At 47.1% G+C, this 126894-nt stretch overlaps 1 protein-coding gene and 2 pseudogenes across 1 annotated transcript; 1 reads left to right on the top strand and 2 right to left on the bottom strand.

Moving 5' to 3' along the window:
- The first annotated feature begins 19173 nt into the window (after positions 1 to 19173).
- On the top strand, positions 19174 to 91577 carry LOC144155386 (uncharacterized). Its single transcript, XM_077686777.1, has 10 exons — positions 19174 to 19404; positions 19469 to 19558; positions 22523 to 22587; positions 30683 to 30846; positions 31189 to 31367; positions 64393 to 66913; positions 71309 to 71362; positions 81669 to 81717; positions 83238 to 83414; positions 91269 to 91577. Exons 1-10 carry the CDS (start codon positions 19359 to 19361, stop codon positions 91395 to 91397), a joined length of 3474 nt encoding a protein of 1157 aa, XP_077542903.1. The 5' UTR covers positions 19174 to 19358; the 3' UTR covers positions 91398 to 91577.
- Positions 33954 to 37955, bottom strand: LOC144155388 (uncharacterized; annotated as a pseudogene).
- Positions 39271 to 43821, bottom strand: LOC144155387 (uncharacterized; annotated as a pseudogene).
- Positions 91578 to 126894: the final 35317 nt, after the last annotated feature.

The following is a 126894-nucleotide window of genomic DNA, read 5'->3' as shown; positions in this document are numbered from 1 at the left end:
GATATATTTTTCCTGGCTGAGGGGCGCTGCGTGAGAAAAAAATGGTACATGCTGCAACTACCCGCCGGAACCAATCTCAAGTCACAATTCTTACCGATTCCCAACAGGTCTGCCGACTGTATAAGTGCGGCTGCAGGGTACCGGAAAGGGCACTTCATCTCCTCCGCACATTGCCCCAGGATCTTCAAATCGCCATCATCCTGACCCCAGGCCACTCGGACCTTGCTGGACAGCTGCCGGGAACGAGGCAGCTCCCTCTGCCTCCCGCGATCTGCACTTGCGTCTGGGCTCCACAAACCACACTCGATCCAACACCTCCCGACCCTACATACAATGCCATCCTACCCCACTAGCTGCACTCTGAATGATCTATCCCCCGCCTCATGCACCCTACTCTTAGTAACCAACCGGTCCATATCTGGCGCCGGCTACAGACCTGTACATACTTCAATCACACGGTTCTCTCCCGCATTTCTCCATCTCTTTTCCAACACGACTGCCGCCATCCCTCTCACTACCTACCACTTCGTGCATGCACGCATGCCCTGACAACACTAAACGCCTCCTCAACCCACCACCTGAGCAGTGGGAGTCTGCGCTGATCCGCAGCTCGACTCCGGAGCAAGCTCTGGTCGAGCACGCTCTAGAATCGGCGCGGCCTCCTGGACTTACGAGGACTCTTACTCCTCTCTCTTTTAAGATCAGCGAACGTTTATTACTATTCAGGCTTTACACTCCTAGCCAAGTTATCCCAAGCGAAAGCACAGAGTGTATGCACACAGTGTTTCGTGAAAGTTTCCTTTGCTTGAAATTTCGCGGGCTGCTGTCTTGCTGTATTTAGTGGATGATTGGATTCGTCGTTTCGCTTGCGCTGAAGGGCACGCGCGGACAGCCCAGCCTGCGCGCCATCGATGGAGAGACAGAGGAACCAAGCGCTGGCAAAGCAGCCATTGAACATTCGCTTATAGTAGCGGACGCGGAGCGCTCCCATCTCGGAGGGGCCTTGCCAAGCCGCCATCGGCCGGAGCCACCATGACCACGGTGCAGCTCACTTTGTCCTCTATCAGGTCTCCGTGCCGGGTCGCACCGCCGTGAGGCATTGCGAACCACGCTGGCTTTGTGGCAACTCTACGCCCGGGGCATGTTTAAAGAGCTATAGAGAGCTGTGAGTGTGGTCTTTGAGGATTTTATACTCAGGATACCGCAGTACAATTGCGTTATTCTTTAAAATCATGACAAAACCACCCACTCGAGGTTTTCTATTGATAAAAAAATGAAAAAATTGAGACTTTCGCTTCCGGCAGCGTGCTATCACCTCTTTTTCACTTCTTAGCTGCCTTTAATCCTGTCGTCAATATCAGTGGCGTACGCAGGATTTCGTTTCGTAGGAGGCCAGAGCCCGACTCGGGTCCCTAGCACGTAGCGATTCTAGTTCACTGTAACCTAGCCCGTAGGTGTGTCAGGGTCGTTGAGCAGCGTTAGATGATCTTGCTCGATGGATTCTACTATAGCTTTCCCCTTTTTAGAGTTGTGAGTGTGCCCCCATAATTGCTGTGGGGCGTTAAAATCTCCCATGATTATGAGGGGCTTTCTGGATAACTTCTGTATAATATAGGGCTTCCTGGATAACTTCTCGTATTCCAGGTTGTGTGCGCGATGGCCGGCAATACATGTTAAGTATAAACAGATTGGATTTCTTCTTTGTTGACGGATATCGAATTTCGACGAGCGTGTGCGCGCAGTCTTTCTGTGGCGTGAGGTGTTGAGTCGCCGCAACACAACCTTTGACGAGTTGCCGTAGTCTTTCCTGTAGGATCGGCATACGTGATGTATCCTGTCAGATGAGGGTTACGAGGGTCAAGGGAGGAGACGTATTGTTGAAGTTCGCCCTTGTTATTTATACCACGGCAGTTCCATTGGAGAATAGCTGTGGCGTTTGTTCTGTTTGATGTGGCCGTCATGTTGAATGATTGGGTCCAGAGATACAAGTCCCGACCTTACTTTGCTAGCGGGACCTAGATAATACCTGGACTAATATGCAGGAAGACCTTGGTTCTGACCATGAGATAATCCATCTGTTAATCAAGGCCAAAATTACAAGGCCCGTATTGGATCAGCCTGCATCACGAATTGGGATGGTTTCCGCCAGGTCAGGCTCTCACAGAACCTCGATTCTGAACTATTCTATGAAGAACTCACTCAGGCGGCTCTTAGATGCCCAAGCACACACTCAGACTGTAGGTACCTCTTACAGAATACCTTATGTGGACCCAAAACTCCTCCGCATATGGGAAGCGCGACACAACCCCACAAGAAGGTGGAAACGGCAAAGACAACAAAAAGCTCCGGAAGCGTATATCCCTTATAAACAAGCAGGCTGCAGAAAATGCGGCAGCGCTATGCAAAGAGAATTGGTTACAAGTCTTCGGTGGCCTACAAGGCACATTGACCACAAAGAAAACATGGCAACTAATTAAGCACTTAATCGACCCCCTGAAAAGTAATGGAGCGTCTAACAGGAACCTGGTGCCCACACTCAATGCCTGTTCGGGAACCAGCGCCGAACTTCTGAAGGAGCTGGAAAAGAAGTTTCCCAGACACAGGGAGACTTTTCTCCCCATCCGTACAAAGGAAATCCTAACCACGATCTAGACAAGGAGATCCAACTGTACGAGCTACGAGAGGCAATAGAAGAAAGCAAGCGGGACAGTGCCCCGGGTCCTGACCAAATTACAAACAAGCTTATTGCCAATCTAAATGACCCCGCCATGTAAATCCTACTTAGACATTTTAACTCCTTCTGGATGGAAGGAAAACTCCCAGATCAATGGAAGATGGCTGAAGTTCGCTTCATCCCGAGGCCCGGCAAATCGCCACACATTAGAACCTGTGACCGATATCGCTAACATCCTGTATTGGCAAAATCATGGAGAGAATCATACTGAAAAGGCTGCAAAACCACCTTGACGCCACACAACAAATGCCGGACACAATGTTTGGCTTCAGGAAACATCTCGGGACACAAGATGTGCTCAGTCAACTGAAGGAGGTGGTCCTCGTCCCTGCCACGCGTCATTCCTCGAGGGCTATCCTCGCTCTAGATTTGAAAGGAGCCTTCGATAACGTGGCACACGAGGCGATCCTTCGAAACTTGGCAACACAGGATGCGGGGAGAGGACCTACAACTACATTGTTGATTTTCTTTCCAACCGCAGAGACATACTCAAGAACTGGGGCGTCACCTCTAATCCCATCACTCTCGGGAGTAGAGGGACTCCCCAAGGCTCAGTCCTCTCCCCGTTACTCTTCAACATCGCGCTCCTGGATCTCCCAGATCAGCTGAGAAGGATACCAAACTTAAGTCATGCCCTGTACGCGGACGACGTGACCCTGTTGACGGACCCCGATTCCCTAGGATGGTGGCAGGACACACTCCAGCTCGCCGCCGACACATGTGAATGAGTACGCAAATAGATGTGGGCTTTCGTGCTCACCACAGTAGTCTGAGCTTGTCGTTGTGAGGAGACGCCGAACAAATAAGGATGTCGACAACATCCAAATCACCCTCGATGGGCACGACATCAAGCCAAGCAAATCCATTAGTATTCTGGGTCTGCTCGTCCAGGTGAACGGCAAGAACAACGCATTGGTACAGCAACTCACTAAGACCATCGAGCAGGTCACGCATATGGCACGCAGGGTCACGAACAGACACAGAGGCATGAAAGAGGGTGACATAATTAGGCTTATCCAAGCGTTCGTCCTCTCACGCATAACCTACGTGACTCCATACGTCATTCTGAGTAGAACGGAACAGGACAAGATGGACGTGCTTACGCAGGTCTCTAAAGCAAGCCCTTGGATTACCCATGAGTGCATCCACATACAAGTTGCTACGTATGGAGCAGCACAAAACAGTATCGGAACTTACTGAGGGCCACTTGTCAAATCAAAGGGCACGGCTCGCTCGTATACACGAACGGGCTGCAGTGTACTGACCAAACTTCAATGGGTTCCGCGAGACCAGCTCCAGCCGCAGGGAACCCCGGGATTGTGGCGTAAATCTATAATCGTCCAGCCGATACCAAGAAATATGCACCCGAACTACAATCAGGGTCGCAAGAAGCACGCGCAAGAACGCTGAATCCGATTTACTCCCGAGTCCCGACGACGACCTACACCGACGCAGCCCAATACAACGGTAAAAGAGCCATGGTGGCCGTGGTGACGGACGGGTGTAAGAACTTGACCAGTGCCTCCATTCCAAGAGCCACGGCCAAAAAAAAAAAAAAAACGGCAGAACTTGCCATCACTCTCGCCCTCACACAAGCCAATACCACGACCGTTGTCACAGACCTGCACCGTAGCTTCATGTCGGGATGGGTGGCACCCGTGAGGCTACGCATCCTAGAAAGCAAGACTCCGGACAGGAAGGTCGCTATTGTGTAAACACCGGCCCACTCCTTCATGAGAGGCAACGAACACGCCCATCCCATGGCCCGAGATCACACCCACCAGGCCGCGGCACTCACCCCCCACGCCACTCACAACCTTCCACGAAATTACACAACAATACAGGCTCAGTAGAGCAACATTCCCGGCACAACACCCAGAGCTCTCAAAAAACCAAGAAACCACACTCAGACCAATACAGACAAATACGTTTCCCTATCCAGTCAGGATGCATCAGTTATTTCCTACACAATTCTACGCACAATGTAGCACTCTACGGCACATAATATGGGAGTGCGTCAAAAGCCCAGACCTTCCAGCTACTTTTAATTGCCCTACATCTGAGCAGTGGGAGATACTGCTATCCAGCTCCCTCCATCAAAATCAACTTCTGCTGGTCGAGAGGGCCAGTCGAGCCGGGATGGCACATGGTTACCTGAAATTAGGAACCACCCCACCTAAACTTAGCTCAATAAAAAGTTTTGTCTCTCTCTCTCTCTCTCTCTAACCTAGCCCGGGCCCGGGCCGGTCATTCACCTCTAAGCCTAGAGAGGTGCCGCGTGTGCATGACCAGGGCTGAGCTTAGACGCTGAAGGAAATTTATTTATTATATTTGGTTGAGTGCCGGAGCGTCTGTAGTGTGTACAGCTGGCGTCCTGACGCCAGGACGCCAGCTGACGTCCTGCTGGAAGGTCGCTTCGGCAAAGGTGCACTGGTGTCATTGCCGTGGCGGATATGACGTCAGTGAAATCTTGTGTAACCCGACATAAAACACTTTCGTGTTAAAATACAATAACAAAAAAAAACGACCCTAAGTATAATGTACTGATGATGATGATGATTGATGATTGCTATTTGTTTCCCTTTTGTAGCGGGGTGTTGACGTGTCTTCTTATCAAAAATAGTGCCCTTCCACTCTGTGAAGAAGGATGATCTACGAAGCTGGACGAAGTACACGAAATAGACGAAACAAAACACATTTGTTTGTGATTTGCGATCGAGGAATTAGCATTTCGTACTGGACAAACATGGAGCCGTCTGTTTTCCTCCCGCGTCGTAGGCACTTTTTTAGGCAATAATGTACACCGAGCCCCTCATTTCCCATTTTTCTGATTCGCTACATGCATAGCGAGGGCCTCTGTTCTGGCAGTCTTGGTGTCAAAGGTAGCTTAAGAGGGTTCAACGCTGGTTGACCACTCTCGACATGTCGTAGACACTCGAGTCACTGCCCGGGGGTTAAAAAGAAGTTCCCCTTCACCCCGAGTAGTCCGAGTGGCGCTGGCTACCACCCCCAAGTGCGGGAAACAAAAAATACCTTTACATAAATACCCCAGAATGTGGTGGGGAAACAGCCCCGCCGGTAGCGTAGTGGTCATCGCACCAGACCGGTATTCAGGAGGTCGTGGGTTCGGATCCCACCCGGCGGGCATTTTTTCACCACTTTCTTTCTGACTCAAAAAATTCTTCATCTGTTTTTATGACCTACCGCATTTCCCCCTTTGCTTTCCGAGGTTTTCTTGACTTCCAACCCTAATTCTGTCCTAATTCACCGAGCCCCTCATTTCCCATTTTTCTGATTCGCTATATATATATATATAAGCGGCGGCATTTTTTGGCATATATATATATATATATATATATATATATATATATATATATACAGCAACAAAGTTTTCCTGGACGCCGGTAGAATATACAATCTGACGAAGGCCGGTCCCTCGGCCGAAACGTTATTAAATCTGTTCTCTTTTTTTACCGTGGTCGAAACCATTTTTGTGTGTATATATATATATATATATATATATATATATATATATATATATATATATATATATATATATATATATATATATATATATATATATATATATATATATATATATATATATATATATATATATATATATATAGCAGAACAGAAAGATACGGGACGAGGGACTCTGTAAGGACATATATCAAGGTTGCAGTCGTCATTGCCAGTGCTATTCGGCTGTTTCCGAAATATTTAATAGTGCCGAATAACGCGTGTTTGTCATGTTTCTTTGATACAGTAATAAATAGGCGAAAATATAAGTCGAGAAAAAATCCGCCGTTTTTCCGGGAGCGGGAGTCGAACCCACATCTCCGCATAACGCGTGCGGTGCGTTACTGTATCAAAGAAACATGACAAACACACGTTATTCGGCACTATTAAATATTTCGGAAACAGCCGAATAGCACTGGCAATGACGACAGCAACCTTGATATATATATATATATATATATATATATATATATATATATATAAGCGATATAAGCGGCGGCATTTTCCTTTGAGGACGCGGCCCCCTCGCTAATCCTCCCGCCTGCATTCTTGAAATTCAACGTCGCCTTCTGCCATTTTGCGTTCCCCAGTGTCTGGATGACTAATTGTCGATTCTACGCTTCCGCCTTATGTGGCAGGTTGTTTCCGCTCCTTTGGAGTGAAATGCCCAGTACCCCTTCATTATTTGTTTACTTTTCTTAATATTGCTGTGCGTGGGTGGGCGGTGGCTGAAGGAAACACGCTTCCTAAGTGCCTCGCTTTTGCTTTTCGCCGCGTTGTATATTGAGATGGATTACCTGCGCGCCCAGTCGTGCAGTACGTTTCTTTCCACTTGTTTCTTGCTGTACTTCCTTCTTGTACACTTTTGAAATAATGTGTCCACGTGCTCACAGCGCTCCCTGCGAGCCTACATATACCCTGTATTCGACCCTTGTACTTCACTTGCTTGAAAAAGGCTGGTTCCCAGCCGAAATGTCGTATTAAATATTATGTTTTTCGTGGTGACTCTAATTAAATATATATATATATATATATATATATATATATATATATATATATGGTCTTTTTAATTTTAAAAGTTCGAATCGACGTTTCACAAGCTAGCTAAACTTGGGCCTTGAGGCGCGCCGCGTATGGAAACGAGCAATCATTGCAGACGAATAATTTTTTTTCGCGTTTGAACATTTCTTGCGAGGTGGAAAGGATGGTGTGAGGGGATGTCTTGTACTTCGTGGTGCAATTATACATGCATGCATTTATAATCAACCAACAGCTGAACGCCTTGTCCATACCCTTTCAACACTCTACCAAGAACAAAGGGTGTACAAGTTGGTTAATACCCTTCTTTTACCCAAAAATGGTGTAGAGATTGAAGAAAACGGGTGTAATGGCCTCCCAACACCCTTTTTATACTACACACTTAATTTTTGGCTAAAAATGGTGTAAAAATGTTTAGTGTGTATACATTCTACACGGCGCTACGCATAAAATAATTTGCCAAACTAGTGTGCTTATTTTCCCTTCTTACCCGAAAGTAATCAGCATCTAAGAACTTGTGCACCACTCTCACTCAGAAAAAAAATCATGCCATATCCACGGAATGAATGATGATAAGTGGGGCGAAGCTCGAGAGGGGGAGATCATCGGTAACCGTAACTCTCCCGTGAAAGCTCGCCCATTACATCATTAAGAAAGACGTAAGACTGTGTGCGTACATTGTACGCGGCCGCCTACCAAACCCGTCCGGGTTGGTTCGCGGCCGCGGTCGTGACGGCGACCTCGGGAACAATTGCCACAGCGGCTAGCTTTCGTGCCGACACGCCGGCGCAAGCCGAGGAGATGGCGATCGCCCTGGCAGCCACGGATCCGCACTGCACTGCGATCCTTAGTGATTCTAAGACGGCCATTCGCAACTTTGGAGCCAATACAATCACGTCGCCGACAGCGAGACTTCTCACCAACACCGCCACCCCCTCCAGCAGTCCTGTGCACCTCATCTGGTTCCCAGCCCACTTGGACAACGCCCTGACTAGGGACAGAGCCCACAACCGCAACGTCGATGCGGACCGGGCCGCCCGCGATCTAACCAGTCAGGCATCCCCTCGGGCGAGGTCCCCCAGGCCACTAATAGGTCCTGGCTCGGAACTGCTGGACCCTTCGGAGACACGGCTACAATCACCAACCCCGCTCGAAGACTACGGTTCTATACTGCGCTGGTACAGGGACTGCAGGCGTCGCCTCCCAGCCCCCCACCCAAGACTCACCCGCAGTGAAGGAGTGTTATTGCGCCAGATACAAACGGACTCAGTGCTCACCCCTGTGTTGGGCCAACATGTGGCTCCGGAAGTGTATCCCAGTGCAGTGTGTGCCGTGTGTTGTGCCGCGCGTGGAACGTTAGCCCATATCCTTCAGTGCTTTCCCCAAGACCCCGCACCCTCTAGCCTCCGGCAGCTACCAGCCTTCGTTTGTAGAGCAATCACCTCGTCCGACTACAACACCCAGAAGTTAGTCGTCCAGTGCGTCCGGGAGGCCCTGGAGCGGCAGCGGGCAGGCGCGGCGGGTCCCTCGGGGCCGCGCGCCGTCCGCCCGAACTGTGGCTCTTACGGCCTGGGCGTCGCCATTAGGCGCCACCGGACCGTTTTCTGTTTACAATAAAGTTTCTCTCTCTCTCTCTCTCTCTCTCTCTCTCTCTCTCTCTCTCTCTCTCTCTCTCTCTCTCTCTCTCTCTCTCTCTCTCTCTTGCGTGATCTCCCCCTCGCAGTGCACGTGCGCTCGCGCCTCCGTTGGCGAACACAGACAAGCTCGCGCTCCCGGTGCCGAGTTTGCGCTGCCGGTTGCAGCCGGTTCTTGCGCGTGCAACGCGGCCCACTTTGCGACATCTCCGAAAGCATGCGGCGGTCACGTACCACGAGACACAAGGGATGGACAGACCCATGACTTAAGGAGCTTCGCCCCTAATACTGAGCTCATTTTGAAGGTCCGGGCAGAGTCCGTCAATACTTTGCAAGCACTGAAGGACTCTGGTATTGTTTACCACCGTTCCGAAACGCCTGCTGTGAGAAATAAATACCGGCTTCATGTGGCATATGCTAGGAACTTATTTTTATTTATCGATTACGTCACTGAGGTCTTACATAATGAAGGTTCGGCCCCACCTGAACACTAACTCATTCCCTGAATATATCCGTGCATCAGCAGCGACGCAGGTGTTAACGTGAACAATGAAAGGGGATTAAGAATGAGCGCCCACTGATATGACGAAGGCATGCGTTCCCTTCTTGCAATACCTCTGCAGAGTCTCGCTTTCAAGAAAGCTCGTAACCGGAGGCCCCATGCACGGAGTGGCCCCGTCCATGCATGTTCAAATCTGTTTCTCCACCGCCTCGCAGTCATCGGCAAATCATTCACTCAATACCTGCTCCTCGTTAGGCCCAGTTAGGCCCCTCGTTATACACTCAACAAAGAGTACAACGATAAAACTGAAGGCCGCGGATAACGCCACGATGCTAAACCCAACTTTTGTAGAAACGTTGGCTAAACCCGACTTTCCAGCGGAACCATAATGTGTTGCAGCACACGCTCAATGTTTTAAGAAATTACACGTTCGTCTAACTGCCGGTTCAGTTCGGCGAAGTGCGTGTTAGAGGTCGAGCCGGTCGAGCTATGGCATGATCCAAGCCCTATAGTTCATATCACAAGCTAGCTGCAGCACTGTGGAGGCTACATTGTTGTCCCCCTCAGGGCGCCTAACTCACCGCGAAGGAAGCGACAAAAGGCGCCGGGGCCGTGCCGTGCCACTTGCCGAGAGGGGAGAAGGGAGTGTCCTTTCAGGACCCCCTTCACGGCGGATTAGGCGCCCTCAGTGGGCGCACTATTGATAACAATGTAGCCTCCACAGTGCTGCAGCTAGCTTGTGATATGAACTATAAGTTTTCACAAAGCGTGCCAAGTTTACACCCATGCATGACGCTGGGCCAATCGCGCATGTTCCGCAGTTGACCGAACCATGCCCGCACATGATGAGAGCAAGTATTCGCCCTCTCCTATGCCTGCGTTTATTCGCGTACCCCGCACGAGATGTTCTGACGACGAGATGCGTTACAAACAATTTTGTTTTCTACTTCTACCATTTGGAGCACAATTAAACTAACAATAACATGCACCAATAAAGAATACGCTCATATTTATCAATTTAATGCAACACACTTAAGTCATAAGTATGTAGAAATCACCAAATTTAAGCCTACCACTGATGCTTAATGACCGCCTGGTATGAGTGACGACCAAAATTGGTCTCAAATTGCGTTTATTCACTCAGACGTTCTATCAGCCCATCCGTTGAATTTTGGCGTAATTTTGTTTATATTGGGGAAATTACGCCAGATAAGAAATCCAAAATCAGAAAGTGTGCGTCGGGGGTGTGGGTTACGCCAGTGCCCCCTACGCATGCCCCTACGTTTGTCGTCCCAGACGAGAGGTCATTACTCTCCGCTGGACGCCACCGGCAGTACTGGCGGGCCATCGGAGCGCGTCTCGACAACGCGTTCATGTACTTTCGTAGTGCTACCGCAGCCAAACTCTTGACTCCAAGAGGTCCAAATTCTGGGCTTCCGGGCTTGTTTTGGCGCATTTCATAATTCATAAAAACAGTGCATTTTGCGTCACTTTGCAAAGCGACTGGCGGCGGTGTGCGAAGTTTTTCATTGTTTTTATTTAATATGTTTATTTGTTCATGAGCATTATTGTGAAAATTTTGACCCGCTACTTGCTTGCGTTTTTTGTGCTCAAGTTTTTCGCAAAAAATTTATCCCGCGTAATGAACCCTTAAATTGGCATCATTTTTTTGTAAGTGCGATCATTCCGCGAGTAAATACGGTACTATATCTAATATTGCCCTTGGGAAAAATGCCTGCTCAGCAGTGAATTTGGGTTTAGACGTGAACCCGACTTTAAAGGGACACTGAAGTGAATTTGTCAAGCACCCGTTTTTGCTTGCACTGCGTTGACTGGCTCAAATTAACACACTTTTCATCGTTAATCCGGTTTACAAGGCGGTATTTATTTTATAACGCTCGAAAGAAGGAAAAATACCTTGCGCGGTCTGCGGCGGCCGCACCAACTAAACGCTGTGACGAAGGGAGGAGGTGGACGATGCCCACGATTAGCAAAACAAGTTTCGGTTTCGGTTCTGTAAAACAACATGCTTGATATCCGACGTTATCTGATGGGCATTCTCGATATCTCAGTAATCGTCATACCGCTCTTCTGCCATATTTTCGGCTGTAAAATGCTAAAGATAAGCCTCACAGGACGGCTTGGAATCGTAGCAGGCACTAGCTGAGGCCTGCACAGTGTATGAACGCCCTCGAGTCATTGCAGACGCTCCAATGCCATGCGCTTTTCCTCCATATTTGGAGCTTGCCTCACTCATGCCTGTATCGTAAAAAGCGTGTTCGCACCCGGCCAAGGGTCTGCTGATTCTGGCCTGTGCCCACTGCCCGCAAGCAGTCGGTGCTTATGGCAACAGCACGCCAACGGGAACTCGCTAGCGCGTCAGTGTCAGCCTGCGCGCGTTCTGCGAACTCGCTCTTGGAGCAATGAACGTTACGGCCCAAAAATGGTGAACTCAGTGTAGAAAACATCGGCCGAAAACGAAAACATCAACTTACAAAAAAAAAACCTCCGGGATTCGAACTTGCGACTTGATGAATAACATATCTAGCGCACCAGACCACTCGGCCACGGGCCAGCGTTGGAAATATAAGGTATGTAATGTATAACCAGTTTACACTTTTATTTAGATTTAGCATTTCAAGCAGCTTAGGTGACTATTTGTTGTATAGCGCTCGTGCAGTAAGCGTCCCCCAAATATCCACAATATCTCACGTCTAGCAAGTGCATTTCTTAGACGGAATAGCGTTCGCAGATGCGTAGTCGTGCTGCTGACCGCTGTGCTTGTTCACTCAGCGCAAAAAAAAAAAAAAAAATGCTTCCTGCTCCCTAGTTTTACGCTGTACGGTAAAAGTTTCAGTTGATTTTATTTCATTTCTACCTATATTGGCTACGTTGGCTTCTCCCGCCTTCAAGTGGCCTGAGATTTTCCTACTAGCGTACCAGTCAGCGAAGCGTCGCATGTGCGCTTGTGCAGCGCTTGTGCGGAGTGACCTGGACTTGGAGCTTGATACCATTGATACAGTGTACAAGCTAACAAACTAAAGAAACGCACATTCTTCCATTCACAAACGTGTCGTGGCTTAGTTTCAACTGAGCGAACGAATTGCGACGACCAGTCGGCGGCCGGCAGACTAAACGACTAAACGCTGTACGCTGTACCATAAACGCTGGGCCGACTGACTCTGTCGGAAAGGTCGGCGAGCCGCTCAGTAGCGCGGTCAAGCCCTCCTGACGTCACACGAAAACGCCACAGAAAAAGGGCGAGGATGCAGAGAGGCAAACAGCATTTTCGAATTTATTTTTCTATTAAATAAATTCGCATAAACGCACTCAGAGAGGTCTAAACATGGCCTGTGGAGTCCGTACTACAATTTGCGCTAGTAATAACGCAATGTTTACAAATCACTTCGTGTCCCTTTCAGACCCTGGTGCCTTGGTTACTGGTCGGAGACTTTGGCTAGTTTCGGTTTCGAAAATTGGGCGATCATAGCGGCGGGAGGCTGCGGCGTCGCCCTACCTTCACCTTTCCCTCAACTTTTCCTTCTTTCCACACCGGCCATTCTGCGCCTCCTGACGCAGGCGCAAAAGCTCACCGGCGCCGATTTTTTTAAAAGCAAAGCTTTTTGAAAGGATAAATTTATTATAAAAAAATCCTGGTATCAATGATACAACGTAACAACCAGAAACAATTAAACAAGTGCAGCGCCTGTCGCTACCAAACTAATAGAGCGCGAAAGCTGCCAGTTACAGACACTTGATTGATTGATTGATTGTGGGGTTTAACGCGCCGACGCAACGCAGGCGATGAGGCGCGCCGTAGTGGAGGGCTCCGGATTAATTTTGACCACCTGGGGATCTTTATCGTGCGCCGAAATCTCGTACACACGGGCGTTTTTGCTTTTCGCCTCCATCAGAAAAGCGGCCGCCGCGGCCGGGAATCGAACCCGCGACCTCGTGCTCAGCAGCGCAACGCCTTAGCCACTGAGCCACCGCGGCGGGTTACAGACACTTACAGAAACACATAAACAGTGTCAAGTTGATTGTAGACAAAATATTAACATACAAACAATTTAGAGTTGCTTACAACCAAAAGATTAACATGCGAGGAAAACAGTAATACAAAAACAATCGCTTCAAGAATGCAGCAATATACAAAACAGGGTTGGTTTTATGTCACAACGGGTACTGTACCGCACTAACACTCAATTCTAACACCAAAATCAATTGTTACAACGAAAATCCCTAAGGACACAGATCTGGAAAACTGGCATGAATAATAACCCTTTTGTTCGAAACCTCAACAAACCGGGTAGACCAATGTCGCAAAAACTCTTCCTCACCCAAAAGGGCCAACTCGCCTTCCAAAAAGGTCACGAGGTGTTGTCTGAAGAAGGAAAGCAAGGGCCACTGCATACGTAGCCTTGCGATTCTGTGCTACGGCCCTGCAGCGATTACGCCATAGTATATAATCGCCAATCACTGCGAATAGTTTGCCAAGGGGAGTGCCAGGGCACTGTTCTCTCAGTTGATACCGTGCAAGCCCCAAACTTGGAGCGGCACGGTGTATGATGCGCCAAAAGCAACGCGCAACAGTGCAGCTTGAGAACGTGTGAGCCGTGGATTCTGGTTGACCGCAGTTGGGACAGGAAGGGTTCTGTGTTACTCCCCAGCGAAATAATCTATCTTTTGTGGGAAGAATTCGCCATGCTTTTTGCCACTGGATGTTTTTGGCGTCCTCTGGCAGCCTACCTGAAGTCAGCCGTAACCAGGGGAAATCTGGTGGATCCACACGTCTGCCCGACCTCGCAGTAACTATTTTTTCACACAGCCTGGCAGGTTGTTCATTCACAAAATCGAGATCAGCATGCAGTGCACGAATTTGCTTAGCTAAATAATGACGGCCTTGAACAGTCTTGACGGGAAAGCTGCACTGGGGTGCAGGTTTCTGGCCATAGTTGGACAAAGAACCCGTCTAGAAGGACCGAGAAAGTATAGGATCAAAGGTCTGCCCTGAGCTTCTACGTCACTGAAAAGTGAAGAGACGACTCTAAGGGCCAATTATATCTCATGAGGTCGATGCAAGGGAGACCATAACCCCCAGAGCGGCGTGGGAGGCGCAGGGCATCTCTCGCTAAACGCCCCGTGCTTCCATCCCAAAAGAAAGAAAAAATGTCGCGGGACACTTTGTGCGTAACAGGATTGAGAGGTAGCATAATACTGGAGACAAAAAAGAATTTAGCAAGAAAAACGCATTTAATCAGATACGATTTCTCCGAAAAAGAGAAGTTGAAAGACCTAGCCCGGGCAACATTCTTTTGAATATCCTCAACTAACTCGCGCCACATGTCTGGAGAAACACCTTCTTCGGTAAATTTGACGCCGAGAATCATCAGGTCTCGAACTATTTTTAAGTTATGAATGGGGGCGAGTGTAGCGTTTCCCAGAGGGAGGATAGCACTTTTTGTGACATTTAACTCGGCACCTGAAAGTCGAGCATAAGACTCGAAGTCCCCTAAAACAGCGGTGAGGCTATCAGTGTTCCGGATAAAAATAGTGACGTCATCTGCGTACGCAGACACTTTAACCGAGCCTTGTCCGGGCAAGGGGAGACCCCTAATTTTGGGGTTATCAACGAGTTTTCTGATGAAGGGGTCTAGACATAAGACAAACACAAGCGGCGACAAGGGGCATCCTTGTCTGACACCTCTATGAATTGCAATTTCACCCTGTACCACACCATTAATGACCAGGTCACTGGATAAATTATCATACAATTCTCGGAGAAGCTGAACAAATTCAGAGGGAAACCCATATGCCTGAAATATGGCAAGCAAGTATGCATGATTGACCCTATCAAATGCCTGTTTTTGGTCTAAAGAGACACACAGGCCTGCAATACCAGTTTGGTGCGTATAGGCTAGTATGTCTCGGGTTAGGCTAAGTGCCGAAAAAATATTTCTGTATGGGACCGAGCCAACCTGTTGGAGTGAGAGGAGGTCCGGCCAAAGAGCTTTAATTCTGGATACCAAAAGGGAAGTTAAAATCTTGTAGTCCGAATTCAAAACGGTTTCTACCTCTACCCCCCAAGGGTTCTTTCGCGACCGTTGGTGTCACCAGAAAACTCCAGTGAACAAATAAAAGAAATTACTGGCACCGCCGGGAATCGAACGTGGAACTAATGGACTAACAAAGCGAGAGCCCGTTGTCTTACCGATTTAGCTACGATCCCACGCGAAGACGGGGAAGACAGGTGTGTACTCACCAAGCACATCTACGGGTTTACCCCCTGCGTTCTCACTGAATGCCACGTGAAAGCGTCACGCGACCACTCACGCCCGTCTAGCGGCCCTGTGCGCACCTTGCTCATGTGCTAAGAGTTACAAAAATCAAAGGACGCTCACACCAATGCATGACATCTCACTTCTAGTACGCCAACGTGCTAAAGCCTGTGGCCTCCAGTGTTCACGTAAAAAATCACAGCTCCTTGTCGTCCGCCCTCACGCCAAATCAAGGAATACATTCAAATACTCCTAGATGGCCAGGCCATCACTCCAAGCCCCAGCACCAAGATCCTGGGCCTACATCTCGAGGCTAACACCAAGAGTACGTCTCCTTGCAGCGCCTCAAAAACAGGCGAGTTGCCACCAAGAAGCGAGGCCTAAAGCAATCCGGTACTTTTCGATTAATTGAAGCTTTTGTCCTCTCGAGAGTCTCTTACGTCAACCCCCTGTCTTCTTCTCGACAAGGAAGACATAGAGATGCTTTATATAATGATATAGAAAGGCGGTCAGCAGGCCATTGGTCTTCTCATGAGTGTGTCCACATAGAGGCTGCTTAGCACGGGGTTCCACAACACGGTGGAAGAGCTGATAGAAGGCCATCTTTCTAACGAGATGGTCCGACTCACAACTTCGGTGCACGCTTCACCAGATTGGCTGGGCAGCCCAGAATGTCACTCTGCTTGACGTACTCCCATACTCTTGGCGACTAAAACTAAAGATGCTCCCTTTGCTTAGAAATATGAACCCCTCACATGACGAGGGTCACCGAAAAGCACGTGCGGGCTCAAGCGCTAAACACCACCCTCGGTGGGGATCATGCAGTTATCTACACAGACGCCTCCAAACATCAAGGGCAGCAATACGCCATCATCGTGGCTACCTCCAGAACCAACCTCCTTGCGTGTACCTCGCTTAGGACCCAAGAAATGACGGCAGCAGAAGAGGCAGCCATCACCTTGGCTCTCACTCAACCGGGGTTCGCAGGGTAGTCGCCGATTCCTAGCAAGCCTAGTGGAATTACCAGTCGGGTTGGGTGTCCTGACCTACACGGCGCGTGCTAAAAAACCACTCCCCAAACGGTTCCATTCAGCTCATCTGGACACCCCCTCACGCTTAAATGGAGGGCAACAAATACGCCCACCCAACAAGCCTCCGCTTTTACCTCCCGTGCTATGGATCTGCGCGACGACAGTCACCCGCTTGTCACGTTCAGGGAGATAACCCAACATTATCGCCTTCTGAGACAGACCGTACCTTCGCCTTACCCTGACCTTTCCAGAGAACAACAAACTACCCTACGGCTCATACAATCCGGGCTCCTTCCCACAGCCTACGCGTCTTCACTTAAAAAAATGTATCCGAATCGCTACGGCACTGAATGTAAATTTTGCTCAGAAGTAGGAACACTTCGCCCCGTAATCAGGGTGTGCGACTTTAGCCCTGAACACCCTCCTCTCTTTCCGTCAATACCCAACTAGAGCAATGGGAGATGCTGCTGTCCAGGCCTTCTCTACCCACCCATCTTCAGAGGGTGGACAGAAAACAGGCCGCGCGGACTGCATATGTGCCCCACAGAAGAAGGAATCACTCCCCAGGGCTGCAATCTGGGCCATTCAGAAATCTAAACAGAAGTATTTCCTCCTCCTGCTCCTCCTTCTCTGCCGCAATTCTGAGCTCCGTCCGCGGCGCAGAGACGGAGAATTCAGATCGTCTAACACCGGTTTGGAGCTTACTTAAATTTTATAAAAAAAATTTTCACTCTTGTGCTACACCAATACAACTCAACCAAACACCGTTCATGCATCATGCATTGTTAACCTTTCCAAGAATATCTCTTTGAAGTAATAAATGGTGTGGTTATGTGCATTTCACTTCTCTCTGGTTTTACTATTTGTAGAGCGATGTGAGTGAATTTAAGTGACGTCGCATGGGTAATCGTTTACAGCTTTGCTTTCCAACCACATTCACCGGGTGGATTGGCGCGATTTTTTTCGGCTTTCGCCGCGTCGTCGGGCGCGCGTCGTCGGCCACCGCAAAGGAAGCTCGCGGGGCTCGCGGGGCATTGTGTGAGGAGGAATACGCGCATGCTCCGCAAGCCACACATATCGCTCGGAGCTTCACGATTGTCCCCCCTTTTTTTATTTTATTCCTTGCGTCAGGCTGTCTGCTAGTTTACAGCCTTGACACGGGCCGTTGGCGCAGCATTATGCGTGCGGTAACCACCTGAGGTTTGTCACGGAAAAGTAGTCTGTCAGGGCCTCTTATATGGTATTGATCCGGGACGCGACTAGTGTAGCATCGTTTGGAGAGGCGCTTTGGTGGTGGCGTTACAGTGTAAAGTGGCGTAGCAAGCACGACTCGCGACCGTGTAAGCCGAGCATGCGACTACCCATGGCGCGTATACTTGAATCGCGTATCTTTCTTTCGTCTCGACCGCAGTGCCATTGTGCCATTGTCCTGTTTTTTACAATGTAGTTGCCTCTGCTCTGTACTTCTGATTAGTGCGAGCCTATATATGCCTGCCTCAGTTGTAGTTTCCTGTTAGCATACTTCCGTGGACGCTTGATGAGCCCGCGGCTGATAGCGGGCAGCTAGCAGGCATGGAAAAACCGAGAAATGAGCCTGATAACGCTATCACGTTAATAACTGTCGGACGGCTGCGCGGATAAGGGCACATACATGTACAAGCACTGCTTTTAGAAACGCATTGGGTCGTTTTTGGGCTTGATAAGACGGCGGAGTAGTTATAAGAACTACGCTGAACACGCTCATTCGCTTAGAAGCTTCCGCACATGGAAGTTTAACGCAATGTCCAGACGTGGATCCAACCAATGTGGAAGTTAAACGCAATGTCCAGACGTCGATTCTTAGCCAACCAATGAGCAGCGCATGCGGGTCAGTGCATACAGACGACCTAATGCATATCCACTAAAGCAGTGCACAAATGTTATGCGGGAACGTCGACTGGAAGGATGATAGATGTTTAAATTTGCCAATAGCACTACCAAGCCGTGGCGGCCGTGGCCTCTGCGATTTGCTGCCGGCCGCGCGCCGCCGGTAGCCGATCGCGGAGGCCACGACCACGGCCGCGCCTTTCATCCAGCGGCCGTACCACGACCAAGCCACCGCCACGGCTGCTGGATGAAAGGCGCACTCACGTTGCTCACGTCACTGACGTGCCACCGCCACCATAGAGAAAGAAATACTGCCGCCACCGCGAGCACCTGCACGGCCGCACGGCGCCGCCACCATAGCAGACGCTGCGCCGTACGGGGCGTGCGAATAGGGACACCCCTACGCCGAACATGGAGGAAAGAAAAAAGAGGAATAACTCTTTACTTTATATAGTACAGCTTTAAACCATGTTAAATGAATAAAATTTACAAAAATTTAGAAGAATGTTTTTGCAAAAAAACATTAAAAACATTAACAGATGTGACGTCACCAAACACTCGTTTTCATTGGCCCGCCTAATTTTGAACATCGCTTGAGGCGACTCAGCCCGTTGCCGTCGTTGCTGACAAACCGTTGCTGCCGTTGCTGTTACCCGTCGAGAAGGGTTTGAACGGTCCGGACGCCCAGCAGCTTGAAAGGTTTCCCTGGTTCAGCGAGGACGCTGCGCTGCCTCAGCAGCGAGGTCAACAGCCATGTCCTTTCCGCGGGCCCGTTTGACGCGCTTCAACGAGAGAACGGGCAAGTATATTACGGATTACTGACTTTGTAATGCGTGCTGAAGTGGTGCTCTGTTTGGGTGCAGGGGACGTTCCACCCGTGGGGGCCTACAACCCACGGGTCACGAACCACACTCCTACGCCGATGTTTTTCGCTCCCAGGGACCCGTCGTCGTGTAAGTATCATGAGTGAAGTGCAAGCGTTCGTTGTGGTCTCACTGGCAGGGTTGCCACTGGTGGCTAGCGAATTTGAAAAGCCCGTGGTGAGGTAAAATCATGAATGGCGACATGGCGAATTTCTGGCGATTTTCGGCTGAGGACTCTCCCCCTTATCCGCTTCACCTTTCTCCATCTGTCTCGGCGGCAGTGCAAAGCTTTGCCGTCGGGTCGGACCGAGAAAGCGGCGTTCGAAGGGCTGTTTGTCTCATTTCGCCCGAGGCGTGCGCATGTCTAGGCGGGGGCACGGGGGTAGGCATCGGGGGGCGGAAAGCGGGACGTACGCAGCTGTCATGGCTCCACTGAAAATTTTTCGCCGCCGCGGCTGGGGCACCGCGCAGGTAGCTAACTTTCAGCGTGCTTTTGGGTACTTATCCCTCTAAGCGCAGCCACCACTTTTTTTTTTTTTCTGTTTGCAAGATAACGATCACATGCTACGTCGGTGGAAAAGTCTCTTCGTCGGCTAAGCCATAGCCTACTGTATAACGCTATGGCTGAAGGTAAAGGTGGTGCCTCGGCGTGGTTATTTTAATGTTTATTATTTGTTTATTATTATTATTATTATTAATTATTAAGCTTTTCCTGCAACTGTTGCTACGTTCCCCCACACCCCGCAGTACTAGCGTTCTCAGTCACAAAGAAAAAAAAGTTAGAGGCTTTGGTTAAAGCAATGAAGGAACTTTAGATATTGATGATAACTGATGATGATGATTAGTGGCTCTTCCTTTGAATCGAGGCGTCGGTTGTCAGCGACCGACTTGCCTGTTTTATTACGCTTACCTGCCCTACTCCCAGCTAACCTAATAAATTTGCTTCCTCCCTCGCATCTCCCCTCTTCCCTGTTTTAAACTCATCGCTCCCACCCCCCTTTTACTCCGCCTGTGTACCCACCCCTTTCCTACTTTTCCTCCACCACCACTCCAGTCACCTCTTCGTCACATATATGGCGTTGAAGTTGAGGTTCCCCCTCGCCCCAAATTCCAAAGCCTCCGCCAGCGTAGTCAGTGTTGGCCAGCGTTGTTTCCCCCTCACCCCGCGGTGGTCGTATCTCTGTGCAGCCCCTGACAATATGGTCTATAGTTTCCTGATCACTGCCGCAGCATGCACATGTTTCATCCTGCTGCCTGTAGCTACCCGTGTATGCGCGGGTTCTCAGGCGCCCCGCCCGTGCCTCGAAGAGCAATGCACTTCCTCTCGTATTGCCATAAAATCCCTCCTTCTTAATTTCCCGTTTCTCTGCCTTATAAGTCTCCAGGGTTTATTTTTGCTTCCATTCTCTGTTCCCATTTAGCCGTCTCTGGTGCCTTTACCTGCTTTTTAACTTTTGTGTAAACCTCACTTTCCCCTGCCAACTTTCCGTACCGTTTGGTCAGCTGTCTGGTCCTCCGTCTCTACCGCGTGTCCTCATATACTGGTACTTAAACACCCTCGCGGCCCATTTTTCGTCCTCCATGTCACGAAGTCGCTCCTCAAACTTTATCTTCCTCTGTGCTTCCCTCGCCTCGAAAGACGGCCAGTCCATATCCCCCTGTACCGCTTCATTTGTAGTTTTGCTGTGGACCCCTAGGGCCAATCTGCCTACCGCCCTCTGATTTACCTCCAGGCCCGCTTGGGGTCTCTGGTTTCATGCACCGAACCGAATTTGCGAAAGTTAATCCTGGTACCATGACCCCTTTCCAGACTCCCCTTACCATTTCGTATTTGCTGTATTCCCAGAGGGCTGTACGCTTCATTATAGCTGCGTTCCGGTTTCCTTTCGTCTTAATGTGAGCCTCATGCACGTGCGTGTAATCTTCGCTGTCATTCAGCCATACTCCTAAGTACTTGTTGCACTGATACTGTATTGTGCTCTGCACCGTCGCTAAAGACGATGATTAGAGTGTACTAGAAGTTTACCATGATAACTGGGCCAGCCTTTCGGCACCATCTAACTAGTCGAAGAACTAGGAAATTTGAAGCGCACGATGCGACTGGCGTTGAAAAACGTCAATATAATGTAAGTGTTTGGAACAGTGCTTATTTTTAAGGGATAATACAAAATTAGAAGCTTTTATTTTTAGGTGCTACCGCAGATATCAAGTGTGGCGACATGTTTGGCGAAATCTTAAGAAAAAATGGCTAGTTTGGCGACTTCTTGCTCGCCGTCTGGTGACATTCACTCCAAACTCAGTGGCAACCCTGCTCACTGGAGGCACACCCCACGATTCGATTTCGCCGCGCGTACACTACAGTGCCGTCTGTGTTATGTCTTTCTTGCGCTGCAGGTTGCTTTATTTTGCTCTACTTTATTGCGTCTGCGCCCTACGGGCGAGCATAATGACGTGTTCAGAGTTGCGGGGTTTGTGACGGGAATTCGTGGGTCAAACCAACTCTGTGCATGATCACTGACAGAGTCCCCGTGAAAGCTTGCTAGGGACGCTTGGAAGATCATGCGATGTAGTGTCTAGCTGCTGTCGTAAAAACATGGAATGGGAAGTCCCTGAAAGACCTGCCAATCCAGGTGATAAAAACACCTTTGGCCACCAATTATATTGGTGTAAAACATTGCAAAAGTGTCTAGGTGTGTTGTTTACATATGCGCAAAAACGTCTAGGGTTCTTTGCCATAGGGCAAAGAACCTTAGACGCCCACTGATTCTCTCTTTGACGTCGACGATTCTCAAGCCCATGAAATACTTTAGAGTGTTTGCAAACATCTTTGTCGAGTTAAGCACTGTTGGCATAGTGGATATCTTTGTAGTCCATGCACATTAGTGTGTTAATGCGGACCAACCTGTTCTTCCTCTTGGTGCAAGAGTGAGCATGCAAGGGTACCTTGTACAACTGTATTCTTCCTTTCTGATCTCCGAAAAAGCAGTGTTCATACTTATGTACTTCTTTCCTGCTATGCAAAACTGCTGCAAGCTGCATTCTTCTTTTCCCCAGGTTCATCATCCAGTCGATGCAGCACGCCAAGTGACTCATCCAGGGTGCCAAGGCTCTATGCCAATGTGAGTTGTGGTGACCCTCTGTGGTATGATTGAAGATGTCTTACTCATGTAGACGGGACTGATACCCCTTTGGTGTTTCTCGTCCTGATTTGTGGTATTTGGTTTTTGTTCTGCTCTTCTTAATTTATGCGCCCTTAGCCGATACCCATTGGAGTTCTTTTTTATATTTTTTGGCAAGGTAGTTTTTTTAACCAACAAAGTGCAGATTCAATGTGTTCAGTTGCGGTCCGACTTTTATTCTTGTTGCAGGATCCAAGTGACAGTTTGATTGTTTTTGGTTACAAGTTTGACCAAGCCAAAAGATTATGAAAACTCCGCATACAAAAGATACATAACACTCCTCTTTTTCAGCACCACTGGTGGCACTTTCGAAGAACAGGCAAACACAATGGCACAAAACTTTGAACACGTACCTGGCTTCTCCCATGACCCAAACAAATAGTGCAGTACAAAATGTCTGCCGAATGAAGGTTTGCTCAAGGAAACAAAAGTTCCAATGATGGGTTTGTCTCTTCACAGACGTTCTTGATACTATCTTCTTTTTGAGCAGTAATGTAAAGTCTGCTGGATGCTCTCCACAAGCATGGAAGGAAGCAATTTTCATGCCAATACTAAAACAGGGAAATGATGCTTCCTCTCCTACTTGTTATTGTTCACTTGTCTTGACCAAATTGTTCGAAAAGATTTTCAATAGACAACTATGGTGTACTTTTTAAAATATCGAGGTATGCTGTATAGCTGCCAGGCTGGCTTTTGGTTGTTGTAATGTTTTTGTGTGAGAGCAGTTCTTTCTCAACATGACGGCAGCAGAAAGGCCCTCACTGCATTTGCTTCACGGACGCTAGGACTAGCAGAGCAGTATTGCGCCCAGCTTGACCGAAAGGGACTTGCAATAGTTATTGCTTTACAAAAACTCCATAAGTGCACTGTTTAAGGGTGAAACAGCTGCGCCATTTGTGCCATCGAGTGCCAAACTTGTTTACCTGCACCATCCTGCGCCAAACTGTGCCTGTTGCACCAAACTCGTTTATCAGAGCCCGAATTGAGCTGTGAGATACGACCACCATGATGCCCCGTGCCAGAAAACTTGGCTGGAACATCGTGTTTTCGGTTTCATTGCGGTTATGGTTTTGGTTTCATCAAGGCTATGAGCAGATATGAATGTTGGCTCTTGCTTAGCTGTTAGCCTGCAGGCACCATGCACCTTCTCCGCCTTCGCTTTGGATTTTTGTTAAGACGCTCTCATTGCATAGTCTACAGTGTACGTTTGTCGACTCTCGAAATCCCGTGACAGGAGAAGACACAGCTATGTTCTGCTGCACATGCACTGAAATCGCTGTTCGATAGAAAAAATGTAAGCAAACGCTTTGTTTTACGGAATGCCATGGTCAGTTCACTTAACACTACCATCTACCAGACACGAAGAGAGGCCTGTTATCTGATCCCCTTTGACTCTGTGCGTGTGGTTTACCCTTTGAATGGTGATAATGCGGCGCACTCGCTGCGGCCGAAGGTATAGAACTCTGCATATTGTAAATGTCTATGTATAGTACAAGATAGCCTGTTTAGTATGTATAGCCTGTTTTTGTGGAACAGGCTTGTCGATATGTAGCTTCACTTCAGAGCCTCGAAGCTTCTCTAGTCCTTCAAACAACCTGGGGTAGTTGTCTTGGATGTTCTGAAGCGATGCAATTTTGTACCCAATGTATACAAGTTCGAGGGCTTCAGCTGACTGGAAGCATAGCAGGGACTCACTCAGTGTGCTTGTGACCAAGATGGTGTCTTGTAACTTGCTGCCCTTGTATGGCATTTGAGCGGTGAATTTGCCCAGTAAGGGGAGCTCAGTTTTTGATCCATAAGCAAACACTTTTGGCACTGGGCTGCTCAAGGTTGGTTTGTTGGGCATAGCATCATACGTCTTCTCAGCTGATAATGTTCCCTGTTGCCCCTTTGTAGGGCATTGAAAAGCTTCTCATCGTGTCGAGACTTGCTCATTAGTTGCAGGGCTGTAGCAAAGCTACGGGCAGTTTTTCTTGCAGGCGTAACGCATGGTGCGTGTACCTCTTGCCGAGGTGGCTCAGTGGCTAAGGCGTTATGCTGCTGAGCACGAGGACGCGCGTTGGATTCCTGGTCGTGGCGGCCGCTTTTCTGGTGGAGGCAAGAAGCAAAAACGCCCATGTGTATGAGGTTTCGGTGCACGTTAAAGGAGCCATGAAGAGAAAACACAAGTTTGGTTCATTCAAAAGATTGTCTCGTTAGAATCATACTGACACCACTTTTAACGTAAACTTCGCTCAAATAAGCTACATAATTAGGAAAAACGGGAATGGTCATGCGACCCACCAGCTCATTTCCCGCAACAGAACCTGTGATGTCACATGGGCTAAGCTCTGCGATTGGCGGAGGCTGGCAGAAGCAGACGCAAATTAGGTAGAGCTTACAAACTAGACGAACGAGCGATTTGCGCTTAAATTTAGGGCACATTCTTTACAAAGCAATAGGAATGATGGGACAAACAGTGGAAGTTACGAAAGCACATGTAAACATAGAAGTACTGATGCGTTCTGCTGTTCGTACTGCGCACAGCATGCTTTGGTTTAGCTGCACAGCACTACGGGGCTTGGGGTTGTCGCAGACGACTCTGGCCGATTGACGCAAGCAACGGTGTCTTACGTGACCCCATTTGTCGAGCGAGCACTGTTTCAGGGAACGAATATTTTCTCCCAGAACAAAAACAAGCCAGGTTTAAATGCGGGCAAAAACAAACCAAACGCTTGCCACGGTATGGTGGCGCCATCTAGGTTACGGAACGCAAAGAAACGCGGGAACAAACCAACACCGCTGTACAGGGTGGAGACAACCTTTGAACGGTCCCGTGCCGCCGCAATTGGGCCAACGGGCTCAACGCGTTATTCTTTTCGTTTCCCACGAGACCTAGCAACGCGAAACAGACAATATGATTCAAACTTCTTCAGTAAACCGCGTTGCGGCGATAATTTTAGCGCGGTTTTGACACAATGACTTGCTTCGGCGGCGAGCGAGCAACCGAACATGGCGGCGCCAGCGTTACGTGTCTCTACCCTGTACGGCGGATGCGTGAATGAAGGTACTCTAGGCTGCAGAGCGGTCGGTTCCCGTGATGTCACTTGGGGCCACGAAAACGCACGATTGAGCGGGAAAATCAAAATTTTAACCTAAATTGTTTAATTCCTCAGTGAATAAAGCACCGTTTGTATCCGGACAAGCGCTGGGGGCACTATAAAACACGAAATCTTTCGAATAAAACCAACTTGCATTTTCTCTTCATGGCTCCTTTAAAGATCCCCAGGTGGTCAAAATTAATCCGGAGCCCTCCAGTACGGTGCGCCTCATCGCCCGTGAAGCGTCGGCGTATTAAACCCCACAATTAATCTGTTCGTGTACGGCATCGCCAACTGTTGTGTTTGGCACTACGAAGCGAGGGAGGTCGTGGATACTGCCATGTTTTCAAAACAGCACTGGCTTTTTTTGTCTTTCTGTCTTCACCTGGCCGGTTGCTGGCTTCCGGATTGTCTTGGGTTCACCAACTACACTATAATCATATACAGTAGACTCACGATAATTCAAACTTGAAGGGACCCCATGATTCTGTTTGAATTATCAGAAGTTATCATAAGTATGACTCGAGGCAGCATACCAACTTAGGTTGTAATTAACATTCACATATATTTAGTAATACAACATTCACACACAATAGTAAAGTGCTATTCACATTGAATTCGATGTTAACGTGTGCTGCATATTTGGACAAGAGACAGGGACAGTGAAAAAGACAAAACCGTCCCTGTCCCTCGTCCAAATATGCAGCGCACGTTAATATCGAATTCAAGACTATACCAACTAGCCCCTAAACAGGCCTTTGTTAACTGCTATTCACACTTGGAAAAAAGAATCCCAAATGGATGACTGCTTTGTCTTTGCATGGGAGTCCAAAACAGTTTTTTCTTTCTTCCTCAATCCACGCGCGGTTGTTGGTGCGTTCAGTTTCGCTTTATTTATAATAATCTTTATAATAGGCAATAGGTTTTATTTATGGCTATTAGTGATATAAGGCTGCAAATGTGCAGCTAGAAGTGGCAAATGCAACTGATGTTTTCGACCAAGTACAAGCAAAAAGTACGAATTAACTGAATTTGCAATGGAACAGTTTTAATTGAATGACTTTAAGGTACATTGTAAACATAGCGGGGCAACCAAAATTTTGAAATTTGTTTGAATTAACTGAAAGTTTAAATTATCCGAGTCGGAATTATTGCGAGCATACTGTAGCTGATTTTAGTGAAGTTTGCGTTAAAAGTGATGTCAGTGTTAGTCTAACGAGACAATCTGTCAAATGAACCAAACTTGCATTTTGTTTTCATGGCTCCTTTAAAAGCAGCACTCATTTTCTAGCAAAGAAAGAACTTCTCAGGCTGTGACCTTAGACTTTGGTCCTATCTTTACATTACAATCAATGAATTAATCAGGGGTGCTATTCCGGAAGGTCAAGGTTTGATTGAGCGAAACTCGGGCAAGGCGGCGCTGTGGTGATAAAAATAAGGTCATGATAATATTTTGAGGCGGGGTTTAAACGCTTCAAAAATTGATTGATTGATTGGGGGGTTTAACGCGCCGACGCAACGCAGGCGATGAGGGCTCCGGATTAATTTTGACCACCTGGGGATCTTTAACGTGCGCCGAAATCTCGTACACACGGGCGTTTTTGCTTTTCGCCTCCATCAGAAAAGCGGCCGCCGCGGCCGGGAATCGAACCCGCGACCTCGTGCTCAGCAGCGCAACGCCTTAGCCACTGAACCACCGCAGCGGGTCGCTTCAAAAATGCGATTCATGCTATTTGCTGATTATTGTGGTGACGTAACGAACCCAGGGCAGCGCGCTACAAGGATGCGCGACTAGGGCGTGGCGCATCTTTCGGCATGTTCGCTCGCTCCACTGTTGCACCAGTGCTACTGGGGGCAGGCGAATCCAACTACTTTATTTTATTTCATTTTTACTTTATTAATCTGTATTTCACTACAAAGTTTATTTATTTTTTATTCCAGGCGTTCATATGAGCTTTTTGTTGGAAATTTTTCGTCCTGAGAAGCAGGTTCTGCCGTTGATGGCAGACAATGCAATCGCGTGATTATGGCTGACTGGAAAAAAAGAAAGCGAGTGATGGAAGTGCGCCACATTCAAAACAGTTGCTGCTCGTATTATGTTGTCGAAACTCCCCGCTTTTCGCTACAAAATTTTCTCAGGGCACTCAAGCATGCTTATGTGCTTTTAAGGCGATATGTATTAGCAACTTCTTTTCTGGTACATTGTACTTGCGCCTTTTTCCTCGGTTTTGTTTTTTTGTCTTTTGGCACAGATTTCTTCCACCGGCTTCTTTTCTGCTATAACGTGATTGCGTCAGTTTCTTCCATTCCATTTGTTCGTCTTAGTGTGTGAATTACATCAGCAAGGAGACTGGAACACGCCGCAGCCTCCCTAGAATCGGGGATCTACATGGGTAGTGTGCACCTGTCCTACTCCCGTGACACCATGTTCAGGCATCACGCGGCACGCACTATTCTACAGCTTTTACTTTCCAAATTCACAGTGTTATAAATTTTGCGAACCGATCACATTAGATCCTCAAAGCTCCCAATTGTGGGCCAATCCCAGAAGTGGCCATGTGCTATGAAGGAAGGAATAGCAACGACAACTTTCCAGATTTGTTTGCTTTATTTCCTTTTGTTCCCCCCCCCCTCCCCTCCCCATATCATAGAGAGTTCAATCCCCTCACTCCTCACTCCTCTTTCTTCCTTTGCACCCTTCCCTCTCCCGCCTACCGTGCCTGTGGCATTACGTGGTTACTTTAATTCTCAATTCTACTTTTTACTCACTTTCCATGCTCTGCTTCCTGCCATACAAATGCCCGCCGTGCATAGTCAACCAAGAAGTAAACAAAAGCCATATTTTGACGGTAGGGAGCAGGGCGTGTTCCGTTTGCTACAGTAAACCCATTTGCTTACCGTAATTACCCGATTCTAACGCGCACCCGATTTTCCTGGCAAAAAAACCGAAAAAACTTGCACCTCCGATTGTAACGTGCACGGAACTTTGTGAGCAAGAAAAACGAATGCGAGAGAAACCGGTGATTTCTTTCTCAAAGTAATCTTACTCATCTCACTCCTCGTCGCTCTCCGCTGACCACATCTCGTCCTTGGTGCCGTCAAGCGCGTTCGCGATGCCACATTTCTGAACGAACGTTCAACCATCGTTGATGGAATCGTGGCCCACGCCTCGCACGCCCATCTCACGGGCTTCTCCAGAGGAGCACGTTTCAGCCGACCGCTCGTTTTGAACGCGTGAGAGCTGCTGCTGCCATTGCTGTTATCAAGCACACAAGTGGAACGATTTGTGTGAACGCCGATAGAAAAGCCTAGGCGCCTATGCTTCCTGCGCCCGAAAAATCGTTGCTAAAAGCTTTGGCGCCATCTTGAGATGGCGATGGGTGGGACGAAATTTCCGCTGTTTCGGCAGTTTCGGTTTCGTATCCGGTTCTAACGTGCATGCGATTTTTCGACCTATTTTTCCTGAAAAAAAGTGCGCGTTAGAATCGGGTAAGTACGGTACTTGGTTTGTTCTTGCGCAGAGCTGCACTAGATCTACGCTCAAGCCACAAGGCAAACATAATTCAGTGGAAAAACAGAACACCGAGAAAAACTCACCGCCCTGCGCCGGGCGTGGCTAACAGCCAGGCTGGGGATTTCAAAGTAGCAGTGGGGTTATCTAATTTATGCTAGGGAGTGAGTATTGCAGCTCGATTTCAGGTGGGGCTGCATGCAGATGATAGCACAAGCCGTACTTTCCCAACGTAAGTGGCTCCAATGCGGCGTGCTGAGTATGCCTGGCATGTTGCGCGCGATTTCACCGGCTCCACTACCACTACTTTCATAACCCAAGCAGCTGAAAACTCTGGAGTAGGCGGAACTCGGGCCTTCTGGAATAGCGCCCCAGTTTGGGAAGTGAATTCCTGCAGTATGTAGATTAGGCACTCAAGCATGGGACATCGAGTAATATACATGCAACATTGATTGATTGTAGGGGTTAACGCGCCGACGCAACGCAGGCGATGAGGCGCGCCGTAGTGGAGGGCTCCGGATTAATTTTGACCACCTGGGGATCTTTAACGTGCGCCGAAATCTCGTATACACGGGCGTTTTTGCTTTTCGCCTCCATCAGAAAAGCGGCCGCCGCGGCCGGGAATCGAACCCGCGACCTCGTGCTCAGCAGCGCAACGCCTTAGCCACTGAGCCACCGCAGCGGTGTGTAAAATGTATATCATCTGAATGAAGTAGTTGGGAGTTAGCATCTGCCCTGTGACTTAGGTGGCTGTATTTTTGCATTATGGTTCAAGTTGAGTGTAGACCATGTAATGTGGCAACGTGTCATAACTGGAGTCATTACTTTTCTTATTGTTTGAGCAACATTTTCCATAGTATTTTCTGGTAACCTCCCTGGATTGCATCACTTATGCTTTTACCTCTAAGTTGAATATTAAACACTGGGTAGTATCTGCTCCAAATGGGCTTTTTTTTTTTTTTTTTTTTTTTTTACTCAGATGTGCTTGCAAATGTGAAGTGCCATCAGCCCTGATTTCAATGATCGAAATCAATGGGAGCACTTAGTTTACTGTGTTTCAGAAGACTCGCAATCTAGCGTATGCTATCTGCAGTCTTTACTTGTCCAGTTGTCTCATACTTATCCTGCACAATTGCTGGTGGCCCACTTGGGCCAATATGGCTCCAACAATTATCAGCACTTGACCAGGCATCTTGCTCGTAAAATCTTAAAAGGGGGCTGCTGCCTTCCGGGGACCCGCATTGGCCAAGGCCCCAGTTTTAGCTCCCAGCCGTAGAGACCTAAGCCAAAGGAGGCACAAGCTCTAAGCAAACACGTCTCGGTGCACCCCAAAGGATTGCCCCCATTACAACTTGCGCAGAGTGCCAATGTGGATTTGTTGCATGTTCATTGCGAGCCATTTGTGGCAACCATACATTGTGGAACCTCTTCTTTCATGATACAGCGTTCCATGGATCATGTCCGAGCACAGTTTGACCAGATGATGCGTGGCCTGGAAGAGAGGGACACACTGATCACTCAGTTGCAGTTGACCAAGAACCGACTGGGCGCAAGGGTTTCCCAACTAGAAGTTCAGCTGCGCGACCTCCTCCGAAAGGCCAGAAAAAGGTATCGTCTGCCTTGTTTTGCTGTGTAAGCAAATGCAATGCCGAGGTGAGCATATGCATTGCAGTGCCTTGTGCAGGAGTTGTGTGCGCCAGAGGGAACTCCCAATTTCTTTGTCCACTCCAGTTGGCTGTCATCAAGCCAAAGCTTGGCGAGGGCATGTGGTGTTTGTGCATGCCTCTGAAAGGTTGCATCTGATTTGCAGTGGCTTACCAGTACCACCTTTTATGGCTGGTTTATAAATGGAGCTCTTCCAATGGGCAGTGGTTGTCCTTGTTTACTAGTTTTTTCGGAGCTGGTGCTGGCTTTGCCCCACTAAAGAGTGCTTGCAACATCCCTCAACAGCCATTCAGTCGCCATCCAGCCGCGCACTCCCAGCATCGAGCGATCGGACGTGGACTCTAGTTGTGAGCCCGGCCCATCTGCCCTTCAAGATGGCCGTGAGCCTGCTGTCCGGCTCTCGCGTGAAACGGCCGACCTGAAGGGCGAGCTACAGAAGTTCATGGAGGACATGGCTGGCCAAGGTGCGTCCACACTTTTGTAATCCAGGGAGAATGGAACAAAAGGTGCCTAGCAACTGATATGTGGGTGGACAAAAGAAGCCATGTGCTCCCAATCGCAAGGCCCATGCAGAGGCTGTAATGGCAGCACCTGCAGCTACAAGCAACTATTAATGTGCAGAAGCAAGGCAGCTCAGGCTCCACTGCGGCCAGTAGATGCCGTAATGTATGGGGTCAGGAACAGTGTGGAATGACATGGAGAGACCTTCCCTGCAATTCAAAAAGGTCCCGCCTGCTGCAGCTGTTTGAGAAGCCGTGCTGTAAAAGAGTAAAAGAGGTTTTCGGTGCATGGCACTTAAAGGGACAGACAACCGATTTTTTGAGGAGTGCATGTCCTCAAGCTCGTATGAAAGCCAGCATTTTATATACTGGGGTAACCAGAGTGAATTTCTGAATAAACATGCGGAAATAATTATAGTTTTGCACTAGAATGTCTGAAGTCTGACAGATGGCACCGTGTAGTGTCCAAACGTGGCACTATCTTGCGTGTCCACGGAATTGTCAATTTCAATGTGTTATTCAAAAACCACATGAAAGAACAAGAGAGGTTGCACGTTATTGTTGTTTTAACCGGCAACAAATTTTAAAATATCTTTTAGTCTCGCGTGCAGTTAAAAGTATGTTGCCGCACGGCTCACTATCATGGTCACCAGCATTCCTTTTAACGAGACACGTATAGCTGGTAGATCTTAAAATTCCAATTTCAAAACTCTAGGGCACAATCAGCAAAACTGTTTCAGGATAAGGTGTTTTAAGTGATGCCCTTTCATTCAGGATAAAGAAAATATACTTGACAAAAATTGGTTGTCTGTCCCTTTAGAGTGCCCTTCAGGGTGATTCCACGGGAGAACGATCCTTTTTTCTTTCTTTTTTTTCCCCCCTGTTCTTATGAGTTATGCACAAGACAGAGACTAGCTTAAAACTGCAATCCGTTTTCCTTTAGCGTGCGTACTTTGTGAGAAAAAAATTTGCAAGTGACGCGCGATTTTCGGTGCTAGCAGTTTTTTTTCCAAATTTGGGGCTTTGCACATGACAAGGTTTGATCGTTATGGCTAAAATTCTTTTGAAAACACAAACTACACCAATATGATAGACAGGCAGGGGTGAGACAGCTGCGCATATGCACAGATTTGATACAAATTTGTTTTCCGGCGCCAGGCTGCTCCAAAAGCTTGAAAATTGGTAAAATTGCGCCAAACTGCTCCAAAACCGCCAACGATTTAAACACTCCCATCAGTTTCATGGGGAAAAATGCTTACTGACCGCGTAATTTCCATTACCGCCCAAGTTGATGTTGTTTGTAAAAATTGATTGATCATTCAATAAAAAACCCGCATAAAAATTGGTTCCCGAAATAGTTTTTTCGGAAGCCACAATGTCGGGTTGCACATGTTATATCTGTACCAGGGGTGAGACAGCTGCGCATATTGCGCACTTTTGATACAAATCTGCTTTCCTGCGCCAGGCTGCTCCAAAAGCTTGAGAATTGCAAAAATTGCGCCAAACTGCTCCAAAACAGTCTGAGAGCCAAGGATTTTAACGCTCCCGCCAGTTTCAGTGGGGAAAAATGCTTACTGACGGCATAATTTTCCAGCACCCCCAAGGTGATCCTGTTTGTAAAGGTTTAATTGATTGCTCATACAATAAAAAACCCGCATAAAATTGTCCACAAGATAGTTTTTTATTGTCCCCAAGATAGTTTTTTCGAAGGTCACCATGTCGGGTTGCACATTGAGTTTTTTTTTAAGTTTTCCCATGGAAAACAATTCCAAAGTCCTGTAGAAAAAATACGCATGTGTACTCAGGCGACAACTACTGGTGAAAATTGATGAAAAGACGGCAATTTTCGGAGCGCCGTATCTCCAGAACGACATTACTGGGCGCCGCCATCTTGGTGTGGTGAATATTGGAAACCATGGCCGCCGGGCGAAACAGTTGCTCGTGGTTCAGGCAGAGTGCTCTTCGCCGATTTCTACTGTTGTTTTGGTTATGGGGGTGGCTGGGTTTTCATTTAGTCGTTTGATCTGTTGAGGCAAGTTGCGTGACTCGAAGAACGGGAGTTCATCAAAAACAACGTGAGGCCCATGAATTCGCCGTGTTTCGGCCTCGAGTGAGAGGCGCGTTGCGTGCTTGTAGTGAAATTTCGGACTCATTGCGGTGTTATAATAAAACCATAGAGAAAGAAATACTGGTAAGAGTGGACACTCCCATAGAGCCCTGCGGCCGAATGACTGTACTGTAGTGTAGCGCCCCGAGCGGACGGAGAGCCAAACTACCAACCATACTTTCGTTCACTTTCGGTTTCGGTTTCGCGGACACCGATTTTGGCGGGTAGTTTGAAGGACTGGAAAGCGCTGCTCACGGCGACGGGCATCGGTACGGTATTCGGACGCTTTCATGCAATAATTAGTGTTTATTTGAATACATCATTCTCAGGCTTAGTGCCCGCATGCTTTTGAAAAAAAAAAAAAAACTGTTTTTTGAAATGTGAAATTGCAATTTACGTTACCATTCACAGTTGTTTAAGAATTCTGTCGTGTGTTCACATCTTGTCAAGCTACATAAGAGACACGTCATAATAGAAGAAATATTTATTGTATGGCACTAAACGGAACAACAAGTTCAAATTGTCATCATTCTTTGCAATACACATAATAATAAACAGTGGGTAACACACCACAACAGAGACAATTCACAGTAGTGAGAAAAATGCGTTTCCAGGAATGAAAAAAAAGCACAAGTAAAACAACCACACAGAGGATTTATCCTCCATGGTAACCGAAAACGCAGAGAACCCGAATTAGCCATCCACAGTTTTACTTGTATCCACGACAACCTCGAACTGTGTGCGCTGTTGCAGCGATACAAAAATAGCAACCATAACAAAATATAGACACTGGGATACTTGCAACTGTTTACAACCACAATCTCTGCAGGTAATTCCCTTTTACTGTGGCAATTTCTCCAGCCTGGATGTAAAAGAAGAGAAAAACGTGTGCCCCGTTTACCAAAAACGCTTGATGGCCTTGCTTATTTGATGAACTCCAATGAGGCTTATTGCCTATCAGCAACTTCTAATCAGTAGCAGTAATTGAGCAGAAATCGCATTTGTGTGGACATGTACACGCAAAAACGTTAAGAGGGAAAAAAAACAAGTTCCTATTGGTTCCTGGACTTCACAGTAAAGGCAATGGGCCAGGCAAGGATATTTTATGTACTAGGTGAACCGAAAGGCTCCAGGTGCCACGCACACATCTTCAGCAGACAATGTGAACACACATATAAGAAACAAATGAGCAATTTATGCTCCTAGTGAACAAGGCAATGGTGAACTCATTACATAGTTTCATACGTCAACAGTGAAATCAATTGCAGTATTCTTGCGCACCAAGGTTACCATGCAAATCCCATCTGCAGTGGAGCTACTCAAATGTGTAAGAGACAGAGGAAGAACTACTGCAGATACAAAGAGACGTCCAACACACCAGTGGCCATGGGCCACCCCTACCAGTGGAGCTTGGACACCTTGTTAAATATACCCGCACCATCGGAAACAATGTTGCTGAAAATCAGAGAATGGAGTATGCTCTAAACACTCCCGAATGCATCATTAATAAGACAAGAACGATTGCAGCTGCACAAGCCAAGGTTTTACAGAAACCTTGGCTTCTGTAAATATATATGTACGTGGCCAAATGAAAGGGCCAGGACTACAAGAGATGACGAGTACAGAGAAGTTGTCAAATGGAAACACCTCACGCTCTCAACCCTGCAGGCCAAGGTTACGGCACACACCACAGCGTAGAAGTTGTAGTTGTTAGATATTCGCAGAACTGCAGGACGACTTCGTCGAAAGACATAAGTATAAGTTGATTTGTGAACCTCCTCAATGTGTATATCCTTTCACCACTAGCCTAAAAAAAGAGGCTCTTGAGTCGTCACGCCTAAATGGTCCGAGAGACTCATTGGTGAAGGCCTGATCCAAGCCATTGCCTTGACATACATGTTGATATCAATGTTGATATCACGAAGAAGTACGAGTATAACCAGGAAATGCTTAACAGCAGCGTCGGGCATTGTGCTATCAATGGTAAATGCCACTGGCTGATCCCTCCAGCAATCACCAGCCATCACAAGTATGGTTCGCTGACAATAGTGCTGTGGCGCCACTCAATACCACAAGCTGTGAAAATCTGTGCGAAGGCACATAGGTCGAAGCGTAGACAAGTGCTTTTTAAATCGATCACTTCACCTTGGTTATTCTCATTGAAAGTGCGCAAACCACACCATAATTATATATATCACATAATTGTAGAGATGCCATTACAGACTAGAATATGGAGGGGACCACTTTATGGAAATGTACGGATGTAATTACCACTACACGACACGAATACAGTGGCACATCATTCGGGCAAGACTTCAGACCGGACCCCATACCTATTAAAAGAAAACTGCAACTGCTACCTGGATGTTGTAAACCATCGACCTTCCATGACCGGATCCATGGAATCTGAGCCTCGAGAAACTTGACTAGATCCGCATCACCTTTACGAAGTGCATAGCGACACTTCTGCGGAGTTTTTTTAGGGCAAGACTTCAGACCGGACCCCATACTTATTAAAGAAAACTGCAACTGCTACCTGGATGTTATAAACCATTGAACTTCCATGACCGGATCCATGGAATCTGATCCTCGAGAAACTTGACTCGTTCGGCATCACCTTTACGAAGTGCAAAGCGACACTTCTGCGGAGTTTTTTTAGGGCAAGACTTCAGACCGGACCCCATACCTATTAAAGAAAACTGCAACTGCTACCTGGATGTTATAAACCATCGAACTTCCATGACCGGATCCATGGAATCTGATCCTCGAGAAACTTGACTAGTTCGGCATCACCTTTTCGAAGTGCATAGCGACACTTCTGCGGAGTTTTTTAGGGCAAGACTTCAGACCAGACCCTACACCTATTAAAAGAAAACTGCAACTGCTACCTGGATGTTGTAAACCACACTTCCCTGCCTAGTACAATAAAATGTCTTGAAAACCCACCACCATTTCCCGGCAAGTCTACACGCCAACGACCATCTCATGCCGGCCAACCATGCAGCACAAGCAGTGCACAACAATAAGACGACAGCTTTCTGCACCTGACAAACCACGCATCAGGGAGCAAGACAACGTAGGGTAGGATGCGTATTAACTTTTTTTCTTTCTCAGAGAAAACAAATGTTCTTCCTACAGGAACACAAGTAACTGACGATGTAAACTATTAACCTTTAAACTTATCCATCTGAATGCCTGACGCAGACTGAAACCGGACTTTCTCTAAGTTTCGGTTGACTAAACGCACATGCCAGCATACGCGGACCCGGCAAAACATCTGCACGAACCTCTGGCGACACTGAGTAGAACAGAAAGTGAAAGAATCTTAAACAACTGACGGAACAAGACTTCACATACGTGTGGAAGATGTGCAGTAGCTTCAACCATTGCAAGGAAGTGTATCTCAAGGTCTTGAACAAAAGCAAAAAGCCCTTCTGATGGCATAATTGCCAAAAAGCTTGCTGGGAACATGATATGCTTTCACCATGGTGAAATACTGATGGGGGCCACTCTGAACAGCTGCAGTCTTTTACGGCCCTAGACAAAAACAGCTTTACCAAATATCCTGCAACACAATAGGCAGCCGAATCATCAATAGTGTGGGAGTGGATGTCTTGTGCGAGCACTGAAATGTCATCGAAAGACGGGAAGTCATCAGGCTCTCCCCTTACCACGCTGTCAGCCAGGGAAGCACTGCTCAATGAGAACGGTGATACTTCATGAAGAAGTTCGGACCTGTCATCTTCTACGTTACCTTTATCTTCAGACAGCTTAAACAGTTTGCGAATGCAGATGTGTTTCAGTCCCGATATGAACTGAGCGACATTAGGGTTTGTGTTGCAGCCATGCTTTTGCCTTAGGTGTCCAAACATGTTCTCAAGTGGATCCTGCTGCAGCCGACGAGTTAGTAGGCACAAGAAGTAATTCTTAGAGAGATCGTCCCAAAGCTCCAGAATGGGCCGAATGGTTATCTGCCACCCAACAACGGTTTGCGGCTGCCGCTTGGCATCAAACTTCCATGACCGGATCCATGGAATCTGATCCTCGAGAAACTTGACTAGTTCGGCATCACCTTTACGAAGTGCATAGCGACACTCCTGCCGAGTTTTTTTAGGGCAAGACTTCAGACCGGACCCCATACCTATTAAAAGAAAACTGCAACTGCTACCTGGATGTTGTAAACCACACTTCACTGCCTAGTACAATAAAATGTCTTGAAAACCCACCACCATTTCCCGTTACACGCCAATGACCATCTCATGCCGGCCAACCATGCAGCACAAGCAGTGCACAACAATAAGACGACAGCTTTCTGCACCTGACAAACCACGCATCAGGGAGCAAGACAACGTAGGGTAGGATGCGTATTAACTTTTTTTCTTTCTCGGAGAAAACAAATGTTCTTCCGACAGGAACACAAGTAACTGCCGATGTACACTATTAACCTTTAAACTTATCCATCTGAATGCCTGACGCAGACTGAAACCGGACTTTCTCCAAGTTTCGGTTGACAAAACGTACATGCCAGCATAGGCGGACCCGGCAAAACATCTGGACGAACCTCTGGTGACACGGAGTAGAACAGAAAGTGAAAGAACTAATCTTAAACAACTGACGGAACAAGACTTCACATACGTGTGGAAGATGCGCAGTAACTTCAACCATTGCAAGGAAGTGCATCTCAAGGTCTTGAACAAAAGCAAAAAGCCCTTCTGATGGCACAGTTAAATTGCCAAAAAGCTTGCTGGGAACATGATATGCTTTCAGCATGGTGAAATACTGATGGGGGCCACTTAGGTCTTCCCCTGCACCTTTGAGCAGCTCTGAACAGCTGCAGCCTTTCACGGACCTAGACAAAAACAGCTTTACCAAATATCCTGCAACATAATAGGCAGCCGAATCATCAATAGTGTGGGAGTGGATGTCTTGTGCGAGCACTGAAATGTCATCGAAAGACGGGAAGTCATCAGGCTCTCCCCTTACCACGCTGTCAGCCAGGGAAGCACTGCTCAATGAGAACGGTGATACTTCATGAAGAAGTTCGGACCTGTCATCCTCTACGTTACCTTTATCTTCAGACAGCTTAAACAGTTTGCGAATGCAGATGTGTTTCAGCCCCGATATGAACTGAGCGACATTAGGGTTTGTGTTGCAGCCATGCTTTTGCCTTAGGTGTCCAAACATGTTCTCAAGTGGATCCTGCTGCAGCCGACGAGTTAGTAGGTACAAGAAGTTGTGATTCTTAGAGAGATCGTCCCAAAGCTCTAGAATGGCCCGAATGGTTATCTGCCACCCAACAATGGTTTGCGGCTGCCGCTTGGCATCGAACTTCCATGACCGGATCCATGGAATCTGATCCTCGAGAAACTTGACTAGTTCAGCATCACCTTTTCGAAGTGCATAGCGACACTTCTGCGGAGTTTTTTTAGGGCTGGAGCTGTTGAGAGCGTCAAAAAGCTTATCCATCCTATCACAGAAAGATGCTGTTGCCATCGCATCTGCAGAAAGCTCATTTGCATAGACGAGCGCCATAAGTGCTACGCAAACTGAGGCGCTAAGGACTTGAGTCGCTCTGCTCACCTTCATGTTCGAGAATGGTTTTTTTTGGATGTGCCGCTCTGTGAGTTTTGGAGCCAACCTTAAGCGCATCTCATGAGTCGATTTATAGAGCTTTTCAATGTATTCCCAGTCAACTACACTGCCTCCAATGTGCAACTTGTGAGCTTGCACATTGTTACGCGTTGTTTTAATGAGGTGAGGCACATCAAAGATGAAGTATACCCGTTCGCCATTAACCTCAAAAAAAGGCTGTTCTACCGTCACGCCTAACTGGGTAGCAAGACTCACATTGGTAGAGGCCTGATCACAAACCACGGCCTTGACAGACATGTTGATGTCACGAAGAAGATTTACAAGTGCAACCAGCAAATGGTTTACGACACAAGCAGGCGTAGATGTGTGTCCTATTGTAAATGCCACTGGCTGAACCCATTTTCTCGAAATACCAGCAAGCAAAACAACCATGGCTCGGTCGGCAATCGTTGATGACCGTTCAGTTCCGTCATCTGTGAACCCGTACACAACATCGCGAGCGGAATCGTAAGCCAAGTTTTTTTTCAAGGCTATCTCGTCGAAGATAAGGGTACACACGCGATCGCGCTCATTCCAATCCTGCGTGCTTGTCGCAATCGACTGAATTACCCCAGGTATCACACCTGGTGTCATCTCAACATTTGCCAACCACCGCCTCAGTGACCGTTGCGTAGGCAAACTGAAAAGTGGTGCTAATGAACGGTATGCTCTCGGACCACGGAAGTTTAAGTGGAGAGCAAATTTTTTCAGCCATACTGGGTATCGCCTCCCCTTTCCTCTCGGTCTCAAACGGATATGCGCTGACAGAAGGTTGAATACTTCTTCCGAGACATGTGGGCGGATAGCACCCAGGGCCTGTGAAATGCACGGTGGCAGCTTCGTCTTTTCCTTCCGGAGCCGTGCGATGGTCTTCCGGTATTTGGACACCTGGGCCTGCAGTCTCGCAATCGTCGCTCTCAACTTCTTTGGCTGCTGACATCTCTGGGCCGGAACACCGCACTGAACTGAAATAGATGAAGTAGACGCAAAGTCATAAATTTGTAAAGATAAAATTACATGGTGCAATCTTCTTTCAACAACTTTCTGCTAGTATTCCACTGGTATAAAAAGTTGCATTCGGAAATAACCTTCAACATCACGACGCGTAAACTGACACATTTGATGCCTTGAAATTGCAATAAGCATGTGGCGTATACCGAGTTAAGCTTCCGACTCAGTCATAGGGGCACAGTGAAATCTGTTGCAGTATTCTCAACTACACGGCGAGTGAGCGAATCGGGCACTCACCAGAGAAGTCTCCGCCGTCGGAGCTCACAAAAGGCGAGTCCACGTCAGCACAGCTCGTGCTTGCCAGACCACCTGCACATCATGAACAAGCAGGCGCGTCAAAATAGTCGAAACGGCCACCACTCGTAGGCAAATGAGTCAACGTTAACGCTCGGCTGGTTTTCTGCCCAACGCCACATAGCCGTGCCCTAGTGAAATCACTTGCAGTATTCTTGAACACAGAGGTTACAATACAATGCAAATCGGGCACTCACCAGAGAAGTCTCCTCCGTCGGAGCTCACAAGAGGCGAGTCCACGTCAGCACAGCTCGTGCTTGCCAGACCACCTGCACATCATGAACAAGCAGGCGCGTCAAAATAGTCGAAACGGCCACCACTCGTAGGCAAATGAGTCAACGTTATCGCTCGGCTGGTTTTCTGCCCAACGCCACATAGCCGTGCCCTAGTGAAATCACTTGCAGTATTCTTGAACACAGAGGTTACAATACAATGCAAATCGGGCACTCACCAGAGAAGTCTCCACCGTCGGAGCTCAGAAGAGGCGAGTCCACGTCAGCACAGCTCGTGCTTGGCAGACCACCTGCACATCATGAACAAGCAGGCGCGTCAAAATAGTCGAAACGGCCACCATTCGTAGGCAAATGAGTCAACGTTAACACTCGGCTGGTTTTCTGCCCAACGCCACATAGCCGTGCCCTAGTGAAATCACTTGCAGTATTCTTGAACACAGAGGTTACAATACAATGCAAATCGGGCACTCACCAGAGAAGTCTCCACCGTCGGAGCTCAGAAGAGGCGAGTCCACGTCAGCACAGCTCGTGCTTGGCAGACCACCTGCACATCATGAACAAGCAGGCGCGTCAAAATAGTCGAAACGGCCACCATTCGTAGGCAAATGAGTCAACGTTAACGCTCGGCTGGTTTTCTGCCCAACGCCACATAGCCGTGCCCTAGTGAAATCACTTGCAGTATTCTTGAACACAGAGGTTACAATACAATGCAAATCGGGCACTCACCAGAGAAGTCTCCTCCGTCGGAGCTCACAAGAGGCGAGTCCACGTCAGCACAGCTCGTGCTTGCCAGACCACCTGCACATCATGAACAAGCAGGCGCGTCAAAATAGTCGAAACGGCCACCATTCGTAGGCAAATGAGTCAACGTTAACGCTCGGCTGGTTTTCTGCCCAACGCCACATAGCCGTGCCCTAGTGAAATCACTTGCAGTATTCTTGAACGCAGAGGTTACAATACAATGCAAATCGGGCACTCACCAGAGAAGTCTCCTCCGTCGGAGCTCAGAAGAGGCGAGTCCACATCAGCACAGCTCGTGCTTGGCAGACCACCTGCACATCATGAACAAGCAGGCGCGTCAAAATAGTCGAAACGGCCACCACTCGTAGGTAAACGAGTCAACGTTAACACTCGGCTGGTTTTCTGCCCAGAGTCGCACAGAAAACTGATGCCGTGCAATCTCAGGTAGAAACAGCAGAGTTTGAGCAAGGGAGACCATATTGGAACACCTACAAGATTCACCTCGGCTTCTGTCAATGACCATGTAAACCACGCGGTGTTAGCAAGCTCAAGAAAAACGAACTATCTCCCGAGTCATGACTGCACTTGTTTTACACACATTCCTGTTAAAAGGTGAAAGTGATGGAACACATTAGCAATGCATATTAGTACTACTTACGTTTGCTTGAAAACACAAACGGCTGTCTCAAATTAACAGACAATGCTAAGCATTTCAATGCGAACTGTAATCCCGCAAAAGAAACTATGAAATGTGTTGCAGTCCCCCCTACGTGATGTCCTGTACTTCTACATTAGGGGAATCGCATTCTATGCTCTCTACAAAAACATTTCCTATCTTGTTTTTCCTGAAAATAGAATTACTTTATGTCACTAAAGTAGACCACAACAGCAAAAGTATGTTACGAGTACTGCTTTACTGTCAATGTGGCACCTTTTCTTCAAAGGCAGTACTTACCATACACAAAAGGACGTCCAGTCCCAAAATTGGAGGTGGGAGTGTCCAGCAGGCAAGGATCTTGCCCGCTCGCGGGAGAGCTGGAGGAGGAAGGTGCTCCCTGGAGGCTTCCTGTGTATGTGCCAGCGTATGACAGACCCCACATCAGTATTGGCCCACACCTTAAACCAGAAAATCAAGATCTTCCACTGCATTACCTTGCGCCATTCGGAGAACAGTCGGCACAGCCATCTTGGTCAGCCGCGTGCGGGCAGGATCCATAAAGTCCTGTGCTGTAAAATGCTTACAGCATAATCTGTAAGACGAATGCAGTTGGCTGGCTGGCTTTGCCTTAAGGTCATCCCGCCCGGTGTAGGCCACCCACGCTGTTAACCTGCATGGGTATTAAGGGAACAGTAAACAAGTTGTTTGCAATGACAAATTCCCTGCTACCAGTCTAAACAGCAATTTGGCACATTGGTTTTAGCACTTGAAAAAAGTAAGTTAACTAGAACAAGTACCCAAGCACTGCATCCACATGTCACTTATGTGCAACATAAAACCTTGTCTTATTCTCCCCAGCTGTCGTGTCATTCCGCTTTTAGCAACACTGAAAATATGCATGCCTAGTTATCTGCGCAAGAGCGGTTAGGAGCATTTTTTTATGCGACCTAGGGATTTTTTGGCATAACAAAACGAGAATGCAGCCGGTACAGCCTGAATGACGGTCTTTACCCAATCAGGACAAACAGCTAGAACTGAAGGTAATACAAAGCCCAAACGTACCTGTTGTCCCGTGGGATGCGAAAGAAATGCACCCCTGGACCGGGCACTTGGCGCGGGTATGCCTTGCCACTGTGTGGGCACCACGGCACACAGCAATAAGGGCCGCGCCGATGACCAGCAGAGGCCATGGGCTGCAAAACATTGAAATGACATGCATAAGGTGTTCAGAGAATGGGTGCTGTATGCGCAATACGTTCTTTATAAACAAACTAGCCTAGAAATAACCAGAGGAAAACGTTCGCATGAACGGCCCTGCAGAGCGCCACGGCATATTAGATAACAGCAGCAAATAACTAGCCGTGCCTAGGTAGTAGCATAATCGAACGCAGTGTGCGGCTCACGTATATTAAGTGCAGCCACAGCGCACGACACTTGCTTCACCGTACAGACCGCCGGCCGGCCGACACCTTTTGCACGTTACGTTACTCACCGCCGTCGTACGCTGCATGCGCACGCCACGTGCGACGACGAGGGCGTACCGCTGACACTTCAGCACTTGCGCAAACACCACAACCTCCCTAAAATATTTTACTTTTAAACTAACAGTCACATTCCCAAAGCATTGCCTAAACTACTGTCCTGAAGTCACATGACCCGCCATGCATTATTTCCTGCGCAATACTCGCCGCTTTCAAGTACAAAGGAACGTAAATACGATATCCCGCGTCAGAACTTTCAGGAAATGCCTCACCTTTCGTTCAGGATGGAAAACCGATGCAGTGAAGAAAGCGCCAGGGATTCTTTGTCCAAGAGAAGTTGACACGGAGTTTAAAACCGCACGTGCAAACCGCGAAAAACGCTGTCAAAAGAGACAAATCAAGACAAAGGGCGACGGCTTCCTGCGGCTTGACTTTATACCGTGCACGCCGAAGCCACAAAAATTTAGATTCACAGCCATTCAACTTGTTACATAAATAAAAGTGTGTAGTCTAATGTGTAACAAAATTTTAAAAGTATATTATTGTGTGTTAGCTTAATTTTAAATATATAGTTTTTTACTACTTGCGCCAACTGGCGGTAGGCGCACAAGTCAGATCACTCGGCCGCGATAAGCCCGTGTGTCCTCTCTTCTAATTTTTTTATTTCTCTATGATAAAACGCTGAGTTATTCCTGCCTTTGACAGCGAGCTTGCGCGTGGCGGAAATGAGACGATCGACACTGCAGAAGTGGCGGCGCAGGCTACATCGCCGCAAAATGTTCAAGGAGGGGCCGATAACGGGACGGGCTATTGTTGCACGCTAGTACTAATGGTTTATTTATCTGAAGTGAAATTTAATGCCAAGAGGGAGGTGGCTAAACATACCAACGTTATTCAAATTGCGATCGTAGTGAATGCGCACCTTGGGGATTGAAATGGGAGGGATGGTGGGGCGCGAAGATCGTCACCTCGCTTTCCGCAACTTTTGTCATGCCTCTACAATTGTGTGTAAAGCTGAGTCTGGGATTACAAAAACAATAATTTCAGCATTCACATGATAATGAAAATGCCTTACGATTGCTTAGTTTTTCGATTCGATGTTTTCATCGGCACTCCATGCTATCTATGCATAGAGCCTAAGGATTTATAAATGGCTTGTAAAAAGGTAGTGCAGTTCCTGCCTTGTGATGCTCTAGTAAAAAAAACTTAATTGAAAGGCTGTTTCAGTGTTATGTACGTTCAAAACCCATTAAAAAGTGCACTCCCCCCCCCCCCCCCCCCACCTCGAGTTGCCAAAAATATAATTTTTAGGCTCCTAAGGTGACGTAATAAATGTCATCATTCTGCTCCAAATCAAGGTTCTTCTGCTCCAAAATCGAGATTTCGTTGCTCCAAAAACTGCTCCAAAATCTGATTCAGCTGTCTCACCCCTGCTGTACGTTTTTAAAGCTTTCCTATTGAAAATCATTGCACAGTCCTGTATAAAAATACTAATGTTTACTGAGGCGACAAAACTTGTTCAAGTTAATGACAAAACGGCAATTTTCTGAGCGCCATATCTCCGGAACGACATTACGTACGTATGCGGGGCGCCGCCATCTTAGTATGGTGAAGATCGGAAAACATGGCCAGCGGGCGAAGCAGTTGCTCGTAGTTCAGGCTAGTTCAGGCAGACCGCTCTTCGCAGATTTCTACCGTGCTTTTGGTTATGGGGGTGGCTAGGTTTACATTTAGTTGGTTGATCTGTTACGGGAAGTTGCGCCACTCGAAAGGTGGAGCTCATAAAAAACAACACGGTGCCCGCGAATTCGCCGCGTTTCGTGTGAGGCGCGGTGCCCGCTTGAAGTTAAATTTCGGACTCATTGCGTTGTTATAAAACACGGAGTTATTGCTGCCTTTGACAGCGAGCTTACGAGCGGCGGGAATGGGACGGGCGACACTTCAAAAGGGGCGGCGCAGGCTACATCGCCGCAAAATGTTCAAGCAGTATCCGATAGCGGGACGGGCTATTATTGCACGCTAGTAATAATGGTTCATCTATCTGAAGTGAAATTTAATGCCAAAAGTGAGATGGCTAAACATCTCAACGTTACACAAATTACGATCGATTGTAGTGAACGTGCACCTTAGTGTTTGAAATGGGAAAGCTGGTGGGGTGCGACGACTGTCATCTGGCTTTGCGTAACGTTTGCCGTGGCTCTACACTTGTGCCTAAAGTCAAGTCTGGGATTAAAAAATAATAATTTCGGCATTCCCATGATAATAAAAATGCCTTACGATTGCTTAGTTTTTTAATTTGATATTTTCAACGGAACTCCATGCTATCTATACATAGAGCCTAAGAATTTAAAAATGGTTTGTAAAAAGGTAGTGCATTTGATACCTTGTGATACTCTGGTAGAAAAACTTTATTAAAAGGCTGTTTCAGTGTTACAAAACCGATTAAAAAGTGCTCTTTTCCCCAGGTTGCCAAAAATTTGATTTTTTGGGCACCAAAGGTGACACAATAAATGTCGTTAACTGCTCCAAACCAAGGTTCTTCTGCTCCGAAATCGAGATTTTGATGCTCCAAAAACTGCTCCCAAACTTGATTCAGCTGGCTCACCCCTGGACAGGTCAAAACAAATTTTGCGTTCTACCGTGAACAAAAAAATTGGAAAAAAAATGTGAAGTCGCATCAAACGCTAGATTGCCGCTAACTTTGACTCCCCCTATCTCCGTATCTGTAATTGTGACCATCTGTAAGTGGTAAATAGTGTTGACCAGATATTAGTAAACATATCCGTAAAATATCACTTATCTAGAAAAATAATGAATATATGCAAGAAAAGATTGACTGCTTTGCTTTTTCTAAAAATGTGAAATTAAAATATCAAAATAAAAAAAAACCATGCTCTCGAGAGTATTGTGAAAGTTGGGGAAAATAGACTCCTCAAGGGGATCATCAACACTGCTGAAAAACATGTTGCATCATTTCCTTTGTATTGAAGTTATAGGCGGCTGAAATCACGCATTCGAGACGAGTCTCCATGCCGTGTGCTTCACTACTGCCACTGCTTTTCTGCCTTCGCGCTTAAATAAAGAAGTGTTGCGACTACACCAGATACTTTTCTACCTTTGATGTCCTTGTATAGCGAAATGTATGCTTTTAATTTTTTTATTTGCGATTTTTCCCTGAATAAGCGCTAGCACAGCTATGCCTATTGCGAAGATGTGCCAAACAGCACATTTTTGCGGGCTTAAAGGGACACTGAAGTGATATGTAAACATTGTGGGATTACTAGCGCAAATTGTAGTCCGGAGTCCCCAGGCCATGTTTCGACCACTCTAGGCGCGTTTACGCGATTTTATTTCGTAGAAAAACTAATTCGAAAATGCTGTCCTCCTCTCTTTACGCTCGCCCATTTTCTGTGGCGTTTTCGTGTGACATCAGGAGGGGATGAGCTGGCAATTGGCTGCGCTACTGCACGGCTCCCCGGCCTTTAGACAGAGTCAGTCGGCCCAGCGTTTCGTCCGCCGGCCGCCGGCGAGGCCGTCGCAATCAAGGAGGTTAAAAAAAAATTGCTTGGTCGCAATTCGTTCGCTTAGTTGAAACGAAGCCAGGACACGTTTGTGAATGGAAGAATGTGCCTTTCTTTACTTCGTTTGTTTGTACACTGTATCTAGCTCCAAGTCAAGGTCGCTTCACACAAGCGCTGCACAAGCGCACATGCGACGCTTCGCTGACTGGTACGCCAGTAGGAAAATATAAGGCCTCTTGAAGGCGGGAGAAGAGTCAGCGAAGTCAATATAGGTACTAAGGAAATAAAATCAACTGATATTTTTACCGTACAGCGTAAAACTAGGGTGCGGGAAGCACTTTTTTGCGCAACAATCACAGCGGTCAGCAGCACGACCACGCATCTGCGAACGCTTTTCCGTCTACGAAATGCAATTGCTAGACGTGAGCTACTGTGGAAACTCGGGCGACGCTTACTGCATGAGCGCAGTACAACAAATAGTCACCTAAGCTGCTTGAAATGCGAAAACTAAATAAAAGTGTAAACCGGTTGTACAATATATACCCTATATTAGCACGGCCTTCGCAACCCGCTCCGTGGCTCAGTTGTCTGGGGCGCTAGGTATGTCACCTCAAGTGTTTTGCAAGTCACGAGTTCGAATCCCCGCGGGTACGTCCTTTTTTTTTTTTTTTTGTAAGTTAACTTTTTTGTTTTCCACCGATGTTTTCTATATTGAGTTCACCTTTTTTTGGGCCGCAACGTTCATGGCTACATGAACTAGTTCACAAAACGCGCGCAGGCTGCCACTGGCGCGCTAGTGAGTTCTCGTTGGCGTGCTGTTGCCATAAGCACCGACTGCTTGCAGGCAGTGGGCACAGGCCAGAATGAACAGACCCTTGGCCTGGTGCGAACACGCTTTTTACGATACAGGCATGAGGGAGGCAAGCTCCAAATATGGGGGAAAAGCGCATGACATTTGGGCGTCTGCGGGTACGCGGAGGGCGTTCATGCACTGCGTAGGTCTCGGCTAGTGAATGCTACGACTACAAGCCGTCCTGTGAGGCTTATCTTGTGCATTTTACAGCCGACAACATGGCAGAAGCGCGGTACGATGATTACTGAGATATTGAGAATGCCTATCCAACAACGCCATTGGTTATGTTTTACAGAACCGAAACCGAAACTTGTTTGATTGCTAACCTTGGGCATCGTCCAATCACGGCGCCCCTCCTCCCAACGTCACAGCCTTAGTTGGTGCGGCCGCCGCAAACCGCGCATGGTAGTTTTTCTTCTTTCGCGCTTTGTAAAATAATTACCGATTTGTCAACCGGATAAATGATGAAAAGTGTGCTAATTTAGCCAGTCTACGCAGTGCAAGCAAAAAAGGGAGCTTGACAAATTCACTTCAGTGTCCCTTTAAGGTTTCTTTTAGCAAAATCAAAAGGCAAGGTAATAAAAATAGTTTTCATGGTGTGTCGACTGCTGTAACTGACCCCGTGCCGGCCGCGTGTTAAAAAGTGGGCACTTTTATAGCCAGTATTCAATGGCGTGGAATGCATGCAGACAACCTTGCGAGCGCGCCGCCATATCTGTGGCCAAGCGTCTGTTGCCAAGGCGACGATCAGGCGCCCCTCTTCCCCTCCATGCCTTCATGGCGGCCAGGCAGGCCGCGGGCCGCGACGTGACCTTGTGTTTCCGTGCAAGGCATGTGCGAGTGATTCGATAGTCAGCTGTACCGCGATAGCGTTGGTTACGCAAAAAGTCATGATTCCGCTCATGAGTGTGACAACCTTATCTGCAATTCAACCCCAGCCTCCGCGCACACCTACGAGCGAGTGCGAGTCTGTCGTGGCACAAAGGTTTGAACGTGAGCGCAGTGGTCCGTTTGACAGCAGGAACTGCATCATTTCCAAACTGTTGCCCACTGAACGCAAAGTAAAGGCACATTCCCACTGGCGATGCGCCTCGTCGCGCGACTAAAAGCGACGTCGCAAAGCGACGAGCCGGCCGTCGCTTTTCGGCGTTTTGCGACGGCGGAGCCGATCGCTCTCGGTCCGAATTCCCTCTTCGCGCGACGGCCCCGCAAAACCGGTAAGCCAATCATGGCCGCGGAGTAGGCTGACGTAGCCGGAAACGAAACGTTTCTTTACATCCGGTATGCAAACGCTGCGGGCGGGCGAGGACGAGCCGCCACCGCCACCGCCGCTGGCTCGCTCGGCTGGCTCGGCCAGGCGGCCAGGCGCTTGGCCTGCTTGGCCCGCTATCGCTGTACCCGCCGGGTCGGGCCGGCAAGCAACTTCCCGTGTGCATCGGTTCTTTGGTCAGTGGCTTCAGCGTGCGCGTGCACTAATCAACGAATAGCGTGGAACTCATCAGTGTGGAGAAGCGTGTATGGATTGTAAATAGAGCTAGGTGGACAGCGAGACGGTAGGTTGACTTGCAGCCTCTTCGTCTATCGGCGACTGGTAAACACGGTTAGAGTTCGGAGGCGTCAGAACGTTGTGCATGTGAAAAGAAGCGACATTTGTGGGCCGTGATGCGGGTGTCGTGGCGTGAAAGCAAGCGTGTGCATTTCTTCGTGCAATAATATGTTGAAAAGAGCCTTCGTGAGTTTGTTATTTTCTGCTCCTCCCGCAACCCGCAAATGCTTTCGGCATTGCTCCAGGTTAGTAGCATGTGTTTTAGTTTGATTTCTACCTGCTTTTGTCGCGTATTCTTTGACTTCGAATGGTTGACGCACCAACGAGGTCGTATGTACAAGTCGGGAAGCAGCTGCGCTGAACGCAGTCGCATCATCGCTCATCGCAAGTGCGAACACCACCTCAACGCCTCATCGCGCGACGCGCGCCGTCGTGCGACGAGACAAATCGCCAGTGGGAATGTGCCTTAATACCTCGACGCCAAGTGTTGTTGAGTGCAGCACAGTACGATCTACCTATCGCCACACGCGTATGAAGTAGCCGCCGCAGATGAACTGATTGCCAGCCGCCGTTGTCTAACGTCAGACATGAGTTGTTTTGCTGGGTGTGAAACATTTAGCGCACGAGAAAGCCAGCGCTAAATCGGCGTACGCGTGAACCATCTCTCCAAAGAAATTATTCGGTTTTTGTACTCAACCGCATATTAGAGGGCACATACCAGACATAAAGTTGTGGATGCGGTGCGGGTGCACCTGCGCCGACATCTGCGGCGGCAGCCAACTGCAGTGTCGGACTTGTCGGTTTCATTCTCTATGGATTCGAAGTGCTCGAGGGTAGGTAGAGCGCTACCACTTAATGTGAGTGCGATTAATATTACAGTCGAACACGGATATATCGAACACGGGTATATCGAATTATTGTCTATATCGAACTCATAAATTATCCCCTTGAAAATTCTGTGTAAAAGTATAGGAATTCGTACTTCTATATCGAACCGCATTTTTCCCGACATTGGTTATATCGAACGCCGCGCGAGCTGGAAGGTGCTCTTCGGCGGTCGCTGCACCCCCGATTGAGGTTGAGGAGGGTATTGAGGAATGCGCGGGCATGGCAAAGGCTGGTTCACAAAACTAATCCCCCTACCGGAACGAATTTGCGCTTGCCCAGTCGGGCCCCGCTACCGGCCACCGTAGCGTTAGCGGACGGAGCCCGGTATGCTAAATCTCTCTAGGCACACAAGCCCGAACGCTCGGAAAATGTGACAGTGCGAGGTAGGGATGCCCCGAATGCGCACGTCCTTTTTTTCGGCTGCGTGCGTTCTCCGGCTTGCCGAAAAAGAGTTTTGTTTTCTCTCTCTCTGGGTCTGTCTTCCCCCGATGTCACCTCGGGAAAGGGAAGAGGGAACGAAGGCGCTGGCGGCCTCCTCCTTTTTTTGCATTTTGCTGCTGTTGCTGCTTTTTGGCGAGTTGTCCCGCACCTTTCGGAGATCACTGTTTCTCTCGGAGATCACCATCACGAGCGCTTGGAATTGTTACCTTCAAAGTTCTTGTGGTACGTGCGCGCTGTTCTTCTTTCGCGTGCGTGTTGTGCGTGGTGTGCGAAGGCGCAGCGTGCTGCTGGAATTTTCTGGTTGTGCAGCCTCGAGAAGATCGAGACCAGTGTCTTTAATTTCATTTCCAGGACGAAGAAGCAGGCGATTTTTTTTTTCCACGGAAATAAAGCGTCCTGTTGCGTCCTGAGTGCGGAATTAGTTGTCATTCTTGAATGCGACGATCGGCAAGTGATCGTCCGCCGTAGGTGAAGTCTCACAGCCCATATTTTTTATATCGAATTTTACATATATCGAACTATATCGCGATCCCCTTGGAGTTCGATATATCCGTGTTCGACTGTATATCTGTTGACGCCACTACCGATAATCGGGCTGAAACGCAGCAGACGATGTACGCTGGTGGTTTTTTTTTTTTTTTTTTTTTTTTTTTTTTCAGCGGGCGCAAAGCGCATGTGCTGGCACGGTGGCCACCGACATGGTGGTTTTCAGTGTCGCCAGGCGGAGGAATCACCTGCTAAACTTTTCATTGAAAACCGCCTATAGAAATGGAGCACTGGTTGTTGAAAAATTATAAATTGAATGATTTCGATGTCGGAAAAAGGCCAACATTTGCCAGAACATGCCTGTAGCGTGCAAAAGCCCGCTCTGCAATTTAATTATAACAGAGTTCCGGTCACAGCACGAGTAAGCTGACAGAACGAGTCGTAGGCGTGAGTGTTATGGCACGATGAAAGTGAAATAATGTGAATGCGTGGTAATTTGCTGGATGACGGGACTGAGATTCAAAACCATTTCTTTTCTATTTAAGCCTTTCAGGAGACATAATCAAAATGCTTATGAAATTTTTGTTAAGACTTCAACGTTCGCACATTCCAACACAGCACACCAAATTTCTTGTAAGAGGCATATGGAAGGTCCCCCTTGCTGCTATGCTATGTAACCGAAAAAGAGAGAGGGCACCGTCATACACAAATTTTAGAGAGCTGAAAATGTTAGGTCCTTTGTTACAACCGACTCTTTACGTGGCCTCGCTATAAGTACACGCGCTGGCGGCATCTCCCAGGATGGGCGTGTCGCAGAAGCTCGCAACCTTATTGGTTGCTTCAATGTCGGTATATCTGCACCCTCGGTGAAGACATGTCCTCTCTTTGTTGGAGGGTGCCCAACTTGCGTCGCCTGCGGAAATGCGCCCGTCAAGGAGAGGCAGTGAGTTTTTTTCACTCTAGTTACCATTGGGAGATCAATGCGCCCACTCTGTTGCACTCGCCCGGCACTGGATCGGTTATGGCAGTCGTCACACCAAGAAAACTTTGTTTTGTTGTTTTGTTGTTGCGCCCGCGAAGGCGCGCTTTTTGGCACATCTTCGCCACAGACGTAGCTGTTCTAGCGCTTATTCAGTGAAACATCACAAATGAAAAAGATTAAAAGCTTGGATTTCGCTTTATAAGGACGTCAAAGGTTGAAAAGTATCTGGTGCGGCCGCAGAATGCGAACGGACAATTTTTATCCAAGCGGGAAGCCAGAAAAGCAGCGGCAGTAGCGGAGCACACGGTATGCAGACACGTCTCGAACGCGTGATTTCAGCCGTCTATAACTTCAATACAAACTTTGAAGATGCTTGAGAGCGTTTTTTTTTTTTTAATTTTGATTTTTAATGTTACGCATTTTTAGAAAGAGCACAGCAGTCAATCTTTTTTTTGCATATATTTATATTTTTCTGGACAAGCGATATTTTACCTATGACTAAAAGTTGGTCACAATTACAAATACGGAGATAGGGGTCATCAAACTTGGCGACAAGGTAGCGTCTGACGCGATTTCACACTTTTTTCTGTTTTTTGTTCAAGGCAGAACTCAAAATTTGTTTGGACCTGTATGTCATATTGGTTTAGTTTGTTTTCAAACAAAATTTAGAGAACAATCAAACCTTGCTGTGCGCATATACCCCTGAAGTTAGAAAAAACTGCAGTCGTCTGAAAGCGCGCACCACCCCAGCCACCTTTGCGAATAATTTTTCTCGCGAAGTGCACATGCTAGAGGAAAGCGGATTGCAGTTTTAAGCTAGCCTTTAGCTTGCACATAACTAAAAAATATGAAGAAAAAAAATGCGTGTCCACGCATGTTTGTTCTCTCGTGCAGTCACCCTTCAGTGCAACTTGTAGTAGGCTAGGTGGTCACGTTATTATCTAAACTGGAATGTTTATTTTGTCATCTTGCCTAGTGTCACTAGATAAGGTTTAAGAGTATAGCCGCTTTTTTCTCTTTTTGTTCCGTGCCACCACCATCATCATTGGTCAGTTCACATCACTTGGCATTTGTTTACACTGCGACGGTTCCTGGGCGCCGCCATTTTGTTGTTTATGCGTTTTTGGTCGGTCAAGTGTGGTAGTTTTAGCTTGCTGTCCTGGTTCTGTGACCGCGCGTGACTGACGTCGTTCCGAACCCGAATTAAAGATGCAGAGGTGTATCCAAAGATGCCGTTTTGCTGCGTCTTCGGCAGCGTTGTTTACAAACAACCCGGTCAAAGTTAGTGGCGAGGCCACGGAGCAAGAAATATTGAGGAGGTGCAACAGGGCTTGCTCCGGTGGCGCGATAAAGTCACGGCGCCGGGCACGGCACTGACGCGCCCTCTGTCACGAGGCGCCAAAGGGAAAAGGCGCGCCTTTTCAAGGTCAGCCAGTGCATATCCGGCTGTCGTCGTGGGCAGGCCACAGACGACACCGACGAATCCCTTGCGCGACTGAACTTTCAAGTCAGTTTGCGGTGGAAGAAATCTTCGCGCCTCAAACATCGTTGTCGTAAGACTAAGGGGCTTTGATTTTTCTACAACATGAAACCTACAAAAAGAAACATGAGGTTGAGAATCTAGGTATGATTAGTTCCAGTGAATGATGGTTCTTATTCTCTATGACATTAGTTCATATTCAGACTGTCCTAACTTCGCCGCCCTGCCTGTGCAACATCAAAAGCACGTGCAAATCTGAGAACCCGCCCGCGAGAGCGGCGAGAGTGGACCACTCGTGGCGGGAAGGCGGTGTCTGCAGACGTCCTCTACTCCGGGATTCCTTCTAGTGCTTCGTTTCAAGCGCGGTACGGCTTGTAACTAGGGCAGTATTTATTAATAGTTGCTGCTAAAATGCCCAGCACTTCTATTTATTAATTTTACAGAAATAAATCTGGCAATTTTGACAATATATTCGATCATATTACGATTTTTGTGCTTCGTGTCCGTAGAGGAACATGCAAACTATAGCGACGCGCTTGACGCTCCATCTGTTGTTCTGCTCCGCAAGCTGCATTTCCTCCTCGCCAGACAGTGACATTAATGCGCCGGCCGCCCGCGCTGTCCCAGCCCGGCAGATTCCTCTCCTGAAATACAGGGTGTTGCGACGATAACTGGAACACTTTAAAAAATTTTCCTGAGCGATCCGCCGCTCTGTTCGCGCTCAAACTTCACACAAAGGTCGCATTTTGTGGTCTATTTTGTTTGACACCGGGAACAACAACGGTACTTACCTGTTTATTCTGAAAATAAATAAAAACGATTTTCGCCTATGGGAAAATGGCCGCTGAATTGGACGTGCGAGCCAGCGCAAGTTGATGTTGGAACGACGGAACCACCTGCAGAGTGAAACGCATGTTTGGGATTCACGTACGGAGCCAAATGGTGCAGCAGACGGTCAGAAAATGCACCTAGAAATGAGCTAACAGACGATCAGAAAACCCGGTTTTCGGGCTCGCACGTCCAAATCGCCGCCATTTTCCCATAGGCGAAAATCGTTTTTATTTATTTTCAGAATAAACAGGTAACTACCGTTGTTGTTCCCGGTGTCAAACAAAATAGACCACAAAATGCGACCTTTGTGTGAAGTTTGAGCGCGAACAGAGCGGCCAATCGCTCAGGAAAAATTTTTAAAGTGTTCCAGTTACCGTCGCAACACACTGTACTTCTGTCTCCGTGGGCGAGGCCTTAGATGCGACAATCTGGCAGCACTGGTAAACACCAAAATGGCTGCCATTGCTAACTTGCGTGCTTCAGGGGCGGTACTCCGAAAGTTTATTTAGTGACTAATCTTGCCTCCCCCCCCCCCCCCCCCCCCCCCCCGAGATCGAACACACTGAGCCCCTGGCGGCAGAGTGAGGAACCACTCCTAGTGTAGATGCTGCTCTCGCGACGGCCGCTCATCCACATTGCATGCAATGGAAGACTCGCGCTGCCACGATAAAATAAAAAGTATATGTCTATTTGTCTGGCCTGGTTACCTCTATTTGTGGATTTTAATCTAGGAACGTAATAATCATTGGCCATGGCGGGATAACGCGCTCCTTAAGTACTGTAAAACATCGTCGCCGTTGGCATTGCTTTCCGCTTGAAACGTGTGAATAACTTTGTTTCGCCACTTTTCAGTCGTCTGCCCTCTTGAGAACAGACCAGGGTTTTTTGTTGAAGATGGCAGGGTTGTTATTAAAGGCCAAAGGAAACATAAAGACGGGCAGGAGAGACGAGGAGACCCGTGCATACGCGTACAGTTGCCACACCATTGTAAAAATTTGCGTCTGCCTCTTGCAAATATGAAACAAACAAAACACGCCGTGAAGGTGGTTGGAAAGCAAAGCTGTAAATGACACCTTCAACAATTGCCAATGCGATGTGACTTGAATTCTTACACTTGGCTCTACAAAGAGTGAAACCAGAGAATCTGCCAGCCGTTACCTGGGATTCGCGGGGGCGGTGTCCTGAACGCAGCAGTGTCTGCTACGGCCAGGCTAGCTGTAGCCCGGCCGTGCATCGGCGGAGAGAAAATGGAGAGGAGCGTCTTTCGAAGGGTGAGACAACGAAACCTAGCCATCCTGATGTGTTAGCTTGGGGCTACACCACCATGTGACATAAGCGTCGACACCGAAACAATGAGCATACCTGCCAGGTTTCCGGAATTTTCCGGGAGACTCCAGAATTTTCATGGTTTTGTACAGTTGTACGACCGAAACAAAAAATCTCCCGATGACGCACCCGTCTTCGGCTTAATCCTTTTCCCAGTATGGCCACAATGCGCCGGAGGTATACCTGACAATCCAACCCGACACCAGTTCGCATCATTATCAGTGAAGTGCTTAAAAAGCGAAGTTGCCCATGCGCAGACGGTGAACTTGTTTGTCCCATTGTTAGTTTACTGTTTATAAAAACGCAGCGCTGCCGCCGCTTTCATTTACGCACGAGCACGGCCGTTCTGAAGATTTAGCAAGTCTCCAGTGGTGTAGCTTGTTGTTAGTTTAGACGAAACAACAAAACAGTTCAGTTCCTGCTGTTTTGTATTGCGCTTGCAGTACTATTTCCAGGACTTCATGAAAAGGGCGGCGTTAGCAACGTCGAACATTTAAGTGGTGTAGCTTGTTGGTAGTTTGTACAAAGAAACAGTTCATTTCCTGCTATCTTGTAAGTAAATAAAAAAATGTGTGGAAAGTTACCCATTCTGTTGTTGCTAATACCCCCTCCACGCCTTCCCCCGCCCCCGGTAAGATCTCCCTAATGCCATCCCAGCAAACCTGGCAGGTATGAATAAGGCCTGTCAGCTTAGTGATTCCTATTTATACCGATTTAAACTAGTTAGTTTAGCAAGTTTGAGAGTTGCAAGAAAGCTGAGGGAACTTTTATAATTGTTATTTATCAGAAAAAGTTGCTCCTTTCACTTTTTGCAGTACCTCTTAAAACACAACGGAATTGGTATTTGCCAATTTAGAAAACGGGAGTCCCATTTGTGGCAAGCAGTGCGCAAAAGGTAGTGTTTCTCTAGAAGCCAGATGTTTGTATGTGGTCTCTACATGTTGTTTTCCCGCCCTGCAAACCAATCCTTAACGTATCTTGCCGTACGACCACTTAATTCCGTCGGGTCGGGGTTACCCGGTAGGTTCTGTCGAACAAGTTAATCAAGCTGTGCAAAGGAAGCGCGCAGTGGACGCGAAGCTGTGCCAAAACAGGCCCAAAACAACCATCGCTAAAGCAGGCGACAAAGCCGTACCGCCGCTGCCGGCGAACAGGCACTTCCATGCAGGGAATGTTGGGCAAATTCGCCGCGCCATCTACAGTGTGCTCCGCGAGTGAAACCCTCTGCCCCCCCTCCCCCCACCGCCGCCTCTGCCGCGTTGGGAGTTTGTCGTCCCGCACGCCACGAAAGAACCATTGGCTGGTGGAGGAAGAAAGCTTTGCTTTAAAACAGTTATTCTGAATGGGAGCTGTGCGCCACCTATATGTATATTTTACACATGCCAAAAAAGTCTCCATGTCCCCCCCTCCCGAAAATACTGTTTTAGACAATTTCCCATCAATGTCATACTGTGCGACATGCCTGTTGTTAGACATATTTTTAGTATATTTTCTGCGCGCGTGTGCCAGACTGTTTCAGCTGGATATTTCACTATAATTAAGCAGTTGTGAATATGTACCTGTCTTGTTGCCTTTCTTGTCTCGTTTTCATGCAGGTAGGTAGCTGGGTATTTATTGATAAAGGGTTAACAAGGAAAGGCCACCAGCAGGTGTTATTTGTCGCACCTTGGGGAGGACGCCGAAATGCCTGCTGCTTGATGACGGGGAGGGGGGGGGCATCAATGGATACAGAGGAAATAGAAGGCATGGTTACAGCATTTCATGTAGCCCACTTTTAAATCCCGACAATCAGCTTGCCCAAGAACGTGTTTTGCTCTGCACGGCTCTATGCCAGGTCTCAGCCCCTTAAAGCATACCTGAAGATTAAAAAATAAAGATTGTGTCTCTGAACATTACTCGTCCAGCCTGCAAAACGCGAATATTTTCTGCAACATGCACGTCGTGTATTTTTATTTCTCCCACACTGTCGGCTCTAAATTATACAAGAAAAAGGGGAGCCATAACTCCTGGACAATTTTGTACCAAAATGGGGCTGATTAGTTCTTGTCGGAATACCCTTGTCGAAATACTGTAGTTTATCTACCTTTTTTTTTCCGAACTACTCTGTTCACCCTCGCGCCACTTGATGCCGAGGGTGCTTCCACTGGCACGCAGCAGTGATCGCCAAAGTCTGCCTCTTTGTGCTGCGTGCGCTATCTTGCGCTGTAGCTGGAATGTCGGCCAGAAATTTGGGGGAAAAAAAGGCACATATAACTTTCATCTGTGCCATTTCTAGCCAACCTCAAGAATCGAATGTCAGTATACAAACACAATTGAGGTTCAGCTGACAACATGATGCAGTCATGCAGGACCCCGTTGCATTATTTGTAAAAGAATATCTGTAAGTGGGCTAGTTCATTTCCGATCTTCATGGTTCCTTAACTAAATGTTGTTTAGCAGGCTTTGTAAGCAACATTTTGTAGGGTTTCAAGCAAATCTCGCTGTTCCAGGCACCCATAATATTTGTAAGGGAACACAAATAATAAAGAGTGCAGCTGTAACAGAAAATTTCTGCTCATTGTAAGGTAAGCATCCGAGAAGATTCGTTTAATTGCAACACTGCAACCGCACGTCACACTAATCTGATTGGACGTGAGGTGTTGGCTGCAATTGGCGCATAAATGCTTTCATTCGCAACTTTCAGTATACGATGAAAGCCTTAAATAAATAATACGACAGTGTTTTTCATCAAACCTGCCTTCAATGTCACTAAAATCTTACTTAACTGTGGCTGCACGTAAAATGCGTTCATTTTTGGAAAAGTGCTTGCTCTGAACTACCACAGTATACAGGTCATTAGTCGTTATTTCGGCCATTGAGTGATTCCCGGCGGGTCCCCGCTGTTCCTGTGGGACAATCTACTACACCCGCGCGTGTAGTGTAGTGAAAAGAATAAAGCTCTCCCGCCCCGCGCCTCGCGCCATGCCCTTGACGTCATGCGCGTGGTGCCGGGCAGGCATTCCTTCCAACATGGTGTCAGAAGTGGGATGTGCTGACCGCTGCTCTCCGCCTGAACGACACGTCAGCACACCCAACCAACCTTCGTTCTGAAGCCGCTTCTGCCTCGTCTACGGGCCTTCCCTCGACTACAGACCTGCGTGCGACCTTCGCGAGCGACTCACCCTCGATGGCCAACAAGAACGGCAGCGCGGCCTCGTTCCAGATCACGGCACCTGACCCGTTCACCTTCTCACCGTCAGACTGGCCCCAATGGAAGAGACGTTTCCTCCGCTACCGGGCTGCTTCAGGGCTCAGCGATCGACCCAAAGAATGCCAGGTGGATGCACTGGTCTACCTCATGGGACCCCAGGCAGAGGACATCTTCAATACCTTCAAGCTGACTACTGACGAACAGAAGAACTTCGACGCAGTGCTTAAGGGCTTCGAGGACTACTTCATACCTCGGCGAAACATCATCTACGAGCGGGCGAAATTCAACACCCGAGTTCAGCTGGATGGTGAGTCAGTCGAAGATTTCGCAACAGCCCTACACGCACTAGCAGATTCTTGTAACTACGGGGAGCTCCGCGAAGAGTTAATTCGAGACAGACTAGTCGTGGGCCTCAAGAACCATAAACTGTCGCAAACTCTGCAGCTTGACCCCAGCCTAGACCTAATGAAGGCGTTAACCATCGCTCGTCAGAGTGAAGCAGTCCAACAGCAGCAGGCAGAACTCTTATCGGGCACGCCAAAGGAAGCAGTCAACCTCGACGCTCTGAAAGTACGGCGGAGTAGACCCGCTAAAGACCAAGTTGCAACGCAACCCCCAACCACACACCACCCGAGGGGCTTCAAGAAATGCGGCTGGTGTGGCGAAGAGCGTCACGCGAGGGCCATCTGTCCTGCCAAAGACTGCGTCTGCCAGAAGTGCGGGAAAAAGGGCCATTTCCAAACCGTCTGCCGCTCAGCAAATGCTCTTCGAAACATCGAGCAGGAGCCAGGTTTCCTGGGCCTCATGGCGACGACGGCTTCATCCAAGTGGGAAGTCTCTCCCCTCGTCGAGTCACAGAACCTGGTCTTCCAAATCGACACGGGTGCGGACGAGACTGTTATCCCGGAACGACAATTCCGACGGCTCTTCAAGCACGTCGTTCTGACTTCCCCCGACCGGAGGCTTCAGGGTCCAGATGGAAAGACTCTGCGCATCTCGGGACTGGCAAGGCTTCATTTCAAGCTCAACGGCCGAGAAAGCATGGAAAAAGTCTACATCTTACCTGGTCTACGCACAGCCCTACTTGGAAAACCAGCCATCACCAACCTTGGTTGGTTTGTTCCCGTCAGTGAACAATGTGTCGGTACCACTTCCACCGTACGAGCAGACCAGGGCAGAGCTTCAGCGAATGTGCTTGGAAACCTTCTCAGAGCTGATTCGAGAGCGCTATCTTAGTCCCGAAGAAATGAGCTACATCTACGGTTACAACCAACCGTCGAAGCAGGACACCGAGCACCGCCCTCCCGAGTACATCGCGGACCCGATTCTGTTCCGGCTATCGACACCGCCCTGGGCTCCCCGTGGTGGCCCCCTCCTACCCTCGCGGCAAGCAACGCCCGAGCGCTGGAAATTTCCGCAACCTCCCCCGGCAGCTTCCGTGCCACAACCGGCGCAGCGCCCGCACCATCCGCGTGGCAGCCCTGCTGACAGGCGCTGCGGCACCCTCGCGGGGAGACGAGCGAGCCGTGGTACAATTTCGCCAACAGGGATGAATCGCTGCTCGAACCTTCGGTCTCCTGGCTGCTTGACGGTGAGTTCTTTCGAACCACCAGCGCGCTAGAGCGGCCACCCCCGGCGGATACGGAGACGATGCTTGAAAACAGTGAAGAGGCCCGTGCCGCCGTGCGAGGAGCATCCACAGCGCAGCAGCACAGACCATCAGAGCAGCAGCACAGACCATCGCGTATGAGGCAGTTTTCAGACTACACCCCGAGCAACGAGTCGCTGTCCGCATCGACCGAGGTTCTCCTGCCGGACCCCACAGCGACGGTCAAGAAGCAGAAGCGAGGGGACGCTCGCAGAAAAAGCAACGACGACGCGAGCGGAGGCGACAGCTTTCACCAGGGGACGAAAAGCGGATCGACCCCAAGTCCATACCATCGCTGCGGTAGATCCGACCGAGCTGGAACCGTACAGCGGCGAGCCGGTCCAGAGAGGCGGCTCCATCGGACTACAAGCTGTAACCTTCCTTGAAAGGGGAGGATGTGGGACAATCTACTACACCCGCGCGTGTAGTGTAGTGAAAAGAATAAAGCTCTCCCGCCCCGCGCCTCGCGCCATGCCCTTGACGTCATGCGCGTGGTGCCGGGCAGGCATTCCTTCCAACAGTTCCAGCCTATGAATGCAAGCTTACTGCAGCTTCTGGGCAATACATGGAACGTTGAGGAACCAAACTAAAGCATATGTCTTGGCTGTGCACTTCATGTGCACACAATGCACGAAATGGACATGACGCACAACCACAACGTGCATTTGTACGCTACCTCTGGTCAGAGCATCCAAACTAGCAGCGCGACGCTGCCGCCACCTATACGTCGATCTTGCGGCTAATAGAAGCTTTGCCATTTTGTGCTACTCTTCGCCATTCTGTTAATATGTATTTAGTTTATAATAGACCCGCCACGGTGGCTCAGTGGCTAAGGCGTTGCGCTGCTAAGCACGAGGATGCGGGTTCGATTCCCGGCTGCGGCGGCTGCTTTTCTTATAGAGGTGAAAAGCAAAAACACCCGTGTGCACGAGATTTCGGCGCACGTTAAAGATCCCCATGGGGTCAAAATTAATCCGTAGCCCTCCACCACGGCGCGCCTTGTCGCCTGCGTTGCGTTGGCGCGTTAAACGCTACAATCAATCAATAGTTTATAACAGAAACCTAAAAGGATGCTCCCCAAATTCATCTGTCTAGCCGCGTCAAAAAATCGGAGCAAAAAGGGCTTTGCGCGGTTCGCACCTGCAGTTGGCTCAGCGTCATTTGACGAATGCAAGTGCCTAGAGTCATCAAGTTAACCCGCACCCTCGGCGGCAGAACACCTTAATAGCCCCATCTATGATGCCATTATAGCTTTAACTACATATTCAGAAAATAAAAAAAAAAAACCGTCTAAACAACTGTCAAGTCATGTTGAGCTACAAGGTGTGGCTGGCATTCTGCTTAAAAAATGAATTTCCAAACCAGGACTGTACAGTTATGCCAAGTGGGGATGGCTTTCGTTAAAACTGCGTTGTGATAAACAAAGCATATCTTCATCGACCGGGAATCCTGTTCTTCATCAAGATGCTTTAGAACATTCTTGCCTCCTGTCTGAGCAAGGCATGTGAAGCTTGTGTGAAGTTCTCACAGAATACAGCAGTTACAACAGTTTCCTCAAGAGAGGCTCTGGTAGGTTCGAAAAGCTTACTGCACACCTAAGGGCATTCTGTAGCGAACTATAGAGGCAAATTCATCAGGCAGGGGTAGTCAAAAGGCAGAATGTTCTAGCGATCAGCACTAGGGGTGTGCGAATACTCGAATATTCGAATATGAACCGAATAGTACCTCCGCAAAAAATTTGATTTGCGAATCGAATATCTACTATTTGATTTTTCAAAAGTCGAGTGGAGTTTCCGAATCTTTCCTGGTTTTGCAAATGCGAGAGATGTCGCCGCACGCTAGCTCACTGCTGCTACACCGTCTGCTCGGCAAGTTTCATCCAAATCGTGCTTTCGACGAGCCTGCCTTGCAGAGGCTGTAAATGTTATCCCACTGTGCACGGAGTAATCTGTGATTGCATCGATAAGGTCTATTTTTCGAGCCGTCACCGTCGACTCTGGCGACCATTTTGAATTCTGCTACCGGATGTTTACATGTTAAAGCAGCTTCTGTAAATTTCAAATCAAAAGTGGTCCTGGCTGTTTTTAATGCAGTTGGTGTATGGTTACTGCATGTTCACTTGTTTTTTAGACCACAGTGGATAGCGCAGGCTAATGCATGGCGACTGCAGTGCGAGCTTTCCTTCCGCTGCAAATTATTCGAGCTTCATGCTGCATATGTGCTTCCGAAGAAGTGCCTCACCGTGGTGCATGATTGTGACTGTGCCGTGTTTTTGCGTCCTACTGTTCACACCTGCAAAGTGCTCGCTTCTGTGTTACGAGGCGCTGTATAGTCGTTGCCTGTAATTGCAGTGCAGCAACTCTTGTGCAAATCTTTTTATTTCCAAATGCGTATCGTGCTTGCTCTAGATTCCTGGAGTATATCGATGCGAGTTGAAAAGAGTGTTCTCCGGGTTGAAAAAGAACGTCATGTTTCCCCAACATGCGAAGCAGCTTCTGCTTTTGCCCAAAAACCTATGAAAAATCGAGGCCTGTACAAAAAAAAATTGATATTCGATTCGATGCGTGGTAAGCAACTTTTTTTTTTTTTTTTTTTCCTCGTAAGGCAGGATTGTAGTACAGTTGAACCCCTTTATAAGAGACACGTACCGGGGAGCAGTTTCTGTCTCTTATACGAGATGTCTCTTATAAGCAGGGTACCAAGTTTTCACCTACTATTCAGACCCTAGTTAAATGTGGGCACCGTATGACTAAAATAAGCTCAAAAGAACTCTACAGCATGTTGCAAAAGATTCATTCTAATTAATGTTTGGCCCCAGAATTTATGAAACGTTGTTTGCTTCATGACTGTATTTACACTGTTTTTTACAACCAATTCTACAAGCTTTTTTTCCTTTCCTTGTTTGTGGAAGATGAATCGTAGATGTTGAGTTCACAAGCCTGATGAATAGCCAGAGTGCACAGCTTCTTCTGCTGTGTGCTCAGGCTATTCATTACGCTTGCAGGACTCAACATCTGCGATGCTTCTTGATTGGGAGCTACGCGAGTGGGAGAGCCCGCATGTGCGATCGCGCTCCATCCAATGGATGGCAGTAAGCTTCAACCACTTCTGTCAGTTGCATTTCCATTGGCAGGGCTTCTCATTGTCATTTCATAGCTGACTGAACCACTTTGTGTTTGCTGAAGTTATAATAAATAGCGACTGCAGGTGTCTGTCGTCCACCTGTGTTTCCACAATGGAAGCAACTGCAATTAGTGACTGGTGGCACCGCATCTGAAGTTAAAATGTCTGTTACAAGCGAGATTGTTGATTGAAGTTCAAGGATGACTTGTCTCTTATAACCAATCTTCTACATCCAATGTCTGTTATAAAAGAGGTTGATTTAATGGGAAAGATAGGGCAGCCAACCATGTGGGTGAATAGTGTCTCTTATACGGGCCCATTTGTCTCTTACATCAGTGTCTCTTATAACGAGGTTCAACTGTAATTCCACACCCACCGTCATTGTTAGGCAATGTGCCCTGCATGTGTGTTGTGCGTCTTCTTCACTTGCTGTGAAGGAGGGTAGTGTTATTGCTTTGCAAAGGTTAAAGGGCACGTGTTATACTCAGGCTCTAGATGAGACTTTGACTTCTTTGCAGGCTCGATGACTGAAGAAGAAGCCCTGCAAGGTGAACTAGTGGAAGTTCTTGAAGAACAAGAAAACAGGAATGGCACTTTACAAAAAGAAAATGAGCGCCTAATGGAAGATAGTGAAGTTCTGAGAGAAAAGCTCATGGCTCTTGAAGCCAAGTGGAATGAAAGGGAAGGAGAACTGAGGAAAGTCCTGGAAGAGCAAGAAAGGAAGATTGCCACCCTCCAACAACAAAAAGAGCGGCTTGAAAAAGAAGTTGAACTTGAAAAAGAAAAGTCCATGGCACTTTGGACAAAGTGTGACAAGAAGGAAAAGGAGGTGACGGAAGTTTTGAAAGAGCAAGGAAGTAAGATTACTGCCCTGCAAAGAGAAAAGGAGCAACTTGAAAAAAAAATTGAACTGGAACAGGACAAGTTCATGACACAACAAGCGAAGTTGGACGAGAAAGAAAAAGAGCTAACTGAAAATCTGGCAAAGGAACAATGTAAGAACACCACCCTGCAGGAGCAAAGAGAGCAACTTGAAAAAGAAATTGAACGTGAAAAAGAAAAGTTCATGGCCCTTCAGGCGAAGTATGACGAGAAGGAAAAGGAACTGGTGGAAGTTGTGGAAGAGCAAGGAAGTAGGAACACTGCCCTGCAAAGTGAAAAGGAGCAACTTGAAAAAGAAATCAAACTGGAAAAGGAGAAGTTCATGACGCATCAAGCGGAATGTGAAGAGAAGGAGAAACGACTGATCGAAGTTCTGGAAGAACACGAGAGTAAGATCACTGCCCTGCAAGAACAAAAAATGCAGCTTGAAAAAGAAACTGAACTTGAAAAAGAAAATTCCATGGCTCTTCAGGCAAAGAGTGACGAAAAGGAAAAAGAGATGATGGAAGTTCTGAAAGAGCAAGAAAGTAAGAACACTGTCTTGCAAAGAGAAAAGGAGCGACTTGAAAAAGAAATGGAACAAGAAAAGGAAAAGTTCATGACACATCAAGCTAAGTGTGACGAGAAGGAAAAACAACTGATGGAAGTTCTGGAAGAACATGAAAGTAAGAATACTGCCCTGCAAGAACAAAAGGAGCAGCTTGAAAAAGAAATTGAACTGGAGAAGCAAAAGTTCATGACCCATCAAGCTAAGTGTGACGAGAAGGAAAAGCAACTGATGGAAGTTCTGGAAGAACATGAAAGTAAGAATGCTGCCCTGCAAGAACAAAAGGAGCAGCTTGAAAAAGAAATTGAACTGGAGAAGCAAAAGTTCATGACCTATCAAGCTAAGTGTGACGAGAAGGAAAAACAACTGATGGAAGTTCTGGAAGAACATGAAAGTAAGAATGCTGCCCTGCAAGAACAAAAGGAGCAGCTTGAAAAAGAAATTGAACTGGAGAAGCAAAAGTTCATGACCCATCAAGCGAAGTGGGATGAGAAGGAAAAACGACTGATGGAGGTTCTGGAAGAACAAGGAAGACAGAACAGCGCCCTGCAGAAAGACATTGAACTTGAAAAAGAAAAGTTCACGGCACATCGAGCGAAGTGTGACCAGAAGGAAAAAGAACTGATTGAAGCTCTGGAAGAAGAAAAAAGACAGAACACTGCCTTGCAAAAACAAAAGGAGCAACTTGAAAAAGAGTTTGAACTTGAAAAAGAAAAGTTGATTGAACATAGAGCGATGTGTGAAGAGAAAGAAAAAGAACTGATGCAGGTTGTGGAAGAGCACGAAAGTAAAAACACCGCCCTGCAAAAAGACATTGAGCTTGAGAAAGAAAAGTTCATGGCACATCGAGCTATGTGTGAAGAGAAGCAAAAAGAGATGACTGAAGCTCTGGAAGAGCAAGAAAGTAAGAACACCGCCATCCAGAAACAAATGGAGCAACTTGAAAAGGAAATTGAACTTGAAAAAAAAAAATCTATGGCACTTCAGACGAAATGTGAGAAGAAGGAAAAGGAACTGGCGGAAGTTCTGCAAGATCAAAAAAGTAGGAATACAGTCCTGGAGCAGCAAAAAGACCAACTTTGCACAGCTCAGAAATCAGTAGAAACTCTTTTGACAGAAAAAGTAGACTTGCTTTCGATGGTTGACCGCCTCAAATCTCTTGTTTCTTCCAAAGACGAGGAAGTCCTGCTGCTGGCTGACTCCAAGCTGTCCCTTCAGGTGCTACTTTCCGGTGCTCAAAATCGTGTGGTAAAGCTGCAGGATGCACTTGCCAAGGAAAAAGAAGTGAGCAAAAGCTGCCTGCGTCAAAAAGAAGTTGAACTGAATTCACTGAAGACTGAGGTAGCCGAACTTGGTGATCAACTGCGCCTTGCAAGCGAAGCAAAGATTGAGTTAGACTTGCTTTGCGCATCAAATGAGGAGTCTATGAAGCTTTTGCAAGCTGAAAATGTCAGGCTGCAGCTTCTGCACCGCGCCACAGAAGAAGACCTCGTCGCTGCAAAGAGGCGTGGTGATAAGTATAAAGAAGTGTGTCGTGAGATCGAGACTCGAAAGGGTGAGCTGGAGGAAAGGCTACGGGAACTGTCCAAGCTGGCCAAACAAGATGCCGTGTGAGTATTGCAACCTTTGTTTTCTTTGTTGCACGTTTTGTACCTGTACTAACAAGTGAGCTGATAGACCGACGAGAAACATTTTGGACAAAGAAAAGACTTGCTCAGAAGCTAACATGGCTATTTACGGTAGAATGAAACAGCATCAAAAGTGAGCATTTTATTATGTCCGGCATTCCCTATTTAAATAGGACTGAAAATTACAGCATCAAAAAACTACATGCCCCCTCGGCCGCAACAGTTGCTTGAGCGTGTGCAATTAAAGCACCACATCAGAACTGGTGCTGTATTATAAATGTTTTTATTTTTACAGGATCAAAATTGCTAAATTATTCTGGCCCAATGAACGAGCTCAGATAATAAATGTAGCCTTACACTGTATGTTGAAAAATGCAGTTGCAAGGCGTTTTTTCATGAGATGGCCACTGTTTGCTCATTTGGAAATCTCTATGCCAGGAACCTGTTGTATCAGTTGCATTTGGTTGCTTTCCACTTTGACGCTCAGGCAATTATGCAGGAACAACATGTGCAGTGACCAAGGTAGAAAATTTTTTTCTTGTCATGAAGGTTTTCATTATGTAGTTTATAGTTATATGCCACTGCCCAAGGGCACGCACCTGCGAGGCGTTGTGTGAAACCGCACGCTGCGCACGCTTTCACCAACACCGCTGCGACAAATTCCCGGTGGCACCCTTCTGGTGCAGAGAACAAGCAGTGCTTCAGTGGAAGACGATATGTCGACTGTGCTCTCCGTTGTGCAGTCCCAACTCGGAAAGCCTGGAGTGTAGATGTATTTTCGTATGCCACTTCAATAAACCGCTGGCCACCAAGTACGGCTGTGTGAACATTACAAATTACACACTGAAATGACTCATCTGGTAAACTCTGTGTTTGTAGCTGGGTAGTCGTCACGGCATTTGTACAGCTTCATTTAGCAGCAATTATATCTTTGGGGAGGAAGTTATAAACCAGTTCCAAGGCATGCAATACCAGTATGGCATTGACATTGTGAAGGAAAAAAAAAAAAAGTTGGAAAGGACTGATGTGCATATTCAGTTCAATGCATAGAAGCTACAGTACCCCGACCCATAATGACTTAGTTTGTGTACACCCACCTTTTTGGAATTGTGCATTGGTGAGATGTCTGCCATTTAAAAAAAAGTAACATGCAGCATCTGGATAAACATTCTTTTACCCATTGTGATAGTACTTATTTTATCATTGAAATGCCACGTAGCAAAAGAAATCTCATTGGGTATTGAGTGTGTCATAAAACTTATGTCAGTCGTTGGCAAGCGGCCGTGTAGTGCGAGAACCGCGGGCCATATAGCGGTCGGGTATTAAAGGGGTCATGAAGGCAAAATACAACTTTGTTCAATTAAAACGAGTAGCCTTTACTCCAGGGGTTCTCAGGCATGTTGGTCCCAGGGAACCCTGCTAAGCCCTCGCCATTTTTCATTCCATTCACGCTACATTCGCGTGCAATAAATTCACAAGGAAGCAAGCTTGCTTGCTTTCGAATTTATTGCATGGGAATGTCTACTTTACGCGAGCGCGTACGCTAGTGGCACCTATCTCCAAACAGGAGAAATGCGCATGGGCGAAATACATGGGCGCTCCCAAACACTGAGTGTTTGGGAGCACAAACATGGAGTCTGGCTGGCTACAAGCTGCTGGCGGGATTTATTGCGCAGCTCGCGCCTTTGTGTTATGCACTGAGATGTGCTTACTGACAGTCGGGCATGAGCAATGGAGGTTCCCTAGATCGATCAAACCTTAGGTTCGCCATCTAAGTTACTTGGCGAGTGCAGAACGAGGGAAAATTTATCAGTGGCTCGCGGGACCCCCTAGGTTCCGCCGCTTCCACGGAACCCCTTTGAGAAACCATGCTTTACTCACTCAGCTCCATTCCAACCTTACAGGACGTTTTCTCTTTTTTTTTTACCATACAAAAATGCAAGAAATATTGAAAAACATTCATGGTTTTTGCTACAGTGAATATGGGCAGGAGTGACTTAATATGGCCCAGTACAAACAAGGTTGTGCGACGTCATAAAAAAGTCGCCAGAAAGCGGCTGTGGAGGTGCTGTTGCTTCATTTTTTTCCTTAATATCTCCAGTATCTGTTTGAAGTTCGCGATAAAATTAGTATCATTGTTATTGGGACAAAGCAGTCCTTTTACTGAACCAAACTTGCATTTTGTCTTCAGGGCCACTTAAAGGGGCCATCAAGACAGAATGGTTTATTCGAGAGATTGCGTCATTAAAATAACACTGACACCACTTTTTAGTGCAAAATTCACTCAAATAAGCTAGTATACAATTAGGAAAAAAGGGAATTGCCGTGCGACCCACTAGCCCATTTCCCGCACTAAAACCTATGACGTGTTCTGGGCAGCTGTGCAATTTGCTGAAGCTGGCAAAAGCAAACACAAATTAGGCAGGGCTTATAAGCTTGCAGAATGAGCTATTTGCACTTAAATTTAATGCATATTCTTTTTCTAGCAGCAAGAATGGTGGAGTAAACAATGAAATTTACGAACAAACATGTAAACATCGAACAAATTAGTGGTCGCTGTGCCGGCTGACACTGCCTAACCCAGCCGTCGGATGTGTTTGGCTTGTCTAGCACAACACTGGCCAACTGACATAAACGGCCACTTAAGTGACCATGTCTGTCGAGTCATGGTTTATGTTTTAGGAAACAATTACTATCAACCGTAATAAATATACGGCAGGTATAGAAGTGCAGTCAAAAGCAAAGTGCGAACACTGGTACTTCAGCGGTACTGCAGCGCCATTTATGAAAGCGGGAGATAAACAAGATAACCAAGTGGCCTTCTGCGAGATAATAGCAGGCCTGGTGAGGCCCTGCCCTGGGTACGTCATTGCCGATGTTACGAAACATGCGATTTAGCTGGAGAATTGAAATGTTGGCCTAGTGTTGTATTTCTCAGTGAATATAAGGCATCATTTGCTGCTGGACAAGCGCTCAGAGCACTATGAAGCACCAAATCTTTTGAATGAAACAAACTTGTATTTTGTCGTCATAGCCCCTTTAATATAATGGAACTGCCGCGGTGGCTTATTGGCTAGGGCATTGTTGTGCTGCCGAGCCCAAGAACACGGGTTCGATCCGGGCCACAATGGCTGTTTTTCTGATGGAGGCACACAAATAAAAAATGCCCGTGTCAAGATGTGTCAAAGATACCCTGGTAGTCTATATTGATTTATAGCCCTCTATGACAGTGCGCCTCAGAGTCCAGGTGCAGCTTTGGCACGTAGAGCCTCCAAAATTTTTTTGTTGCTCATATCTCCAAATTCTTCATAGATTTTGACTGGCCCAGGTGTCTCCAGCCGAGTTTGAACGTGGACTAGCCACCAGTGGAAGCAGTTATTTTGGTTTAGCTTTTAGCGTGAGGTTTATCACCACCACTACGAGAAGTTGTGGTGCGCACTAACCTGGCGCAGAAGTAAGCCAAACAAACTTGCACTGTTAGCTCGCCCAGTTGTTTGAATGTGAGTGCGTCCAAGTGTTGTAATTTTATTGTCATAATTTCACTCTCACGGGAGACTAAAATTTAAATGATGGTGTAATTCGTCATTGCACTGATGCCTAGAAGGACCAACAACTGAAATTTATTGCATATGTTAACTTGTGCACAGCTTATATAGCATAGTAAAAGATGGGCAAGAAATTCCTAGTTAAGCTAGAAAGGTAAACCTGGTACCAAATACTGCGAAAATTAGACGAGGCTGGTGTTCAGTATCTGAACTTGTTCCATTACAACTGTAGCTGTACCATGTCGTATGAATTGAAAACTTCGTAGTGAGCTCATATTAGGACGCACAGCAGCATAACAAATATTTCTCTGTATTGTTATTAATTCATTCTGCTTTAACGTCTTCCAATCAAACGTTTTAAGTGCTACTCTCTCAGCATCAAAACAAGGGGTCTTTCAACGTTTTCGCAGAGTGCTCTTTCGAACCCAAATTTTGCACAAAGGTTGTCTGCTGAAGCCTATTTATTTTACATAAATATCAGTGACACCATAGACCTGGGTATTTTCATACACACTCTAGTTTTCATCTTGCTGGCCCCCTTCATAATCTGGTGCTAAGTTGACATGCATTACGCAGGCAGGCTTTGTAGTGGAATGTATGATTGTTTTATGATTAATGTGTGTTACACCGGCTTCAACTTGGTAAAAAAAAAAAACCTATAAGGTGAATTCAGCTCCTGGATATGTCGACTATTTTTCACAAAACAACCATACATTCCACATTTTGTTGCATGAATTCCAGCTGACTTAATTATTTCGTAGTCCTTATGGTGCAGGTACCTGAATAAGGCTCATGCGATTTTTGTGAATTTAAAAATTGTTTTGTTTTACAGGCAAGTGGAATACCTGACGACGCAGCTGAGTGAGATGAAGGAACAAATGGACAGGTTGGATGTCACTCTTGTTTTTGTGTGATGTGTTGGCAGAACATGGAAGTAGAGACTTCACAAAGGGGATAAAAATGCGTATTTTACCTGGGTCCAGATTTCAAGGGTTCACAACATCATCTGGAGGATTTTCCCTCTTTTATCATTTTCTGCATACTGGAGGACTGCTTTCAAATTTTCAGCCTGTTCTGTAAAGACCTTGTTTTAACTGGTTTAAAGTGACATTAAGCCAAACAAACAATGCCATTCGTGTTAAAAAATTGCGGTTACAGCGTGAAATCCTAACGTCTTCGTGATTGTACACTCGAGGTGCATTTCGATGGTGTATTGCATTTCGAATGGAGGGGCTGTCTTCATGCGCAATGGAACTCGCCATGGGGGAGTGGGCAGCAAATAGACCATTCAGCATGCCCTCTTTGTGTGACTACTGCCAGGACTTCTTTCGTCTGCACTTAAGCAGGAGGTGTGAGCTCAGCTCTGCAAACTTTTGCCTTTCAATGGGTCGCATAATTAAAAAAGAAAAAAAAAAAGGGCATGGCTACAGAGCCTTTCATTTCGCATTGCAACCCCAAATTGCCCAGCTTTTATATGGACAAAAGCCAATCACTTTCATTTTATTCTTTGCTGAAAACAGCTAGCACGCCTTCGGGCAAGATTATTACTATTGCATGAGGTAATAGGATGCCACTGAGAATCTTCACTGTTATTTTTAACAATAACAGCCTTCCACGGCCTAAAAATTTCTTTTAGCAAGCTAAGTCGCCGCCAATGTAGTCCATTAAGAGCTACAATTTAACATACAGTGCTGTTGGTTGAGAAATTTAACTTAACTGAGAAATTAACTTGTACATGAATATGTCATCGCAAGAACTTAAGGTATAGCCCCATAGACAAAGAAAAGGTACTTTCTGGAAAACTTTATTTTTTGTGTTGTAATTTTTGTACGCAGTGTCTAGAGTTACGTCCGACGGAACCCAAAGTTGAAAACTAGAGTTACGTCCGACGGAACTTTAAGCCAGTTTCTAGAGTTACGTCCGACGGAACCCAGAATTGAAAACTAGGGTTACGTCCGACGTAACTTTAAGCCCGTTTCTAGAGTTACGTCCGACGTAACCCAAAATTGAAAACTAAAGTTACGTCCGACGGCACTATAAGCCAGTTTCTACAGTTACGTCCAACGGAACCCAAAATTGAAAACTAGAGCTATGTCCGACGTAACTTTAAGCCAATTTCTAGATTTACGTCCGACGGAACTTTAGGCCAATGTTTTGAGTTACGTCCGGCGAACGTAAAGCATTAAAAAAAATTACAGCTAACGGCACCAAATACCATGACGCTCCATGGGTGTAATCTGTCACTTGTACGATACACAACGTACGATGTACGATGCAGCGCTGTGGGTTCGAATCCCAGCTGGGTTGATGGATTTTTCAATTAAATAATTCAAAAATTTTCTGTACTAGTCCTTGTAGACTTCTCTCCATATCCAACATTTATAAAGTTTACTGCGTGGTTTCCCATCTACTGCATGCCCACCTATGTAATCTCCATAAAATGTACATGCAAAAATTAAGCTTGGGTGTTTTTAATGCCTGCACGAATATGTGCGAACCATTTCCTTCAAGTGAAAATTTCAGCTTTTCACTTCAATTCATTTTGCTGGCATCTGAATATAAAGTGACTGTTTGCTCCATATCACAAATGGGCATAAAAACCACCCACTCTGCCCATAATAGTAGCGACTTTGATAAAATACGTTTTTCATTAATCAGCCAGATCAGTTAACTAAAATTTATCGACATTTTTTATTCTGTGAAGAAATAAAGGAGTACCAGGGCATTCGCTTTATTATCACTAATCAATTATTTATTATTAGTGGTAGGTAATTGATCGATTAACCTTCCGAATAATCGATTAATGCTTTAGTCACGATTAATTGTTTTAACCAGTTCAAGCTTCTGAGCAACAGAAAGAAAAATGTCATGTTGAAATTATACGCAAGCATGTCGAGTATCACATTCGTGTTCAAATAACCCGCCTTACGTCAAGACAGATAACGATGCCAGTATGCGAAAAGATGGCAGTGATTAAAACCGAAAACAGACAGGAAAATAGCTACTCAATAATATTTCATCGACAACTCTTATCTCAACTCGTGTATCTTCATGCCACAGGGCAAAATTTCAAATAAAAACTACAAATATACACGGTACAAAAAACGACCAGTGGGCAATTATACATACCGTTTTGCCGTTATATAAACTATTTCTGTAGTAAGAAAAACGCGATTAATTGGCGCATGGCGGGCACTGATGTTCCTGTTTCTAGAAAAAATGTGAGTGACGATCGAGCTGATAAGCGTCGCGTCCGCATCATGCGCCGTGATGATGACGTACTTACCTCATCCGGAATGTGTCTGAACAAGTGTATGAGCATATTGATCTTATATGTACTACTACATAATTATCTACATAATTATTTTTGGTCATTTTTTTTTCTAAAAAAAACCACAACCGAATAATCCATGCATAATCGAATTAATCGATGCCAATTAATCGGGTTGAAATATTAACTGACACCCAAACCTATTAATTACTCTGGAACCATGTAAATTGGTTCAAGAATCTTCAAGAGCTGTAAATTTTTTGTGCTTTACGTTATGCCGGACGTAACTCAAAACATTGGCCTAAAGTTCCGTCGGACGTAACTTTAGTTTTCAATTTGGGGTTCCGTCAGACTTAACTCTAGAAACCAGCTTAAAGTTCCGTCGGACGTAACTCTAGTTTTCAATTTTGGGTTACGTCAGACGTAACTCTAGAAACTGGCTTAGTTACGTCGGACGTAACCCTAGTTTTCAATTCTGAGTTCCGTTGGGCGTAACTTTAGAAACTGGCTTAAAGTTCCGTCGGACGTAACTCTAGTTTTCGATTTTGGGTTCCGTCGGACGTAACTCTAGACACTGCGATTTTTGTATACAGGACATTGTAAAAAAATAGTCGTGAAGATGGGTGCAACACAAGGTTCTCATACTAAAAAGGTTTATTGCGAAGGAGAACAGTTGCCCCAGCGCAATTAACAGAACAAAATTTTGGTCACCGGGCTTTGCTCATTTAAGAAACTTAAGAAGCAGAGAGTGAATTTTTCTGGAGAAAGAAAACTGCTTGAAATATTGTTGACTGAAAAGCCTCGATGAAACATGGACCCTTTAACCCAGTGGTGGAACTGCTGCGCCAAGCTGTGCCAAGAGGGCCATCCTGCTCCATTCCGCTCCAGAAGCGTATTAATTTGAACAATTGCTCCATGTCTGCTCCAAAACAGTCGCAGGACAATGGCGCTTTCTACCGGGAATGAAAACATAAGTGAACATCTTACTGCCATTTTCCGTGAGATGGCACCTGAGCATTTCCGTTTCTCTATTTCCTGTTTGGCCGTGACGTGCGCACATGTTATGCATTCAAGCACGGATTTGACTGACCGACTGTAGACGGCCGTGTACAACTGCTGACGCCTTTGGTCATGCCTGTGGAGGGCAGATTGGGACATCAGATGCGCATATTGCCGCCCCCGCTTGTCTTTGTGGCCGCAGCGTTGTCATTTTGGGGAGCGTGGTTCCTTAAGACTTTTCGAAAGGACACTCCCAATTATGGCAACAAAGTGCTGCTGTTCTGGAGTTGTGTGCCTTGGGCCCAGCGCGTAACGCTTGCAGTGCGTAAGACCGGGCGGTGACTTTACAGGCCGATCAGCTTACTGTCGGTGGTCTACAAGGCACTTTCTGCTACAAGGTAATTTCTGCCACCTTAGATTTCAGTCAACCTAAAGAACAAGCAGGGTTCCATATAGGCTATTCAACAATGGACCATATTCACACGATCAATCAGGTGATAGTGAAGTGCGCTGAGTATACTGAACCCCTATATATAGCCTTCATAGGTTATGAGAAAGCATTTGACTCGATCAAAACCTCAGCGGTCATTCAGGCATTACGCAACCAGGGTATAGACGGGCATTACCCAAGAATACTAGAGGATATCTACAATGGGTCCACAGCTACCATTGTCCTCCATAAGGAGAGCAGTAAGATACCTATAAGGAGGGGCATCAGACGTGAAGACACAATCTCCCCAATGTTATTCACAGCATGTTTACAAGAGGTATTCAGAACATTGTATTGGATCAGGTGGGCGTAAGGGTTAATGGAGAATACGTTAGTAACCTCAGATTTGCTGATGACGTTGCCTTGCTAAGTAACGTAGGGGACGAATTGCAAAGCATGCTTTCCGCACTAGACGAACGGAGTAGAACTGTGGGCCTGAAAATTAATATGCAGAAAAGTAAAGTAATGATCAATAACCTCAGCAGAGCACAGCGATTTGAGATAGATGGCAAGGCAGTGGAAGTAGTAAGCGAATATATCTACTTCGGCCAAGTAGCGACCCTGGATCCCAATCATGAGGCAGAGGTAGCTAGAAGGATAACAATGGGGTGGAGTGCATGGGGCAGGCATTCTCGGATAATGAATGGCAGCCTACCATTGTCCCTGAAGAAGAAAGTGTATGACAGCTGCACGGTACTCACCTACGGGGCAGAAACTTGGAGGCTCACTAAGAGGGTTCAACTTAAATTGAGGACGACTCAGCGAGCAATGGAATGGAATATGATAGGTGTAACATTAAGGAACAAAAAGAGAGCGGAGTGGGTCAGGGAACAAGCGCGTGTTAAGGACATATTAGCAGAAATTAAGAAGAAGAAATGGGTGTGGGCAGGACATGTAATGCGAAGGCAAGATAACCGTTGGCCATTAAGGGTAACAGAGTGGATACCTAGAGAAGGCAAGCGTGGCAGGGGTCGGCAGAGGTGATGGGGAAATGAGATCAAGAAGTTTGCGGGCATAAGATGGTCGCAGTTAGCACAGGACCGGGATAATTCGAGATCTTTGGGAGAGTCCTTTGCCCTGCAGTGGGCATAGATAGACTGATGAAAATGATTGTGATGTTTTTTTTTTTTTTTAAACCAACTAAACGCTTCTGTTGGTGCTTTTATGGTCTATGTGGTTCTCTTTTCCTGCAGTCTTATTGCGTGTTGAGGAATTGCATGGCTCTAAGTAGTAGTCATTAGAAGACAATTTAAGTGGTCCAAAACAACCTGCTCCAAAAGCTGGAAAGTGTGCTTCAGATCTTCATTTTGGCTGCTCCAGGCACTGCTACAAGTAGCCAATTCTCTGTTCCACCACTGCTTTAACCACAAATTACCTCAAGTGCCTGCCGTTGTCTTGCCCACCAACAATCTGCACAAATTCATCATAGAGATGGGGAAGGCAGGTGCAGGGGTGAGACAGCTGCGCATATTGCGCAGATTTGATACAAACTTGTTTTCCTGCGCCAGGCTGCTCCGAAAGCTTGAAAATTGCAAAAATTGCGCCAAACTGCTCCAAAACAGTCTGGTAGTCTGGGATTCAAGGATTTGAACGCTCCCGTCAGTTCCAGTGGGGAAAAATGCTTACTGACGGCATAATTTTCCAGCCCCCCCAAAGTGATGCTGTTTTAAAGGTTTAATTGATTGATCGGATTCAATAAAAAAAACCTGCATAAATTGTCCCTGAGATAGTCTTTTCGAAAGTCACAATGTTGGGTTGCACATGTTATATTCTGTGAGTTTTTGAAGTTTTCCCATCAAAAACTATTGAAAAGTCCTGTAGAAGAAATAAGTGTACTGAGGCGTCAAACTACTTGCGCAAGTTGAGGAAAGAACGGTAATTTTTGGAGCGCTGTATCTCCGGAACGACATTACTGGGCGCCGCCGTCTTGTTCTGGTGCAGATTGGAAAACATGGCCACCGGGCGAAGCAGTTGCTTGCGGTTCAGGCAGAGTGCTCTTCGCCGCTGGGTTTACATTTAGTCGTTTGATCTGTGGCGACAAGTTGCGCGACTCGAAAGACAGGAGTTCATCAAAAATAACCACGAATTCGCCGTGTTTCGGCTTGAGTGTGGGGCGCGGTGCGCAGTTGAATTGGAATTTCGGATTTATTGCGGTGTCATAAAACGCTGAGTTATTGCTGCCTTTCACAGCGAGCTTGCGAACGGCGGGAATGGGCGATTGACACCGCAGAAATGGCGGGGCAGGCTACATCGCCGCAAAATGTTGAAGCAGTGTCCGATAGCGAGACGGGCTATTATTGCACGCTAGTAATAATGGTTCACTTATTTGAGGTGAAATTTAAGGCCAAAAAGGAGGTGGCACGTTCACGATCGGAGTGAACGTGCACCGTGGGGAGTGAAATGGGCAGGCTGGTGGGGTGACTTTCACCTCGCTTGGCGCAACTTTTGCCGTGGCTCTACACTCGTGCATAAAGCAGAGTCTGGGATTACAAAAATAATAATTTCGGCATTCAGATAATAAAACTGCCTTACGACTGCTTTCAATTCGATATTCTCACTTAGAACTCTACGCTATCTAGAGCCTAAGAATTAAAAAAAATGGTTTGTAAAAAGGTAGTGCAGTTCGTACCTTGTGATAGTGTGGTAGAAAAACTTTATTGAAGGGCTGTTTCATTGTTATGTACGTTCAAAACCGATTAAAAAGTGCACTTTTCCCTCGTGAGTTAGCCAAAATTCTGATTTTTTTTTTAGGCTCCTTAGATGGCATTATAAATGTCGTTATTCTGCTCCAAATCAAGGTTCTTCTGCTCCAAAATCGAGATTTAGCTGCTCCAAAAACTGCTCCCAAATCTGATTTATCTGTCTCACCCCTGCAAGTGGGCAACTTCAGGCTGGCTAGCAGTTTCCATGGCTCTTAGTAACGTTACCATGCATGTGCCAGTTGGCATTACTTCAAGCTTGTACAGTGTGTCTGGCATTATAAACACTGTCTTCGTGTAGTCTCTTCCATCCAATTTGCCAGTACCCTGTCTTCAGGTGGCCTGAAAAGTTCCTCTTAGAAAAAGATGGTCTGAGGCACTGACAATTTATTCTAGAAGGTAGACGTATGCTTTTGTGACTCTCTTCAGTCGTTGGTACACAGTTGACACAGAATCCTTATGTGTCATCCTCCTTTGAATCGTCTCGGCTTGTTGCAACTTTTTTACGTGTACGTCAGACGCAGTTGTCTTTGGGCTGCAGGTATGTTGCGGCACCAGCTGGCTGTGCTTTGACGGTTTATTGCTTTAGGGTATTGTCGCATGGATGCCTGGCTTGGTTGGTCAGGTGGCTCAGCAGACCATATGGATGGGAGCAACGGTAGAAGTGTGCTAGTTCTCAGCTCCCAAAGAGATTCGACCCCTTGTTCAGGCACTGTGCCGGCAAGGGGCATTGGGAATCAACGGCGTAACCTCGCAGACCGAGGTGTTTGTAGGGGAATCAACTGTACATGTGGCTGGCTTCTAGCAGTAGAACAGCGGGTGACAATCGGGAGTTTACCACACATCAGTCTTCCTGGTCTTGAGGCGGGTGGCAGTGGTTGGCTGTAGAATGGGGCCTCCTGGTGATGAACTGTGGAAGGGCCAAGGCAACGAATGGCAGCTGTGTGGGCCAGGGCTCTAGGCCCATGGGGGCACTGAGCATCAAGTCACGGGTTTGATTCTTGTCCATGGAGGCAGTTTTCCTTGTGGAGGCAAAAAGCAAACTCCCTTCCCTTGTCAAGATTTCGGCACATGTTAGAGACCCCCAAGTGGTCTAAATGAATCCATAGTCGTCTGCTATGTTGTGCGTCATAGCCCAGGTTAGCATCAGCATGTAAAACCTCGAGAACATGAGGTTAGAATTTGAGGCGCATGGGCAGATTCTGGCGAAATGCAAGTCCCGGTAGCTTGTTGGACTTTGTGGGTCTAATCGGTTATCAAGTGGGCGTTTAGTTGTGCCGTCATGAAGAGTCGCTTGCTCAGTATCTCTCAGGCAACCGCAGGGACGGTTTCACATAACGTGTCCAACGTGATGCCTATGGCTTGATGTGGTTTGTCATTAATGTACTAATGTTACGGTCATGCTGCCGTGAGTGCATGTCGTGGGTTTCTTTGTTCTTCTTCACCCACCCCCTTCCATGGTTGAAGCCTCAGACAGGAATTCAGCAACCATCTTTCAGGGGCTGCAGACAAAGCCAGCGAGGAGCTCTTGCTTTACACATCACAACAAAAGCCTCCTTTGGTCATCTTGGGTTTTCCGTGGAGAACACAAACCACAACCGCTTCTTGGGGGTGTTGTATACAGCATCAGCTCAGCCCACTTCCTTCGCACACCCGTAGAGACCATCCTGGGCAACTCTGTCTTGAATAGGCAAGGGGTTAAGGTAGCATTTACGGTTGCTCAACCAAATGCAAGCTGAGTGCTTGAGGTTAAAAACATTTCCCTCGTACTGTTTCCTCATACTAGCGGTGAAAGGCCTGGACTCCTTTGGCTAGCTCCACTCATTCTTTGAGTCTTCAGCAGGGGACCCGTTACTTGATGGGCGTTCCCAAGGCTGCTGTAGGACCATGGGACAAGTGGCGTTGGTCGGATCCTTTTCTGGTGGGAGATGAAACTCTGGCTGGAGGCCTTTGTGCCATCTGTTTGTTCAGTTTGGCTGGCTTGGTGGCTTCCTGAGGGGTCTAGGGGTCTTCAAGGGTGCGTACGAAGTGTGCTTACGAGATATCATGGAGTTGGGGATGATGCAAGGCTCTCGTACTTGGGCGACCTTGTGCTTCCCATCCAGGGTTCGCACAGGTCCTTGAAAACCTTGAAAACCCTTGAATTTAGTAGTGTCAATTTCAAGGCCTGGAAAGTCCTGGAATTTTTAAATGGTCCTTGAAAACCCTTTATTTTTCTGGAGAGAATCAATGGCCCTGTCTTTTCACAAGGATTAAAAGTGTTTGTCGTGGATTTTAGGTGCTAACAAATGTAAAGAAACATCGTAACAATCAAGTTTCAGTGTATTGCGTGAAATTACAAGTTTGGTGGGAGCAGACACTTAATCCAATCCATGTCACGATACAATCCAGTGAAAGCCAGCTTCTGTTCTCTATCTTCCATATAGTCTGTGGACGCATGCTCCTTGCATGTTTCCTGTGCCTCATACGCTCCATCTGCGTTTGCTTTTTCGTGCAAATGGTGGACATGTACATTGTTCATCCTGCCTTGCAGCAACACTTGCGGATTTAATTTTAGCTGATACTCTTGCTGACAAAGGAGGAGATGCAGGCACATTAACTAAGTTTTAAAATCAAACAGCCTCAGCAAACACAAAGGAAAAAGAAAAACCTCTAAATACCAGCCATGAAATAAAAAATAAAGCTGGGGAAGCATTTACGAACCCGTTAGAAACTATCTAAATGTGCACTAATGTGCTTAGGTATTGTGCAATAAAAAAACTTTTGCATTGTGTTGGAAAAGTTATAAATAATCCCATATAAAACGTTAGATGGGGACCTTGAAAATGTGTTTTCTGGTCCTTGAAAGTCCTTGAAAACCCTTGAATTTTTGCTTTTCAAGCCTGTACGAACATGCACAGATGAGAGTTGGCGGAAGTTGATGAGGGAATGCTGCAGTGTTTGGTGCTTTCCACAGGTTGGTACTCTATATTTTGCAGCCAACCATTTAGACCATGTGCATCTCACACCCACTTGTCAGCTCTTTTCTGCCTGACTGGCAATGCATGTGTTTGGCCTTGTATACAAGACTCACTAACAAACGGCATTACATCTAATATTTTATATTTTTACACTTGCTGTTCATCAGTGTAGAAGTAAGATTCTTAGGTTGTGTTCATGTCTGAGTCCAGGTTATGTGAGTTAGCAATGTTTGCAGCAGCAGCTTCTTTAAGAACTTAGTGAATTCACTAATAACTATGTAACTATGTATCAAAGTCACAGAATAAATTCGAAGTAGTGGCTGCATCCTTTTGAGCACACATTTTCAGATTTTGGGTAAAATAAGCCATAATATGCTACAAAAGTCGAGTTGTCTTTGCATGGTTATGTCACTGATGTGCAGCGAGACAGATTCATTCACCAGCTAGTATAGATAAAATATTCGAGTTGCTTGAATAGGACAAAAAAATTATGTCTGGAATCTTTTGCGGAAGCAGGGGAGCCTGCCTAGTTACCTATTGTATTTCCCGCACAGGCATGCTGAGACGAGGTAATTTTTCACTTTGTTGCAATCTGCAATCACCTGAATACCATTGGCACTGGGCCACGTATACTGTAGCAACGTATTCCCTAGCAACATTGTCTTCAGATGTGATACATGTTTGTAGTTCTTTCTTTACTGCAGGTCAAATAAACGTTTTTCCAATCCAATCCAATCTGTATGGAGTAGAAAAAGCAACCATATTTCATGCAGGTGGAGGAGCAAGTGTGAGGCCATAGAGTCAGCCTGGGCGCAATTTCAGGTAGGTGCCCTTGCGTTGTATACAGACCGCAGTGTTCTATATTGCGGTGTTGCCCCCTCTCCCCAAAAAGAAAAGGTTCCGAATTTTTCTTCACAGAACAAGGCATTTATGTGTGTAGAACTTCATTTAGTACCATGCTAGGACGGCTTCCGTTGCCCTCTTTCCTAACTTAGATCTCTAAAACTGTAAAAAGAAAATCTGCTAGAGAGGCTGTCACAGAATGGCAACCGTCTGTAGAAAGGGATGCACTGCACGCTATAATGGATGTTTGCTGCTGCTTTTTCATCAAGGCAAAGTGTGGAAATGTGTGCGCTTGCTATATTTGGCATACTGTCTAAAGAGGGGGCTTGCTATCCGCTAGAGTTTCTTTAAATTTTATGAGCACCAGAAGCACTCACCAAGCCCTCAGAGGTCCTAACACCCGTGCATGGGACCTTTGGGCCTGGCAGGTAGCATGAGCCCCCCTCAGCACCCATCACCACCCACCAAAATGGTGCAAATGCCTCCTGAGTGCATCTTTGTTTTTTTCTGTGTGTGGGTGTGTGTTGCTGCAGTTTGTAATATTTCACATGTGGTAGGTGCCTTCTTTTTGCTTGAAAAGATAAAACTTAATTGTGTTTCTCTTTTTGTTACTTTGTCATTGCCACTGTCTTCACAATCTTGGAAGTTTTCAGCAATGCTAAGAAGAGGGCCAGTTGGTACTGATCCATGTTTGACTATGCTAAGAATGCTTGCACTCACCGTGTGTATGTTTCTTGTCGTTCGTCTTGGCCTCTTGTAAACTTTCAGGGCAGTCAAACATGAATTTGAAGCTTTGGCTATGTCGATAATGACAAGAAACCACTAGCGCTATTTTTGGCTGTTGCTCGATCCTAACATGTGTATGATATTGGGGTGTAATTTCTGTGAAAAAAGGTGCACGTTATAATCGTGTAAATACAGTGATTTGTTTACAAGAGCTTCACTCAGAAATTTGGTGTCATTCATGGCTACAACTACGATGCTGAACTTATGTAACAAGTCCAGTGTTTCCACATTAGATGCTTTCCCTTATGATCTGGACCAATACTATTCGAACGCGTCAAGATATGGCCTAGCACGGCAGTGACTCTGCCTATTTACTTCAAACATTGGCATCTAGCCTCTTACTAAACACCGCTCAAAATCGTTTAAGTATTCTTAGCAGCTAAACCTAGTTTCTTACTGGAAGCTTGTTCAGTAAGCCCTGTTGGACCCCACATGGTTAGGTGGTTAACGGTGTTACCTATGACAGGTGGCCAATTTTATCTTTGCCTGTACCACAGGCTCTGCACTTTGAACCCTGCCAGCCGCTAAGCATTGTTTCATATCTGCTCCAAGGTCGACTGCCATAGTAGTTTTGCAGTTTGCGTCCAGGTACTGCTCTAGGATTCTAGAAATACTGTTTTTCCTGTTGGATTTGTGTGAAATGTGTGGCCGATTCACCCTCTGGCTAACTCGGCCCAGTGAACTAATGGATTCCTATCCCGTGCACCACACAGGACGTTGTCGAGACGTACGAGCTCGAGGTTCGAGTGCTCGAGCAGCAGAAGCAGGCCACCCAAAGCGAGGTAGAAAAGCTGACGGAGGCGGTCACAAAGTCCCTGGGCCACCAAAACCACCGCCAGAAAATCAGCTACCTGCGCAGGATCTTGGAGGAGAGGAGCCACTACAAGCAGGTGAGTGCAGAGGGCAAGTGTTTAAGGCTAGTTAGGATTTTGCAGCTCGTGCACTCATTAGGACTGAAGAGGCGCACTTTACTCTGAGGACATCGCTGAGTGCATGAAACGCGAGCATAGCATTCGAACAAGCCGGCATTCCTAACATCTAGGTTCAAATCCGATTACCATACTTACCCGATTCTAACGCGCACTTTTTTTCCGGAAAAATAGGTCGAAAAATCGCATGCGCGTTAGAATTGGATACGAAACCGAAACTGCCGAATCAGTGGAAATTTCGTCCCACCCATCGCCATCACCATCGGCATCGCCATCTCAAGATGGCGTCAAAGCTTTTAGCAACGATTTTTCAGGCGCGGGAAGCATAGGCGCCTAGGCTTTTCTATCGGCGTTCACATAAATCGTCAAATCGTTCCACTTGCGCTCTTGATAACAGCAATGGCAGCAGCGGCTCTCACGCGTTCAAAATGAGCGGTCGGCTGAAGCGTGCGCCTCCAGAGAAGCTCGTGAGATGGGCGTGCGAGGCGTGGGCCACACCTCGCACACCCATCGACCATGGTTGAACGTTCATTCAGAAGTGTGGCATCGCGAACGCACTTGATGGCACCGAGGACGAGATGTTGTGGTCAGCGGAGAGCGACGAGGAGTGAGATGAGTGAGATTACTTCGGGAAATAAATCGCCCGTTTCTCTCACATTCGTTTTTCTTGCTCACAAAGTTCCGTGCGCGTTACAATCAGAGGTGCAAGTTTTTTCAGTTTTTTTTGCCAGGAAAATCGGGTGCGCATTAGAATCAGGTAATTACGGTATAGTGAACTGTAATATGCACCGCAATTAGATCGATACAGTTCAACCTCGTAACGAAATTAAGGCACAGCGTGATTTGCTCGTTATAACCAATATTGCGTTATAGCCGTAGCGGGAATTTGCTGCAAATATTGTGCACTGTACTTGCCCAAAACAAATAGCAGGCAAAATTGGATCTTGCCGCATGGCTGTACACGACAAAATAACAGCATTCCGGAGATAAAAAGGAAAATTCACGCACCTACTTTATTGCAGTTCACAATATGTAACATATTTCAAACAGACATTGCTGAAAAAAAGTCCGTGATTGGATGGTGTTGCATCTTTCTGATGTGAACGATGTCTCGGACAGCTTCGTGCAAGATGTGATGGCTTTTATCATAGTCGCCTTCTGAACTTGCGTTCTTTCGCTTTTGCTTCCCGCCTGGAGCATTCAGGTGGCTCCAATCACGCGGTGCATAGCACGATAAAAGATAAGACCGAAGTGCTTAAAAAAAAATGTACACAATGTGGCTCCCGTAGCGCATGCCGGCGAATCACAACGAACTTGCAGGTGAGCATGCTGCGACCATGTGTGCCACGTCCAGCTTTGCGCGCATTGCAGGAAGATGCAAGGTTGGAATTTTGAACTGCTAAATACATCTGTCGCGTTGCGCACCGTCGTGAAATTGGCTCAATTTTATTTCCTAATGAAATCTGTTCATTATAGCCTGTAATGGGCAAATTTTGCCTCCTTAAAGGAGCCATGAAGAGAAAACACAAGTTTGGTTCATTCAAAAGATTGTCTCGTTAGAATCATACTGACACCACTTTTAACGTAAACTTCGCTCAAATAAGCTACATAATTAGGAAAAACGGGAATGGTCATGCGACCCACCAGCTCATTTCCCGCAACAGAACCTGTGATGTCACATGGGCTAAGCTCTGCGATTGGCGGAGGCTGGCAGAAGCAGACGCAAATTAGGTAGAGCTTACAAACTAGACGAACGAGCGATTTGCGCTTAAATTTAGGGCACATTCTTTACAAAGCAATAGGAATGATGGGACAACAGTGGAAGTTACGAAAGCACATGTAAACATAGAAGTACTGATGCGTTCTGCTGTTCGTACTGCGCACAGCATGCTTTGGTTTAGCTGCACAGCACTATGGGGCTTGGGGTTGTCTCAGACGACACTGGCCGATTGACGCAAGCAACGGTGTCTTACGTGACCCCATTTGTCGAGCGAGCACTGTTTCAGGGAACGAATATTTTCTCCCAGAACAAAAACAAGCCAGGTTTAAATGCGGGCAAAAACAAACCAAACGCTTGCCACGGTATGGTGGCGCCATCTAGGTTACGGAACGTAAAGAAACGCGGGAACAAACCAACACCGCTACAGGGTGGAGACAACCTTTGAACGGTCCCGTGCTGCCGCAATTGGGCCAACGGGCTCAACGCGTTATTCTTTTCGTTTCCCACGAGACCTAGCAACGCGAAACAGACAATATGATTCAAACTTCTTCAGTAAACCGCGCTGCGGCGATAATTTTAGCGCGGTTTTGACACGATGACTTGCTTCGGCGGTGAGCGAGCAACCGAACATGGCGGCGCCAGCGTTACGTGTCTCTACCCTGTACGGCGGATGCGTGAATGAAGGTACTCTAGGCTGCAGAGCGGTCGGTTCCCGTGATGTCACTTGGGACCACGAAAACGCACGATTGAGCGGGAAAATCAAAATTTTAACCTAAATTGTTTAATTTCTCAGTGAATAAAGCACCGTTAGTATCCGGACAAGCGCTGGGGGCACTATAAAACACGAAATCTTTCGAATAAAACCAACTTGCATTTTCTCTTCATGGCTCCTTTAAAACGAGGTTTAAATACGCTGCTTCCTATGGGAACTTTCAAAGGAAATTACAATTTGCTCGCTATATTCATTATTTTGTTATAGCCCGTCTCGTTATAATGAAGTTGCTGTAGTTGCTAACTGATAGTTGCGGTCCCAAAGACACGAGTGCTGCCTGGCTGCCGTGGGAAGACTGTTGCGGCCAGAGTGGCATTGTCTCGCGATGCCAAAACGATGCCCCAGCTACGCCGGTCGATCAGTGGACCTACCGAAACACCGCACTATAAACGTTATTGCGCTTCTGGCAGCCGCATTAAGGGCGGTAAGCTTATGCATTGACTTCTATGGGAGGCCTACCGGTGGCCAGGAAAACCCGCATGATATCTGGTCCCGCATTATAAGCGGTTACATTATAAATGGTCTACACTGTAGTACGCCTAGGGCACTTCAGAAATAGCTGCGACTTGGTAGAGTGGGGAGGACATGGGTCTTAACCCTTTATGGGACACAATGAGAAAAAACACGATCAATTCATTTTGTCTGTATAAAACTGATGGTTACTACATCACTATGTGACATATGAAATTTTAGTTTCGTCAGTGCAAAGGGGGACTCAAAAAAAGTGGGACGCATATGTCCCACTCGTTGTTTAGACAACCAGAGAATGTGGGACAATATGGTCCCAGTAACCACATTCGACAGGGCTGTTGGCAATAAAAAAAATGTGGGTACTAAATTTATTCAAAATTGCACTCTTGCAAACAGCAACGTCTGGCTGTATGAAAACCTTCACTTTCCGTTATGAAAAGGCAAGAAACATGTAGCACACAACGGCACGTTGCAGACTTTGCATACAAGTGCCGTCCTAATTTCCTTCGCCTTGGTAGAACACCACCTGCACCGTTTACGTCCGGTTGTCTTCACAGGGTGGTGGTCACCTTTGTGAAATCTGATTTCTCCAGGAACGCCCACCATCTTCTGTCCAGACTGACGTCCACGCTTCTTGTGCTGAAAAGCGGGAATGGCCGTCTTTTTCCTGAAGCTCTGACCGCTGATAAGCTCCCTTCCAAGGGCAAGACGAAACCACAAGTATTCGTTTGGTGTGAAGTGGCAATGCTGAATGAAAGCGTTGACTACAGCTGCATCTAAGAGGTAATAGAAGAGTCTGTACCAACCCTTTTTCGACCTACGGTCGCACATATATGCGTTACGCTTTTGGTCGAATCGGTCGACACCCCCCATGAACTTATTGTAGTCAGAGACTACTTTGGGGCATGTCACGCCCACCTTGGCTCCATTAGAAAGCATCCGGTTCACTTCAACCACCTCAGATGGATCATGGAAGTTTGACAGCATCGTCACATTTCGGTTGTCACGCCACTGGTACGCCGTCAATTGGCCCTTTGATCGCCAAACATAGTCCCCTCTCTTCAATTTCTGGTCCACTTTGATTTCATGAGGTAAATCCTTCCTATTTGTTCTAACCGTGCCTGCTGCCATAATTTGTTTTTCTGAAAGCTCTTCCATGAGCTTGGTCGTAGTGAAGAAGTTATCAAAGTAGAGCGTACTGTCTTCGTCAACATTGTTGCAAAGAGAAAGAACGACATGTTCTCCAAGTGTACGTCCAGCCTCTCTTTCTGCAGACTTCCCTTCATATATTTGAAACTCGCAGAGGTAGCCAGTCACAGAGTCCGCTCTACACCATACCTTGTACCCGCGTTTGATTGGTTTCATGGGGGCATACTGTTTCAAAGCCGATCGTCCTTTGAAACGCACCATACTTTCGTCAATTGCCTGGTGGCCAGAAGGCTTGTACTCTTGAAGAAACTTTTTGTTCAAGGTGTCCACAAGAGGTCGTATTTTGGCCAGTCTATCAAAACCCTCTTCACCTTTACTTTTTATCTTCTCATTGTCGTAAAAGTGCAGTGAGTTCATAATGGCCTGAAACCTCTTGAATGTCATCACACTGGATATCTCCTTCACATTGAAAAAGCTGTCGCTACTCCAGTAGAGGTACAGATGGTGCGCAGGATTTACGCTCATCAAAATAAGAATGCCCAAATAGGCTTTCAGTTCACCTTTTGTTAGATCGTGCCACCCTCTTCGAGCCTCCTGCCTGGCATAGCGGTTTGTTTCAAGCACGATCATTTCAAGTACATCATCATTGAAGTACAGGCTGAATGACTCGGATGGTGTACAAGATGAGGACAACTTGCTTGAATACTGCGGTTCCAGGCTACTCACAGAGCGATTGTTGAGAACCGAAAGAGCTGTAGACCACAAAGCGGTTCCTTCCGAGGCAACATCTCGGCTGTCAGAGTTATCCGATTGGACTGGCTCAGGACTTCTCGGGCGTCTTTTCCTTTTTTTGGGCTTCTTCCTGACGTACGATGATCGCCTCCTTTTTCCTGTGCTTGTGGATGGCTGATCAAGCGCGTTGTCATCTGAGTCACTTTCCTCGACCGGAGCCAGCGCGGGCACAACTTCATTCTCACTGTCTGCAAGTTCACTCTCGATGTCGCTTTCTCGAGGATCATCTGGAAGCCTGAACAGAAGCTCAACCGCTTCTTCAACTGATAGCGACCTCCCTGGAATGAAAAGAGAATGCAATAGCGCGCTAAAATTCCGACGTAAGCGAGACGAAAATTAGGCCTAGGAAATTTCGCCAGCTCTAAATTGCGTCACTCATGTTGCACAACTTTCCGGGTAGCCAGTACGACAATAAAATCAGAAAACATAACACAGTGATTCTATATAGAAACCCACACGAGAAATAAAACTTTCACACTTACTTGCCATTGTGTATTTAGTGCACGTCGACTCAAAATACCTGCGAAACTGAGCGCGGTAAACGAATTCGGAACGCTTCGAATGAAACGTTATATTGTGCTGCCCCCTAGTGCTTCGTAGAAAATAATGTTTAAAAACGTTAGGTTAGACACTCACCAGATGGCGACAGCAGTCTCAGCTAAACAGCGGCGGTGGTTTTGGTGTGGCGCGGCTTTTAAACTGCAGTCAAAAAGTGGGTTGTAAATGTCCCACTGTCCCATAAAGGGTTAAAACAATTTCTTTTAATTTTTAAGTAAATTCTGTGAAACTTGTCAATCTTGCAGCTTGTTTCCCCAGTGATTTCAAATATGCAATTATTTTTAAGTCAGTCAATTATTTCCCAATATAATTAGAGATAATTAACCATGTAATCCTTATATTTTCCAGTACTATGAACCCTGGTGAATGCAATAAACGAAGCGCTTTTCTTGATGCATCGCTTGAAACTAGTTTTACAGCTCAATAAACTTTTGTGGCACCAGTGGCAAGGAACCATTGTGAAAACCCATTTCAAATGCCAAAGTTTAATGAGCTGTTCACATGTACAAAAATGCAGATAGTAACCGTTTGTATTCGCTAGACAAAGATGGATGGGCTACTTGCATCGATCGGTCGCATTAACCTTTGCTAATTTACAAGGAGACAGCGCTAAAGTAAAATAAAAATGATTACACACATGAATTGTGACGTCATAAGCCTTCTCGTTTACGCTTGGTTGTCGTATGCAGCGACAATTGACAACGGCTGCTCTGTGCACCGTCGTGTTCCTCCAACACATCGAAAACATGCTTGCCGTCATAAAGTTTGACGCCTCTTTCTTCATTGAAGCCAGTAAAAAATTTGGAACAGTCGTTACGGTGAAATCCAGCCGGTTGGATTACACTGTTCGCCATGCCAAACGCCGCTCTAGCAGCTGGCTGCAGTGGAGCCAGCCAACGGGATGCTGGTGTGGCGGGGGGTGGTGCTGACACGGCGTAAAAGTGCGCCCTCTTTAGGTGTTGCACACTACCTATTGAGGCATCGTTAGCACCGGTTCAAGTGCGTTCCCTTTAATTTCAACGCAATATTGACGGAGTATACCTGCTGCCAAAAGCGCTTCATTAAGCATCGGACGGCTTTTACTTGCATCTTCCTCCGCCTCTTTGATGCTTTTGCAGCACCAGCTGCTTTCCCATCAGCGACGGTGTCTGTGTCTGCATGGCAATCCGCGAAGGATGCACCTTCCAGAATAGCATCAGAGACATTGCTAAGCTCTTCCCACAGTTCACCGATGCTGTTGCCTTTGTCCAGGCTCACTGCTTGTGTGGCTTTCGTCTCTAGTGCTGCAAGCGGAAACAGTTACAGATAATGTCAGGAGTCGTATTGCTCCATGCGTATCTCAACATTTCAGTTGCTGTCAGCAGGTGTATTTTCAGCTTGTGGCCGACACGAAGCTTCGCAAGCAGCTGTTCCTCAAGGCGTTTTCAGTAACCGTGCCTAAAAGCACAAATGATACCCTGGTTGAGGGGTTGGACTACCGCAGTTGCATTGGGCGGGATAAAGCACAGTGCAATGTGCTTCAGTGACACTCCGCAGTGGTGTGCCAAACAATTGTGATGCAAAAAGCAGACTTTGCGCCCAGTCTTCGCAAGCTCCTGGTCCCACTCCTGCAGCCAGTTCCAAAACAGCACACGCGTCACCCATGCCTTCCCATTAATTAAAGGTGCAGGTGATGCACATATGCGTTCCCTTGCAGGCACCAACGAGACTTGTACATGCCGACCAGAAGCAGTCGCAATTTCGAAGAGCCATCCATGTCCGTGGCTAACAGGATCATGATGCGCATCCTATTAAGAGGCGCCATGGCACTTCTCGTTATGATGCGCCAGAGTTCTGCTTGGTGGTAGTTGCCAAAACAGGGTGACACAACCCGTGCCTCGCCGCCATTCAGGTGGCGCCCTGGGATCATTTGCACTAAATAGCCAATTGAGTCATGCTTTGTGAATCTTTCTACCTGCGCTTTATGGCCAAGTAGTGGATAAACTGAAGCAGTTTAAAAGGGAAATTTAAAAAGGAGAAGGACTGTTCTTAATGAAGCCTAGACAGCTGAGATTGCAGCTGGCGAAAGAGCGACACATTGTAGAAGTACCGTTTTCTCATCAAAACGCAGCTAATTTAGGCTACCATCACTGTTCTAAAGCGACATTATAGCACAAATGCGCATTCCTTGTACGAGAAACTACACACTTGCCGGAAATTATGTCAAAAGCTTTACTTTTTTGCAATCTTTTTCCCAAACCATGTCTCTCCCTAAATGGTATGATTGCTATTGTGTGTGCTGCATCTTGTTAATTTTGTACCTGTCGTGTTCTGATAGTGGTCATTTGTCAAGTGTGTCTTTCAATTTTTGCAGGAGCTAGCGCTGAAGCAAGCTATCATTGAGGGCCTTGAGAAGAAGATCTGCAAGCTCGACAAGCAGAACTCTGTTGTCGTCCTGCCCAAGCCTCCACTTAAGGAGAACGTTGAGCCCTCAGTTGTTTGAGTGCCCCTACTCGATCCCGGTTTTGCACCCCGACGGAACAGCTAGTACAAAAAAAAAGCGTTTACCCTGTTGACGTCCACTGTAACATGTGTATAATGAAAATTTGTTTTTACCCGGTATATGCATGCCTGTGTGTCAAAAAAGTGTATAAAGGCTGCATGGACTATTCTGGAAACTAGACTAGTGTGGTTGTTGGAATGTGCCTCTCCATTACAACGGAACTGCACATGGAACTGGTTCTTCCAGTATTCTTTGATGGACGGTGGTCGGTCAGCAGCCAGGCCTTCTCGACTGCCACCAAAGTGCAAGAGCCTTTTAGAGACATCCTTGCTTTCTTTAAAAAAAGTAGTCCAACTTCAATCCGGCCCACGTGACTAAAAAAAATGGGACGACTTGGTGCTTATTAGTAGTAGTTGTAGGTCAAGGCCTCATTTGCGCTATTTAGTGGGTCCAAATTATTCTTGCATAAATTCATTTTCCAATATCACAGGTACAATTTTTTTTATCTAGTACCTCTGCAATGTACCATAATGAGTCCTGTAACTGAGGCAGTGTTAATTTTCTGGGACTGCAAGTTTTACAAACAAGGTACGGCCAGCCCATGCATTGGTCCACTCTGAATTCTAACTTGACAAATTATGAATGGCGAACAGGATTGATGGAAGTTGTCTAGCAGTTTTTTTTTTGCAGCAAAGCTGTAAATGGCTAGGATCCAGCAGATAGTATCCGGTCCCAAAACAATGTAGACAGGAATCGCTAGCGAGCGCAGCGCCACGTTGCAGAGCCCACTCGAATCCCCGAAATCGTAAAACTGCGCGCCACACCTGCAGGGCATGGGAAAAAGTCATACAAAATTAAGGTCCTAGGGCCTTCATAGAGCATGCGCCGTGATTACCATACGCGCGCTATAATAAATTTCTACCCACGATTCCTGTGAGTTTTGTAGCGTAAGCTACACTGGCCGAGGTTGAGCATTTTCGCGTGTGCCGTGAATTGCCGTTCTGCGCAAGCGCGAGGGGCATTAAATTGGATACGATTGGATTGGGTTGGATTAAAGTGGATTGTGTTGCGTCATAGCCGCGGCAGACGCGCCGGCGCGTGCCCAGGTGTGCGCCGCAATTGCGCAGTAGCCAAGTCTGATGCTACGTCGGAGCCCGTTTCACGTGGCTCGTGAAGAGCCGTGCTGTGCATGCGCGGGGAGCAGTGACTGGACAGGGCTGGACTTTCAGTTAATAACCAGAAACAATGTTCAATCGCAAATTACAAACAAACGTGTTTTGCTTCCTGCACCCCTTGGACTACGTCCCAGTCAAACCTCACGTTGAGACTCGGCACCGCAGCTTTGCTGGCCATCCCTCTTCACAAAGTGGAAGGGCACTGAATTTTTTTTTTTAAGAACACTGACATGACATGTACTACTACAGTAGTACAGTGAAACCTCGTGGTAACGAAATTCAAGGGGTGCCGTGATTTGCTCGTTATAACGAATATTTCGTTATTGCCGTAGAACCTCTTTACAAGAGAAATTTGAGCAAAAGCAGTGTGGTTCGTTTTCCAATGTTTGCCATGTTAGCGAGAGTTACTTGATAGAGGAGTTGCGAAACTCCCCATAGGCCCCATGTATCAAAAAGTGGCCCTAAGACGGGTCCACTGCTTTGGATCTTGTTTTACAGTGGCGCCATCTTTTGGTGACAAAATAAACTATACAACTTGCTTCGCCGCTCGACGATCTGGGCGAAAAATGGTATCTGAGTGCTTACGTAAATTTGTTATGACAAAGGAGCCCAATGTGTTGAACTATGCAAGTGCTTTATATACATACGGAGCAAAAGTAGTAAAAAGAAATGCGGCCATGGGGTCAACCGTCGCTTACGCACTGTCGTCTGCTGCGCGTCCTCTTCGGTATTCTGGCGGCAAAAAAATGGTTGCTTCGACGGCTTTATGCCAGCTGAAACTGATTATTTAGAGCCACTTTATCGGATACTAGATTAGTTTTGGCATACAATGAGCTGTAGGCCAAACGATAACTCCAAATTTGGTACTTCAGTTCAGACCTATGTTGTGCCGGAGTGCCCGCACAAGCGCCAATTGTTCGAGGTAGATGCGCGGACGCAGAAACAATCGCCACCTAAAAACCGGAGTTAAAATAGCAATGAATAACTTATGAAAGCACAAAAATAAAGAATTATGCACTTTAAAACAAAATTTAAAGTTAAATTGTCAGTTTCAATAATTCGTTTGTTTTTTGGATAGTGCATGCGGCGGCCACAGTGGCGCCACGGTACGCACGATCCAAAGCAGGGGGGGGGGGGTTCCAGCTGCGGGCCGTTTTTTGAGGCGGAGTTTCGCAACTGCCTACATCGAAGAGCTCTGATGTTAGCAACATTGCATACAAGAGACCTTGGTTACATGCGACATGTTTCCCGGGCCCCTTGAGTGTCTCTTGTAATGAGGTTTTACTGTACTGCAGATATTGTGCACTGTACTTACCCAAAACAAATAGCGGCCGAAATTGGATATCGCCGCATGGCGGTACACAACAAAATAACCGCATTCGGGAGATAAAAAGAAGTTGCGCAACTAATTTATTGCAGTTCAAAAAAGTAACTTGTATTTAAAACAGACTTTGCTTCAAAGAAGTCGATCCGTAATTGGATGTTGATGCATCTTTCTGATTCGAACGAGGTCTCGGGCAGCTTCGTGCAGGATGTGACTGCATTTATCATAGCCGCCTTCTGGCTGGTCCTGCGTTCTTTCGCTTTCGCTTCCCGCCTGGAGCATTCAGGTGGCTCGATTAAAGATACGACTAAAGCAGGGCCGTACCCAGAAATTTTTTTCGGGGGGGGGTTATGAATTTTGGGAAGGGGGTAGTTTTGCTGAAAGCAACAGTAAGTATTGTTTACGTGCTGCCTGGAAAAGATTTCGGGAGGGGTTCGAACCCCCAAACCCCCCCTGGACTGAAGTGTTAAAAAATAAAACGCACAATGTGGCTCCCATAGCGCACGGCGGCGAATCAAAACAAAGTTGCAGGCGAGCGCGCTGCGACTGTGCATGCTGTGTGCAGCTTTGCGCTCATATCAGGAAGATGCATCAGTTTTGAACTGCTAAATACAGTTGTCGCATTGTGCACTGTCGTGAAATTGGCTCAGAATTTTATTTCAGTAATTGGAGGTGTAGCTCAAGATATCACATCACCTGAGATTCCTCTGGCACTACGTCAGAGGATACCAGCCAAATCAGTCCGCAGACTGGGCAAAACATCCGGAAGTGTGCAAATAGCCACAGAGTCAACCCCCGAACACGTCATCATAGGCTACACGCTCTACCGCGTCTACGGATATGTTGAATCACCCAGGCAGTGTACTGAGTGTCTGTGGTTCGGTCATGTGTCAGAATATGCCAGCTTCCAACGCGATGCACTCGGTGTGGTGGCAACCACGATCTACCACGTGCAACGCCGCGAATCTCCGTTGTGCTAACTGCGGGAAGAAGCATGAAGCAGCTTCTGGAAGCTGCTCGGCTCGCCGTGACGAGCAGGCGACCTGCAAATACAAGCTATTCCACAAGACTGACTATAAGTCTGCGAAAGCAGCTGTACAAAAGCAGCGTGCTACTGGACACAAGAAATATTCAAGAAGGCAAGCACAGGAAGGAGACCAGCCCATCCTTATGAACTTGGATAAAGACTTTCCTGCCTTACCATCCCTACAACGAACAGCACTCTCAAAACCTGAAACTGCAGCTACCATGGCGGCACCTAGCTGCTCCTGCGGCTACACCTCCTCTGGCTTCAGTGGAGGCCCTTTCACAAGCTCCGAGAGCAGCAGCAATTTCCACGACTACGGGGGCGCCGGCGCCAACCCAGTTCATACCCACCCGGCCGGCCCTGCTGCTCGGTCCTCTGGAGCTCCTTCCCCTGCCTACCTGAAAGTACAACGCGAGTCGCAAGCTGAACGTAACTCGGCAGGCCTTGGTTCTGCAATCTACTTCATCGTGGAAGCGGTGCGCCTCTTCCTCAGCTCTCGGTCCTCTCCACTGGCCAAAGCCGTCCCGCTCATCGACTTCGTTTCGCCCCTACTGGTACAATGGTGGCAACGGCAACCATAACTATACGTTCCCCCATTGTCGAGAAAATTCGGGAAAAAGCAACAATTTCCAATTGTACGCATGTGGACTTGATCATCGACTTCCAGACTCCCGCAGATTTGTGCAAGAACACCCGTTCTCTGTTGTTGCCATCTCGGAGTCCCGACTTTCCAGAGATTTACGGCTATCCGGGTACGCAGACCTGCGTTCAACTGGTGTGGCAGAGACAAGAGTCCTGCTATGTGTGAGAAACGACCTCACTTTTGTGCAACACAATCGCAGCTATTACCGTGCGGCACGCAAGAGTTTCCTTTACTGTCATCGCTGCGTATATTCCGCACCACGCATCACTGAACACCCAGCGCCTGGAGGACATAATTCGTCGTACACCACATCCGCACATCCTCACGGGGGACGTTATTGCTCATCATCCGTCATGGGGAAGCAAGAAAACGACGGCCAAAGGGCGTCGCCTGTTGGATATTGCAGACGACTTCAGTTTGTATGTTATTAGCACTGGTCAACCAACGTTTTATCGTGGACGGATGTCAAGTGCCATTGACGTCACGATGGTTTTCTCAGCATTATCAACGACCACAAGCTGGTATGCAGTCATTGAGTGTCATGGAAGTGGCCGTGTACCAACTTATGTTATTGTCAACGGCTTGGCTGCTGGTCGCCGTAAATCTGCCGTACAGTTTGTCAGCGGGGTAACTTCTCTACAGCAGTCGAAACGAGCGCTGGTGATTTCTCGTCATACGACGACGCTATTAACAGCATCACAAAAACCCTAAGGTTGTGCAGCAAAACCGCGAACCTGTCCAAGGAGTATACAGTGGCTGACGTTGAGTATGAAAATCTCAGGGCGATCCAAAGAAGGGCAGAAAGGCGCGCGCGGAATACTTCCGCAGTAGAAGACATCCGAGAAGCCAGACGCACGCAAAAGCTCATTCAGAGCCATCTGAAGAAGCTTGCCAAACGTGAATGGGTGTCCTTTTGTTCGAAGCTAGACCCTAGGAAGCCGCTCACAAGGGTATGGAGTTTAGTACGTGGTCTCTGCACCGCGACCTCAGTTGAGCCATTTGACTTCATTTCTCCGAAAATGCACGAGAATGCCACTGAAGCCTTTTGTGCTAAAGTTACTGCCGCATCGAGGTCTTTACCAACGACCATTTCCAAAGCAGCGAACCCATCACCGAACATACCCTGCATGGACGAACCATTCTCTATAGCAGAACTTGAAGCTACTCTGTTCTCGGTTAACAAAGCCTCTTCTCCGGGCCCTGAGGGGATAAGTTGTACAGTTTTATGTCATCTATAGGCGGCAATGCGAAGTGGTGGCTCTTGTCAGTATTCAACCGCTACTGGCAGACCGGCCGTCTGAGCCTGGCTGGAAGCGCGCTCGCATCGTGCCAGTTCTGAAACCTGACAAATACCCCTAGAATATTGATTTTTATCGTCCTATTGCGCTTTTAAGCTGCATCGGTAAGCTCATGGAGAAGATGGTACTGCTTCGCTTAGACTGGCCGATCTGGCTGACAGAAGTGTCTGTCGCAGATGTTGGGCTGCTGCAAGGAACAACAGCATTGACGTCATTGCCCTTGAAACACATGTGAAGCACGCAAAGATCCGATGGCACATTACCATTGCAGTCGTCATTGACATCAAATCGGCATATGACTGTGTTCTCCGCGAAGCTGTCCGGACTCCGCACAGCAATGAGGTCTGTAGGCATCGCGGGACGAATGTACGACTGTATGTACGGCATCTACTTGTCTGTAACGGACGGTGAGTCATCCCTCCATAACGTGACCCGCGGTGTGCCTCAGGGTGTGGTATGCCGGCCAAAATCGGTTGAAATCTCCATGTGCGCTGATATCTGTATCTGGTGCTCGGGCCGCAACAGGCGTGTGCTCCAGTCGAGGCTCCAGCGTGCAGTCAGCGTGATTGAAAACTTTCGCGTGACACGTTGCCTTGATATATCACCGGCCAAGTGCGCCGCAATCGCCTTCACAAAGAGGGACGTCTCAAACTAGCAGTTAACCGCCGCAGCCGTACCAATACCTTATGTCACCTATCACAGGTTTCTGGATGCTACCTTCGACCGCCATCTGACATGGAGAAGATAACGTCATTCGCGCACATTTTCGGCATGCTTTCCAACAGCACTGATGGGTGTAGCGCCAGCTCTCTTTTAAGGCTATACAACGCCCTTTGCGGAGGCTTACTTCGTTATAGCCTCCCAGCCCCGGACTTCTCTCTCCAAAGGGAATTTTAAAGGAGCACTGACACGAAAATTTTATGTTACACTTTTATGGCTTTTATCGATGCTTAATGGTCTGGCGAACCTGAAACAGCACTTCAAATACTTCAGTTCGCGATAGTTAATTACATTGAACGGCTTGAAAATCGTTTGTTTCAAATTCCCGCGCTTTCCTCCCGAACGGCGCATATGACAGCCTCCCGGTTTGACGTCACCGCTTTGTGCGGACGTCACCGGTGCCCGCTTGAGAGGGTGTTGCGCCCGCTCGCCGCTCGTGGGGTCGCGCGCGTGAAGTGACGTCACGAGTTTTTGGCGAGCCCTGCGCGTCACTTCTTTTTCCTCTCCTGAAGTGATGTCACGCTGATGTCCATTTGCTGAGTGCCGCTCCGCGCGCTGCTCCGTGGGCGCGATAAATGCGATCCAATTGAACTATGTTCTTCGCGTCGCAGGCCGCTCATATTTCAGCCAGGGTATTCTGTTGAGTGAAGGAAGCGAACTGTGCAATAATATTAACGCCAAAAATTGGTGTCAGTGCTCCTTTAAAATACTAGAGGGGTTGCAGGCCCGAATACTGAGGATATGTCTTGGTGTCCCGAAGACTACCTCCACAGTGGGAACCATGACAGAGAGCAGGCAGAGGCCCACTGCTTTGCAGGCAATGGAACAACTTCGGACGCGCCTGCGCGTTGTGGCACGGCAAAATGGGCATCCTCTTGCTGCCGCCTGGGTCTCTGAAGTACAGCACGATCTGACTATCAGCCATCAGCCTCTTCTCCTCACCCTCCGTGGCTATGTCCTCCAATGAAAATTGTCACCACGGTACCTGGATTTAATCGGAAGGCGGATACACCAGCCCCAGCTATAAAGTTCTTTGCCTTGGAGCACATTCACAACAAATACAGAGGCCATACACTAATGGCTCAGTGACGGCTATATCGTCGGCGATAGGGATCTCGATTCCTTCGTCGCTCACTACCATCTACGCCCTACTTAGCCACAAGTCCTCTACGACAGCTACTGAACTGGCTGGATTGCGCGCCGCTTTTCAGTATATTCGAAAGCAGCCGGCCAATCAAAGGTCTGTTTTTACAGACTCCAGGTCAGAACTCGAGAGCTTAAAATCGCTTCCAAAAGAACAGCTGGCCTTGGCAATCAATCTTTTGCACTTACAAGCCATACAAAGGGGACACAGCGTAGATCAGCAATGGCTTATTCCTGCCCACTGCGGAGCAGTGGCGTTCCTGGCTAACCTTGCACCCGGGGCCCCAGCAAATTTGTCACCCCCCTCTCATACAAAATGTCAGCAATAATCAGAACAAATAAGCACAATTGCCACTATTTTATTTGATATTACAATAATTCCCTTTATTTTATTTCCTTTATTTTATTTATTTTATTTCCTTCAGTTCATTCATTTTATTTCCTTTATTTTCTAAATTAGGTTTACCCACTTATTTTGTTTTGTTAAAATAAAAAGTGTTGAAATAACAACAAAAGACGAATCTATTTTTGCATAGAAATGAACAAAAACTTTGCATGTTTTATTTAAAGCGAGGGCTTTGGAATACACAATACATAATACGAGCATTCGATACAGTTAACCACGATGCAGAACTTATGGGGGTATTTTGGCAATAATGAAGGAAGACTGATGCTAAAGTAAGATTTGCTTCTTTTAATGTTTTTTTTTTCTTCATGAATACTCGTTTTTTTTCTCTGAAGGATACTGGCTTGTAGATCACCTGAATATTTACCCTTACAGAAAAGCCGTTTGTTTTGGTTTTTAGAGCGCTAATTATTGCATTAAACCAATTCGAACTACGGTTCATTAAAATGATCTTTTCTGGAATATACAAGAACTGCTTTAAACGTGTACCAGTTTTCGTCAACCAAACAATTTTCAAAAATTTTCATACATTTATTTATGAATCGGGTTGAGCAGCAAAAGTGGCTTTTCCATAGTCGCAAATTGTTTTTGGTTTGTTGGAAGAATGATGAGATGGCACATTCAGCGGGACAAGTGCAATACAAACAATACAGAGATCGCCAAAGTCAGGCATGTGGCTAATATCTGAAACAATGTCTGGGACACTTAGCATTAGGTGGAACATACAGATGAAGATGTTGTCCTGTTTAGCTGGGTAGTCGCTTGTCTTAAGTAAAAGCAGTCGCATAATAGAGAGTTTTAGCATAGCGTTACCGTTTTTACGTTACCGTGTTTGCGGGAGTCGACTGCGCAGCGCGAGAGTTACCGCGAACGGTAACTTAATTACCGGCACAGGCTTCACCGTCGCCAGCGGCTTCCGGTAACACGGTGAACGGTAAAGCAAACAGGGTAACGATATGCTAAAAGTGCCTAATGATCGGAAAGTAGAGGATTCCGATAGAGTTGTCACAGTCCTAGAGGATTTCCAGGTAATGTGGGGGACTATAAAATTGGAAAAAACAAATATGGCACGATTAGGAAATTTTGTAATAAAATGCGTCGAGTAGGTCATTAGAAAATCCCGCGTTAGCGGATGGTGTAAAATAGCAGAAAAAAATATTCTTCTGATAGCCTGCAGTTGTGGGAAAGGAAACAAGATCGAGCTTTGTAAAAATATTCATTTAGAGACAGTTAAAATACGAACGTGTGGATCGGTCGCCGACGTCGATGATCGAAGCGATGACTCGATGACTCGCTGGCTCGTTAGCCGACGGCACATAGCCGACGACGGTCTACTCCAAGTAAACACTTTATTTACATTATGTATTTACAACTCATGGCTCGTGATCGTAAACAAGAGGTCGGGCAAAGCCCGCGTCGAGCGGGGCTCGCCGCTCTCCACCTCCAGTCTCTCCTCTCGTTCAATCCCCTGAAAACACCAAACTCTCGGTTTTACCAACAAAACCCCGCCCACAAAAGGGACGTTGAGGGTGGCTCATTGATTAGCTCATACTCGGCCACTGCTTGGCCATCAGGACAAACAAAGCTAGGTGGATTCAAAATAGTCACGTGACCCACCTCTTTCACTCTCATACAGAAACCCAAAGGTATTCCGCAAAACACAAATATAACATAAATGAAAACCAACCAACTAAAAGCAGACTCAACTCCGGTAATCGGCTCTCGGCCGACACATCTCAAAGTATTGTCATACCGTGCACGCGCCTATGTTTGTGCTCCGCGCCGCCAGGATTCCTTTCCTTTGTTAACACGTGGAGCGCCTAACAAAGCCTGGTCGTCCTCCCTATTGACGGATCCAGCCGCCAAGTCTCCAGGCTCAGACGTGTGACGAACTGAAAATTCGCCCAGTAACTCTGAGCAGTGCAACTGTCCCAGACTGAACGTCTGGTGACTTCTTCCCAAGTCTGACCCAATGTTTGACCCCTTGACCGACCTTCAGCTCCCGTCCGCTTCGGGGATTCTCGTGGCGGTAATCCTTATTCGAAAGCGTACATCGCTTTCAGCCATTATGGAGTTACCGACGCGTTTGTATGAGTCGTCTCCGGACCCGCTCGCCGGGTGGACACAAAACCGCGGCGAATAACAAAAGCCTCCGCGGTTTCTCCTTACTCTCCTCGCGCCTAACTCCGCTCGGCCGGCGGGGAACAAACACAATACAGGTAAAGAATTGCTAACCCCAGCGAAAGATCACTAACTGCGGGGCGGTTTTAATTATTAAGTGAGGGGCCCGAACTTAACAGAGACATTCAAAGATTTTGGCAACATCATTTAGAACGCCACCTGAATGTCTCTTCTCTTTTTTTAAGTTAGGGCAACGCGTACAATTATTTTAACTCTTCTGACGTAATAAGATGTCCTTTGACATCGTGAAAACTGAAGCGTGGCTGTTTTATTTTGCCTTCACTTCAGTTATTAGCAAACAAAAATATTTGGTTGTAACGGTTGGTCTTCGTTGGAGTGGAAACTTGCGGACACTAGTGGAGCATTTACGTTATCAAAACAGTTTCGTTTCACTGAACTGTAGTCGTATAGGGGATATTAAGGCGAATATAAAAATTTTTGGGAATTAGGGGTAATGCAGCGTCAGGCCTTGTAGCCTAAATACATTCGGTGCAGATTTAAAATCTTTCAGACGCCTTCTACAGCGCAAACAACGCTTTATCGGATTCGAAATTAAGGGTTCTTAAGCGCGGTAAGCAGAATTTCTGGATGGCTCATTCAAGGGACCGCGTTGTCCTGCCCAACGTTACTAGATGAGTGGTCCCGTTGAAAGGGAAGTATTGAGCTCATCACTCAAACTCCGCGCGCACTCAAAACACAAAAGAAACGGCAAAACTGTGCCTACAGGTTCAGGCATAGAAGAGGTTCGTACACAGCGATGACGACGACGGAAATGGAAGAATCTAGCCGCGAAGTTGACCAGTGACAGCCGATCGGGCAGCCATGGCCTATGTGACGTCCCTCGGGCCATGCATAATGAGGACAACTGAAGAGAGAGCGGTTTGTTTTTCCGAGTCTTTCACATCGATTTGCGCGCTCACCGCTTCACGTGCACGTGTAATATTTGGCTCAGGTATTCCTGGCCGTGTAATCTAAACGTTGCGCAGGTTTACTTGCACTGCTCAAAGAGTGTTGCAGGGTCCCTTTAATAGAAATTGCCGCCGTCGCGGAATCGGCGGTGCTACGGCAGCTCTGCTTTAGAGATAGGCGACTGCAAACAGTGATGTCCCTCCGAAAGTCGCATCCTCCGTGTGAGCGAAGGAGCTGGCCGAGCGGAACTCCGCCTGCGGTGACGTCACGACCTCCCTCGGATTTCTCCGCTGAAACGCTCCGTCGTGTGAATACCCCTTAAAGCGGTGAGTATTAGCTGAGAAATCGTAAATAAAAAACCGCGCATTGTCGTAGCGCCGCGTTTCTTCCTCCTTTCAACTTATTCTTCGCTGTTGACGGCGCGAGAGCCTTCCCTCCCATGATGCTGCGCTCCTCATGCAGCGGTGACGTACTTCCGCTATTGCACTCCTCAGACTGCCGTCTGCTACGGGCAAGCTGACACCTTGAATCCCGCACTCCGCTCAAGGCTGGAAAAGCGAACGAAAAAAATTACGCCCACCTCCCCTCGCGGGAACCCTGGTGTGATGCGACGCTGAAGGGGGTTCCATTGTGCGTTTCCGTTGGGTCGATTACTCGAATTGAGTGAGCAGTAATGCGAGAGAGAGAGAGAGAGAGAGAGCAATCGTAGCGCGGACGACCGTCGACTGAGAGACCGGCCGGAGCGCGGCACTCCGCTTATATGCGCAGCGCGCCCGAAGGAGAGGAGACCGCGGAGAGAAAGGGCGCTGCACATGCGCACAGCGCGCTTGCACCGCGCGCAGCGCCGCCCACCGGCGGAGTGAGAGTGCGCTGCGCCACGCGCCCGCAGATGTTGGGCGAGAGTGTTCGCTATCGGAGAGAGGAGAGGGGGTGAGCGGAGGAGAGACGCAGCTGTGCGGACGCGGACGCCGACGACGACGGACGCAGGACAGGGCCGCCGGCAAGAGATGCTCCTCTCAGCGTCGCATCTAAAATCTGGCCGCATGTGTGCGGCGGCCTGGCCTTGCCCTTTCGCGGTGTACGTTGCTGCAGTTGCTATCGGCGGCACGTGACTTTTTATCGGCGGTGAACTCGCAGCCGCACGGAAAGAATCGTGCGCTCGTTCCCTGTGATGCACCGCGCACTGTTCATCCAAAAAGCGCCGTATCAGATGTGCCCCCGCTGGTGCCGGGTCTTATTTTGCGGCGGTGGCTAGCTGCCGGCGGCATGTGAAAAAGACATTTTTAACCGATACAGAACTCGTGCACAAAACGCTTCAATCATGTGACCAGTTCAGCTTGGGGCGACGCGTGGTGGAGAGCGGCAACGTTGGCAAAACATGCTCCGCCGCGGCTCCGAGCTTTTTAGCGCTGGAGCGAGCGCCATTTCTTTGACAATCTCAAACATCGGTTGCCTTGGCAACAAGGCACAAACCGCTCCAGAAGTCAGTTACGGTTGCGTGATCCCGGTTCAGCTCGGGGCCCCACCTCGCGACATGGGCACTGCAGGCGTGCCACTCACTCCCATTGGGAAGTGCAAGATGCGTTTGGCATTACAGGAGGCGATGGTGTGTGTCTTGTGGACGCCTTTGTTTCGCGATGAAATGCGACGTTGTGCTTCTGCGGGTGGATAGTGCTTCCCGTGGTCTGGATTATCTTTCTTGAGCGACGTACGACTCAACCTCGCATGGGGTATGTGCAGTGTGCGTGGCTAAAAGCCATCTCGGCTTGTGCGCCAGAGTTACGTGACTTGCTGTTCGTCCCCGCAAACCGCGCGCGAGGTGAGTGCCGAATTTACGACGGACAGGAGGAGGGAACCCATCGTCTGTCAATCGCGGTTCAGACTTGCAACGCATGTTGTGGCGTTGTGTTTGTTCTAAACGCATCTCTGGATTGTTTTGAAGTTGAATAAAATGTATGCGTCAAACCCGGACATTCGGCTCAGGGCGTTCTCTGCTATTGCACGAAAGAAGTGCCACGGGGCTTCAGCGCTTTCTTTATGGAACGTACTCAGGTAAGAGAATATCCATGTCGTGTTATGACCGTGTTGCATTCAATACAAACGGTTAAGCGTTTGTTTACACTTGTTTCGTTTGTCGTAAAATGTCCAAGCACTCCGGCACTCCGCTGGCAGATCAGCCGGCGAGCCGACGCTGAGCAGACGACTCATTTCTTTGCTGGAAGTGCGTGAAAAAGCCGCTAGCTCATGACGAACATCTGGGAATCGATGATGTAGACTTGTGAATATGGCAGCGTCCAAAAACACGAAGGGAAGGGTGAGAAAAAAGCGACAAACTTTGCAACAAAAGTGTGAGCGTTCCGCTGCGCGTAAAAGAGTAATACTTGGCACAGATGACATTAACGACCCAATCTAACAATTGCGCTAGTTCATTTAGTGTGCCCAAAACGCCTTTCAGGGCTCCTTTAAATATCCTTCCCCGAAGAAATCATCGTTGGAATTGAAGTGCTTCAAAAAAATTAAAGAAATTAAAAAATAGGCTTAATATTAGAATATGCAGATGAAACTTGCAACCTACAAGCCCGGTTGTTGATGTACAAAATCTTTTTAATTAAGTAGCTTTTTCGTTTTTGCTTTTATATCGAATGTACGCCATTATTTGATGCTTCATATATCTTTTTACGTCCGTTGGCGGACGGTCATTCGGACTTTTACATCCGTTTCTGAAACGTCCACTGTACGTCCAAACATGGACGTATAGTGGCCGTCCAAACTGGGCCTTGGATGTTCGGCTGTATTTCGGACGTCCGTGGTTGCTTGGTTAGGGTACTTATATGGTTAGGGTACTTATAAGTACCCTAACCATTTTGCTCGGTGTCCTAACCTTTCATGGGCTATAAGGTTCGAACCGGGCACGGAGAACGGATAAGCTCAGGCGGGTCGGGTCGCTTAAAGGAGCCATGAAGACAAAATACAAGTTGGGTTTATTAGAAAGACTGCTTAGTCCCGATAACAATGATACCAATATCATCGCAATCTTCGAACAAATAACGGAGATATTAAAGAAAACGTTTGAAGCAGTCGCGACCCCTTAGCCAATTTCCCGCAACTTTTCTATGACGTCACGGAACCTTGTTTGTGCGATTGGCGGCCGCCTAACTGTCCTGTCGCGACGACACATGACTGGATGTCTGTAATGGGACCTCTAGTTCCATTTGACCGCATCACGTGAATGCTAACGTGCAGTTAACGCACTGAAAATTATGTTTTATTGTTGGCCGTATGACGTCATTCTTGCTCATAACACGTCACTGGCGCAAAATTTGAAAGTTTTTAAATACTTCTTGTTTTTTTTTCGTTAAAAAAACATCTTTTGTGGCTGTAATGGAGCTGAGTCAGATACTAAATCCTAGTTCTTTCAAAATTAAACGAAGTTGTATTTTCTCTTCATGGCTCCTTTAAACACCTGCAGTGCATCTTGCCCTGTTCTCTCGCCGTGCACAAATATTGTGACGCCGCAAACGTGCCCGAAAGAGTGCGGGGCGACGGCACCCTTTAATGCCCCGTTAATACCTGTGCTACACGGCCGTTTCAAAGGCCTTCCGAAGGCCTTTGAACCAATTGTCTATCGAGTGTCCCATTGTAAATATATAGGGCGCACTTGAAGGTGAGCGTTCAACTGCCAATCTAAAGTTGCCGTGTAGCACAGGTATAAATCTAGCAATGCTGAAACGTGTAGGCCAGCGATTAATTATTATGATAGCAGAACGTGCAACGCACATGCGAAAATCAAGCCTCACTAGAGCCGCTAATGCTACGGAGGCACAAGCGTGCTACAAGCTTCCAGAACAAATACAACTCAAACAGTACGACGCCACTGATCGGACAAGTGCAAGGATCGCGGAGGCGCCGTAGCGCCGCTGCCAAAATCGCGCCGGGGCGCGCGCGTGCGTGTGGGTGTGTGTGTGGGCATGAGTTGGTGATGGGGTGGGGGACAACGAACAAAGGAAATGCGGCAGTAGAGTCCGCTTATTGGTTTATGCATGTACAAACAAAGTAAGTTCTGTCCCGCATATATGTTTACAGCGCATATGAACGCAAAATTTTTGCGCAGGGCACGTACCTGCGTTTCGCTGGTACATTGTTTATATGTTTATAAAACGCCGCCTAATCTTAGGCATAAATTGTTTCTTGTGTATTAACAAACAGTTGAGGCAGTACCCAATGTTAACATAAGGAACAGAAACCCCCTGTAGCCCAGTTCACAAATGCTCTGTCGAAACTCTGCTCCGACGCCACAAGTCACTGTTTTGGGTTTACGGTCGTTTAATGCAAATTCAAGCTCCAAGATACTTGAACCAATAGGCCGGGAAGTTAAAAAATAAACTTGCAGTCACGTGCGAACACTAAACTGCAAGCTAAATCGCGGAACTGGCAAGCGCCGCTGCCGCGCGATCAATTCACAATGCTTCCGACAGCCCGCGCGGCCGAAGAGTGTCCTCCTTTGACGTCACGAAGGGCGTAACGTTGGCTCATCGGGCAGCTGGCCACGACCTAAGTTCTACAGCGATTCCAGGCACTCTATTTTTATTGCTTTTTATTACACTGGACGCGAAAATGCGCCGGGCACACGACAGGCGCACCGAGGGAGCTGCGCGTATACCACCAGCAAGTAAAATAATTGAGTTGAAAAGAAAAATGGGTAAATTTGGGTAAGTGGGATTCAAACCCGAGGCCTTCAGAATGCAAGGTAAGCACGCGTCCTCACGCTACGACAGCTTTAGCTGACTAAAGGTGGACCAATGCATTGTCGCAAGCTTGTAATTATTAGACACGTGCACTGAGTCCTACATGAGTTGAGTATGCTAATCATTAAAAGCGCAATTAGGGGAGTGGCAAGGCACGTTCCTGCAAAATGTCCATTTTGTTTGGCAAGCAGCAGTAGCGCTATCCACCGAAACGTGCAACCATGGGGCCCCAATCGCTAGATGACACCAGAGCAGTGCAATATGGGTATGTGCTGGCCTGACGCAAGGCCTAACATTTTTTTTTTAGATGCAGAGCATCTGATTCACTCGCCTTGTCCCTCCGGCGTCGTCGTCGTCGTCGGCGTTGTCCGCCCCTCCCCCATTCTCCTCGCCGCGCCAGCTGCGCTCTCCGCCGCTCACCCCTCTCCTCTCCGATAGCGAACACTCTCTCGCGAGGGGCATTGAATTGGATTCGATTGTATTGGCTTGGCTTGGCTTGGATTGGATTGGATTAAAGTGGATTATGTTGGATTGTGTTGCGTCATAGCCGCGGCAGACGCGCTGGGGCCGGCGCATGTGCAGTACTCTCTTCCGCGGTTTCCTCTCCTTCGGGCGCGCTGCGCATATAACCGGTGTGCCGTTCTCCGGCGAAGCAACATGCACGCTTGGCTCAAACACCTAGAGTCCACGCCGCTTTACAAGTACGCCAACGTCGTCATCGACTGGGACCGGCTTACGCAGTCCCCTCAACGTTATGCGCGCTATAAAACGCGGTGCCTGTGCCGCTCCGCTCCATCGTTCCAGCGCCGTTCCTCCGCTGTCCAACGCTGCAACGTATACCCCCTATGCGTCGCATCTACACAGGGGTTCCCGCGAGGGGAGGTGGGAGTTTTTTTAGCTCTGCCGCCATCAATCAGTACGCGAGGAGACGGGTACACTCTACCACGTCACGTAGGCGCGCCCGCAGCGAACGCGAAATTGGAGCCGGCATATGGGAGCAGAGGGAGCGAGCAAATCTCAAGGAGTCGTGGACTAAGGATCCCATCCATCTGTGCTGATTATAATAAACTTTTATTCTCTCTCTCTCTCTCTCTCTCTCTCTCTCTCTCTCTCTCTCTCTCTCTCTCTCTCTCTCTCTCTCTCTCTCTCTCTCTCTCTCTCTCTCTCTCTCTCTCTCTCTCTCTTTCGAGGCCCGATGAACGAGTGCAGGTTACAGCTGTGCCTCGTTAAGCCTAGGATTGGCCAAGGCTCTCATGGTAGCGGAGAGGAAAAAAAAGCACAAAAGCAAAAGGGGAAAAGGATAAGACGACACGTACGGTAATCGGACACTATTGATTTCGCATTCAGTGCTACATCATAGGCGCTTAAGGCGTTCTTGCTATTTCTTCACAATACCTAAAGATGTATTCTTTTCACTTCTATCTATCAACCCAAAGTTGGTGTCTGTAACTGCGAGACACAGCTGCATTTAATTCTGCGACCACTTGTTACGGTTTCATGTGTGTTATTCCTTTGGTTTTGTTCTTTTTAAAATCCTAATCCTCTCTGCACTGCCTTGCGGCCTCAAGAGTGAGTTGAATGAAAACATCACTGCGAAGCTTGCAGCCCCATAATGGTAGCATAAATATGTTAGCCGCAGAGCTCGAAATGGTATCTTTAAAAGTTACTAGATGCAAAAAAAAAAAAAAAAAAAAAAAAACTTTAGAGACTAAGTTTTACGGCTGAATGTCGCATTTACTGCATTTAGTGCAACAGGCCTAGAGCCCACTTTGCCTCCAATGAAGGCTTTAATCTCCCTCTCTGAAGAAAACAAAACCATACTGCCTATGGTGAGGTAAACCAGTTGGCAGAGGTGGCCTACAGCTGGCACCAAACCTGCTTACATAGGGACATGACGACAACAAATTCAAGGATTCAAACACATCCTGAACACCAGTTTTCCTACTTACATGTATAACCGCCATTGTACTCCCCTCAGCTGCGTTTGCAGTCGAGGCGCCACGTTAGGGGCGCAAAAATGTGGTGTGGGTCTGACTCGGACGGTCCTCCACACGCGGCCGCCGCACCTACGGAGCCGTCGTGGGAGGCGGGTAAGACACAAAGGCAACCGACGCCAAACTCCGAGGAGGTTTATTCCTAAAACCATTCCAGCACTCCTGCCTTCTACGTCGTCGACGGGTCCCGCGTTACCCGAGCGGCCGGAGCCGTTCGACTGCGGCGCTACCAGTGGGCGATAGTCAGTCCAGGCTGGAGGTGGAGGGCGCTTTTCTCTCACGGAGCACATGCTGTGTAGATGGCTCGGCGAATGGGCGCTGTTACCCAGCGTTCCCCGCGCGCCGGAGCCTACTCACCTCGGCGGGCACGTCGGCGGTACCAACGTTACTAGATTATTTTGGGACCACTCGACTACAAACGTTTATTGCTTCAAAAACGCCCTACGAGCCCGAGCGCGCACTTGCGAGCAGGCACCCATGCCTGCTTTTTTGTGGCACCAGACCGGAAATAGGCCCCTCCGCGTTGCGGAGAAAAGGAGAAAACTCCCCGGCATGTGATATATCGAAGGCCGTCGAAGAGAACGCCGCGAGCCGCCCCCCACTCCGGGAGAGAGCGCGCAGCTTTCGTCGCGTTGCCCGCGGTCGAGTTGAGAGGGAACGATTATGCGCGATTTCTCATCGCGCGTAGTTTCGTTAATTGTGAACGGATTTTCATAATTCTTGCGGGAGGAGATTTCTGGGACAATAGACTTTATCCCAAAACACATTACTCGTAGTCGATGGCAAGTGTTGCAGGGTCCCTTTAAGCTCATACGTACTGATCTTGTCAACCGACCAAAAATTGGTCGTCGACGCGATGCAGGTGCTGCCGCGCTCAGAGAACGGCGCGCGACGTGGTAGCAGCCGGCCGGCCCACCTACAGGCCCGCATACTGATGTTAGGCTTAACACTGCGGCGAATATTCGATCGGCGCTCTGGCAAGCGGCTCAGGTGACGATTTTTAAAGCAACTTTCCATCACATCATTACCCCATTTCTCGTATACGCAGCTTTGTTTGCGCCTTGGGGAGCAATAACAAGCTGTCGCTCGAGCTACCGGCGCCGGCCTGCGCCACTTCGCGGCCGCGGCCGCCGCTCGCCAAGCGCCCGTGCTGGTGGTGTACGCGGCTCCCTCAGTGGGCCTGTCATGTGCGCCACGCATTTTCGCGTCCGATGTATTAAGAAGCGATAAAAATAGAGTGCCTGCAACCGCTCTAGAACTTCAGCCGCGGCCAGCTGCCCGACGAGCAGACGAAATCCCGCCTCCTCCGCCGCCGAGCGTCGGAGGGTTTGTAGCTCGCGAGCAGAAGCGCCGATCTCCCATCGGAGGCGGTGCGCCGGAGAGAAACCGTGACGTAGGGGTCACGTGGCGCGCACTCCGAGGAGCGAAACGGCGGATTTCTCTCTCGTGTGAATACCCCTTTAACAAAATTCTTGCGGGAGAAGATTGCTAATACATTGCTTTATTTGGTTACATGTACATCCATGCACCGGCGGAAGGTATTTCAGGACCCCTTTAAGAATTGAGAACCACTAACGAAACATGTGAAACAAGTTCAGTGTGTTCATGTATGCCGTCTGTCCAGCGTTGACGGGTACAACGGCCGCTGGAGTGGTGAAAAGCATTTCTCGTTCGGTCGGTGACAATATTAGTGAAAGCCAGCCTGGGTCAAAGAAACGGTCTCGGTGGTCGGCCATGCCTTAATGACGTATAAGATACTGTTGCCAAACTGCACCAGTGCCTCCCTCCTATTTTGTGGCGCGATGTCTATGTCACAAAAAAAAATGAAAGAGAAGCGGGAGAAATGCCAGCTTTCTTTGCGAGTTTCTCAGGAAATAACGCATCGTTGCTCAAAAGCTGATAGTGCTACGAAATGTATGATCTTTCAGTTAAAACAAAATTTAATTCAGCCTTTAGTGTCCCTTTAAGCCTTTACTGCTGGTCGTACTAAGTCCGTATATTCACTCTTCGCTCCTTTTTTGTTCTCGCGATTTCTGGGCCATTTTGCTTTAGTGTGCTTCTTATATATCAACAAATATCCCTGGAGCACAGTTGAGGTTCAACGGCAACAAGTGCCTGCCAGGTTAAAGCACATGGCATCTTGGGCAAAGAATTAGGCCCCCTTAATCACTCACGAATTACGGTACTTTGGTTGTTTGGAGCGGTATTTCCCCACTCCAGACAAATATCTTCTCGTGGCATGTATACTTTAAAAATAAGTAATGTTGTGGTTTTGGTTCTTTTACTTTGTAGGAATACTAATTACCTATTAGATGGGAAAGAACTTCTATCAGGATTGGCACCTTGTTTTAGTTTCGCTAAAAGATGTGTTTTTGAACACTGTTCTAAGCCCCGCAGGGAAAGAAAACCGACGCGCTTAAGTATTTCCTGAACAAATTTGACTTTTTTTCTGGAACTGAACGAAACATCCCAGGCCAAGTACAGCAGTATTCACCATCCTTCCTAGATCTAGTATCTGATGTGAAGATTCGAAAAACGCATTACAGCGTAACAAGCACCCAACGTAGGGTAGTAGTTAAACCTCGATGTAACGAAGTCGGTAAAATTCGTAATTCACTTCGTTACATTAAAATTTCGCTACATTGAAATTCGCTGTTTCAATGAAGTGTTCATCCCGTGAAGCATTTCCTTCAAAAGAAAACGTGGCGCGCATACACGGCTGGCGCACTCTTTCTGTTTCTATCGGAGCTTAATCGTCTACGCGGGCATCAGAGTGAACCGCATGGAGCGTTTTCTCCCCACAAAAGCGTGCCCCGCAAGCCACAGGCGAGCTGACGCAGCCGCGGAGACAACCCGCGCGATGTGAGTAGCTCCAGCGACCGCTTCCGCTCGCTGAAACGCAACTCGAGGGGCAAACGAGACGGGCATGCGAGAAAAAAAGCGGATGACGTGGGCGAAATTTTCACTGTAAAGCGTCATACGCGCCGCTTACGAAAGCGCCCATCAAATATCCTCGGCATTCCCCAGCGCTTCGAAGCTCCCGCCATAGGCTCCGGAACGATCGCCGGGTGGCGCTGCACTTTCCCCTCCGCTAAAGTCCCTAAAATTACCGCTTGTGGCCTGAATGTCCAACGAGACGAAAGGTCCAACGAGTCGAAAGGTCCAATTCGTCACGTGATCAGCGAGCCTGAATGTCCAACGAGACGAAAAGTCCAATCGAGCCTGAATGTCCAACGAGACGAAAGATCCACCGAGTCTGAAGGTCCCACGAGACAAAATGTCCAACGAGACGAAAGGTCCAATCGAGCCTGAATGGCCAACGAGACGAAAGATCCACTGAGAGTAAGGGCAACAATACTAAGGCCCCACTGTTTCAGTCAAGACACGCATTTTTTTTATGATTAAGCAAATAGCGATGGGTTCAAGTGTGTAGTGCCAAACGTTACACTACGTTAATACAATGAGCGTTGTGACAGCCCAGGTAGTCGTGTGCAGGCCTCACTTTTGCGTCAGTATAAAGGGTTGCACATGAACGTGCCGTACCGGATGGCTTTCGTCAACCTCCTCAAAATAGTTCCACCACAAAACAAGCAAAAAAGTGTGATTTTGAGTATGGAAATCTATAAGACTAATCTGTTTGTTCGCGGCACAGAGTACCATCGTATGAATAATGGCTTGTGAGACTGGCCCGGAAATCACAAAATTTCGCCAATTACTCTTAAGCTAGAAAAACGAACTTCTGCTCAATTGATTTTTTTAGAAACGCATGGGCTATCTTCTCGAGTTAGCTGGAGCACTCCTTAATGGGTGGCTAGAATTAACGTGCACACAAAATCATCTGAGCGGCTTTGAGAATAAATAATTGCATTCAAGCAGCATCAACCGCTGGCACTCTCTCTCTCTCTCTCTCTCTCTTGTTCGCTCCTTCATTTCAAGTATAGTTGTCCATCCCTCAATAGTTGTATGTTATTCCATCAGAGAGCCATCCGAGAGCGATATCCGACACCGGTATCCATTATCCCGATATCCATTACGAAAATATTACACATGTGTTAAAACGGGGATTGCGGAACAAAATATACAGCCAGTATTTTGCGGACAGCCACGCATGGTGGAGGGCTACTGATTAATTGATGATGCCTAATGATCTATAACGTGCGCTAAAATGTAGACACACTGATGCTTTTGCGTCTCCTAAGTTACCCTGCGTAGTCACCAACCGCAAGTGTGTGCTCAGTAGCGCAGTCAGTACCTTTCATACTGAGCTGCCGGTGCGTTGCAGTAAATTAAACATAAAGGGGAGATGGGCTTAGTTAATTAAACGTATTGTGGGGATGTGCGCAAGTAAGCACTGTAATGCTCTTGAACCGAAGAGGCCGGGTATTTCTCTATTACGGCACCGCTGTCGTCGTGTGGCGTAAAATTTCAATGTTTTTAATTGTTCGTATTGTTCTTCGGTTAAAAAATATGGAGTTGAGTGGGTGACCAAAGGCTGGCTCCATCGAAATATACTGTTGCATTCGGCCTTCTTAACCCATTTAAACAAAGAGACAGATAAAGACCTGAACAAAGAAAAATGAGAAAATTATGAAGATGTGGCAGCAGGGGTTTCACCGAAATTCCGAGTATATATGCACACAGGTTGCCATTTCCTTTTAGTGTTTCGACTTCGCGCACAACTTTATATTAGTTTCTTTGTTACGCTGGTCGACTGAACACAAGCTAAACGTATCTGCCTTTTGAAAATTCCGCTTTCCGATGCGCAAGTGCTAAATTTGGCGAGTAAGCTTTAAGGACGATTTTTTTAGGTTCTAAAGCTCATACCTCTCGATTATGCAGAAGTGTAAATAGATAGAATTACTGCAAAAAAGTATTTAGCGGCATTAGTGCAACACGTGCATTATGCACAATCAAGAGCACCAAATATACTTTTACCGAAGGCTTGAAGCAGCTCTGGGCCTATATGGTCAAAATATTTGCCTTTTCAGCTTCCTGCGAGGCAAGAAGTCTAAAGTGGGAACAAATTCGAGACTAAATGGAAAATATCTGTTGTAGCTGTCCCTTTTCTTTCCTTTTTCTGGCGTGTATTTTACGGCTAACGCTGGTCATCGAATTTTTCAGTTAAATTCATTAGGTTAAGCTATAGTGCAAAACTTCTGGAAAGATAAACGCAGATTGTTGGCGTACACCATAAAGCATTTTTAGGCCCATGGGAGCCTTAGAAAGTATATCGTATGTCTTTTATATGTTTCGTTTAAATATTGTTTTAAAAGTTGTTCTCATGCGAACACTGTATAAAACTCAATATATATAACTATAAGACTCAATAAAAAGTGGTTGGTAGTGAAAAAGGGTAGGCATTAACACGTGCAATGAACCAAAATTAATGAGACACATTATTGAGATACCATGAGTGCGCCTTGGGGAGAAAGGGAGCCATATCAGAACTTGTGGCGTGATTTTACTTGTTGAGTTTTCTTGCACACCCCATGTGAGAAAAGAAATTTGCCAAGTTTTACTAGAAATCAGTATCACGCAGAAGTTATGAATGTTGGCGTTTGAACCAATCACCAAAAATATTAATTCTGAGAAAGTCAACAAGAAAGAATTCAAAGAAGCACAGCGCATGCACAAGATAAGCATAAATTTCCGCTATCTCTGTCTTCGGTCTTGCTCTTGTCTGATATATATCATGCTTCATTGAACTCGCTGAAGAATGACGCCTCTAGGTCAGTTTCGCAGTTCGACTTCCTTGTATTGCTTGTTGGCAAACTATCATTTGCTTGCCTATTGTTATATACTTACCATATTGTGGCTGCAAATAAGAACAGCTATAGTAGACCGAGTAAGCCATCCAGAAAGCAATGAACTGCTTTTCTGACGCGCCTTCAAAGCCTCCGGAACTGTAACAACACATCCAAAATATTGCGCATCCGCATGGTCAGAAGTTTAAGATTCCAGTTGATAAATACTCTGGTGAGAAGAGTCTTGGGGCATTATGACATTTTTGTACTTGACATTCTTTTTATAATAACCAGAAAAGAACTACAAGCCAAGGCTATTTGTGTTACGCGCAAAACTTGAGTACTGACACGAAATTTCAAAGCTGAGATAACTATTTGAAAGGCTTCCTTTGTATATTGAGATATGTCCCACCAAGTTTCAGCAGTAACCGTTCAATATAACATATTGCCACTACGCAACTGCTGTTCACCAGAACTGGAAAAGGCTTTTAGTGAGGAGAACTTGTTCCTTGCTTTTTTAACTAGAGAAACGCGGATGAACGGCTTGAAATGAATCTGTGGCGTTGTGCACAGTACTGCACGGCGTACACTTCAATACACATTTTCTCCTGACAATCCCGTCGCGGCGTGGTAGCGTATTCTGCACCTTGGCTACTGCTCCGGGAGTCGGAGTTCCGATCCCTGCTGGTGCTACGCTCATTTCTTTGTTTTTGATTTTGCGACTTCCTTTCACCATTTCGTCCTTTGGGGAGTATCGGAACTGACCAACCGCGAGAGAAACACGGATGACCGGCTTGCAATGAATCTGTGGCGTTGTGCACAGTACTGCACGGCGTACACTTCAATACACATTTTCTACTGACAATTCCGTCGCGGCGTTGTAGCGTATTCTGCTCCTCGGCTACTGCTCTGGGAGTCGGAGTTCCGATCCCTGCTGGTACTAGGTTCATTTCTTTGTTTTTGATTTTGCGACTTCCTTTCACCAGTTCGTCCATTGGGGAGTATCGGAACTGACCAACCGGGTGGCGTACTAACCGTTCGTGCACTCACATTTAGTCCCTGTGTAATGATTGGGGCAAAGTCACCTAGTCCCACACAAGACAAACTCATAGTCCTTTTTTGCCTAAGCATGCATGCAGTCTTTTTTGGCCGACTATGCGGAAATAACGTTTCAGGGGGTTGAAATTTTGAGTGCAGTTGGCTTTAAGCCTACTCGGACTCACCATCCCATAGGACGGATCAGGCTTCCATGCAGTACTACAACTTCAACCCACCATGACTCAGCTAACCAAATTCATTCACCGCATCAAGCACAAACAGGCCGGGAGAAGGAACCAGACGTCATCCGACTTAAGCTTTTTTCATAAGGCACGTTATGTACGGCACACCTTACCTGTCTCTCAAGCCAGCCGAACGGCGAACATTCTGTGCTTGTGACATGACGCCATGATATCATTCACTGCAGGTGAACAGGATATTCCTTTTCGTATGCTGTGAATGATCTCATGACGCGATGTCACAAGCACAGACACGCACGCACCGAATAATAATAATAGGAGTAAAACAAGAACAAAGCAACAAACGTGAACAAAGAATCGTAAGACGTGAACAAAGAATCGTAAGACTTATTTCGGAAAGCGGGGTAACGTGGCACAGCAGACGACAGTTGACCTGAAACCAGATGACTGGTATCGACAACGATGAACCGCAGGAATACAGTATTATGATTTGTACTAGCTGCGATGTAATTATTTGTGGCCATCCTAAGCTATCGACAAAAGAGGTTTTCTGATCATCGGCTACCTCATTCGGCTCCTTCCTTCCGTGAATCGTCATCGCTCGTTTCGTTTTGCATATCCCAGGTGGCACCGCCGATCCAAGATCAGCTTGCCCGTCCATAATGGCCGCCATTTTGCCATAGCCGAAAATCGATATTATTTATTTGCAGAATAAACAGGTATCTACTGTCTTGAACGGAACCAGCGTAGAAGGCACGGAGAGAAGAAACACACAGGACAGCCGCTGGTCTAACAACTTAGTTTTATTAGGTAGAAAGAAAATATATATGCATAAGGAACCACAACACAAACAAATGAAAAGCAAAAAGCAAGAAAAACAAAAACACTGTGCATAGATGTGCTACCGAAGCAAAATGTACCAAAAGCGAGCTGATATGCGCGAGAAAAGCCTAATCACGACCCCCGCACATAAGCAAACCCTTTTGAGTGAAGCAACGCATTCGCTTGGCTAACGCACGTGTCCTCCCTTTCCGCAATGTGGAAAGCTTCTACAACTTCACGTGTGATCAGCCGTCCATGTTTAAACAAAATGTCAGTGCCTTGTAAATTCGGTGAGCAGCCACATCGGGTACAGAGTGATGACAAATGAGAACTGGCGGGACCCTTCAACGATAAATGATGCTCACGTAAGCGTACATTTATGCATCGGCCCGTTTGGCCCACAGGACAGGGGAATGCTATAAGCAACTCCCGTTGCGCAAGAAACATAGCGGTTCGCATTCTTAACGCCACAGCCTACCACTTGTTTATCAGACCTACGCTTCGCCCTATTATCTATTTTGGCGCAAACAGAACGAAGCTTATTGCGGGCTGTTATAGCAACCTGCACACCCCACCGCAACCCTACTTTCTTCAGCCTATGCGTAATGCCATGAAGGTAAGGAATGACAGCAACATTTTTTTAAATGCAGCCTCGCCTGTTCCTGCGTCGGACGGTGTCAACAGTTCCGCGTCCGCAGCAGGTGCGCCTCTCCTTCCCTCTTCTCTCTCAACAGCAGCTGGCGCGCGCATGCGTCGTAGTCAGCCCGTTCGCTCCGTCGCGGTCTCGGCGTAACAGGTGCGTGATAGCAGCGCGGTGGGGCGTGGAAGGGAGCGCGCTGCTTGCGCATGCGCGCTCTCCCCCCCCCCCCCCCCCCCCCGGTACTGCTATCCCTCTACTGCGCGCGCTGCACATATAGCGGCTAGCGGTCGCTCGTGTTTCAGTCACTGCGTTGCTCCAGCCTCCTTCCTTCCTTGGTTGACGCTCGTGCCCACGTTTACTCGTGTCTGCTACTCCAGCATCACAGAAGAAGCGATGGAAGCAACACTGCCTTCAATCAGTACTGAGGCCCCAATGCTCTGCATTTACTCGTGTTCCCCTCGCGGGAAGGCGCGGGAATTTTTGTCTATTGGCGTCAACTTCTACATCGACATTCTTATTTCCAAACCTAAACAATTTCACAGGTTTTCCACATGTCCAAGTTAACAGGGCTTCCGGGAATCCAGCCAGCCTTAACTTTACCACTTGGCCTTCGAAGCTATTTCCCATTTTATGAACACATGGTTTTGTGACAGCAGAACGCAAACATGATAAAAAGATGGCATTCTTCACTAGCTTTGAACGACCAGACGAATAATGCAGCACTGGCTTAACAGACCGTGGGGCGTACATGCAACAAGTGTGGCATCTGTTAAACTGAACAGACAAGTCTAAATACTGAATGCAACCTTCTTTCAGTGTTTCGACCTTAAAGTTAAGGCCAGGAGCCATTTCTTTAAAAACTTTAAAATGTCTACCGTGGACCTGAGGCTGGAAGCTGTGTCGAAAATAACCAAGTAATCGTCCACATAACTGACAACATTCTTCACCATACCGCTTAAATCCTTTTCAAGGAAGCGGTCAACTTTTGCACGAAAGATATTGTTTAGAATTGGGGCCACTCGTGAACCAATACACACACCGGACTTTTGCGCAAGCACCTACCTCACCGTCGTGATATATTACCAAAGAATTTAAATAAAAACACAATAGCTCCATGAAGGACGAAACGGCAATGCCGCTCGCATTCTTGAAAGCCATTTCACCTTTCTCTAAAGTAATACACTCTTTAGCAGCTGGCAAAAGCTTAACATGAACAAGCGAGTAAAACAACGCAGTGTCTAGAGTTACGTCCGACGGAACCCAAAATTGAAAACTAGAGTTACGTCCGACGGAACTTTAAGCCAGTTTCTAGAGTTACGTCCGACGGGACCCAGAATTGAAAACTAGGGTTACGTCCGACGGAACTTTAAGCCAGTTTCTAGAGTTACGTCCGACGTAACCCAAAATTTAAAACTAAAGTTACGTCCGACGGAACTATAAGCCAGTTTCTAGAGTTACGTCTGACGGAACCCAAAATTGAAAACTAGAGCTACGTCCGACGTAACTTTAAGCCAGTTTCTAGATTTACGTCCGACGTAACCCAAAATTTAAAACTAAAGTTACGTCCGACGTAACTTTAAGCCAGTTTCTAGAGTTACGTCCGACGTAACCCAAAATTTAAAACTAAAGTTACGTCCGACGTAACTTTAAGCCAGTTTCTAGAGTTACGTCCGACGGAACTTTAGGCCAATGTTTTGAGTTACGTCCGGCGAACGTAAAGCATTAAAAAAAATTACAGCTAACGGCACCAATACCATGGCGCTCCATAGGTGTAATATGTCACTTGTACGATACACGACGTACGATGTACGATGCAGCGCTGTGGGTTCGAATCCCAGCTGGGTTGATGGATTTTTCAATTAAATAATTCAAAATTTTATTTATTTATTTATTTATTACAACCTACCCGCCGTTGTCGCTTGAGCTGTGCTTCACGTAGATAGCGCTCTGCGCTCGCGCTCTGCTTCCAGAGAGACTCGTTTCCGCTCCGTCCGATGCGCCGTTCCCACTTAGGGTCGGTAGAAGCGATAATATAGCTACGTCATCTACAAACTCAGCCAATCTTTCTCCCCTTACTTCTAACTCCTCTCCAGCCTGTATTTATTTTTTAGCGTATGGCATGCTGTTGCGCCGGCGGAGTTTTCTGCGTACACGGCAGCGCCGGATGGTCCTTTCGCGTGTCCATAAAAAGCTCCGCTTTAACATGTCGTGTATGACCAGCATTGTTTTCTTGCCTTTATGGTAGCGAATCGAGGGTTCAACACGTCAAGTATACATCTTATTCTCCGTGCGTTTGTTTTTTGCATCGAAACTGTATATCGCTAGGATACAGCAGGTCGTCCCCGTGGACGGAGACTAACGATTTTCAGCGGCGGATATATATACTGTGTGTTTCCGGGAAGACGAAGTAATTTTTAAAAATAGGCTTTCGGAGCTAAAATTGTTTTAATTGCGCCAAGTGAACAGGAACCGTGGCGGGAGCTATAAAACGGTTTCAAGTGCGATTTAGGGGCATACTTAACTAGAAGTTATTAACTTTCTATTTATTCTAGTTAGGTGCTTGGTTGTTATAGGGAAATTGTGAAGGATCATGAGTCCATCCGATATCGATTATTAGATTTTTGAAATTGTAATTTCGTGCAGAGCCACAGTGCTCAGAACCTCAGCTCTCCAGATGCGCACAGCGGGCTCCGTGCGGGAGCTGAGCGCCGCAAAGCCACGCCCACGCGCTCATGGCACTCAGAGCTGTACACGTCACGCGCACGCCGCGCTTTTTCTTCGACACGAACAGAGGCAAGAGGAGTAGTTTTCATTGAACTTTCTCGCCCGCCCAAATGGGAGTTGGCATCATGATTGCCGAGTGTGGCCGGAGCTTCAAGCCTCGCCTTGGGCCGTCGTTTTTTCTTATTTGTGAAGGACAAGTAGGCTAGTAGTGCCATTTGGTGGAAAGATTTTCATGTGCCCCTGTCACACGAGGAACGGCCGCAAACAGCATTTGGATACGGCGACAGTTGTGGACAGCTCGCTGGTAAGTGGTCTGTCATCAGTCGATGCGTTTGTCAAACGTTTGGATAGGGTTAACAGCGAAGTAGCCGGGTACCCGTGCCGCTCACAGCACGTACAGTCGGGGACTTGTTTGAGAGTTTTAGCATAGCGGCTCCCGTACGCTACGCTAAGGTTAGCGGGTAGCGGGACCGGACTGCGCATGCGCGCGCGGGGAGTGCGAGGAGGTTGCCCCTCAGCGGAGGGAAAGAGCGGGCATGGCGAAGGCAGGCCGCGCGGAACTAATCCACCCCACCGTGACGAATTTGCTCTCCCCAGTCGCGCCCCGCTACCCGCCGCCGTAGCGTTAGCGGACGGAGCACGCTATGCTAAAACTCTCTAATATATAAGGAAATACAAGTAAAAGAAACTGAAAACATTGTAATCCGGAAATCTGGCTATTAGATGCTTTTCGCCTGTTCAGATGCCCCTTGCCTCTGTTCGTGCCGAAGACAAAGCGCGGCGTGAGAAAAAATGGGAGTGATAAACGAGCTGATAAGCGTCGCGTCCGCATCATGCGCCGTGATGATGACGTACTTACCTCATCCGGAATGTGTCTGAACAAGTGTATGAGCATATCGATCTGATATGTACTACTACATAATTATTTTTAATCATTTTTTTTTCTAAAAAAACCACACAACCGAATAATCCATGCATAATCGAATTAATCGATGCCAATTAATCGGGTTGAAATATTAACTGACACCCAACCCTATTAATTACTCTTGAACCATGTAAATTGGTTCAAGAGTCTTCAAGAGCTGTAAATTTTTTGTACTTTACGTTATGCCGGACGTAACTCAAAACATTGGCCTAAAGTTCCGTCGGACGTAACTTTAGTTTTCAATTTGGGGTTCAGTCAGACGTAACTCTAGAAACCAGCTTAAAGTTCCGTCGGACGTAACTCTAGTTTTCAATTTTGGGTTCCGTTGGACGTAACTCTAGAAACGGGCCTAAAGTTCCGTCGGACGTAACCCTAGTTTTCAATTTTGGGTTACGTCGGACGTAACTCTAGAAACTGGCTTAAAGTTACGTCGGACGTAACCCTAGTTTTCAATTCTGAGTTCCGTCGGACGTAACTTTAGAAACTGGCTTAAAGTTCCGTCGGACGTAACTCTAGTTTTCGATTTTGGGTTCCGTCGGACGTAACTCTAGACACTGCGTAAAAAAATTACAGCTAACGGCACCAAATACCATGACGCTCCATAGGTGTAATCTGTTACTTGTACGATACACGACGTACGATGTACGATGCAGCGCTGTGGGTTCGAATCCCAGCTGGGTTGATGGATTTTTCAATTAAATAATTCAATTTTTTTTACAACCTACCCGTCGTTGTCGCTTGAGCTGTGCTTCATGTAGATAGCGCGCTGCGCTCGCGCTCTGCTTCCAGAGAGACTCGTTTCCGCTCCGTCCGATGCGCCGTTCCCACTTAGGGTCGGTAGAAGCGATAGCAGGGCCGTAGCCAGAGGGGGGGTTTGGGGGTTTGAACCCCTCCCGAAATCTTTTCCAGGCAGCACATAAGCAATACTTACTGTTGCTTTGGGCAAAAGTACCCCCTTCCCAAAACCAATAACCCCCTCCGAAAAAAAATTCTGGCTACGGCCCTGAGCGATAGTATAGCTACGTCATCTACAAACTCAGCCAATCTTTCTCCCCTTACTTCTAACTCTTCTCCAGCCTGTATTTCTTTTTTAGCGTATGGCATGCGGTTGCGCCGGCGGAGTTTTCTGCGTACACGGCAGCGCCGGATGTTCCTTTCGCGTGTCCATAAAAAGCTTCCTTTAACATGTCGTGTATGACCAGCATTTTTTTCTTGCCTTTATTGTAGCAAATCGAGGGTTCAACACGTAAAGTATTCATCTTATTCCCCGTGCGTTTGTTTTTTACATCGAAACTGTATATCGCTAGGATACAGCAGGTCGTCCCCGTGGACGGAGACTAACGATTTTCAGCGGCGGATATATATACTGGGTGTTTCCGGGAAGACGAATTAATTTTTAAAAGTAGGCTTTCGGGGCTAAAATTGTTTTAATTGCGCCAAGTGAACAGGAACCGTGGCGGGAGCTATAAAATGGTTTCAAGTGCGATTTAGGGGCATACTTAACTAGAAGTTATTAATTAACTTTCTATTTATTCAGGTTAGGTGCTTGGTTGTAATAGGGAAATTGTAAAGGATCATGAGTCCATCCGATATCGATAATTAGATTTTTGAAATTGTAATTGCGTGCAGAGCCACAGCGCTCTGAACCTCAGCTCTCCAGATGCGCACAGCGGGCTCCGTGCGGGAGCTGAGCGCTGCAAAGCCACGCCCACGCGCTCATGGCACTGCAGAGATGTACACGTCACGCGCACGCCGCGCTTGAGTCTTCGGCACGAACAGAGGCAAGGGGAATAGTTTTCATTGAACTTTCTTGCCCGCCCAAATGGGAGTTGGCATCATGATTGCCGAGTGTGGCCGAGAACTGCCGCCGTTTGCGTGCGGCGGTCACGATTCATCCGCAGATAATATATAAGAAAATACAAGTAAAAGAAACTGAGAACATTGTAATCCGGAAATCTGGCTATTAGATGCTTTTCGCCTGTTCAGATGCCCCTTGCCTCTGTTCGTGCCGAAGACAAAGCGCGGCGTGAGAAAAAATGTGAGTGACGAACGAGCTGATAAGCGTCGCGTCCGCATTACGCGCCGTGTGATGACGTACTTACCTCATCCGGAATGTGTCTGAACAAGTGAATGAGCATATTGATCTGATATGTACTACTACATAATTATTTTTGGTCATTTTTTTTCTAAAAAAACCACACAACAGAATAATCCATGCATAATCGAATTAATCGATTGATTGATTGATTGATTGTAGGGTTTAACGCGCCGACGCAACGCAGGCGATGAGGCGCGCCGTAGTGGAGGGCTCCGGATTAATTTTGACCACTTGGGGATCTTTAACGTGCGCCGAAATCTCGTACACACGGGCGTTTTTGCTTTTCGCCTCCATCAGAAAAGCGGCCGCCGCGGCCGGGAATCGAACCCGCGACTTCGTGCTCAGCAGCGCAACGCCTTAGCCACTGAGCCACCGCGGCGGGTTAATCGAATTAATCGATGACTATTAATCGGGTTGAAATATTAACTGACACCCAACCCTATTAATTACTCTTGAACCATGTAAATTGTTTCAAGAGTCTTCAAGAGCTGTAAATTTTTTGTGCTTTACGTTATGCCGGACGTAAATCAAAACATTGGCCTAAAGTTCCGTCGGACGTAACTTTAGTTTTCAATTTGGGGTTCCGTCAGACGTAACTCTAGAAACCAGCTTAAAGTTCCGTCGGACGTAACTCTAGTTTTCAATTTTGGGTTCCGTCAGACGTAACTCTAGAAACGGGCTTAAAGTTCCGTCGGACGTAACCCTAGTTTTCAATTTTGGGTTACGTCGGACGTAACTCTAGAAACTGGCTTAAAGTTACGTCGGACGTAACCCTAGTTTTCAATTCTGAGTTCCGTCAGACGTAACTTTAGAAACTGGCTTAAAGTTCCGTCGGACGTAACTCTAGTTTTCGATTTTGGGTTCCGTCGGACGTAACTCTAGACACTGCGGTAAAACAAATCATCTACATCAGTGCTAATGGCAGTGGTATCTGAAATGGTATGCATATTAAGATATTCCGCTGCCGCGAGTGAATTGGGGACAAGAAAAGGATCTTCCACGTGCAAAGCCGATAAACACTTCTGAAGAAAACCACAAACACAATATTGCCCCGTGTCTCGTTCTGTAACAATGACACGAAAAGGAATGCTAGGCTTGTGCGTTTTAGCGGTAAAGAAAACATCAAAGTGAAGCTTGTTGGCCCTCTTGACTGCCTGAGCCAATTTGCTCAAATTCATATCAGTCAACAGAGAGCAGCTTCCTTTTTTCCTTGCAAGCAAGTCAACATCAGTTTTCGTAACGTTTTTCTCTACCGCGGCTAAGCCTGCAGGGGTTTCCCCAGGCATCGAATCAAGGGGGGGTGTCTCAATGGCTCTGTAGGGGGGGGGGGGGGGGGGGTTCATAAACTAGAAAAGCTGTTTTTTTATCCCACTAGTTAAATAATTAAGTGTTAATTAATTAAGGTAAATAATTAGGTTAAATTATTAGGTTAAATTATTAGTTAAATAATTAGGTTAGGTTAACTAGTTAAGTAAACTTCCCTCGACTGTGGGACTGTCCTGCATACTCGCGTTTCCGCTGCCTCCATTGGACCAATTTTCCATGGGCACCTAACGTCACTCCCAAAATCACTTCAAGCGAGTGGGGAATTGCTGCGTCCCCCGCGTGGTATTCCACTTCGGCGTATTAAAAATGGCAGTAAGGCACACCCCCGAAAATATCTGGGTTTCGGAGAACTCGTGCACAAAATGTTCTCGTCCTGCAGTTGCTCCCGCACCCACCCGTCACCCGTACCATTCATATGAATGTTACGGTAGCAGGCGAAAGTTTCCGTGACTAATCTGCGCCGTTGAAGCTCCCCCTTTCCATTACTTTTTCTTTTTTTCATTTTCGCTACTCCCTGGCTGGTAGCGATGTGCTCGCAGCGTGGTCAGCCTCAAATCCCTTTGCCGCTTTCCTTTGAAAACCTTTTTTGTGTGCACATGCGAACTTGCCACGAGCTGTCGAAAAAAAGGGAATAAATACGCGCAAAGCTAACAGCAAGCTCGGGGGGGCGCACTTTTGTTTATTTTGCCCGAGGCTACTGCCAAGAATAGCAGACGGGCAGCCCGCGCATGCGCAGATCGATACTGAAAAAGGTCCATACAAGGACTGACAAGAGTGAAATTTGGGGATTCAAGGGGGGGTGTCCAGAAAAACTAGGGGGTGTCTACACACCCCCTAGGGGGGGTGTAGGGAAATCACTGGGCTAAGGCCTTCTCACCAAAAAGAACTTCCGGCATAACTACGAAGAAACCCTCCTTGTTAGTTTCCAGCACACGTAGCTTATTGGATAAAAGGTGATATAAGGTGTCGTTGTTTCCAGTGCCAGACAAAATAGACCACAAAATGTGACCTTCGTGGAAAGTTTGAGCGCGAACGGAGCAGCGATACGCTCAGAAATTTTTTTTTAAGTGTTCCATTTATCAATGTAACACCCTGTATGTCCTGGTGCTGAGTCTGTGCTGCTGAGGGCATCGGACAGAAGACTAGCCAAATTTCTAGTGTTGCGGACGGATGAGGAAAGGGAATCGATGAAAAGAAGACGGTTTTTGAAAAGTTTCCAGGTCTGAAAAGTGAACACTATGATCATTCCAAGGCTTGAAGTTGGTATTTGGGTTTGCTCTTGTGACAGCGTGAAGCACAATAACATCGTTTGTATAAGTGGACGCGAAATTTAAACGAGTTTCCAGAAAGGAAGATATTAAAGTTGGATGTTTTATCTCAATAACTGATTATTATGCGAAATCCTGGATGACAAATGACAAAAAATTGGAGCCTTGATGAGACCGAACAGAGAATATACAACCCTCATCCGCATCGACCGCTTCTTACGGGCTGAGAGCAGTTGACGGACACTCGAGCGCGTACGCGGTGAGTGTCAGCCCTCATTCACATAGCCGTTTTGCCCCCCGTCACGTCACCGTCATCCGTCATGGGCCACGCTTTCTCGGGAGATTTTTCGCCGAAAACGGTGCAACGGTGACGGGAAGCCGAGCTCTAAGTTTCCGTTCGTCAACGCGACGGTACCACGCCTGTGGTAAACCAGCCAATCAGAAAACACATTTTTACGGCTAAATTTCGCGAGAAGGGAGAACACGTAAAAATCTAAGCCATTTTCTTTACTTTTCAGATTAATCACGCTCAAGTCAACGTTAAACTGATCGCTAGGTAGACGACGGTGCACTCTGACGGAGAGCTCCAGTACGAACGCTATTCCGTTTACGTCTCTGTCGCGGTTTTTTGGCCTGATGGTGCCGTGACGGTGAAGGTGACGGCTGTGCGAGTAGGGCTCAGGCGACTGTCGTAGCACCCTCCTCTTTTGGATGGAACAGCACGTGACTGTTTGCTTGTTTGCTTAGCGCTCACGTGCCTGCAATGCGCATGAAGCTCGGGAACATTATTTTATCGCTGATATAATCGCACACCAAAAAAAAAAAAACGAGAAACACCCATACAGTTCACACATGATAAAACAGGTCCGAATGAAAAAACTGGAGACTTATTTGGGCACTCAGCAACGTACTCGCGACCAAGCTCGCTTTCGTCAATAGCGTTGCAAGCAGACTCAAATTTTACTACGGAAATCAGAGATGCCAGGCGTACATTTCACTTCAAATTATCGTGTAAAAGTTATTGCATGTGAAAATGCAGAAAGTCCCACAACCATATTTCGGTAGAGGTAATTCAAGGTAACGTTAGAGTGTTCCGGACATGAGAGCCTGAATGTCCAACGAGACGAAAGATCCACCGAGACGCGTA

Source organism: Haemaphysalis longicornis, unplaced genomic scaffold, assembly GCF_048455015.1.
Source record: "Haemaphysalis longicornis isolate Haplotype H1 unplaced genomic scaffold, Haemaphysalis longicornis Haplotype H1 scaffold_1, whole genome shotgun sequence".
Lineage (NCBI taxonomy): Eukaryota > Metazoa > Arthropoda > Arachnida > Ixodida > Ixodidae > Haemaphysalis > Haemaphysalis longicornis.
This window is presented reverse-complemented; position numbering and strand designations above follow the sequence as displayed.

Coding starts and splice junctions, on each gene's coding strand:
- LOC144155386 (XM_077686777.1), top strand. CDS start 19,359: ATGTCCTTTCCGCGGGCCCGTTTGACGCGCTTCAACGAGAGAACGG. Junction 22,588..30,682: donor TGCCAAGGCTCTATGCCAAT/GTGAGTTGTGGT, acceptor TTCATGATACAG/CGTTCCATGGATCATGTCCG. Junction 66,914..71,308: donor CTGGCCAAACAAGATGCCGT/GTGAGTATTGCA, acceptor TTTGTTTTACAG/GCAAGTGGAATACCTGACGA.